Genomic DNA, 144,179 nt, shown 5'->3' on the forward strand with positions numbered 1-144,179 from the left:
CACACCAATGAACACGATGATGAACAGTTGGAAGAGTTACTTGTGATCACAGGAACAGGCAGACGAGCTGAGAAAGATTAGAATAAATCACTATCCCTACAAAGACTATCTACTTCAGAGCTATATATACACTGTAAAACAAAATTGTAAAAAAATCTAATGAAATTAAAAAAATAAAAAAGATTTGTCAAATGACTGGCCAAACAAAAACTTTAAATTTAAAGTAAAATATTCTATGTGAAGAAAATTCAGTAAAAAAAAAAAATATATATATATATATATATATATATATATAGTGAAGGAAATAGTGAGATGGAGGAAAAATATTGTGTTCCCTCACAAATACTTTTGTGTTCCACTGAGAATCTTTGCATTCGTTCACAAAGAGATCAAAACTTTCTAGTTAATGCAAAGTTTCTTGGTGGATTGTTATACATTTAGGAGAGAACACAAAAGCATTGACTTATTATTTTTCCTCCCATCTCATATTTGTTTTCTTCTACCATGTCCCTTTAGGGGCTCCATACCATCTAGTGGTGAATTCACAAATTATTATCATGATTATTTTTGTAATTTTACATAAGCTACATTTGTATGTTTAAGAGAACAGAAAAAATACTGTAGAAATAATAGTCAGTAAAAAAAGAGAATTACTGTAATTTGACATTTATGACATAATACTTAAAAATAACAGCTGAATCATTAATTTTACAGATATTGTAATTTTACAGAGTTTTGAGTACAATTTAAAATGAAAGAAAATTACTGTAAAATGTTTTTCTTTTCTGTAAAATTAGATTTATTTTAGAATGTAACAAATAAAAGAAACAAATGTTAAACTCACAAGAGACAATGAGATTGAAACTCTTGCTCAGATTTCTGATCGTCTCTAGTTTATAAACTCCAGCATGTTCAGTTGTGATGTTTGTGATGGTCAGAGATCCAGTTTGATCGTCCAGCTTCAGTCTGTCTCTGAATCTCCCATCAGGAACATCATCATATACAGTCATGCTGTCGGCTGGTACATTGATTTCAGCTATTAAAGTGTTTTCATCTCCAAACCTTCACAGAATCTGATCATCATCCATCATTTCAGTAAGATCAGAGTTTAGAGTGACTGAATCTCCCTCCATCACTGACACTGACTTCACTGCATCTGTGTCAGCAAACACTCCTGAAGAACAGAGACAGAGAGTTTGTAGATTAAAGTTAAATTTATGTCAGTAGTTTGTAACTATTTCAAAGAGAAGTGAAGAACAAACAGACGAGCAGCACAGAAAAAAACTAAATGAAAAGAAAAATCAACAGACAGAAGAAGAAATGGGAATAAGTGATTACCGTTTAGGAAACCATTTTCATTGAGCACTGTAACATTATAATGTAAATCTCTGATATTAATATAGTGTGTGTGTGTGTGTGTGTGTGTGTGTGTGTGTGTGTGTGTGTGTGTGGATCCTCCCCCATCAAGACCACCTATCAGAGACCACACACTAGATATTACTGTCTCGATACAGCATTTATTAAGACTCACTTAATCCGACATTCTGTTACACAGGCAGTTATTAAAATGATACATTTGCAGAATTTTATCTTTTATTTCTTATGCAGTCTTTCTTAGAATATAAAGAAAATAAAAGGAAATAGGAAATAAAAACACTCTTTAACCACAAAAACAACTGACACACACATCAATGTGCCTAACAATAACACACACAGGTTTTCCACACATCAGGTCGAAGTTCTCTGTAAATAAATGAGACCGCAGAGGTTTCGCTTTGACACACAAACTGAGCTTCTGGTGTCACTGAATCATGTTCATTCTCTGAGCTAGAAAAGAACATGCGCTGTGGTTTCTCTGTTTAAAAAGAATGTGGTTTAAAAAAATAAATAAAAAATGTTTGGGTGATTTGTTTGCCTGGTAAGAGTTCTAGTCCGACATATTCAAGCCTGTTTGCACATCAGTTGTGAACATGATTTGTCTTTCTCACTGAGGCTGGATTTACATGCTTTCTATAGCAAATACATACATGTATGAAAGCATGAATTGAAAATGTGCAACTTGAATGAAATTTTTTTGGGGGTGTATGCATGGGGGTAAATTCATCATCACCTACATTCACAGGCTAAAGTTACTCCATGAATTGCATCCTAATTCATTACAATAGTTTAAGTTTGTGAAGGGCTTATGTAATAAAGTTCCAAACATAGGTTCGGGGAGGAGCCTAATCATTCAGTCCTGTCAATCATCATTTCAAGCTCATATATCAGCCATCATTGAGAGATATCCAGCTGCAGAACCGCAGCACCTGCAGTTTCAGACCAGCGGGATAGAAGTGAGGGGCGGAGCTTATAGTGCTGGGCTACCTATACATGTCATTTTTGTTTTATTAAATATGATCTATTTTAATATTTTAATTGGACTGATAAGTAAATTATTTCATAACAATACTTTTAAGTAAAGTCACTTTTCAATTCATAAGATATAATGATGTACAATAAGCAATATTCTACTAAATTAATCATGTTAATAGATGACACAATCAATATTTTGTTCATACAAGCATGATGTAGAATACGGTCAGTTGTCTTGTCTGTACTAAAATGCTCATGTGCATGATTACTTTCACTAACTTTCACTGAATGGCTGAAATAAGATCTGTGGTGAACACAAGCTCAAGACACTTTCAACTTTTTATTCTACGACATAAAATACATCAGTATTACCACACACGCGATTTTTGAAGCAGTTAAATGTCTTGAAAAAGTTGGTTGCTAACAATTGGCTAAATTAGACAACATCGAGGAGATTAAACGTCATCACGCTGAACTGGTAAACTCAGTCCACTTTTACAGCATCGTTATGATTATAATTATGCTCATTAAACTATTATACCTCAAACGTTCTAAAAACTGAGAGAGTTGTCGAAAGCTTAGTGATGGTGAGGTTGAACTGGCCTACTAATTGACATCATACCTGCACCACATATGGCGGATGGGTTACATATAGGGCGCCGCCATTGATTAGCAGACCTTCATCTGTTGTTAGCAATCCATTGACTCCCATTCATTTTGGCGTCACTTTGACACTGAATAACTTTACATCTGAGGCGTTTAAAGACTCCATTTGTCCATTATTTATTTCTAAAGAAACACGACAATGTATAAAAGGCTCCATTACCTTGTATCTTACGTTATGGCCCCGTAGAAGCAGTTTTTTTGTAAAAATAGGCTAACGATTGCGTCATAACCACGCGACTCTCTGTTGCACAGTAGAGAGATTACCGTATAGACAGGAGGAGAAGCTCGCACGCAATCGGGGGGACGTGGAGGCAAAATGACAAAATAATTCATCAGAATACTTAGCAAAAGTTGCTCCTGCTCCAAGCTCATGGACAGCTCTTACTCACACTCTCCGTCTCTGCAAGATTCGGAAGGGAATGATTCAGATTTCGCTTGGCACAGCTACTAGAAGACAGACGGGTTGCTCACGTCACATCTACGTCGTCAAGCTCAGTTTTGAGTCTGCGCTGTACGCTCAGCCATCAGAAAGTGAGTGCTTCTAATTGACTTCACTTTTCTCCGTTAAATCCAATGGGGTCGCTGTGTCCATTTCTTTTACTGTCTATTACATAGCGGCCATATAAACAGGCACTAATGAGGCGTCTATGTGTTTCTATGGTCTATAGAGTGCAACGGTTCCCGCCCCCTTTTTCAGCAGCGCTGCAGCTGCAGTACAAACACAAAGGTACAAGACTGTGAACTTAACAACAGCCTTAGGGATTGAAAGAACAACAATCCCATGAAGCATTGCAAACATAATGATCGAATTAAAAACGATGGAAATATTCATTTAAACTACTCATTTAAAAATGTTGATTATATATAACAACAATATATTTTGGGTTTATTGCATTTATCCCAGTTTTCTCAACATTAAGTGATGCTTGAGCGATCAAGGATATTCTTCATTTACAAATATTGATTCCTTTGATTCCATCCTTTTTTAGGCTATTATTTGTTTATTTTTATTGAACTTTCAAAATTACAGAATTCAATAGCAAGTTTGTGAGACACATTTTCACATTTTGTAAGAATAAATTGAAACACAACAACAATAATAATAATAATAGGGTAATTCTACAGAAACGTCCACTTTTGTTATGGCAAGATGTCTTAAAATGTATTTCTTTTTCTAACATTTAAACTTACACCACATTATTAGACTACCCTTTGACTTTATGAATATGCATAAATGACAGCTTAATGATTTGTTATATTTTTTGTACATTTATTTAAAGACTGCATGTACCATTTTTTTTGTCACTGGTGTTACCTTACTTCTTTGGCAATATTAAAGGTTTTTATGAAATATTATTTCTAATTGTTATTAATATCCAGATCAAAACATGCTGATCACCGGTGATCGGTTCTGCGCAGATTTTGCTCATCTCAAACAAGCCTGATGTGTCCGAGTGTGGTCCGCCTTGCTCTGATGTCATGCTGACGTATGTCAAAAATCTCTCGCGAGCGCTAGGCGGAGGTGTCGGATTCTGCAGTCGAGCGCAGTTGCAAGAGGCAAGGCTCATCTCAAACAAGCATATTGTGGTCATAGTTAGTAAGAGAGATGACATCATCCATAGCAACAAGGTCAACCCCACCCTTTCTCTTAGTTTAAGATTTCTCTCCATTCCTGAGTAAAAGTTGGTCTCAGCAGCTTTGTGAATAGGTTTTAAGAGGAAACTCTTCAATAAGAACTTTTATTGCCATTTGAGAACTCTTAAAATAATAGATAGTTTTCAAGATATCTATCTATCTGGCCGTCTATCTTATTTTATCATTGTTGTTATGATCAGTAACTTGTGGTTTTATGACATACAGAATGGATTTCCTCGAAGTGACGCCCTTTGAGGAAATCAGTGCTACATTGAGTAAAATTTACAAACAAAGAGTGAGTGAGTACTTGAAACAGAGTATTGCAAAGTAAACTTCAAATGAGTAAACAGAAATTACTCCACAAACTCTAACTGGCCAAGTTAAATTTACTTATGCTCTTTGTTAATTTGACCTAACTTAGGGAATTCCATAAGTGTGACATTTACTTAAAAAATATGAGTGCAAAAACTTGCAAAAGATGAATGAATAGATTTTACTTAATGTTTATTTATTTTATTTATTTTTTTCACTGAAGAACTAGACCTTGAACACTGGTATACTCGCACACAAACAGGAAATCAAGACACGCACATTTGAACATTTGGCATCTCTTAATTATTTCTATAAATCTATAACTAATATGCCAGGACTATGGAAGCAGATTAGTCTCAAATATAATTCACGCAAAAAACATGATTCACACATGCGTAGACAATTTCACATGGGTGAAACCTAATTCATGGTGGACTAAACAGCAGTTAATAAACTATTGCTTCAACTGATCTCTAACTTCTAAACACAGAAATGAACGATTAACTGCACTTACCTCTGCTCAGCCATGAACTGGTCGAAAGCTGATGACGTAACATGCAGGTAGGCCCGCCCTCACATTATACTGATTGGTCGATTGATAAGCTTAAATCTGATTGGCTAAAGAGTACGACTGCCCTGTGTTATGTAAAGCGCTGCCAGGAAAGTCTCAAACACACACACACACACACACACATCCAAGGCGATTCGTAGGTGAATGACGATTTGCACATTCTAAGGATACACTCGTACATTTTAAACATTCAAAGGTTTTTGTGCACAGTTGTATATCTATGAATTGTGTTTTTCATTTGTGAAATGTTTTTTATGAATATATAATTTTATTTTGCGCATGTGAATTGCTTTTTGTGAATATATATATATTTTTTGCACGCACGTGAATTTTTTTAGGTTTCATGCATGTTAAAATTGTCTACGCATGTGTGAATCATGTTTTTTGCGTGAATTATATTTGAGACTAATCTGCTTCCATACTAGGAATGGTAAAGTTTTGATCTTTGCCCAGGACACCTGGATGTTATTGCCTGATATTATATGACCTGTCTTCCTTCAGTAGATATGAGAATGTTATGGTGTTACACAGGCTCTGGCGCTTTGCAAAATCTTCCTCTGAGATTCTGACGGCAACAATTTAAAAATCAAAGTGAGTTCTGAATAAATGATCTTCCTGAAGTATTTTTGTGCTTTGTGTTTAAATGTGTTGAGAATCGCAGTGTGCAGCATATGAGTGCATGCAGACATTTAACTTTTCCTGCTTATTAATTTCAGGTTCATCATGGCAATGCTGAAAAGTTCTGCTTCTTTTCATCATCGTCTGCATGGGGAATACAGAAGGTAACCAAGACATTTATTTGTAAAAACCCTTTCTATTTTTCATCCAAAATTTCTGGCTTTATGATAAGTCATACATTTTAATAATCCCATTGTCTTCCATGAAACTGTTATATGTGAGAACAATGAGCCTAGTAATTTTACAGTTTTATGTTAAGTAATAGTTCATCAAACATAGCAAATAGTCACCATAAAAACATTAAATTTTGGAAAGTTCCTCTAATAATAGTACTGGAAGGAGATTCTGAGTGTTGTATCATAAATGCAGTCATTTCGATGATCAGCTCCACCCAGCTAACTACTTATGAAAACATGACCTATGCAAAAAAACCTTTGCATGTTACAGAAGTTCATTTAGATATGCAGTCATCTGTTAGCCCAGCGTCTAAATTCTGTGCTCACACTCTCTCTCCTTATTTGCTTATCTGCTCTCTCCATGTCTTTTTCTTCTTCTTTTTGGTTTGTTTGTTTGTTTTCTTTGTTACTTTTCTTGTTCAGTAGTCTCTCTCTCTCTCTCTCTCTCTCTCTCTCTCTCTCTCTCTCTCTCTCTCTCTCTCTCTCTCTCTCTCTCTCTCTCTCTCTCTCTCTCTCTCTCTCTTTCTCTCACTCTCTCTCTTTCCCTCCTTTCAATCTCTGATAAGGCCTTTGAGTATTTATGTCTTGACTCTCTGTTTGTCTTTGTATATATGTCTAAAGTCCTCTTGTCCAGTGTCTGTTTGTAGTGCTGGGCGGTGTACCGGTTCATACCCAGGGGCGGACTTTACCATTAGGCAAAGGTCGGCAATTGCCTTGGGCCCCGAGCTACCCAAAATGCCCTATTAACTTATGCTTAGCCTAAGTTTTTTATTTTTTTTATATTTTTTTATTATATATTTCTAAAACTCCATTTGCGAAAAATGGCATCAATCATTAGTGTCGCAGACAGGAGGGCCCCCCCCCCCCCCCCCCCCCCCCCGCCTCACTACATTGGACTATTCCATTATCTCACTTTTACTGCGCATCTGCGAAAGTGACAGGGCTGTGCCAAAAAACTGACGGAGAAAAAGAAGTGATTGACAGACAGAGTGTACAGAGTAGTAGACAGTAAAACTGAAGCTAGCTACCCAAGCGGTGCTGAAAAAAAGGAGGAAGCGGGAGGAAAGCAAAAAGTCCGAAAAAGTGCGCGGCGCGAAAGATAAACAACACGCAGTAACAGGAGGACTGGGAAATAGAGCAATTGATCCCCAGAGCAAGACGAGTCTAAACGCGAAAATTTTAAGTTTCGAAGTTACCCAAGCGGCTCAAATAAAAGAAAAAAAGTGAAAAGACGCTGATAAGTATTTGGGAACGCTGCCAAAGATGACAAACTTTTTTATGGCTACTGTTGGGGATACAGATCAGGAACAACAACGTCCAACGCACAGAAAAATCGTGAAGTAAAGAGATCGACAGACAAAACTGAGCAGTTTATGAATCATGATATTTAGAAAAATCTCAGCTCTCAGATTCTGTCAATACTATTACGAAATTCAAACAATAAATACCGTTTTGCCGTTTTAATGTGACGTAACAGATTCCTATAGCGGCACGTGAACTGATCTAATTCTAAAAACTACTTAATAGTAAATAAACACGAATTAACCATTTTGAAAGATACCGTATAACTTACCGAAATGTATATTCCTCATTCATAATATCGATTAATAAGTGTTTTTCAACCGCGGAAAGAGGTAAAACAGCTGGAGAACAATCGTCACATAACATTTACCTCAGGAAAGCCATTTAATTGGCTAGAAAAAAAAGAGCTATAGAGAGTATTTGGCTAAATATGTGTACTATATTACTTAATTTAACCTTAAATTATACCAGCTGATAGGGCTTTTTTTTTTTTTCTTGAGAAAAAGTAACGCCTGTCTTGTGAAACGTTACCTAATATTTATCCAAATTAGTCAATATTGAATCAAATCACAAGAATTGAATCGAAATGGTGCAATTTGCCAAAAAAAAACAAAAAAAAAAACATAGCTTACCAGAAATTGTACTATGTAAACATTGTAACATGTTTCTGTTTAGGAGTAAAGAAGTGTATGCAGGGTTTAAAGGGACGTTTTTTACTTCCCCGTATAGCTTTACCTGCCTATCCACCATTCAGTCGGTACATATTTTTTTTCGTTCTCTTTTAAAGATTGGATGGGTAGGGGCCCAGCCTACCTTCGCCTTGGGCCCCCGATTTGCTAAATTTCTTTATCTTTCCTGATAAAGCAGCGTTTATGTGCGTTGCTGCTTTGTGTACAGCCCTTACCGGGGAAACCGCTATTTCTGCCGCTCCTAAAGCACCTCTTACACCCAGTCATGCTTGGGGAAAAAAAAACCTCATATACCGTGAAACCGGTGTAATTTAGAAAAATACCGTGATGTGGATTTTTGGTCATACCGCCCAGCACTATCTGTTTGTTAGTTTTGTATTCATGTTCAACACCACTACTACCTCTCAGCTCAACCCCAAGCAAAAACGCTGGAAAACATGTTATACGAGATATGACACACATCCACCCAATACTGACAAGAAAAAACACTCACGCCATATTCCCTCAACCAAACCCCTCTATCACTCTCTCCCCCTCCTCACTCTCTCTTTCTCTTTATCACTTCATATGGCTCTTAACCCATATTTGCGTGCTAGCCCACAACTCTGATATACCTGACATACACACATAGATTTTAATAGCTTGATGCTCTTTAAATATTTTGTTGCATTGTTAAAAGTTCGGTGCATAGGACAGACCTATCCGCGATCACTCTCCATGGTTCTGACCAAAGAAGAGCGCTTTGGAATCTCCATTACGCATCATACGCATCATACCTGGGCTGCATTTTCCGATAACATTGTCTCTTAGCGCGCTACGAAGACCTTTAAAGGTGGTATCAGCGATTTCAGGCCCAAACATAAATGATCACATTCATCTAATATTTCCTAACGATCCTCTAGCTGCCTATGACAGCTGCACGCGAAAACCTCACAAAACCTCAGAGCCTAGGCTGCCTAGAGAGACGCGTTTTTTTGACAGCATGCTTATGGGGCGGTCAGCTAGCGGATCATTAGGAAAGATTAGATGAATGTGATCATTTATGTTTGTTTCATTTCATATCATTTTATTTATTTATGTTTCCACATACTTGATGTAACGTTAGACCTACTACTGCTGCTTTCTTGCTGCAATGACCCTCTGGGCTCTTCATTTGTTGTCGACTGCAACGCAGCCATGTTGATAGTATCAAAATTAGCGCAATCATAGTGTCACATGATCAACGCGACTAGTCGACGTCAAGCTTAAAACGTCACGACATTGCATTAAGGTCGACTAGTTGACTAGTCGGTTCAACCCCTACTGTGCGGTGGTGCTGGAGAGTTGCGCAATCTCAGGGTAGTTCGAGTAATAGTCAAGAAGATAGTCCTTGCCATACAGATTCAATAAATCTGTGCCCACCTTTTGCCAAGGAGCAGTGGGAAGGTCGGCCACCAGCATTGGCTCCTTGACTTGTTTGTAGTGGTGTCTGAGGCAGATGTCACATTTCTCAATCATTTCCTCTTTGTCTTTGTTGATACCTGGCCAGTAGATGGGTTCACGTGCTCTTCTCTTACATTTTTCTACTCCCAGGTGTCCTTCATGAAGACGCTGAAGCATGTCCTTGCGCATGGTCTGTGGGATAATAATCCTGTTCTTTCTAAGCACGAGTCCTTTTGACATACACAGCTCTGCCCGCACTGGGAAAAACTGTGGGCAAACTCCTTTTGACCAGCCGTTGTTTAAACAGCGAGACACTTTGTGTAGCATAGTCTTTTGCTGTCTCTTTACCAATCTGCTGCAGCATGGTGTCTGATTCAGGCAGTGAGGCAGATTTGTGTTTCAGTATCTTCTGCTGCGGTGTTCTTAGCTGTGCCACTGTTGAGTTCTGGTGCTCTAGAAAGTGTATCAGCAAGCACTATATATTTACCTGGCGTGTATATTAGGTCAAAGTCATAGCGCTGCAATGTCATCATCATACGTTGGATTCTGGGCGACATGTCATTGAGATTCTTTTCACGGATTGATATGAGTGGTTTATGATCAGTTTCTGCTGTGAATGTGGGCAGTCCATAAACATAAGTGTGAAATTTCCCACACCCAAACACTAGGCCCAACGTCTCCTCCTCAATCTGAGCATAGCGTTTTTCAGTCTCTGTCATTGATCTCGATGCATATGCTACAGGTTGCCACCATTTTTCTTCATTCGGGGCATTCATTTGTAGCAATACGGCTCCTAGTCCGTATTTTGATGCATCAGTGGAGATTTTGGTTGGTTTCGTTGGATCAAAGTAGGTTAAAACTGGTTCAGCAGTCACAGTTCTCTTCAGTTCTTCCCATTCTTCTTCATGTTTTGTTGTCCACTCAAATGCGACGTTGTGATGCAGCAGTTCTCTGAGACATTTAGTTTTTGAGGAGAGGTTGGGAATTTACTTACCCAGAAAGGTAACCATCCCCATTGCTTGCAAAACTCCTTTTTTATCAGTTGGAGCCGGCATATTCAGTATGGCTTGCACTTTTGTTTTGTCTGGGAGCACGCCGTTTGCTGTGAGCTTGTCTCCTAAGAATGTCATTTCTGTCACTCCAACAAGACATTTCTCTCTTTTTAGGCCCAATCCCAATTCTATTGTATACCCCTTCGCCTAACCCTTACCCTTTCCCCTTGAAACAGAGTGGTAAGGCAAAGGGGTGAAAATATTCCACTAAGAAATGGGACACCACTACTACACCGTTACAGGTCATTATACGTCGTCGGTAGCGCCTACGTCACAGGAGATGCGCCAATGTTTATCACAAACTTCCAAGATGCCGTCGTCAGCTGTAGTCATCTCAATTGCGTGGGTTACAGTATTTTTTTTTGTTGCATTTTTCTACTGAAGTTCGCAGAAAACAACGGAGATGACGATATCTTCGACGCCTAAGTATTTTTGGACTTCAGGAAACATTGCTCGTTGTCAGCGCGAAAACGAATGAGCTTCCGGGTTTCCTTTGAAACTGCGTTCATAGCAGACGTACGGTAAAAGATAAGCCAATTCCCTGCCGCAGTTACATTCACCAGTTATCAGACATGAAAATATGTTGCGGGACTATTGTTGGCAAACTTCAGCGATTTTTCGCAAACGTTTCTTTGAAGAACATGACCGTACATATGAACATAATATTGAATGTGACAAAGAAAATGATTATTGGCAGCCATGTAGCCGGTGTATGCAGGTACATTTCTCATACTCCTTCGCTTGAAGTGTGGTCCTGAAAAATCTTCGTTTCAAAGGCTATCTGGCCCTTCCCCTTCCCCTAGCCCTTCACGGGAACGTGCAAAACGGAGCGGTAGGGCCAAGGGGTAGGGGCAAGGGGTGAATTGGGATTGAGCCTTTGTTTTAGTCTGTACTTTTTCACTCTCTGTAGCAGCTTCTCCAGTCTCTCATCATTTTGTTGTTTTGTTTTTCCCCAGACAACTAAGTCATCAATGTACACTCTTGTTCCTTCCAGACCCTCTATGATTGACTCCATAGCTCTGTGAAAGATCTCTGGTGCTGATTTGATGCCAAATGGAAGCCTCAGAAAACAGTAATGCCCAAATGGTGTGTTAAAGGTGGTGAACCTGCTGCTTTCTGGATCCAGTTTCAGCTGCCAAAATCCATGTGAGGCATCTAATTTGCTGAAGTACTTTGCACCGGCCATGTCACTCAAGGCAAGGCAAGGCAAGGCAAGGCAAGTTTATTTATATAGCACATTTCATACACAATGGCAATTCAAAGTGCTTAACATAGAAGAAATTAAAATAATAAAAAGAAATAAGAATAATTAAAACAGTTTAGAAAAATAAAAATAAAATACAGTACAGTACAAACAGTCGGACGAACAGCGGCACAATGCTCATTCATTAAATGCATAGCTAAACAGATATGTTTTGAGTCTGGATTTGAAAGTGACTACAGCCTCCTCTGGAAGCTGGTTCCAGCTGTGGCTGGCATAATAGCTAAAAGCGGACTCGCCATGCTTAGAGTGAACCCTTGGTATTTCTAGCTGATATGATCCTAGTGATCTGAGTGATCTGCTGGCTTTATATTCAGTGAGCATATTTGCAATATATTGAGGTCCTAGGCCATTGAATGATTTATATACCAGTAATAATACTTTAAAATCAATCCTAAATTTATCTGGGAGCCAGTGTAAAGACCTGAGGACTGGTGTGATATGTTCATATTTTCTGGTTCTGCTCAGAATCCTGGCGGCAGCGTTCTGTATGAGCTGCAACTGTCTTATGGTCTTTTTGGGAAGGCCAGTGAGGAGTCCATTACAGTAATCCACCCTGCTGGTGATGAAAGCATGCACAAGTTTCTCTAAGTCTTGTCTGGAAACAAAGCATCTAATTCTTGCAATATTTTTCAGATGATAGTATGCTGATTTAGTTATTGCTTTGACATGACTACTAAAACTAAAGTCTGACTCTAGTGTCACACCAAGATTCCTGACTTGATGTTTAGTTGTTTGACCCCTAGAGTGAAGGTATGCGTTCACCTTGAGAACTTAATCTTTGTTTCCAAACGCAATGACTTCAGTTTTGTCTTTGTTTAACTGAAGAAAGTTTTGACACATCCAACTGTTGACTTCATCGATGCATTGGCACAGGGAGTCAATGGGGCTGTAATCGTTAGGCGATAGGGCTAAGTAGAGCTGTGTGTCGTCTGCATAGCTGTGGTAAGCAATTTGGTTCTTTCTCATTATTTGGCTCATTGGGAGTCCAATTCCACTCAGGAATTCATCTCGCTTGGGAATTTGATAATGTTCTCTTTTAATGTTTTCATTCAAATCTTTACAATCTAGGCAGACACATAACTCAAGGGAGTTTCTTTTTTTAACACATGTGATGGAATTAACCCAGTCTGTGGGCTCTTCCACTCGCTCGATGACTCCCATCTGTGTCATTCTGTTCAGTTCCTTTTTAAGTCCTGCTTTAAGAGGTGCTGGCACTCTCCTTGAGGCACTACAGGTTAAGCATCTTCCTTGAGCTGTTTTTGTAAGTGTAAGGTAGTGTACCATGTCCTTTAAAGACACTTGCGTATTTGTTCACAATACTTTTACTACCTTCGATTTGTGACAGCCTTTTGATTTGATTGTCTATTTTTATGTTGTCACTGCTGATCTGGTAGATCCTCTTGACTAGTTCAAGATCTTCAGATGCTTTGTGTCCAAGGATCGACTCATGTCCACTTGGCACTATTGTAAACATCAAGTTGTGTTGTCTGCCTTTTGCAGTCACTTTGAGCCTACAACCACCCATAGTTTTTATTGGCTGATCAACATGACATCATGACTTTGCGTAAACATACACGCCACTTTCAAGTCAAGTGGCGTGTTATCTATACGCATTTTGAGCTATCCGCGTGTATGTCCACGGCGTCATCTTCCGCCTGTATGTCTACGCCGTTAAATGTCCGAGTGATTCCGCGTGTATGTCTACGCCGTTAAATGTCCGAGCGAAACGAAGCAAAATGTAAATCTACATCTGGGGAGCGATATTTTTTTACTAGGATGGTAGAGGAAGACTCATAAATGGTATTAACCCCAGTGACGGGTAGGTTTAGGGACGGGGTTGGGGTAAGTCATATATATTTATATAGAGAGCAATGTAACGTTAAGTCAACAGTGTTGAAAAAACACGCTGAAAAGCGATTATGCGTGTTGATAGCACGCCAAAAATGGAAATACGAATTGGCGTGTCATACATACGCCATTTCATGAGATCAGTCTGGGCTGATTGTTGTATGCTTTTAATGACATTGCCTTGTCTGCAACTCTTTTTGGTTTCTCTGCAAGTGCTTTCAGATCATTTTCATTGATCAAGTCGGCTTTGGCTCCGGTGTCAATTTTGAAGGTTACTAGTGTTCCATTTACTAACAGAGGTGCAGTCAATTTGTCATCTTTTGCTGCACAACACCATTTTGATGAAAAATGTCTCGCTCAAATCATCACTGTCATCTGGGTCTTCCTGCACTGTGTGTATCTTTTTTCTGGTATGACACATTATACATAGTGATTTTGCTTTTAACACTTTGCACATGTTTTCCCAAATGCAGGGCATTGTCTCGGTCTGTACGTTTCACCACACTTCTTACAGTCAAACTGTGTTTGGTCATCATCTCTGTTTTTGTCTTTTTGTTTGAACTTGAACTGTGATTTTCCTTTCATTTTCACTACGTTCACGGACTCGCTTTCTTGGTCATATGGTGCCGCTTGAAAAGTTAGAGCATGTTGCTTTGCCAGCTTAGCTTGACATATTTGTATTGCACTTTCCAGTGTGAGATCCGCTTCCCTCAACAGCTTTTCTCTTAGCTTTTTTTCATTTGTCCCAAACACAATCTGATCCCTTATCATTGAGTTTTTTAGATCACCAAAGTTGCAGGACTGAGCTTTTATTTTTGAGATCTGTGAGATAATTATCAAACGACTCACCAGGCTGTTGGAGACGAGAACGAAATACATATCTTTCATAAGTTTCATTTTTCTTCGAAAGACAGTGTTCATCAAATTTCTTTAGGACCTCGTCAAACTTATCTTTATCGTTGGGTTCATCATATACAAAGGTGTTGAATACTTCAATATCCGGCAATGGTTAGCAAAAGGGCTATTTTTCTTTCTTCCGTCAAACGATCAACTACAACCGCAGCAATGTAGAGCTGAAATTGTTGATTGAAGGTTCGCCAGTTTGTGTCCACATTCCCCGTCATTTTCAGCAGAGTTGGTGGTTTTACTGCGTCCATCTTGCATCAGTTCTTTTCTGTACCCCACTCCTGGTACCATGTAAAGTTCAGCCTTCTGTTATTCAAGAAGTCACGCATGAAACTTTGTGCTGCCATAGCTTCTGTGAGCTGCAAGCTATTTTTTGCTTTTTATACATCCACCACATGGTATGACCAACAACATTGTGTGTGCTTGTTCGTCTATCCACAACATATAGCATTACACAGAAGGAAAGGCTATACTGCCACCTTGTAGTTATTCAAAAGAATGCCTATCATTACACCTAGGGATTCAGATTTCCCCCAGGCTGTCAGAGCTTTTTACCCTCAACTACACTCCACTCCTAAAGAAAATTGAAGACGAATATAAATGCTGGTCTAAAACACCCACTCACACTCATCGAAAGAATAGCTGCTGTCAAAATGAAAACCCCACCCCAAATTAACTACCTTTTTTCTATGATGTAACAATATTAGCTCAAAGGGGAAATATTAATAATAATCCATAATTACCAATTATGGTTAATTATTCATTATTGGGTCAGTTAATTAGATTAACTTTGAGGTAAGCTAAATTAATATTACAATCAATGAATCAGTTCCAACAAACTCTTTGATTATTCATTTATTCTAAGAAAAGTATATCTTTCATGGCCTCCGAAAAATAATTATTTCTTAGCATGTACAGCACTTAGAGCATGTAACAAGATCAAGATCGTAAAAGGGACTTTGTTGCAAGCAGGGAATCAGAAACCAAATCCACATTGTGCACAAGTTTTATTAACTAACTCACAAACATAACTACATAACTACATAAACATACATAACTACATACATAACTACATACACACACACATACACACACACATGCGCCCATACACAAAAAGGGTGAGTGATATGGAACCGGAAGCAGGAAATAGAACTATGGAAAAGATCTATTTAAAGCTACAGTAGGTAATCCTGTTCAGAAACACTTTTTTTTATACTGGGTGAAATGGTCCTTCCATCCTGAGAGTAGTCAATACATTATGTGTTCAGAAAAAGGAATGAAAACAATCAGATCTCTGTAGCAGCTGCAGGACAGTAAAAACTCTGACCAATCACTGCCATTCGGTGCGAATGTAAAGAACCAATCAGATGCCTTCAGAGCCAGGAGGAGTGTCTTAGCAGTGTCAATCAAGTTCGCGTACGCGCTGATCGCCCCTCTCTTGCACAGCGCGTACCGTCATTCAAAATCAAGATTGCCGGTGTGCCGAGCAGCTGTGCTAATGGCGGACAAACAACCAAAACTGCCAATTTCTCGAGTGGAACCTGCTCATACAACAAAGACAGGTAAACGGAAAAAGACCGATGACGATAAACAAGCCCGTCAGAGCCCATTGACTCAGTGTTAAAACTCTAGCCGCATAACATACAGATAAAATGTCATGCACTGTGCAAAGCAACAACTGAAACCTGTTAACCTTATATCTAGCGACCTTATCCGTCGTCATCGGTGACCCTGCATGTTTACTAGCCTGCGCGTTCACGGCAGGCTCCGCTGTGGGGGGAACTTTACATAACAAAATACATGTTTAACAGCTAGTAGGCCTAACGTTATATGTTATGAATCTTACACGAAATTCATCTTCATCACAGTGCAACTAATGGAAATGGAAAAACGTGTATCAATGCAACCTGTTTTTAGCTTTGCCTTATAGTTTTAACTAGCTCGTTAGTGAATCAAAAGATATATATTTTAAACTTTACCAATATCGATATGATAGCTTGATAGTGAGTAGGCTACTAAAATACATCTTATTTGTTTATATTCATAATGATAAAGTTAGATTTTTTTATTACATGTGATTCTGACATGATGCTACATGCTGCATGCACTGCGCTCCTTCCTCTCCGCTCGTCTCAGGTAAATAATGCGTCTTCCAGCTCAGCTGTCGGAGTCGCGCGTTCATGTGTTTTGGGGGCGTGGCTTTGGAAGGACCCCAGAAAGGGAGAGGGTGGACTGAAAGGAAATAATGAGCTGTCTTTAAAACAGTCGTTAGAGGTCTACATACACTCGATTTTTATACTTTCTTTTTCAGAATACTTACATTTTAATTATGTATTGATATATACATAAAGTTTAAACAAATAAGTTTTTTAGACCATTCTTACCTACCCCAGCTTTAACTATGAAAAGAACCATCAGTATCAGAAACAGTGTTGTAGCCAGATGAGAAGCGCTGAGAAGAGAGGGGGCGGTCACTGTGGGCTGTCTTCTAATAAAGCCTGAGAACGGCTCCACCTCTCTGGGTTTGCTGGACCAATGAGAAGGGTAGACTTTCTATCGGCAGTTTGCTCTGTGGGGAAGATTTATGACGCTATCTCAAGTGTGGTTAGGCATCAGCCTTACCTCTTTTATCTTCATTAATACTCAGATAGATATTACAAATTCACACTGCATTCTAAGAGAAGGTGACGTACATCAAAGTGTGAGTCATGAAATGAGGATTAATTAGATAGGAGACATGATACAGGTAAGGTTACATTGACCGTTGGTGGTATAATAAAATACATACCATAGTATATACATAAATACTAGTACACATGCCCGTCAAGCTTGAGGCACCAAACTTCCATCACTACTTCCTGGCAAATCAATTACAGTACCTAGTTAAATGGATCAATATACACAAGCATAATTACCCGTGGCTGGAATTGGAACAAAACCAATGCACAAATATCCCAGTTGCAGACCTCCCCTTCCTCTCACAATCAATCATGAAATCCAACTTCTGCCAACGCATTACCATCCATTCAACTCTGACAGCCTGGTGGAAAACAAACCAAATCACAAAATCATCACTAGAATTAAACAAGCTTACCCCACTCTGGCACAACCCAGAATTCATGATACAGAACAAACCTCTTTATTTCCCCACATGGGCACAAAAAGGAATCACACATCTTCACCACTTATTTGAGAACCACCATTTCATGTAATTTAACACACTCACACAGAAATATGGGGTTGGGAGAGAACAATTCCTTCAATATCAACAATTTAAACTACAAATTAAAGATAAAACCACACTTACCAACAATACATTACAACCTTCTCAGCTTATAGAAGAACTTATGAGAATCAATAACTTTTTTATAAAAAAAATGAACCTCCCAGCTATATACAATGATTTCCAACCAAAACACAATAACACTCCCAACAACCAAGTGGGAAACCGACCTGGCCGTCTCTTCCAACCCTGAGTACTGGGAACAAATCTGTAGGAACACATTTTCCATGACCGATAACACAAATCTGCAGCTTATACAATATAAAGTCATTCACAGAACTCACATCACCCAAAGAAAATTTTTCAAAATGGGCCTACACAACACCGATATCTGTTCACAATGCACTTTAGGTAGCACAGACGACTATTTGCACGCCATGTGGCACTGCCAACCAATTCACTCTTTTTGTCACAGAACACACACAGGAAAAGGGTAGATCCAAAAGCAGTATTTATTTAAGTGTAATCCAATCTCATAGTCATCCAGGCAGGGGTCAAAATCCAAATAAGCAAGAACAAGAACAAGAACACAGACCTCAAAAGTGTAGTGACATTAAACAACGACTCCGTGACAAACACTAAACAGGCAGGGTATATATAACACAGAACTAACAATGATAATGTGGAACAGCTGAGTGCAATGATGATGGGGAACAGCTGAGTGCAATGATGATGGGGAACAGCTGAGTGCAATGATACAGCGATGGGTACAGACAAGGATTGTGGGGAATGCAGTTCCTAATGTGAATGACACCGTGGGGGATGAGGACCTCTAGTGGTTACCACACAGGGAACACAAACCAGACACTGTGACACTTTTTGGATTACAGTCACTGAGACACTGTCCACCATCCTGAGCCAAAGAATCCCATCATCCCCGACACTTTGTCTCATAGACGACTTTTCCGAAATCCATATCCCGCAAAAATACAGGAATCCGTTGCTCATCTCTCTAGCTGTCGCTAAGAATGCCACATCAATCACTGGACAAATTTAATCTCAGAACACATTTCAATGGAGAAACACAACGCACACAGAGGGAAGCAAATATCAGCCTTTGAAGACACCTGGTCCCTATTTTTGACATTTCTTATTATCACACAAACATAACTACAAGCCATGTACATTACCAGACACATACCTACCCCCTTTCGTTATGTAATTTTATATATTTTCTTTTTCCTTTCCCTTTTGCTTTTGCCCCTGCAGCTATCACTTCATACATACACATAGGCATACACTATCCACACTCTTGCATAACATGTTTCCGAACCCATTTCCCCTCAAACACCTTAACCGTGACCAACTAATGTAAATCTCAGATCAACAAATAGAATTTGCTCAAGATCATTCTATTCAATCAATAATAATACGTTCTTGTGTTTGTCAACTGTCTTGTCCCTCTGTTACATATGTTACGTGTTACACTCTGTACGTGGTGCTATAATCCCCCCTCCCTTTGTGTACCCAGGGTCTCACTAAACTGGGTGAATGGTTACGCACTGTATATAAATCTATTGTCTGTATTGTAACATATTCTGTATATAAAAAAATACAATTTGAAAGCATGTGGAAGAGGTATGGTTCCTGCTTTTATTTGCTGTTTATGTGCTTTTCATTCATGCTATAAAATCAACACTTTCATGAACACCATGCAGTAACTATTGTCCCATAATAGACAAAATAATTATGAGTAAATATGAGGTTATAATACTTGATACTTTATACTTCTGCTGATCTTTATATAATAGCTTTTATATAGTTCATTGTTATACCTGAAAATGTTCACAGTTATTAAAAACTATTGAACTATTGTTATTAATGTATTATTATTATTTTTTTTGTATATACTATTATAATATTTATTAACATTTTAAATGAGATTTAAAATGTAAAATTCCCTTAATTGTTAATTTATTGTGCTTCTGTAATTTTTATTAGTTTCTGTTTTTTGGGATTTTGAAAAATTCGATGAAACGCATTTTCTCCCATCTCTGAGTCCGAAGAGGGCCCGGAGAGCAGTGGGGGGAGAGAATCCTCACCACTGTCATCTGCCTCTTCTATCGCCAGCAGGCAGCAGTGTGCGGTTCAAGAAAGCATTCCATCTGCCTCCTGCACTTTCTGCTCCGTGGAACCAGGTGTTGCACAGCACACTCAGACTCCGCTACGGGCCATCTCCCAGAGAGAGCCCCCCAAGCCAAGTCCCTGTGTTCCACCTCACTGCCCCACTCCGGGTACGCCTATGGTCCCTTTGGTCTCGCTTGTACGGTCTCTGCGAGCCTGGTTAGCGCTCCCCAGTCTCTATGAATGGAGTGGTAGGAACCTTGGGCACATAGCCAGGTCAGGGTCTCAGTACAACATGGTTGTCTGGTTGCCTGGCTATGTGCCCAAGGTTCCTACCACTCCTTTCAGAGACCAGGTAGTGAACCTGCAAGCGCTGCCTCTGGAGGAGGCAGACCCAGCCCTGGCTTTGCTCTGTCCCATTCGTGCTCTGCGTATGTACGTGGACAGAACTCAAAGCGTCAGGACCTCAGACCAGCTCTTTGTCTGTTACAGAGGCCAGCAGAAGGGAAGGGCTGTCTCCAAGCAGAAGATGGCCCACTGGATAGTTCTGGATGGCCCCTGCCCGCTAAGGTTGCATGCTCACTCCACAAGAGGCGTTGCATCCTCCTGGGCGCTGGCACGTGGCTCCATGCTAACAGATATCTGTAGAGCTGCGGGCTGGGCGACACTTAACATGTTCGCTAGATACTATGGCCTATGATACCACCCTAAACGGGTAGAAGCACAGAGAGGCCGGGATCTGTCGGCTTGTGCACCCTACTGTGCTCCATATTCTTCAGAGTGAAAAACCTGTGAGTCCTCCAACACCCTCGGCCCGGACATGGCAGAGCGTCCGGTGCCAGGCCTTTATCCGTTGAATCCTTGAGAACCGGGTTTAGGCTGGGTCCCATATGCGTGACCCTACGGGGATCCCATATGTGTATTCTCCACGGCCGCTCCTAATCGAAGCCCATGTCTTTCCCTTGGGCTAAGTCACCCAATATTCATATGCAGTACAACCTTCGTTCTAGTCCATACTGAATGTATCTTTCCACATAATTCCTTTGAAGATTGTGGCTTCTGCAGCATCCCTTCCCTCTATAGAAAGGGCACGCTTTCCCAGTGTTATCCAATAATTTCACTGTATGGGTTATCACGGGACAACTGCGACAGATACAGTCAGTGTAAGCCCTCTCCTATCGTCCTTCCAGGCAACAGGGTGTAGAGGCTTACACAGGGCGCTGGATGGGGTGCAGCAGCTGTGGCCCTTGAGTAGGGATTCCTATTCGTCGGTCTCGACATGGTGTCGACTGACCGACCGAAGAGGAACGTCTTGGTTACATATGGTAACCCTCGTTCCCTGAGGGAGGGAACGGAGATGCCACGTCCTGTCGCCACATCTGCTGCTGCCCGCCGGGGCGGCCAGCTTTTCAGGCGTGGCTCCTCAGCAAAAAACTGAAGTGCAATCACACCAGCTGTTTGTTATGTACCCGCGCTGCGAGGCTGCACAGCTGATGCAAATGATTGCACGCCAATGTACATTGGCTTGTTTTAGTTTCACTCGAAGTAGATTTGCCTCTCTAGCGAGATTCCTATTCGTCGGTCTCGACGTGGCGTCTCTGTTCCCTCCCTCAGGGAACTAGGGTTACCGGTGTAACGAAACGTTCTGTAGAATACTACGATTACATATTTCAGCAAACATTGTGAAAGAGGTTTTAGTGGAAGTCAGACAGGAAAACCGTCATGGTCACTTTTGTACAGCTTATTCATGAGATAGATCAGCTTCATAACATATTTGACTGTCAAATACATACAAAAACTGCACTGACTGCACTGCACTGCATGGAAAAAATAAGTGTAGTGCTACTCAATCGTTCAGAATAATTAGGACTGATTGTGGCAAAAACTAATCCAAGGGAGATTTAATATGTTAATGCTTCTCTTTCTCCTTCTTCTTCAGATGCGGTTTGACTCCGGATAGAGCTTCAATGTGTTGCATTAAAAAAAGATTCATCCTGATGCTCACAATTACAATATCATTGTTTACTATGGCTTATATCTATTTCTCTCTCAAGCAAGCTACGCACCATCACACAATGTTTAATGTTGTAAATCAGACTCTGTCCTATACTGAGAGCTTGTCTGGCAAACATTTTTTCTGGAAAATCATGCAAACACCTACAGCACTGAACAAACCCACTGCATCCATTAGCACCAACCCCATTTCAGTGCATTATCATGTAGCTCATCCAAGCAACTATCATTTCATTCTGGATTACCCTGACAAATGTCAGCAGAATCCGTTCCTGGTCTTGATGGTCCCTGTGGCTCCCCATCAGGTAGAAGCTCGTAACGCCATCCGGAGCACGTGGGGGAATGAGAGCACAGTCCAGGGGAAAGCAGTGATGACTCTGTTTTTGGTGGGTTTGACTGGAGGATCCGACTCTGAAAAAGCTCAACAGCAACTGGAGGAAGAGACCCGACAACACAGAGACTTACTGCAGAGCAACTTTGTGGACTCGTACTTCAACCTGACCATAAAGACGATGGTGATCATGGACTGGTTGGCCACTCGTTGTCCTCAAGCCAATTTCAGTATGAAGGTCGATTCTGACATATACTTAAATTTGGAAAACTTGATGACTCTCCTATTGGCATCCAACACACCCAGACAGAACTACATCACTGGTCGTATAATGTGGAAAGAGCGTGTCATCAGAAACAAAAAATCTAAATATTACGTCTCAGAGGAGCTGTACCCCGAACCGACATACCCCACATATTTGCTGGGACTGGGATATGTTTTCTCCAATGACCTTCCCAAAAAAATAGTTGAGGCTTCCATGGACGTGAAGCCCTTTAACATAGAGGATGCATATGTGGGCGCTTGTCTGAAACGGTTGGGCATTAAACCCTCACACGCACCAGATCCTTCTCAGTTTCAGACCTTTATGAAGGATTCTAAAAGTCACAACCTTTCCAATGTAATTACAACAATTGCGACGTCACCGAAGCAGATAATAGAGTTCTGGCAAAGTGTTGCAAAAAATATCCCACTGACATTTTTGTCTTGATTCCCCTTAAAAAATGTAATTTACAAATCGTAAACATGTTCAATTTAAAGTGGTGAATTCAAGTCATTATGTGTTGCAGTTTCAACGTATGTTTGTATAAATTTACACAAAAGGGTCCGTATTCACAAAACATTTTACTAAAGGTCCACTAAAGGTCCTTGAACACTGAGTCAGAAATTTTTGTGTGCGTTTTTTCGTATTTGTCATCCTAAAAATCTGTCACGCACAGAAACCTTGCACACTGAGTCTGATGCCTATTAATTAACCCATAGCGAAATAATTTGCAAACCAATACAAAATGGAGCCTTCAGGGAGTGAGGATGATTTTGTTGTCCTCTCTTCATAAAAAGACAGGGGGGGAAGAGGAAATATTTGGTCCATCCCGAGCGATTCAAAGTTTACTTCAGGATGTCAGTGGCTCAGTTTGATGTTTTGCTAGCGATACTGGAGCCACATATTAAAAAGACCACCAATTTCCGTGAACCAATTGACCTGAACCAATTGAACCAATTGATCTGAATTGAACCACAGCACAGAGACAGCGCTGATAAAGATAATAAACGCTATTCGCTTAAATACTGATTCAGGCAAATTATCAGTGCTGGTACTACTCAACCTCAATGCTGCATTTGACACTGTCGATCACAACATACTTCTTGACAGGCTGGAAAACTGGGTGGGGCTTTCTGGGATAGTCCTAAAATGGTTCAGGTCATACTTAGATGGGCGAGGTTATTATGTGAGTATAGGAGACCATAAGTCTGAGTGGACATCCATGACATGCGGGGTCCCTCAAGGCTCAATTCTTCCGCCACTCCTGTTCAACCTGTATATGCTCCCAATGAGCCAAATAATGAGAAAGAACCAAATTGCTTACCACAGCTATGCAGACGACACACAGCTCTACTTAGCCCTATCGCCTAACGATTACAGCCCCATTGACTCCCTGTGCCAATGCATTTATGAAGTCTTCAGTTAAACAAAGACAAAAATGAAGTCATTGCGTTTGGAAACAAAGATGAAGTTCTCAAGGTGAACGCATGCCTTCACTCTAGGCGTAAAACAACTAAAAATAAAGTCAGGAATCTTGGTGTGACACTAGAGTCAGACCTTAGTTTCAGTAGTCATGTCAAAGCAATAACTAAATCAGCATACTATCATCTGAAAAATATTGCAAGAATTAGATGCTTTGTTTCCAGACAAGACTTAGAGAAACTTGTGCATGCTTGTGCATGCTTTCATCACCAGCAGGGTGGATTATTGTAATGGACTCCTTACTGGCTTTCCCAAAAAGACCATAAGACAGTTGCAGCTCATACAGAACACTGCCGCCAGAATTCTGAGCAGAACCAGAAAATATGAACACATCACACCAGTCCTCAGGTCTTTACACTGGCTCCCAGTTAGAATTAGGATTGATTTTAAAGTATTATTACTGGTATATAAATCATTCAATGGCCTAGGACCTCAATACATTGCAGATATGCTCACTGAATATAAACCCAACAGATCCACGTTTAGCTTTATGCCAGCCGCAGCTGGAACCAGCTTCCAGAAGATGTGCTCCTACAGTAGTCACATTCAAATCCAGACTCAAAACACTTCTGTTTAGCTATGCATTTACTGAATGAGCACTGTGCCGCAATTCATCCGACTGTTTGTACTGTAGTCTACTGTATTTTATTTTATTTTTCTAAACTGTTTTAATTATTCTTATTTATTTTTTATTATTTTTATTTATTCTATGTAAAGCACTTTGAATTGCCATTGTGTATGAAATGTGCTATATGAATAAACTTGCCTTGCCTTGCCTTGAACAGTTCTGGATTTGGCGCTTGCTTGTAGGCCCTACTTGGCTCTGAATTGCCAAAACACCTCTCAAAATGCTTGCTACGGATGTGAATCTGTACTATGCATTTTGAGAGGTGTTTTGACAATTCAAAGCCACTGAATGACGAGGTAACACTTTATAATACTGTTTCTTACTTCCTGCATAAATAATAAGGAAATACTGAAGAACTAATAGGTAATTAGTTATTAACACTTAAGTCACTACTATTAACTAATAAGGAAAATGTGTAAACTAATCAGTAATAGAATTTTATGATTGCGTTAAGTATCAGTTAATCAATAACTAATGAATTCTGTCATACCTCCTGAAGAACTACTAAGTATGAAGTAACTACTAATGAACAGTTACACACAGTAGTCACTACAATAATCCGGGGGGTTTTAGCAGTGGAGTGGTGGATGAAGTACACAAATCAAGCACTTGAGTAAAAGTACATATACGGCAATAAAATATTACTCCAGTAAAATTATAATGAGGCCTATTCATTTTCAAAATTACCTTAGTAAAAGTAAAAAGGTACATTTTTCAGACTGGCTTTACCGACTGTCTGCTAGCGGCCTCGCATCACCAAGGTCAGATAAATCCCATCACATAGAGCCTCTTTCACCTAGCTATCATCATATAGAGACTGTGTTTGTTCCCCGAATTTGGAAATCCAAAAAACGTCCAAACCCATCTAAGGTTAAAAATTTAATTGATGTTCAACAAATAAAAAACAGCTATAATACAGATGAGCAAATGCTAAAGCTTGGGTTGCTGAATATTCGATCGCTTACTTCAAAAGCACTCATTGTTAATGATATGATTTCAGATAATAACCTAGATGTGCTGTGTTTGACAGAAACCTGGCTAAAACCAAACGATTACATTACTTTAAATGAGTCCACGCCGCAAGATGAATGTTATAAACACGAGCCTCGTCTGAAACGTAAAGGGGGAGGTGTTGCTGTAATTTATAGTAATATTTTCAAAACCACTAAGAAATCAAGTTTTAAATATAATTCTTTTGAAGTGTTGGTGCTTAATGTAAAAATATATAGTGTAAACGATAAATCACGTTTGAGATTTGTGGTGGCTACTGTATACAGGCCACCAGGGCACCATAAAGATTGTATCAAATAATTTGTGGACTTTCTATCAGAATTAATATTGACTGCAGATAAAGTACTAATTGTTGGTGATTTTAATATACACATCGATAATGAAAAAGATGCATTGGGTTTGGCATTTAAAGACATTGTAAACTCAATTGGAGTTAGACAACACGTGTCAGGACCTACTCATTGTCGTAATCATACTCTAGATATTATCACATGGAATAGATGTTGATGCCATTGAAATTCTGCAGCAGAGCGATGACATCTCAGATCATTATCTAGTCTCGTGTAAATTACATTTAGCCAAGGCTGCAAAGCTGACTCCATGTTATAAATATGTTAGACCTATCACTTCTGCCACTAAAGATTGCTTTATCAATAATCTTCCTAATCAGTTTCATCATCTCAGCATCCCAGATAGCTTAGAAGAACTTGATATTGCAACAGAAACTTTTAACTCTCTCTTTTCCACCACTTTAGACACAGTTGCTCCGTTGCGCTTAAAGAAGATTAAAGAAAATAGTCCAACGCCGTGGTACAACGAGCACAGTTGGGCCCTTAAGAGAGCAGCCAGAAAAAAATGGAGCGCAACTGGAAGAAAACAAAACTAGAGGTATTTCGGATTTCATGGAAGGAGAGCTCGATTGCATACAGAGAGGCCTTAAAAGCTGCTAGATCTGCTTATTTTTCAACCCTATTAGAAGAAAATAAACAAAATCCTAGGTATTTATTTGAAATGGTGGCTAAACTAATGAAAAAGAAAGCTTCAAGCCCAGAAATTTCCAAGCAACACAGCAGTAATGACTTTATGAACTTCTTCACTTATAAGATTGATAATATCAGGGACAAAATTATAACTATGCAATCGTCTATTACAGTATCACATCAGGCAGTGCATTGTAGTTTTCCTGAGGTAAAATTTTATTAATTTATTGCTATAGGAGAGGAAGAATTTTGCAAACTCGTTAATTCATCTAAATCGACAACATGTATGTTAGAACCTATTCCGACTAAGCTACTGAAAGAGATGCTTCCAGATGTTACAGATCCTCTTCTTAAAGGTGCTGTATGTAGTTTTCAGCGACCTCTAGCGGTGATGTTTCAGATTGCAACCAATAAGTTTACAAGCGCGTGCTCGAATTTATGAGCGAGCACTGTGGGTACCTTCAGACTGAGACGCAACAAACCGGAGAAAGCATCACACAACATGCTGGAAACTAAGGTAACTCCCACTGCAACGTTACAATAATAGGCTACTTTTATCAGCTTGACGTTGAACTAATGCTCCATGCTCGTACCATGATAAGTATGGAACCCTATCAACCGTGCCGAATTTTGCCACTGCAAGCACCACTTCACATTTTCTTCAGGAAATGTACATTCTAGGTTTGTAGATAGGTTTCTCCATGATTCAAATGCCCTGCCGATGTTAAGCCGTGTTTTTTCACCCGAAGTTCATGCGATTCACATCTGCAGACTCAAAGCTCAAGCTATGAAGTTAGCATAACGTTAACGTTACCTCTTCTGAAAACGGTTGAGATGCTAACAGACTTTTTCCGAAGACACTAAACCATTTATATAAAGCAAATATTCAACAGAAGCGTGTCAATTACAAGTAAGAGAAGTGTCAAGAACAGTTGTGTGTATTATCTGTGTGGTTTTAGAGACTAAACTCACCTGAAAACAGTGAAAACAACAGCGAGAGAGGGAGTTCAGCTGCTTTGTCAGTTGCAATCAGTGGGGCGGTCGGTCGGTGACGCGCCGTTTCCATGGCAACTCATCTCCGCTCCAGTGTTTGAGGGCGACTCGAAGGTTCACGCGCTCCAGTGTTTGAGGGCGACTCAAAGGTTCATGCGCACGCCCAAAGCCATGCAACATTTACAAACATAAACATCTGTAATTATAACCTTAATTACTTGAATAAAATGAACGTCTTTCAAAAGTACGGAATACTAAACAAACAATTGAAACAAATAAACTATTTCATAGAAATGCAGTCTGATAAGATGGTAATGAAATTACGGTCCCGTGACGTTGCAGTTACGTTGCCAGTAAGTCATGAAATTACCAAGTTATTACGAATAGAGTACGTATCTGGAACGTTGTTGGTTATCGTAACCTTAGGAGGACGTACTGACGACGTTGTGGGTTGGTAATATGATAGTAATGAAATTACGGGCCCGTGACGTTGTAGTTACGTTGCCAGTAAGTCATGAAATTACCAAGTTATTACGAATAGAGTACGTATCTGGGACGTTGTTGGTTAGTTCAGTTCAGTTCAGTTCAGTTCAGTTCAGTAATACTTTATTAATCCCCAAGGGGAAATTCTTTGTCACAAATTGCACAGTTGCACAGTTGCCCACATGTATAATAAACAACAATAAATATTGTAAAAACATTTACATTATTTGGATATGTAATAATGAACATATTCATTCAATCTAATGTTCCAATGAACAAGGGAACACATAATAACGAAAGTATTACACATTAATTTTTAAAACCGGTCAGATTAAACAAATAATGTTGCACAGCAACCAAATATTTAAAAGTTAAAACTAACTAATGGTTCCTGTGCCAGACACTCAGAGGGAAGAATTATAAAGCTTAATGGCCACTGGCAGAAATGACTGCCTGTGGCGCTCAGTGGTACATTTTGGAAGAATAAGTCTTGCACTAAAAGTGCTCCTGTATTTAAAGGTATAGCGGAGGATTTTCTTTTTCCGGGTGGGTAGTGTAAACTATTGGTCCACCTAAGTGTCAATCATTCTGGTGATATGTTTACGTAAGGCCGTCGTACGTGCTCGTCCCTTAGTTTTCGCTTTCTGCGCATGCGCACTTTCAGGTGTTTATGTGTGGTGAGCTAGAGCTAAGCCATTCATTGAAGCTCGCCGTTTCACCGGGTCCTTTGAAAATGTCTGAGGGTCGCAAGAGAAAAAGTTTGTACGAACTGTATGAGAAGAAGAGAAAGGCCTCAGAAGAGAGAAACAAGATCAGAGTGTTTTTGGGAGATTGTTTCACACGATGGTGTGCTCTGAAAACACAGGTTGGGCTTCCCACTGATGCCTCAGTCGCGAAGTTTCTACTCGACAGGTAAAGTTTGGCATGCTATTTGGAGAAAAAGTGCAAATCTTCTTTTGGAAAGTAATCTTGTATGAGCGATGCCGACAGCAACTTTTAAACAGAGCGTGCACGAGGAGAACCTCGCACACGTTTAATAGGCGTTCCCTCTCGGGAGCAGGTAGAGTGTTGCGCATGTGCATTTTTTCAAAAAGTGGAGAGGGCGGTTCTTATCTAAAATTCGGAAAGATCCTCCGCTATACCTTTAAGTAGCAGATCATAGAGTGGATGGGAGACATTATCCAAGATGACATTCAGTTTGGACAGCATCCTCCTCTCTGACACCACTGTTAAGGAGTCAAGCTCAACCCCCACCACATTACCAGCTTTACGGATCAATTTATTCAGTTTATTTGCATCTGCCACCCTCAGTCTGCTACCCCAGCATGCGACCCCATATAGGATAGCACTAGCTACCACCGATTCGTAAAACATCCGCAGCATCATCCTGTCAATGTTAAAGGACCTTAGCCTCCTCAAAAAATAGAGACGGCTTTGGCCCTTCTTGTAAAGTGCTTGAGTGTTCTTGGCCCAGTTCAGTTTATTGTCTATGTGCACTCCCAGGTATTTATAATCCTCCACAATGTCGACAGGGACCCCCCGGATTGATACAGGGGTCACTGGTATATTTGTTCTCCTTAGATCCACAACAAGTTCTTTGGTCTTTGTCACGTTGAGCTGCAGATGGTTCTGATCACACCATGTAACAAAGTCCCTCACCATATCTCTATACTCAGTCTCATCACCCTTACTGATACAGCCAACCACAACAGAATCGTCAGAAAACTTCTGAAGATGGCAAGAGTCTGTGCGATAGTTAAAGTCGGTAGTGTAAATTGTGAAGAGGAAGGGAGAGAGTACCGTCCCTTGCGGGGCCCCGGTATTGCTGATCATGATGTCTGATACACAGTGTCTAAGGCGTACATACTGTGGTCTACCAGTCAGGTAGTCAACAATCCAGGACACGAGGGGGGCATCCACCTGCATTGCTGTCAGCTTCTCACCCAACAAGGCCGGCCGAATGGTGTTGAAGGCACTGGAGAAGTAAAAAAACATGACCCGCACAGTGCTATCCGGCTTGTCCAGGTGGGCGTAGATGCGATTGAGCATGAAGATGATGGCATCCTCTACTCCCAGTCGAGGCTGGTAGGCAAACTGGAGTGGGTCCAGTACAGATTTAACTGTGGGCCGCAGCTGGTCCATGACCAGTCTCTCCAGGGTCTTCATCATGTGGGAAGTCAGAGCCACGGGTCTGTAGTCCCTGGAGTTACTTGGACGTGGCGTCTTTGGCACAGGAATAAGGCAAGATGTTTTCCATAGCACAGGGACCCTTTGGAGACTCAGGCTCAGGTTGAAGACACGACAAAGCACTCCACATAGTTGGGAGGCACAGGCTTTGAGCACTCCAGGACACACACCATCAGGGCCAGCCGCCTTATTAGAGTGTAATCTCCTCAGTTGTCTTCTCACCTGGTCCAATGTTAGACCCCCAGAAGTCAGAGGTGGAGAAGAGGGAGAGCTAGAGTCGTTATGTTGAAGAGGGCTATTTATCTGAGGGCCGGAGGATGGGGGAGTAATTCACATAGCACATTTCCCACACAGTTTTAATTCAAAATGCTTTACATAGTCATTTAACAAAATAAAGGTAATAAACAAAAATGTAAAAAGCAGTAAAATGGATACATTCATTAAAACGCAATAAAACGTACACTGTAGAAAAAAAGGGGTCTACAGAAACAGTGCTCGATCAGGGAATTCACAGCTAAACAGATACTTTATCAACCTGGTCTGAAAACTAGCCACATAATCAGCAGTATTTAAAATATGTTAATTAGAAGACAACAGTGTCACATTGACAGATTAATTTCTCTGCAGATTTGGCGGTTCTTTCCAACTTAGTAACATTAGAAAACGTAAAAAAATGATAAATTGCCATTTTTGTATGAAATTGTATGAACTGACTTACACTTAAATTACATTTTGCACATTTGCCACTACATAAAATCGTTACAAAATTTGATGACCATGTGTGTTGGTTCCTTCACAACGAGGCACAAAATCATCATCTCTAACCTTCACTGTTCCTCTGTGGTGAAACGAGCGGTTAACACAACCTTAACTAACCCACATCAACCTTTTATACGCTTTGTTTACTCTGCTAAATCAATAAATGTGATTTTGATGCTGTATGGTTCTCATCTGAAAGAAAACAAGAAATCACAGATTGTAAAATGAGAAATGAACAGCGTTGTCAGAAAATCAGCACATGAATGAGTTTCTTCTTATTTTTCACTGGAATGATTGTGCTGTGATTTCTATTTTGACAGTGGCTGTCACACTCCTAAACATGACACGGAACAAAACGAACTGTGATTAGTTGTGTTAGATGTCAGTCAAACTGTTTAAAAACTGATTACGTCCTCTTGGTTGGTCCTTGGCCAAGAAAAGCAGTGATAGAGTCCAGACCTTCTGCCGTCAGTCTGAAGATCTGGCTACGCGAGACTAACCAGACCACAACATGGACAGTTTCTCGTAGTGAGGGCATTCATCATCCACGAACACTCTCTCAGCATGCTGTTTTCCCAGGCATGTGAGACAGCGATCATGGCCATCAGGAAACGAACGCACGAAACACACAGACAAAAAGACATCTTGAAAAAGCTGGAATGCACCTTCACACCAGCAGAGGAGAACCCACAACAAGCTGAAAAGAAAAGCAGCAAAATAGCAACAAAGCAATTAAAATTCACTCCAAGATCACTCTTAATAACAATCAAAATAGTTTTTTGTTCTGTCTTTTGCTCAAACAGAAGGTGACTGGAATGAGAGATCGTCTTCTTCCAACCGCTCAGCTCTTAAGGATCTCCGAGTGATGCCGGTACTAAATGGATGTCTGGGTAGTTGTGACTCTGCATGCAAATCTCACTGGTCAATATTTATTGGCTCATTTTGTTACCTCTTGGAGGTGATTGGGCTCCCAGGCGAGACCTCAATACATCAGTATTGACGTAATGCTGAATGTAACTGACCGAATGGGAACACACCTACTAACACCTCCTTATTCACTATTGCCTTTCTAATTTCAGATTATGATCCTCCACATACTGTCTGGATGTAAATAGCATGCATTTTCAGTTTCCCATTTATCTGTTCTACTGTTTTCTTAGCATGTACAGCGCTCAGAGCATGTCACAAGATCAGAAATGGTTAAATTGACTTTGCCACAAGCAGAAAATCAGAACAAAATATGTATTGTGCACAAGTTTTATTAACTAAAATCACAAAAACAACTAATCTAAACAAACACATACACATAATCATACATACATGGGTAAAATGGAAAAAGACAGAATGAAACCGGAAATGGAACAGGGAATGAGAGTATGGAAAAGATTAATATAACTATGAAAAGAACCATCAGCTTTCTTTTTTCAAGGCACCTCATTAAGAGGGGTCTAGCGCTTATTATTAAACCTCTGTTAAAAATATACGATACTTGCATCAACTTTGAAGTGAAATCAGTGTGAGGTTTTTTTTTTTTTGAAGAAGAAAAAGATCTCATTGGTTCAGTGAGTCGATGTGGTTGGAGTTGCAATTGATTTCTTCCACGTTGAATGAAGAAATTGTGACGAACTTGCGATGTTATCCTTGACTCTGTTGTGGTTGAGAGAGTCCTCTCTCTCCTGAATAAGCACATGGCTGGTTGTGAGTCAAGGCCTGGAGAGGCCACGCAGGACAGCAACCTGAAGACACAGAGAAGGCCAAGAGAGGGAAGAGCTTGTGTAGATGCTCTATAAACCCTGAGAAAGGCCCTACCTCTCAGGGTTGGCTCGACCTATGAGAAAGGTGGAATTTCCAAGCAGGAAAATTCCTCTGTTGGGAGGTTTTATGACCCTTATAGAGCATGGTTAGAATGGGTCTGGCAGTTAGTGTACTTTATACTCAGATTAATATAACTAACACACACTGCATTCTATGAGAATGTGATGTACACTAAAGTGTGAGTCATTAAATGAGTTGTTTCGGGTATATTTCAGCATTGACACACAAATCGGATCTGAATAGTTGCGATGCACAGTGTGGACATCAGTAAGATCAGATTCCAATCAGATACACAACAAAATGGATTGGAGTATAAACCATAAGCAAAATATTCAGACCAGATGGAAATTATTAAATTATTGAGAGAGTGTGTTTTGTAACTGTGTGTTGGTTATTGTTGTGACAGAAGAAGATTTATGCAGTAATCTCCAGGTAGAAGTAAATATAACTGGCACATCTGGAACTTCCCTGTTTGGAGATAAATAAGTTATAGCATTTCTTCCTGGACTAAATTACTAAATTCATCCAGTCTAAGAAAGAGTGTATAATGTCGTCTCATTTAAGCAATGGCACACAGACCTGTGAGAAAAAACAAAAAAAACAAGCGACTGTGGTTTACAGAAAAAAACACTCCGGAATTGGACAACAGCCCCAACACACACACACACAAGTAGAGATTTCAAAGAGTTTCTTTACACATACTTTTATTTTCTTTGCAGTAAAGCAGACCACAGATGTTCTCAGGTTCATCACACGTCTTGAGTGATACTATTTCAGACCCCTGATCTGTGAAAGAAAATGTATCACTCATTTGTTTTTTGCACTTTTTACTTTTGGCCTCTGATCGGTAAGTTAAAAACATGATTTTAACTTCACTTCTAGCAGACGTATATCAGAGAGATCTAGTAGTTCTAACCAATTGTATTACATTATAATTCTACTTATGCTTTCCTAAAATCATCAGAAGATACATTACTTCCTATTAAACTTACTTTAAACAGATCTGCAGCCATTGTGTCTATTTCAAAAACTTAATTAACTTCAGTGTTTAAACTTTTTACAAAGCCGCAAGTGTATTTCCAAAGTTTGTAATTTCAAAATATGTTTTAGTTTAAGCTTGGTTAAACCAACTTGTTTTGACACACTGAATATCTTACGGTAATGTAAAATGTTTGTTTCCCAGTGTTCTGTGGTGCCATGAAGACGGTATCCATAACTGAGGGAGATTCTGTCACTTTACACACTAATCTTACTGAAATACAGAAAGGCGATATTATAATGTGGAAGTTTTGAGATCAGAAGTCTCTGATAGCTGAAATCAACGCAGACCCTGGAATATTCAAAACACATGATGGTCCTGATGGGAGATTCAGAGGCAGACTGAAGCTGGATCATCAGACTGGATCTCTGACCATCACAAACACCACAACTGAAGACTCTGGACTTTATCTGATAACCATCAGTGGTAAAATAGAGAAAGAATACAGATACAATGTTACTGTCTATGGTGAGTAGAGAAGCGTAATTAACCCTGTGTACTATAGGGGAGAGCGGGACACAAACTAATGCGGGACTAGTTGTAACACTCATGGTTTAAAACTTCCCACACATGCCAGCATGATGAAACTTGATGTATTTACTAGTTGCCATATAACCACTATAGAGAGAAAATGTTGCACCAAAATTAAAAAAATCTTTGGAAGATATCACTGAACATTTATTTAACCATAGCAAAAGTTAATTTCTTAAGTTTATTTTTCACCAATGTTTTTTGTGTTTATTTCAAATAAGACATATCTGAGACTATTTTAATCTTGTATCTTTTATTTAACAGTTGACATAGTTCTTTAATGTTTTCACTAACTAGCAGAAGAACCCGGTTTAAATCCCAGTTGTGGAGGTGGGGCATGTTGTCACACTATGCCCTGCTAAGCTATTCCATACAGATACCGATGCAATTAGCATAATTAACTTCTAAATTCTCATCATAGAGATCAATTTAAATTATAAGTCTCATTTTGAGACAAATTGGTTGTAGCTCGTTATCTAAGGATTGGAAAACTGTCATTTTGTGTTTTAACAACATTTAGATGATGTAGCAACACTGACTTGGCATCCGGCCAGATGTTCTGAAATGGCGACTCCTGATTTGCAAAATACAGTAAACAAAGAACTTTCTGTTTACGATCCCCTTGGGGCATGTTGACCAGCGGGGGCGCCGCTCGGGCTAGGGCCTCCCTGGCACATGACACATTTATAACAAGCCGAGCGTTGAGCAAAAGGGTCGACCTAGTCCCTTGATTCAAATCTCGCCAACTCACGGGACTCACATCCCGACCCTCCCCCGAAAGGGTGGGGGAAAGGACAAGAGTTCACAAAAGCAGCCTGAATTCTGAATGACACACACACACACACACACACACACACACCATACACACACACACACACACACAAACATCCTTTGTGTTTAACTTAATGTCCTTTCAATGTATGTAACTCAGACTTGCAGGGTTCTCAAGTCTCACGCATTGGCCGTGAGACACACGCAATTCAACCAGTTCACACGCTCACACGCCACACCGTGTATTTCTCACGCTGAAAAGGCAATGCCAACCAAGTTGTCCTGCAAGCTTTATATATAACGTTGTATACGAGGCGCAGGCACACAAAGTGAAGCGTCCTGCCGCCAGGCAACATAGATGCGCGAACCATAGGCGCGAACACACGGAAGTTGACGGAAAATTCTCGGCCGCCGTACGTTCGTTACTAGTAGTAACCAACAACATCACGCGAACACACGTCGTGATGGAGAAGGTAAGTTGGAATTAAGAAAGCTCGTCTAACATTTTTAGGCCAGAACATTAAATATATCAATGTTATCAAGGCGTCAAAATGTGCAACAAACACTTACAACACAAAACACATTTCATAAGCTGCAGTGTGTACTCTTGTGTACACACACACACACACACACACACACACACACACCTTACTACTATGTCATTTGTTCACAATGTCCCACCACACAATAAATCATTATACCATTACGACTAGACACATTCAAAATGCAAAAAGATTTGTTTTTCCAAACTGTTTGGAGCAATTTGTTATATTTTTGTATATTTGTAATTTTGAAATATAACATTAAAGAGTAGCCTATATTTGATCTGATTAATTGCTCTGTCATTTATCAGATTTACCAATTGTTATAATTTCAATTTGTGCTGGTTAATTATGAACAATGGTTAAAATTGGGGGGCGGGGACGGACGGGCGGGGGCGGGGCTCCATTAGGGCTCCTCCCCTAACCGCATGTGATCTCACTCCAAGCTTTTGATAAAACTTGAGAACCCTGGACTTGTATCTGAACTTCCTGTATGTATTTGTGATTAATGTTGTTTTGATCATATAGGTATGATCTTCGAGTGTTCGGCTCTTACATGTATTTTTGAAGAATGTTCTCCCAGTAGAATCGCATCCCGTAATCCGATCTCATGGACCATTGGTCATAAAATTTTACCACCAAGCTCATCCAGCCCTATGCAAGAGAGACAACGGAAGCGCAACATTCCAACGCGACATTCTAACACACACACGCACATTGCCATATTTGGACTTCCACTAGTAAAATTTCATTTGACCAACTATTACAACTGTATAAAGAGGGTTCCGGGTGATTTGCATGTTCACCAGTGTGATATTAGAATAGTTGTGTTTTTGGATTACAGTAAGGTAATTTTAAAGTGCCTTTGTTCAACCAAAATAATGTATCTCTATGTTGCTATCTTTGTCAATATTGGTCCTTAGTATTGTTTTAATCCCCTTTGCACGACGAAGGAGATTTTTGATAAGAGACTGTGATAAACGTTATTGTTCCATGCGTGTTAATTCCCCAAGCATAATATTATATTTTGCTCCCTCGTGATTCCACACGAGGGTCGGGCAGCATTAACACACCAAGACAATCTTCCTGCTGCTGATTCGTCCTTCACGAAAAAGGAGGCGTACACGGGACACTGATAAAAAGTCCAAACCTTCTCTCATCCTTCTCTTGCTCTCATCGATCGCTCTGACCTCCTCCTCTTCTTCCTCCTCCAAACCCAAGTCCGGACCGGCTTCGGCCTGCTTTTCTTTTCTTCTCTTTTATTTCTTTTTATAGTCTAGTTTAGTTTTCCTATTCGCCTCTGTTCATTCACGAGCTGAATGAACTTAGCCTGAATCATTCCCGGCAACTTCACCTCAAAGAAAGAGACCCTTTGAACCTCCCGCGCTCGCGCTCGCGCTCGCATGGAAGACACAGCACGCGCACGCCTCCCCTCAGACGACTCACGCTGCTTTTAAAGACACACGCAGGACTCTTGCCTTCCTTCCTCATACAAAGAGAACCATATGCAAGTATCGATTATTGAATTGAACTTCTAAATGTGATTTCTTTGTTGTCTCTTAAGGGTCACTGTCTGTGATTTTTGCCATAGCCTACTGCGATCTCTGATCGCAGATTTTTGCTTTCACTTCCGATCTCATCTCTTATCTCTCTCTCTCTCTCATCCTTTTCTGTCATTCATATCTTTCTCTAATTCTGATCATTTTATTCTCTCTCTCACTGTTATTCGTTGTCTTGTATTGTTTAACTGTATTTTATGTACATAGACATATAATCCGTGTGTAACGTGTAGTTTGATATATTCCTTAGTTCGATGTATTAGTCCAATTATTAAATTCCATATGTCCTTGACTGACTCTGTTTTAATTGCCCTTGTTACGAAGTCACTGAAATGTCGATCTTAGCTATATGCTTTATCTTGGTACGATTTAAGTAACCTAATTTTACAAACACAGAGGCCTGGAAAAGATACTCTTTCTTGTGTTTGTAAGAAGGATAATTTTCCTTGAGAGTTAAGTTAATCCTACATGCAATGTTTGCTGGACAAACAGATTGTTTGATTAATTTAATTCCATTAAAGTTATCCCATAACTTCGAGCTGAAATAAGACTTGATGTATTAATGACGAACCATAACCCGTTATGGTAATCATTCATATATCAATCTAGTTCAGCTGCGATAAATTAATATAACTGTAATATGCAAAATAATAATCATATTCATGATTATTAAAATTCCCTATAGATCATTTGAGCTAATATTTTAATATTAATGTACAACCCATTGTTGCTACAATGAACTTCGAGAACTTCGTTTGTTCGAGTTAAACACTGACCGCATTTCATTATATTCAAACGCTATGAAACACTATTGTATCTATGTATCGTATCTATGAAATATTCACCTACGGAGCTTTGAAACACTGCCAGTGGGACAATAAACAGGAAGTGTTTGTCCGAACTAATAACAGGTTTTGCAAAAGAACGCAAAAGATTTGAAAAAATACTTTTTCCTCCCATCTCTTTTTTTTTTTTTTTTAGCACCATGTCCCTTTAGGGACTCCGTCAAAACTCAAACTAATGCAGTTCTCTTGTTTATATTATTTGAACCATAATGATGTTGATTTCATGATTCTGATTGGGCAATGGGCATTCTAAAGGCGGGAATACACTAAACAACTTTTGTCTAAATGTTTGCCCTCATTTGCATTCTGCAGGAGTCAACAGTAGTTGTAGAAAATATTTAGTAAAACCACCTGAGGCATGCATAAATTAACCTCCCACTGTCACGTTTTGCATTAACGGTTTAAATAATCCATAATTTTGTACGTTCCACTAGGGCATCTAGACATCTTTCAGGGTCATGAAGGATTGAGAAACAAGGAAGCATCAATTTGAGAACTTCCTGTCTACACAGTGTGTATCATCATGTCAAAAGCATTTTGGACCCATAATAACTGAATACTTAGCTTGAGCTTTGTTTGATTCATAGCTGTGCAGTCATAACTAAAACTAGCACTGATCTTTCCACCGCTGTAAACTTGACAAGCAATTTATCCAAAGTTGAGGAGTTAATTTCGACTTAGGCCTTTGGCACAAAATTAAACATAAATGAACATCAGAAGGTATGTTAAAGATACAGTACAACTTACTGCAATCTGTATGTTGTGTAATCGTTCATTAATTATTTACACCGAAAGAAGTCAATAAAACAGCTTGCGTACAATGCGTCATGTAATGTTACATATACTGTACCTCAGAAAAGCCATTCAATGACCATAATATTTAAATTAGCTAGAAAAAAATTGACTCTAGTGAACAGAATTTTGCTAAATATATGCACTTTATTACATATTCATCATATTTGAATTTAACCTGTTCTTTAATAGGCCTATTTAATGTAGGCCTGTTTTAATAAACCAAGTTTGAAACAAAGAAATGAACCTTTAATATAATAATGTGCCAACTGAAAGGATCCCTTGATAGTTTTTTGTCCTTGACATGTATAGCCTACTATACATCGATCAGACTTGACTTACATTAATGTATCTCTGCAGGCATTACGCGTGTAAATCCAGTGTTGATCTCGACTGCTGCTTCTGGGTCTCTGTTGATTGTTGCTGTGTTTGGGATCTTCTGCATCTGCAAGCGACTGAGAAAAACAGCCGAAGAGGGCAAGTTACTATTGCTGCAGTGAAAAAATAGACAAAACATCTACATTTTGTGAACAATCATTTATATTTCTAGTAAAGACTGATCGTTAATAACATGGTGCATGCATACATTTCCCAATGATGCATATTTTTTATTATTGTTTTAATAGTTCAAACCCACAAAGAAGAGGTAATATATGTTGCTGATCCAACACACTGCATGCAAAATTCACATAAAAGGGTGAGATAACTAATGACTGTGTGTTGTGTCTCTGTATGATCACATTTAGATGTGTTTTTGGAACCTAAAGTGTCTAAATGTTGCAAATATCTCAGTGTAAATGAGATAGGAAACAGGCCAGTTGAACTTGACACGTATGCAAATATCATATATTGTATATCAATCTATATATAAAAAAAATGCTGGATTGTTTCAACCCAACTTTGGGTCAAACCAAACATTTGGGTTGGTCCATATTTGACCCAAAGTTGGATTGAAACAACCCAGCATTTTTAAGAGTGTAAATAGATGAGGAAAATAATAATCAAACATCTTCTGTCTTTATTATTTCTTACAGAGGTTTAAAGAGAAGGATGAGGCGGTGTATTCAGGCGTCACCATGAGTTGTTGATCAAACTCATTGTAGTTCTCTTCTTTTTTTCAATAATGATGTTCCTATGTCACTGTAGTTCTGAGTTTCGCAATGTTTTTGCAAGATTTTCGCAAAATATGATGATCCCTTTGCAAAAGACCATATTTTACTCATTTACTCATTTATTCTCTGTGAGAAAAATATTATGTGATATTATAAATATGTGACCCTGGATCACAAAAATAGTCACAAGTCGCACGGGTATATTTGTGGCAATAGCCAACAATACATTGTATGGGTCAAAATGATAGATTTTTCTATTATGCCAAAAATTATTAGGCTATTAAGGTAAGATCATGTTCCATTAAGATATTTTGTCAATTTCCTACGATAAATATATAAAACATTTATTTTTGTGAGTGGATGCCGCACAATCGCGAACATAAATGGACAACTTTAGAGGCGATTTTCTCAATGTTTCGTTTTTTTGCACCCTCAGATTCCAGATTTTCAAATAGTTGTATATTGGCAAAATATTGTCCTATCATAACAAACCATACATCAATGGAAAGCTTATTTATTCAGCTTTCATGTGATGAATAAATCTCAGTTTCAAAAAATTGACCCATGTGACTGGATTTGTGGTCCAGGGTCACATATATCTCTTGGTGACAGGAGCATCCAGAGCAGAAAAATTGCAAACATATATACGGATAAGGCAGCAAAAAGAATTAAAGCTGCAAGCAGCATTTATCGGGGTTCAAGCAGTTAAGGCCTTTAAGGCCTTTAAGCACACAAGCATCAAAAGACATTAAGTTTTATTTAGCAAGCATTTAACAACTGCCATCATAGATGAAAAAGTCAATTTCCAGCCAATACAGGCAGTTTACCATAGGAAATATATGGCGTTTTTACAGTTATAGCACCTTTTTGTCTGAGTCTTCTTACAGTCTTGCCTGATCTCCACCACTTTTATTAGTAGTACTCAAAGTGTGCCCATATATGTGTCAAATTTGTTGTAAATATGTAATTTTGATAAGGAGTTTAGACAATTATAATCAGTGGCGTAACGAGCCAACACCGGGGCCTTAAAGGGGGGGTGAAACACTCAGTTTCAGTCAATCTCATGTTAATCTTGAGTACCTATAGAGTAGTATTGCATCCTTCATATCTCCAAAAAGTCTTTAGTTTTATTATATTTATAAAAGAAAGATAGGCTGTACCGAGTCTTTCCGGAAAAAAACGAGCGGCTGGAGGCGTGCCGTGTGGGCGGAGCTAAAGAATCACGAGCGCGAATCATACACACACACACACACACACACACCATACATCGCATGCTCCATAGATACATTAACTATACGTGATCATGTTGTTTACTTGCTGTGCTGACGCGCCGATAGCTAACAACACACAGACATTTGAAGCAGTTTTACTCACCGCCTGCGGCTCCAACGCACGACCGTGAACCTTTATCGTTGGGACTGCTCCATACTTAAGCATTAGACGATCTGCAAATCCAGCGTCGAACTGGGCCTTGTTTTTAAAACAATCATCGTCGAAATGCAGGGAACAAACAAGAACACTTGCACAACTCCATTTATGCTCTGGAAAAACAAACTCCATCCACTGGTCACTTAACGCTGGGTTCTTTGGGAATCTGTGCAGGGTTGTCTTGCCCTTGCAACCAAAAACACACTTCTTTGGTGACACTGTTTATTTCTTTAAGTCCTGTGACTGCAGCGCAGCCAAGCACAGCGCTTTGATGGGCATACTGCTTTCGCTCTCTCACTCTGGTCTACGGGTGTGCGCGCGCCCTTCCGGGAGAAGTGCCCTTAGGACCCGTATAAGGAAATTCCGCCCCAACTGACGTCACACAGGCCCATACTCGAAAAAAACTTTCCGAAACTTGTGACAAACCGTATTTTTGGCACAGAAATACTCCATCAAACGTACAATTAAATTTTTTAAACTTTGTCCATGTTTAGCATGGGAATCCAACTCTTTAACAGTGTAAAAAACTCAGTATGCATGAAATAGCATTTCACCCCCCCTTTAAGTAGGATTATCAAGGCGGGCCTCTTGATGACGCAATTGATGACATGATGACGCAATGTCCGCGAGTAGGCTACCATGAATAGGGCAGGATATGATCATACACAGCATATAAGAGATGAGATGACTAACAAAATCAGGAGTAGCCTACGCTCACCAAAAAAAAACACACAAAAAAAACAAAAAACACTGGTGACAGGGCACCATAACACATTGTTAGGCCTAGGTCCAAATACATAAAAAAAGATGCTCTCTTACATTATAGCGGGATTTTCCGGGCTTTCCTATGTGCAACTGCAAAGTTGTCGATTAGATCAGGATTGTGCGCACGGGCATTCTCAATTGACCCTTCGCAGGGAGTTTGATTGACAGGCGATCTGACTAATCATAATCCGCCATTTTGTCCAACAAAGCAGTCAGGAGAGTTAGTAGATTAACTTTGGAAGATTTCAATTTGAAAAACAAAGTGTACTGATGTCTTAACACTTTAAAACAACATTCCTTTTATGTTCATTCATGTTTATTTTAATGCTATAAATTAACTAGAAGGAAGAGATGATCGGTTCACGAGCAGCTTTAACTGAGCCTCGAGTCTACAGCGATCTGTCAGACACATTAAAGAGTCACAAATCGGTATTTATTGTTTAAATGTCTCTAAAAAAATGACTACATTTGAAAGGTGAGACTTTGTTTCATATCAAAAGTACTTGTCTGTCAGCGCGCAGTCTCCTCTCTGATCCGCAATGTATTTTTCACTGCGTGAGAACTTGGTGTGGTGTGAGAGTGGCGTCGCTTGTCAGACATAGCAACAGTAACTAAAGTGGGCGGGTCTTTGCGAACGGTCATTGACAGTATGGACAGGGATTCGCCAGTCCCATTTCAAAACAAATTTCATCACAATCCATCATTGTTCGTTTCAAACATGTGAGAGCATCAAAATGATCCATGGGTGAAATTGATTGGATTTAATTATTTTTTTTGTCAGTTCCTATCATAATTTAAAAATTTTGGCATTATTGTTTAGCTATTTACCTATGTTTTCAAATTTCCTTTGTTTTTTTGTTGTTGTCTCGATCGGACTAACGGCTTTGAAGATAACCACAATTTTTTAAAGCTCTAAATGACACTTACAAAAACCATAAGGCAAAACCTGGCATGTTTGGTATTGTTGGACTCGACAAGGATTCAGGAATATTAGGAGGTCAATCCTGTGAAAAAAACACTGGCTTGAAACTTCTAAGGCTCCTTTAAGGCATTGTGCCAATGACGTATACTGAGTTTTTTGAGACACACCAATGTTCTCATAGACTATCATGGCACCCTGGACAAAGACACTGCGTGCCAATTTTCATTAGACTAATGGTTGGGTGCGCTTATAGCTATTTTCATGATTTTTTTTCACTATTATAGCGCCACCAAGTGGCCAATTGTCACGATTTTTTTCATGTCAACTCAGAAGGAGCTTATGAACATGTGTCCCAAGTTTAGCGAAAATATCTCTTTCCACTCACAAGTTATAACAATTTTATAGTGCCACCAAGTGGCCAATTGTCATGATTTTTTTCACGTGACCTCAGAATGAGCTCATGAACATGTGTCCGAAGTTTTGCGAAAATATCTCTTTCTGTTCACAAGTTATAACCGTTTTATAGTGCCACCAAGTGGCCAATTGTTTATTTTTTTTCAAGTGATCTCAGATTGAGCTCAGGAAGATGTATCCCAAGTTCAGCAAAAAAATCTCTTCCCGTTCACAATTTATAACCGTTTTAGTAAAAGTGGCCCTGGTGCTATCAAATATTTTGGTTCCCCTTATTGACCGTTAATTGAAATTTTGAATTTTTTGGAAAATTATTGATTGTCAGACTCCAGAGAATATTCTTGCAGTGGTTTGGTTCCGATCAGGCCAAAAACCTAGGAGAAGTTCGCAAAAATAGTTTTTTTAAAAAAATGCATTTTCCTCGAAATTGGCGCTGAAGGGCGAGGAAATCCGAGACATGCATCTGGTCCGCCTCGAGCCAAGGAATCCAACGATATAAGACACTTGAGCCTAGGCCTAACGGTTGATGAGTTATGAGCCGTTTCGTACTTTTGACCGCTGTAGCGCCCCCGTCAGGCCGACCGGGGCGGGCCTTGGTGACGCTGTAGGCGGTGTGAGTACTATCAGCCCCCAAAGTTTCAAGTCTCTACGACTTACAGTTCGGTCTGCCCGATCAGTTTTATGTCTGAATGTTGCATCATGGGAAAATTAACAATAACAATAGGGTTTCAGCACTTCGTGCTTGAACCCCTAAATATAACACAGTAATAAAGAATAAACAATAACATTTAAATGTAATACTTCATGACCACAGACATGAGAATGACAGCTCTAAGTCCAGTGATTTTGTGTGGGTTTTTTTTTTTACTTGAATGATTTTTTCATGCACACACTCCATTGTGACGCAAACGAGCCTTGGACAAAACTGAACGTTATTCAACGACATAAAGTCGACAGATGAGGTTCATTAAAATTACACTGTTATAATATTTTCTTCAGATTTTCCCCGCAAAACCATTCTGAGTCCATTGTAAAAAACCTCTGTTTTAGAGAATTAAAAGATTATTTAATCAATTCCTAAATTTCCATTAGGTCCTATTTGTGTTATGTCATTTAGATGTTTGGTAACACTTTATTTTGATTGTCCACTTTAGACATTGTACTAACTTTAAGTAACTTTGCAACTTCGTCAACTAAAGCCCTGTCCCAAATGGCACACTTCATATCGACTTTCGGTCTTGTGGACTTACAATGGCTGTCGTGTGCACGTGTCCGTTAAGTCAATGAGACCGTAGGACACCCCATGACGAAATATGAAGTGGTTAGGGTGCCATTTGGGACAGGCCCTAACTCTCATTAGAGTATCAGTAGACTGTTAGGTTCGAGTTAGTTGACATGTAGTTGTAAAGTTACTTGTAGTTATTAGCATGTCTAAAGTGGACTATCAAAATAAAGTGTTACCAGCTGTTTTCTTATGGCGCTTTTCCACTACACAGTACCGGCTCGCCTCGACTCGACTCGGCTCTGTTTGGTTTTCCACTGTGTAAAAGTTGTACCTGTACCCGCTTCCAGGTACTTTTTTTCGTACCACCTCCGGCGAAGTTCTAAGCGAGCTGAGGCGATACTAAAATGTGACGTGAAAACACGGCAGACTGCTGATTGGTCAGAGAGAATCGTCACTATTCACTGCGTCATCATTGCACGCGCCAGACGGAGTATCCTGAATAAAAAACAGCAAAAACAAAAACATCCAAAAACAGCATACACTCGATTTCCTCCATTGTCCTGTGTGTGTGGGTAGCGGGTGTGTCTCGCGCGTCTCCCGTAAAAGATTAAGTCACGGCAGTATCCTGCGGCGTCGCTATGACGACCAGGTACTATTGTGGAGGTACTATCTGCAATGGAAAACGGAGCGAAAAGCGAGCCGAGCCGAGTCGAGTCAAGTTGAGTTGAGCTGGTACTGGTAATGGAAAAGCAACATTAGTAAGTAATAGTCAGTTTACTGTGATCTTATTAATGTGTGATTTGTTCATTCTAATACAATTCAAAAGGGCAAGCATCATCATACACAGAACTGATCATGCGGCATTAAATGCATTTTATTACTGTAATTCATGGTAATTTCGTCAAGCGCACAACATTAGTCACATGTCTGAATATCTAAATAGAATAATATGCTCTTGTATGATTTTATTTAAATCTCATATTACAATGTTTTTGTCTTGAATGCAACTCAGTAAATGCATGCAATTAAAACACCCCAGCAGCTCAACGTGTGAGTCAGACTGAAAACTGTGGAGGTGGTCTTCTTTCTTCAGATCGGAAAGAAATGTGGTTTGATGTGATGGTCACAAACAGCTTTTGCAAGAGTGTGTCTATTACTGGACGTTTATGTTAGAGGTGCACTAGTTAAAGTGTGTGAAAGGTGAAAGGTGTTTTTTTTTTTCAATTCCTGCTCAGTTGAAGTTCACAATCTGTCTTCTACTCTACACAAAACAACTACATAAAAATATGTAATTTGTGATTGAAGTATTGAGATTGATATTAGAGGGCATTTTGCATCTCTATATGACCTTATACACTCATGCCTCCAAAAAACAATACTCTATTTTAAAGGACTTCAATCTTAAAATCAAATCTTTAAAAAAATGGGTTGATCGAAAGGAAACAAATCTGAACAAATGGTCTAAAAATGGTTTCATCTGCAGTTGCTGTAGAGTAGTATATCAACTTAACTAGACTTTTTGTTTTATAGCTCACATACAATAGAGTATATTTCTAGATTTGATTTAAATTACTCCAGGTAAAGCTTCACTTCATCTCAGGCCCTGTTTATACCTATTAAGATGCGTTTTGGTGGATCGGACTAACGGGGTCTAAAACATTTTGAGCTTGTCCACTTTCAACCACTTCCAGAGGTAGACGAAAAACACATTCAGCCGGATTGCTTTTGTACTGTAAACGCTCATGTAGTTGAATGTGACCTAATGCGTAAACCTTATGGGAAGTGTGCCAGCCAGTCTGGATTTAAACTTTATCACCGTTCCTGATTTCTAAACAATCTCACTGCGTTCGGTAACGTCAGCAACACAATGCATTCTGGGACTTTAGGGCACAGACACTATAATATAGACTGAGTATTAGTGGAGGTAGATGTTAAAACTTGTATTTTAAAGTTAAAAACACATGGTAACACTTTCTGTGAAGTCCATGCTTATAATGAATTAGGCTATAGCTCCATTTATACTTAGGCTATTTATAAATATATTTATAAATAGTCATTAATACCTATACTGCATTATAAGAACAGTATAGTTACATTTATATTATTTTTAATAATTACTTATAAGCCATGCATTTGCTTTTCAAAGCACATGATCATAATCTACAAACACATTATTGGTGAACGCTGTGTTATGAACTGTCATAACTGCTCCAACGCAAAACATATCTCGAATGAAGCACATTTTTCAGTTTACCAGCTTGAAAACAACATAATAGCGAAAGTGAAAGTAAAACTCAAATAAAATAAACAATTTAACCAAAATGTGTCTTTATAATTTATACATTTAGTATTTATGACAGATATATTGCAGATTCATAATTTCTGAACCACATTAATGTGTAAGTGCTCACTAAATAAACAATGTATGGAAACACAAATCTTACCGTTATGATCCTGTTTGCGTCAAACTCTGGACACAGACTTGTGAGAGACAGGTTGGTGTGTAGATCTTCACCTGCCAATGTATTCTGAGCTGTTTTAGTGACTTTAGTGCGGATAAGGAGTTCGGTGTGGTGTTTAACACTCGGTGGATGTTTAGGCTACTTGTCCAAATGAGCAGGAATCAATCGTGTCTGGACCACTGACAGGACTATGACTTTCTTTGCAATGCTATGTACAACCTTATAGTTCCTCAGAACACTATTCAGGATCGTAATTTCCTACATCTACTAAGAAAAGTGTAATATAAAATCAGTTGAAGTCAAATTTACAACGTTGAAAATCATTGGACGACACCACGCGAACATGGCGCTGTTACCAGGGAGATGTACTGTACAACAAGCAGCAGATGGATGAAACGCGCCTAATTACCTTCTTTGTTTATAACTGTATATTACAGTATTATTAGCACAATACAGTGTTTATCCCCTGTGACTCGGCTGCTAGGAGACTTTTGCGTTGAACAAATGAACAACTGTAAAGCGGTAATGTTTTTCCTTACACGTCATCGAGCAACGGACCGCCTTTTTGGTCTAAACGGAAGGATGACGGTCTTATCAAGTGGAAATATTCAACATACAACTTCATGTTTCCAACTTATGCTTCTGTATCTTAAACATAGGTTCATACGCGATATATGTTGTCTACTACCTCATTACCTTCCTCTGCTTCGTGTACTGGAAGTGGAGCCCAAAGAAAGCAGATGATGTGAAACTATAAACAAATGAAACTATAATAACAGCATTTGACCACTAGAGGGATGAGTACGTTTATTGTAATTGTACCAGTCTATGAATTGTACACTACTAAAGCGCCACCTAGTGTCCTAACCAGGAAATTAAATTTTCCAGATTTGCTCCAATATATGAAAAATGTGAAGTAGAATTAGTTTTTAAAAATAAATCAAAGGTTGATTATTCATAAATGACTCTTTATTGACATTGTTGGATAGAAGGCAACTGACAACTGACAGTCGTGAAGTTGCGAAACCTTTGCAAATTATTTGTTTCAAACCTGAATGTTGATGTCAAAACACAACAAATGGTAACAATTAAATTAATTTCAATAAGACTAAATGAATTTCAATAAAACAAATTGCTGTCTTTGCTGTAGGCTACTAGGCTACTGACACAAGACATCAAATAAAATTGTCAAAAACAAAAAAGTAAAACAAAGCAATTGCTTAATGTATTCATGTCGATGTGCACTCTGGGAGTCAGCATAATACACAGTAGTACACATTTCAATTGAAATTATTTAGTTGTTGAAAATGGTAATTCTGAGTAGCTATAGCCTATCAAGAAATCCTATAGGAAACCTCTAAATGATCAAGTAGGCTATATCTGTATTTTTTAGTTACTTGCAGTGGCGGTTCTAGGATTTTTATGTAACAGGGGCCATTAAGGGGCCACATGTTACATTCAGGGGCCAAGTACAGGGTACTTTCAAGCACACAAAATAATTTATTCAGAACGGTGCAAATACATTTCGGCAGTCATTCCTTTTTCAAACGCTCTAATAAAAAATTATGAGCCAGTAAAGTTCTTAATGATTTTTTTCATTTATTTATACTGTGCATAAAGGACACAATGCACTTCTTTCTGAATTCCACCTTTTAAGTTTCATAACCATGTCGTCGCTTATAAACAGTAAATTATTGTTAATTGTTTGGGGGTGGAATTGCATCTGTGATCGTTGTGAAGAATTCTTCGGTTGCTCTTCTCGTCGACGATTGATGGGTGGGAATCTCTAGGCACCTCACGATTCGATTCGATTACGGTTCAGAGGGTAACGATTATCGGTTAATAACGATTTTTTTTTTTTACTACTTGGTACTTTTAAAGCAAAGTATTTATGATGACCCATAACAAACTTACTTCCAATACTTCCTATATTAATTGTATTATTAAAACAAATGGAAGTGATTTGGCAAGTCAACTGTAAGGTAACATTTGCCAGCATTTGTCCCAACATTGCAAAGAACCAACATGAAAATAAATGTGTGCCTGTACTAGCAGCATACTTATAGTAGGCTAAATGAATACAAACTTCAGCATATTCTGAATCTCTAGCATTTAATAATAGACTTCTAACCAACATCCTCTTGTTATTTCCAATGAGCAATATAATCCTTCAGACAAAAAAAAAAAAACATTTTGCTGTAGCAAAATCACTAAAAGTTTTCGTTCAAAAATATAGAATTATGTACCAGCAGCTCTCATACAAACATAATGCTTGTGGACTTACGCATATTCTGAATAATTAATAACATACAAAGCAACTCTTATTCACAACTAAATAATAAAGAGTTATGACTTGAAATGTTTGCTGTATACCACAATCAAAAACAGCTTATACAAAAAAGTGAATGAACATCTGCAGAGAGCACAGTCAAAATGTAACTTTTTGTGACTGGCATTGCACATTGCAGGGCAGTGTAACGTGTAGCCTATATCGCTACATCGACATGCTAACATCGCTGCTGAAGGACTGCTACACTACAAACCTTCAATAAATTCTTCTCCCCACAAGAACTCTGATCAAGCTTTCTTATTTTATGTATTGGAGAAATCTAATACATTGGCGAGCCACCAAACGACTGCTCGGCCAAATACACCAAAATCTAACAGTTGTCATTTCTACAGGTTCTGATAGATCAACAGTACAGATAATTCTAGCAACGTACAAACATGTTTGGTTCTTTACACAAATGTGGTAATTTAAAGACATATCTCTGACACTGAATTCTCATTCATAAGAAACTCTCATATGCTGTTGATTCTTCAACTGATCTTCCATTACTCTCCTCCTCTTGTGGATCTGATGTCATAAACCAGAAGAATGACAGTAGCCACGCCCACCACAGCAGAGACGACCAATCGGATCACAGCTTCAGTAGATCCACAGCAGTGGACTTCTAAATAACCAATGATAAAATAGTGATTTTAGTGAGCCGACAGTATAGTCTGTTTCAGGAACTCCAAACTGCACAATCACAGGTACTGTAAATATGGTAAAAACAGAAATGTTGAAAGAAAAAAAGAAAAATATCGTGGATTTATTTGGGGCACACAAAATGTGAATCAACAGCAACTTTCATTTTATGAAAGAGAGAGAGAGAGAAAAAAAAACACATCACATATATCATCAGTGCTGTGGTACCTGCCCATGTGTGACAGAGTGTGTTGATGTCCAGATGTGTGGTCTGGTTGCTGATGGGATTGTTCAGCACACAGCTGTAGGTGTTTTTATCCTGATATTCCACCTCCAGAGGTAGAGAGAGACTGATGCTGAGATCACACACACTGATGCTGGACAATACACTGATTCCTGCGTACCAGGAGAGAGTCGCATCACACACATTCAACACTGATGAACACACCAGTGAACATGATGATGATGATGATGAACAGTGTGAAGAGTTACTGATGATGACAGGAACAGGCAGACGAGCTGAGAAAGATTAGAATAAATCACTATCCCTACAAAGACTATCTACTTCAGAGCTATATATACACTGTAAAACAAAATTGTAAAAAAAAAAAAAGAAAAAAAAAAAATAATTTAAAATTTTTAAAAGATTTGTCAAATGACTGGCCAAATAAAAACTGTACATTTAAAGTAAAATATTCTATGTGAGGAAAATTCAGTAAAAAAAAAAAAAAATATATATATATATATATATATATATATATATATATATATATATATATATAGTGAAGGAAATAGTGAGATGGAGGAAAAATATTGCGTTCCCTCACACATATGTTTGTGTTCCACTGAGAATCTTTGCATTCGTTCACAAAGAGATCAAAACTTTCTAGTAATTGCAAAGTTTCTTGGTGGATTGTTAAACATTTAGGAGAGAACACAAAAGCATTGACTTTTCCTCCCATCTAATATTTGTTTTCTTCTACCATGTCCTTTTAAAGACACCACACTATCTGGTGGTGAATTCACAAATTATTATCACGATTATTTTTGTAATTTTACATAAGCTACATTTGTATGTTTAAGAAAACAGAAATTGTAGAAATAATACAGTTAGTAAAAAAAAGAGAATTACTGTAATTTGTCATTAATTACATAATACTTAAAAATAACAGCTGAATTGTTAATTTTACAGTTATTGTAATTTTACAGAGTTTTGAGTATAATTTAAAATGAAAGAAAATGACTGTAAAAGATTATTTTCTGTAAAATTAGATTTGTTTTACAATGTAACAAATTAAAGAAACGAATATTAAACTCACAATAGACAGTGAGACTGAAACTCTTGCTCAGATTTCTGATCATCTCTAGTTTATAAACTCCAGCATGTTCAGTTGTGGTGTTTGTGATGGTCAGAGATCCAGTTTGATCGTCCAGCTTCAGTCTGTCTCTGAATCTCCCATCAGGAACATCATCATATACAGTGATTCTGTCGTCCAGTACATTGATTTCAGCTATTAAAGTGTTTTCATCTCCAAACCTCCACAGAATCTGATCTTCATCCATCATCTCAGTAAGATCAGAGTTTAGAGTGACTGAATCTCCCTCCATCACTGACACTGACTTCACTACATCTGTGTTAGCAAACACTCCTGGAGAACAGAGAGACAGAGAGTTTGTAGATTAAAGCTAAATTTATGTCAGTATTTTGTAACTATTTCAAAGAGAAGTGAAGAACAAACAGACGAGTAGCACAGACAGACAAAAAAAAATAAACAAACCAAAAAAAAAAAAACTAAATGAAAAGAAAAGAAAAATCAACAGACAGTAGAAGAAATGGGAATAACTGGTGATTACCGTTTAGGAAAACAATATTTATATTCAGTACAAAACTCCTGGCCTTTGTATTTAGAGATTATGAATTCTTTGTTTACTGATGTTGCACTACAGAAATAACTGTTTAGAAGATTTTCTGCCTCAAGACTTTAAAACTAGTTGTATATTTGCTTCAAATATTTGACCGGGATATTCAGAAGAGTGTGTTTCTGATTGAATCTGTTCATAATGTGATGATCCAGATTCTGAATGATGATCTAAATCCATTACCCTTTATGAAAAGCAGAGCATAAACTAAATCAGTAAAAACAATGATATAAAAACACTTACCGAACCGTTGCCACAAACACAAGCTGAACAAAACGCCAACATGAACCATTTTCTTTGAGCACTGTAACATTGTAATGTAAATCTCTGATAGAAGTGTGATATTAATATAGTGTGTGTGTGTGTGTGTGTGTGTGTGTGTGTGTGTGTGTGTGTGTGTGTGTGTGTGTGTGTGTGTGTGTGTGTGTGTGTGTGTGTGTGGTCCTCCCCCATCAGGACCACCTATCAGAGACCACACACTAGATGTCTCAATATACAGCATTTATTAAGACTCACTTAATACGGCATTCTGTTACACAGGCAGTTATTAAAATGATACATTTGCAGAATTCTATCTTTTCTTTCTTAGAATATAAAGGAAATAAAAGGAAATAGGAAATAAAGACACTCTTTACCCACAAACAACTGACACACACATCAATGTGCCTAACAATAACACACACAGGTTTTCCACACATCAGGTCGAAGTTCTCTGTAAATAAATGAGACCGCAGAGGTTTCGCTTTGACACACAAACTGAGCTTCTGGTGTCACTGAATCATGTTCATTCTCTGAGCTAGAAAAGAACATGCGCTGTGGTTTCTCTGTTTAAATAGAATGTGGGGTTTTTTTTAAAAGAAAAAAAAAAGGTTTTGAAAATGTTTGGGTGATTTGTTTACCATGTAATTAGTTCTAGTCTGACACATTCAAGCCTGTTTGCACATCAGTTGTGAACATGATTTGTCACTGAAGCTGGATTTGCAGCTTTCTATAGCAAATACATACATTTATGAAAGCATGAATTGAAAACGTGCAACTTGAATGCAATTTTTGGGGGGTGTATGCATGGGGGTAAATTCATCATCACCTACATTCACTGGCTAAAGTTACTCCATGAATTGCATCCTAATTCATTACAATAGTTTAGGTTTGTGCAGGACTCATGTTATGAAGTTCCAAACATATGTTCGGGGAGGAGCCTAATCATTCAGTCCTGTCAATCATCATTTCAAGCTCATATATCAGCCATCATTGAGAGACATCCAGCTGCAGAACCGCAGCACCAGTAGTTTCTCTCTCAAAGTGAGGGGCAGAGCTTATAGTGTTGTGCTACCTATACATGTCATTTTTGTTTTATTAAATATGATCTATTTTATTATTTTAATTGGATTGATATGTAAATTATTTAATAACAATACTTTTAAGTAAAGTCACTTTTCAATTCATAAGATATAACAACGCATTCTCATCCTAGGGCGTCAAATACTGACGCTTTTGACAATTCGTCAACATCCGACGCACATGGCACCCTTTAGCGTCAGTATGAGACGCAGATTATGGGTAGGTTTAGGTCTGGTGTAGGGTTAGGGTTAGACCGCCAGGAGGCGCCTTCTGGCCCATATTTATCTGCGTCTCATATTGACGCTAAAGGGTGTCATGTGCGTCAGATTTTGACGAATTGTCAAAAGCGTCAGAATTTGACGCCTAGGGATATAATGATGTACAATAAGCAATATTCTACTAAATTAATCATGTTCATAGATGATACAATCAATATTTTGTTGTTCATACAAGAATGACGTAGAATACGGTCAGTTGTCTTGACTGTACTAAAATGCTCATGTGCATGATTACTTTCACTAACTTTCACTGAATGGCTGAAATAAGATCTGTGGTGAACACAAGCTCAAGACACTTTCACGTTTTATTCTACGACATAAAATACATCAGTATTACCACACACGCGATTTTTGAAACCTGTTACATATCTTGCAAAAGTTGGTTGCTAACAATTGGCAAAATGAGACAACATCGAGGAGATTAAACGTCATCACGCTGAACAGGTAAACTCAGTCCACTTTTACAGCATCGTTATGATTATAATTATGCTCATTAAACTATTATACCTCAAACGTTCTAAAAACTGAGAGAGTTGTCGGAAGCTTAGTGATGGTGCGGTTGAAGTCTGGGGCCGTGGGTTAGTTTGAGTATAGCCTACCTTTACTTTTGTTTTTCTGGCGACTGCGTTTAGGCTTCAAAATTCATAAAAGTTGTGTTCATTTGTGATAACTATCTTGATGGACAAAACGTGCAAGTATCACAAACTCAGCGAACTGCCGATTGGCCTACTAATTGGCATCTGCACCACTGTATATGGCGGACGGCTTACGTATAGCAGCCAGACACTAATGAGGCGTCTATGTGTATATAACTATGGTCTATAGAGTGCAAGTTCCCGCCCCCTTTTTCAGTGGTGCTGCGGTTCCAGAAATATTTTTTCCATAAATGTTGGATTTTGAGTTTCTCCATTTAGTTTGATGAATACAACATTTTCCTAATAACAAAAACAAATCCAAAATATATATTTTTGTCATCTTCATTTGAATAAAGTAACAGATATAAGACTACATTTAAGACTAGGTTGAGATTCATTTTAACACCTAGAAATTGAGACATCTCACAACAAAAGAAAGATGAACAGGGACATTAAAAAAATAAATGCACAATTGACCCTCTTTCCCAATTACAAAAAGAGATAGGCCTAATTGTTATTAATATCCAGGCAAGCGGCAACCTCCCCGTCTCTCTCTTGAAACCAACACGGAAGTGAGTTAAACTGCAATTCGTTGACTGGCCGCTTGAGGCTGTTGTCAGAAGTGAGTCAAATCTGTATCTCCCCCATGTTAAAATGCCAAATTTTACAGCAGAAAAAAACGTGTTTAAAGCCTGGTGTCTATATGTGGATTTGGTCTATACAGCTAATTTTGCCCTTCATAACAACTGTGAGGGGGGTGAATTATTTTATAACTCGTCCGTTTAGTTGATTAATATTTAAATTTAAGGGTGTGGCCAAGCCACTTGAGTGACAGATGGATTGCCGCTGTCAGTGCTAGCCGTTTGTCTGCTGTTACTAGCCGTCACTTCACCTCAGCAATGTTAGCTGCTGAACTTGCCATCTCTGCAGTGTTTGTGCTTTTTTTCGGGATTATTATTTCATACTTGGGTAACGTTACAAAGCCCACGTCTTTGGATTCCGTCGTTATCGTTCGAGAGAACAACCAGCGCTGTATTTCAGTTGTTTTCCTCTGTGAACATGCACTAATGGATGTCTGACAATTTCGTTGCTTTTTGGGGTTTTCAAATTTAAAACGTCAATAAATGCTCGTTCGTTCTGCTCCCATGGAACAGATGGATTATAATATGCTTATGTAAGTTACCGTCAGATGAAATCATGCGGGCGTCGGCGCTTTCTCCGTCCGTGAATGAGCGCGGATTTTCTAGCGCATTTACTTGCACTTCAAAGGCAATATATCTATGGTTTAACGGTTAAACCATAACCCATTTGAGAGACGGCCAACATCAGAATTTAAAATGGACTGAATAAGCTTTCTACGAACTTGAGCGATGCCGCGCTGACGGACCATGAAAGAGTGACGGACATGTATGCACATAAAGCACTGTCACACACAAACACTCTCGAAGTAATACACAGTCTCACTTGTAGCCATGTCTTTTAACTATTATAATATTTCGAAGGGCAAAAATAGGAACGTTTAATTGGCTTTACATCATCAGCTAACTCGATCACGTCGAGCTAGGTGATTTCAGATAGCCAGGCTCCTCAGCTCCACTCACGCCCCGCCTGTTTGTCTATTTTCTGTATTCCGGGAGTGACGCCAGGCCAAGATGGCGACGGCCGGCTCCGCCCACTTTAGGCTTCAAAAATGCTCTTCAGAAACCTACGGGTGACGTCACGGACACTACGTCCATATTTTTTTACAGTCTATGTATCCAGGTCAAAACTCTCTAATGTGTCTTTTCCTCGCATTCTTGACAGGAGCTAAAACAGAAAAGGAAGGAAAGGCGTGTTGCTAAAAAAAGAAGACAAAGACAAATGAGTGTGTTGCTTTCCCTTTACAACTTTAACTTAATAGAAAGTAAGCGATGATGTTCCATGAGTGACGTATCAGCAATACTTCTTCTTCTTGTGTTTGTGTGTTCTATGACAGAAGGAGTTTACCGCCTCCTACAGGACTAGTGCAGTCAGCATGGGGAAGATCAGTTGTTCTGAAAGCTCTTCTGTTTTTACAGACATGTCAGAATCAAAATGTTATAAACAATAAGTAAATCAATAATCACAGAATTCAAAAGGTGAAGTGATGTTTATTGAGAAAAGCGCTATACAAATAAACAAAAAGTGTTTGTAATTTATATATATTATGTCCTGTAAAAACAGAAAATGTGCAGTGTTTTTAGTATGTAAACATGATTTTCTTAGTTATCATGCAGAAGAAATGACAGAACAGAATGTTTTTAGATTAAACTGCATGTGGATTCAAGTTTTTAATCATTGAATTTGATCATGAGCAGAAGGATTCAAAGAAAATTAATATTTAACTTATGCAAAAACACATATATTATAAAATAGCAAAGCACACAAGCAGCACAGACCGTACATGAATGTGATTCACTGCAGACTCGAGCAGCTCAAAGTAAACCTCTACTGACTTCAGTACAGAGATGTGGTTTGATGTGTTGAAAATAAACAGCTTCCGCATCAGTGTGTCTATATTCAGACGTGTGGTTTGTGTGTGTGTGATCGACTGATGGAACTTCTCATGGTTTTAAACCCTTAGTGACCATTCGACCATTCCACACTTTTAACAGCAAAATATTGATTATAGGCCTACAGAAGAAATGTATGGCTGCTTGCAAAATAAACAAACAAACAAACAAACAAACAAAAATCTTAAAAGGTAATACTTCCGGTCCACCACCTACAACAGTGTAATACTAATACAGAGGAATATTAATAACCAGTGGAAGAGTAGCAGTACGTGTGAAGTAAGAGGGCGGTCTCAAATATTATTGGTGGAGGAATCAGACGCAGTAACACTATCTCACAGTTTAACACTGTCCTGTTAGTTCACAGTCTCTCTGTCTCTGAAGTGTTCACATATAGTGCTATTATCTGAAAATGCTTCACATGTTTGTGTTGTTCTGCGTGTGCCGTCTGGTCGGTGAGTTATAATCATATTCAGTTTAAGACTTTAGTTTTAATACATTATATTGACAGATTTAATACGTTAGGGATAATGTAGATCGAGGCGGTTGTTATAGTGAATACAACCCCGACAGGCTGATCAGGACCCCGACGTGAAGCGGAGCTTGAATCAGCCTGAAGGGGTTGTATTCTCTATAACCGCCTCGATCTACATAATCTCGCTTATTACATGGCTACCTACCAAATAAATCAATAATTTGACACAAAATATTGATTTAAAAAGGAGTTTATTGATTTAAAAATGATAGTATTGCTTCCGCTAAAGAAAATAGTCTGTTCCGTCTCTACGGTTAGAATCCTGCGTCCATAGCAACGCTCTGTTTTTCATGGCAACGGTGTGTTATACTTCGCAGCGTCTGTTATCAAGAAATAACACACCGCATTCTACATTAGAATTCAACCAAGCCATGTAATAAAGAGCCATAAGTACTTTTGATGAAACTAACCAAAAATCTAATTTAAATCATGGGGCAGGTGCAAAAACAGTAGAATCAGTTTGTAAACAATAACATCAAATGATTAGGGGAGAGTGGGGTGATTTGTGCCAGGGGGGAAGTAGTTCCACCCTTGTTTCTGGAAAACCATAGAAGAAATTGGTCATGTGACCACATAATTTTGAATAGCAATCACTTTTACTCGTCCTCCAAAGAAGAGAGACACATGGCATGAGAGTTAAGCATATTTTAGTGCAAAAAACTGTTTTTTCCCTTTCAAAGTAAAATTTCTATGATTAAGGTTTTTTGATTGTAGTGTCTGAACAATTATAGACAAGTTTGAAAACATTTCACACATGTTTTAGTGCTTTAGTAGGCTACACAATGAGTCTATACAGTTAGCATGATGTTAGCTCTTAACTGCTGGATCATGCTAGTTTTTCAAACTTGTGGGTCTGGGGTGATTTGTGCCAAAGGGCCTGGGTTAAGTTGTGCCAGATCCAGACCACGTAGACCTACATACTCACAGGGGATAATCTTGAGAAGTGAGGAGATGGGCATGCCTCATCATTGTTTGACTTAGGCCTGCCTGCTATTTGTTTAATTTAGCTAACACTGATTTCAGTTTTGAGTTTGCACTGTGTTATTAAAGAGAAGTTTTATTCCGTTTTTAAGTGGCCTATGTCACAATAGGATGTTTAGAAATTAGCCTAGTCACTTTATTCTTATATGTTACATAATTGACAGACAGTGCTATGCCAACAGGCATCTATTGCCAAAGCCTGTTTGCCTGAAATGATTCACAAATATCATATATTGTGTTGCTATGGTGCTCTAAATCAATGGTTGCTAGGGCGTAGCTTGATAGCTTCACAATGATCCTGAAAGACTGATTGGTCGTCTGAGTAAAATGAGCCCGCCCCCTTGTCTCTATGACACTGTGATCCAGAGTTATGTTCAATACAAAATCCCTATGCAATTGACCATAGTAGGAAAAACGCATGCTATGGTATTCCAGGGTGACAATATCTAAATAAACCTTAAATGAGTAATTTTGTATTGAATTTATCTTGCTTTCATATAGAATTACGGTTCATAACATTAAAATGTTCTGTTTTACTTCAGAAATCACTGGCACAATTTACCCCCAATGTATTCCCCCAAAGGCACAACTTCCCCCGCACCAGGGGCAAGTTGTGCCATGAGACCACTTTTTTCCCAAGAGTTATATTTCTGAAACAATTTATTTCAGATCCAAAGTTATTGTTCTCAGGGATGCACCACATCCTGAAATATATGTACATCCTTAAGTTGAAGGAATTACTGCCATGGCCTCACTTTAAAGTCACTTTGAGTAAAAACTGGCACAACTCACCCCACTCTCCCCTACTGGTTAATCTTGCTACTCTGAAGTTTATTTTACTGTTTGTTGTGTATTTTCTGGTTTCTTAATTAAAAAAAAAAAATGACATGAACATTAATACAAAATTTTGAAACTAAGAGAGAACTATATATTTTCATATGTGCAAGTACTAAGTAATGTCAAGGGCTTTAAGGGCTGTTCATTTGGGCCTTTTAGTTCAAGTATGTTTCTCTGTGAAACATTAGTGGAGTATTTTTCATCTGCTTTTCCTGATTTGCTCTATGTGGATTCCCATAACCCTTCATTCTCCAGAGCAGAGGTACTGAAGGAGCCAATCAGATTTAAGATGAGACACAATCACCCGTGTGGCTCCTCCCACAGATCACCTGTATTGTGATAACAGTGTATTGATAACTAAAAATAACTTCACAAAATAATTTAATCACTGGCTACTTCTGTGTCTGTGCTGCTGTTCTTCATTACCGTTAGAAAAATTGGTCTATTTAAGAAAATCAGTTATTAATCTGTGACTCTGTTCGGTGTGTTTGCTAACACAGATGCAGTGAAGTCAGTGTCAGTGATGGAGGGAGATTCAGTCACTCTAAACTCTGATCTTACTGAAATAGATGATGATCTGATTCTGTGGAGGTTTGGAAATGAAAACACTTTAATAGTTCAAATTAATGTACAGGACGACAGCATCACTGTATATGATGATGTTCTTGATGGGAGATTCAGAGACCGACTGAAGCTGGACGATCAAACTGGATCTCTGACCATCACAAACACCACAACTGAACATGCCGGAGATTATACACTACAGATGAGCAATGTGATCAAGAGTTTCAGTCTCACTGTCTTTGGTGAGTTAAATATCTGTTTTTAGCATCAAAGTGGGTGTATCTGAATTATTAAAATGACAAAATCATTTCAATTAAGCATCATTTTCCTCTCTGATATTTCTCAATATATGTAAATAATAATCTTTTATATGGAGAGGAATGAAGATCACACGAGACACTGACTGACGCTGCTGCTGCAATAAACACTTTCTAAACTATTCACTTTTTTCTCTTTTCCAGCTCGTCTGCCTGTTCCTGTCATCAGCAGAGACTGTTCACACTGTTCTTCATCACCATCATCATCATCATCATCATGTTCATTGGTGTGTTCATCAGTGTTGAATGTGTGTGATGCGACTCTCTCCTGGTACGCAGGAATCAGTGTATTGTCCAGCATCAGTGTGTGTGATCTCAGCATCAGTCTCTCTCTACCTCTGGAGGTGGAATATCAGGATAAAAACACCTACAGCTGTGTGCTGAACAATCCCATCAGCAACCAGACCACACATCTGGACATCAACACACTCTGTCACACATGTGCAGGTACCACAGCTCTGATGATATTAGTTGATATCAACCCTGATATCATAGCATTTATTCACTGAATTAATTTAAAGAATGAAGGAGCTTCTGTCATCATTTACTTGTGTCTTTCTAAACAGTTTTTACCTTCTTTTTCTTGTGTGGAGCACGAAACAAGATCTTTTTTAGGTCATGACAGAGACTAATATCAGCTTGTTGAAAATCTTAATTTAATTTATCATTTCTTTCATTAGTTTCTCCAGAAGGCCACGCCCCCTGTTGTGATTCAGTTGAAGCTGTGCTCCGATTGGTCGTCACTGCGCTGATGGGCGTGGCTTCTGTGGCTGCTGCTGTTCTTCTGGTCAATGACGTCAGAGCTTCAAGAGGATAACAGGAGAAAAAAGAACATACATTATAAATAGTGTGACATATATTGCATATATTGTTTTAAAATAAGTGTGGTCTAATTGTTTAATGTTTGAAATGCTTTACTCTGAACTGGATTGTAAAGGGTTTATTACTCAAATCTGGTGTATTGGGCCATCTGGTGGCCAAAATGATACGATAAGTATTCTTGAATATTTCATTTTATTCTTTAATGTCATCCATTTTTTCTTCTTAATTTATGTTTTGTTGCTGTTTTCATTTTGTAGTAGGCTATAATTGTATGCAGCAACGCCACAAATACAAGTGTAAAACTGTCACACCAATAAATCCATGTAGAATTGAAGAGAAAACTGAATATTGCTTATTGAACTGATAAACAGCTATGAATCATACATAGGCCTAAATGATAATTTTAGGGTATAATACAAGAGTCAGAATTGTTCATCATAAACATTACAGATATTACATCTTTAAAGACGGGATCAAAGACTGGAAGAGCATTTCAACTTCTGAGACTTTTGACCTTGTTTTGATGATACAGAGTAACCACATTCATTAATCTGTATGTTGATGGGCATTTTCGAAATACTGCTTCATGAAGCTTCGAAACAATCGAAACGAATCTTTTGTTTTGAATCTGTGGTTCGGAGCCATAGACAGTAAGAAAATATGGACGTAGTGTCCGTGACGTCAGCCGTAGGTTTATGAAGAGCATTTTTAAGCCGAAAGTGGGAGGAGCCAGCCGTCGCCATCTTGTTATCGCGTCACTTCGGGATAAACGAAAATGGGCAAAAAGGCGGGATTAGCTGAACTGCTAGTAGTGAAAGGAGCGGCAATACATACCCTATTTAAAGGTATTTCGGACACAGCTGGTCGGGATTAATGGGAACGCCCACAAAAATGTCATATCCGTTTATGCCCTGGGGGACACCTAGCTATTCGAATCAATGCACATAGACCTTGTTAGGTGCTTGATCTTTACTCTTTGTAATGATTATGAGTTTTGCTTGGCCTTCTGCACCTCTAATATATATTTTTTTTAAAACCCGACCTGAAGTTTTATACTGCCAAATAAACAGCTGTTCGTCTAATCAAAAAGCCTGTGCAATACGTCCATTATTTAAACATTTGCACTACATGATGCTGGTATTAATGTAAAGATGAAAACATAAGAGATTTCATTACTTGCAATGGCAAACGTTTTTTGAACAAAAACAGCAATAAAATGCTTGTCACAGGACTCAAACTGCGTCAGAAAATCAGCCGATTTATCATTAACACAGTTTTTCATGTTGAGCTATCACATAGCGACTGAATGCGTGAAGTTACTGATGAACAAAACATTCAAAAGTTTTTATTTCATTATGGGAATTGCTGGGCTCATGTTTGTGCCTCACGCTCACAAGCTGATATAGTTGATGGACCCCATTGACTTCCATAGTATTTTTTTTTCCTACTATGGAAGTCAGTGGGGTTCATCAACTCTCTGGTTACCAACATTCTTCAAAATATTTGCCTTTGTGTTCAACAGAAGAAAGAAATTCATACTGGTTTGAAACAACTTGTGGGTGAATAACTAACTATGACCACAGTGATTGGCTGATGGGGGAGGAGTCTCTCAGTGATAGAAATATTGTAGAACGAGGTATCATGTTGCCATATTCAAATTAATATTTTAAAATAAAATGTTTCCATATTCAAATAAAGGTTTAATAATGTAGGCTAAGTTCCTGTTAAATGTCTGCATCTTGAGAGATTGCAGAATTCAAGCAAAAAAATTAAATATATAAGCAAATTTCAGGAGGAGCATGTTCAAATGGTCTAATCAGCTCGAGAGGAGGCATATATACAGCCGAGAGCCAACTCACCAAGTTACCTCGACAGTTTAAAAACCAAAACATTTTACATTTTAAAAAAACTTTATTTGAATATGGTATTCCTGAGTAAAAGTTGGTCTCAGCAGCTCTGTGAATAGATTTTAAGAGGAAACTCTTAAAAAATAACTTTTATTGCCATTTAGGAGAACTCTTAAAGAATAGATAGAATAGTTTTCGAGAAATCTATCTATCTAGGCCATCTATTTAGGCCATAGTCTATCTTACCTTATTGTTGTTGTTATGTTATCATTGTTATGATCAGTAACTTGTGGTTTTACGACATATAGAATGGATTTCCTCGAAGTGGTTTCCTTTGAGGAAATCAGTCCTACATTGTGTAAAATTTACAAACAAAGAGTGAGTGAAATGTACTTGAAACAGTGTATTGCAAAGTAAACTTCAAATGAGTAAGTAGAAATTACTCCACAAACTCTAACTGGCCAAGGTAAATTTACTTTGTTAATTTGACCTAACTTAGTTAATTCCATACATGTGACATTTCCTTAAAAAATATGAGTGCAAAGAAATTTTCAGTGAAGAACTAGACCTTGAACACTGGTCTCGCACACAAACAGGAACTCAAGACACGCACATACATTGAACATTTGACATCTCTTAATTACTACTATAAATGTATAACTAATATGCCAGAAATTATAAAGTTTGATATTTGACCCGGATGTTATTGCCTGATATTATGTGTATAAATATGACCCATCTTCATTTAATAGATATGAGAATGTTATGATGTTCCACAGGCTCTGGCTCTTCACAAAATCTTCCTCTGAGATTCTGACAACAATTTAACAACCAAAGTGAGTTCTGAATAAATGTTCTTCCTGAAGTATTTTTGTGCTTTGTGTTTAAATGCGTTGAGAACCGCAGTGTGCAGCATATATGAGTGCATGCAGACATTTAACTTTTCCTGCTTATTCCTCTCAGGTTCATCATGGCAATGCTGAAAAGTTGTCTGCTTCTTTTCATCATCTTCTCCATGGGGAATACAGAAGGTAACCAAGATATTTATTTGTAAAAACCCTTGCTATTTAAAAACATTTTGGAAATGTACAATATTCCATTGACTAATATTTGCATGATTGATAAGGGGTTTACAGTGTATAAAGTACACATATTTTAAGCACATAATCACAAAAACATAAAATAAGCTACATAAATAAAACATTAAAACATTCTTTGCAGTGAATGTTACAAGAAATGTTAATGGGCTGGAGGCAGTTGGATTAGCCAGAAGATGCCCCGCAGGATGGATAAAATATGGACTCCGATGTTACAAGTACTTTTCTCAATCGACTAACTGGATCACAGCAGAGGTAATGTGTTACAACAAGATGATTTGGTCACACTTTATATTAGGTGTCTTTAATTACATCTAAAAGACAGATGTAAAGACATGTATGTACACAATAAGTGCATTGTATCAAATTATTAATTTAAACTGATAAAAATGATTCTCTGGTGAAGTAAATGCTGCAGAAAAAAACTAATGTCATTTCTACATGGAAAAGTTAGTTCAGGCAAGACAAAACAAAGTCAATTCTATATAAGTACTCAATTCAAGCGTGTAGAAATTAAAAATTGTAAATATCAACGATATAAAATTAAGTAAAACCTATTAAACTTTTATAATACTAGTGTTCCCATCATGCACTGGGGCATGAATAATTCATAACTTTGACTTTTCACTGTTTTCCAGCTGTATTTACACCTTTTTATCATCGCTTTTTATCTATCGAATGTTACCGTCATTGAATATTGTGTACCAAGTATTGAGGTGTTCAGGTGCCATGATACTTCTTTTTTGTAGATTCAATATGTAATCTATTCAATATCTATTGTATTATTTATTAAGATGTTTCTAAGTAAAGCATACACTTTAAACGTGTGGTTTAATTCAGTGTTATGTTGTCTGAGTAAAAAGTAAATTTTGTTAAATTTACAAAAGTTTAAGTAGATGTTACTTAATTCTATATGTGAAATTAAATATTATTAAGTAATATTTACGTAAGTACTTCAATTAAATGTTAAGTGTAATTTAAATGTCAAACTAATTTTAAGCCCGATAGTAAGTAGATGTTACTTGATAATAACAGTTGTACAGAGCAGTAGCAGTAAAATTAACTTAAAATGTGTCAGTGCAAATTGTTACGAGAGTTTTATCAAGTAAATCACACAAATAATTGTTTTCAGTGATATTAGTTAAAGACACTTACATTAAAGTGGGAAGGCTATTTTTTTATAGTAGAACTTTATTTTCTCCAAATAAATAGAAAACTGGTACTGAGCAAATAATCAATCAGAGCAGACTTTGCTTTATGCTAATAAAGAATTGGTTTTGTATTGACAATGAAAAATCTGTCTCTTTAGAGAAACTGTCAAAGTATTGGTGCGAATCTCGCATCTGTGCGTAATAAACTGGAAAATGATTTCCTGCTGAGTCTGTTGCCTTCTCCTTCCACACGTTCTTGGATTGGTGCTCATGATGCTATACAAGTAAGTTCAACTGTGTGTCCTAAAGAGACGTATTCGTTAGTCTAAACTAAAATTTCTGCTTTAAACAGTAAAGGCAAAGTTTCTAATGAAGATAGTGTGACTTCAAATCTGAATTTAATTGGCTTCTTCTCGAAGTCTGACAACAGTAGTGCACTCTTTGTATTCACTCTCTTCACTCTTTAGGATGGACACTGGTTGTGGAGTGACGGAACTGTGTTTTTGTATACCAACTGGTGCACTGGAGAACCTAACAATGCTGGTGTTCCTGAGAACTGTTTGGAGATCAACCTTTATTGTAAGAATGCAGTCTGTTTTTTTAATACTTTCAGTTATAATTTAAAATCCAATTTCACATCATACAGTAACATGAAATGACTCACAAAGTGCCTTATGTTGAACGATCTATTTTATTTTGATTCTAACACCACTATAATGATCAGAATAACTTATTTCATTATTCCACCTTACAGCTCAACGTTGCTGGAACGATGAGCACTGTTCAAACTCAATGTCCCATATTTGTGTTAAGAACCTGTGAGACCGTCATGCTGCTCCACAGTTACTTTGATTGAACTATATTTACTACATCTTTCCGATATTATCTTTTCAAAAATGTTATTCTGAAATAAAATCTCTTCTAAACTTTAATCTCTTTTCAATATCTTCTCTGAAACACTCCACAAATTAATAAAAACATTGAAAAACCAAATTGGGCATTGTGGACAATAAAATTCATGTATGTAAAAATATAAGTATATTGTGTTGCAGGGTTTGAGGATATGGTTGTTAGAATGGCATTAAATTATGTCATCATCAGGGGCGGTGTAGCGAAGTCCCACTACAATCAAAAGTTCAGCTGGTTGAGGCACACCAAATATGGATCAGATTCCGATTCGAGAATCAGGAGTGTAGAGGAGATTCTTGATAATGAGGCATTTATTTACAATATTGATCTGGGGTATGCATCTGTGATTGTGTGTGGTCTACATAAAGAAATAAAGAGAAATAATTTACAATAATATTCGTCTAATATGTATGTCTCATTGCACTAATTCCACTCAGAAAATCAGCAACCATAATACAATAAATATAGTCCACTTAAATGTCAATATTAAGGAGTTTACACTCCTGTAAACAAACACTCGCGCTGTATCGGAGCAAAACACAATAGCTTGTCTGGTGATGACTCCAAGCAATGGAGTTTGAAAATCCAAGCAATATAAACATAGGAAATTACCGATCGCATGCACGACACATACTAATAAGGTATATATATATATATATATATATATATATATATATATATATATATATATATATATATATATATAAATATGAACTTACATGAACTTTTTTGCATGAACGCATTTACACAGAACAAACCCAACAGCATAAACATGATTTACTGTCATCTTCTACCGGTGTTTGTCGCTAATAACGGAACGTGCGGTAAACAAAAAAAAAAAAAAAACATTGTTCCCAGGACAGGCTTTCTGACAGGCAGGGTTTAAGCATGCTACAGCTGCACACATGCTTCATCATTGGCAAAGAATACATTTGCATTTTTGTTCCCTGGATTATAAGCACATATGATTTCTGTCTTATAAAATATCCCAATATTTTGGTGTGAGAAACCTCTGCAAACAAATCAGAGATTGAGTGAACTGTTTGAACGAATCAAACTGAAATACACACACAGTTTCAGACCATTTTCTAAAACTGTTTAATTAGATCAATAGTGATTTATTAACTATTCTGGAATTGCTAGTTTTGATTCTAAACAGCTGATAGAAAACACATAGGACATGTGCAGAACAATATATTCTCTGGTCGAAAGTATATCAATATCAGAGAAGGATTTATCAGCAATATTTTACTGGGGCACAGTGTGTATTTCAAAAAGGGTCCAGCGACGCCCCCAGATCTATATGGTATCACAATTTTAAACGGATGAAAATCATTTTAATTCAGCGATCTGCATCAAAATTGTATTTTCAAGGCAGCAAATTGGTTTTGGTTTAGGCCTATTTTTATTTGATTCAACTAGTTTTAATAACATACTTCATTTTATTTGTACATGGTCATCAGTTAATCTTGCACTTGCACAATTATTTTGCCAATTTATTATCTTCGAAATGTGAGGGATTTCAGTGAGCAAACATATGAGTTAGTACAAGTGAATCAGTGAATCGATTCTTGGATCCAAAAACATGTTCGTTCACGAACCAAATAATTGGCTTCAGCATGCCAACATTACAACTGTCCAAAGGATGCACTACATGTCTTGCATAGCTAGAACTGAAGGCAGAAGGTCTGGACTCCATAGCATATTTCATTGGCCAAGGACCACCCAGACATGGAAAGCATCCAATCACACTTTGTTTTGTTCCACATCATGTTTAGGGACATGAAAATGTAACCTCAATGTCAACAGACCAGTGTGTAAAACTCTTGGACGTATTTTAAATAATCTATGCTGCAAACTTTACATATTTTACATACTTTTGAAAATCCAGCGTTTAGTTGATGCTGATAAGCGCTCATTGTTACATTTGTAAAACACGACCGCATTGTTCTTCCATGAGTGGGTTTGGCGTCACGGCATCTATTGGTGCTTTCAAATCATGTCAAAAAGATCATATTTAGGAGTCAAACGCACATAAACGATACCACAAAGTCGTAAATACAAGTGGGAAGCTCTGCACGTGCTTCCAGTAAATGAGGTTTCATTACACCATAATTAGGTTTGTTTGAGATGAGCAAATTCTGCGCAGAACCGATCACCGGTGATCACCGCGGTTGCATGCCGGTTAGAAATGTGTCCGAGTGCGGCATATGCCTTGCTCTGATGTCATGGTGTATGTCAAAAAACTCTTGCGAGCTCAAGGCGAAAGTGTCGGATTCTGCAGTCGCTCGCAGTCGCTCTCCTCTCCACCGACTGCACTGATCAAAAGCAGGATGGGAAACGACTTGCTGACGACACAGCTTAATGCTCATTGGTTTAAACAACCGTGACGTATTGATCTCTTTTAAAGGAATAGTTCACCCAAAAATGAAATTTCTGTCATCATTTACTCTTCCTCAAGTTGTTCCAAACCTGTATGACTTTCTCTCTTCTGCTGAACACAAAATAAGTTATTTTGAAGAAAGTCGGTAACCAAACGACTGGACCCCATTGACTTCCATAGTAGGAAAAAAAAATACTATGGATGTCAATGGGGACCAGCAACTGTTTAATTACCAACCTTCTTTCAAATATATTCTTTTGTGTTTAGCAGAAGAAAGGAAGTCATACAGGTTTGAAACAACTTGAGGGTGAGTAAATGATGACAGAATTTTCATTTTTGGGTGAACTATCCCTTTAAAATGTTTGATTTTAAAACTGTAACGCTGGAAAAACTGGAAGAGAGGGCAACTCGCTAAGTGAACAAAGGAAATTAAAAGACGCAAGTCTCACCTCAGAATCATCCTAATCTACATTTATTTTCCTCTTCCCCCATCCCTTCTCCCTCATGCTGAGATCACCAAAATTCACCCAAGAATCTTTATGGTTTAATGTGAAAAATTATCATACAGTATTACACATGTTTGGAATCATTTGAAATGTCTCAGTGTGACTGGTACAAAGTTCTCATTGCCAAAGAAGTAAAACAAAAGGTAATAAAGGTTTTAAGAGTTTAGAGATAATTTGCACATAAAGGAGGGTGGTCTTCCAGGCAAATGGCATCCTGCTCTTAAAAGGTGTAACCTCTGAATGCAAATTCCCATTGTTAGCAAATGTTTCCATGTTAATCAACATCTGCCCCCAGTAAGTCTGGGACGGTGATTAATGTAAATTCCCACTGTGAACTCGTGTTTACATTTGAAAAGAGGTTTCTGCCTTGGTCTGAGTATTTAGGGAGATGCTGAAGAAGGCTGAAGAATATATAATGAGATCTGCCCATAATGTTGAGTGTCTTCCAGACACTCAGCATTATGTGTTTCTTGAGTCAGGTACATCTTTTTCTCTTTATTCCAGAGCATTTGTTTTGTATTGATTATCTTTAAACTGATTATGTAATTGGCATGATACATTTACCTGACATAATAAATTGGAAACATCTGATTTTTTTCTAACTGAGAGTTAAAAAGAATAGTCAAACATTCACTCACATTTAATGATGCACAGATATCATTAAAACCTTTCATTTATGGAGTCAGATGAAACGAGGTAATGGACATGAAAAAATTTATTTCATTTAATCAAATTACTTTGCCACGAGCAAAGACAGTAACGCGCAAAAACCTTCACCCACTGACCGGATGCCTCCATTGGGCCGATCGAGTTGGGCTTACAAAACTCTGATATCATGTTTTATATGTAGTATAAATTATGTGTGAATATTCCCAAACTCTTTGACAGTGCGATCATTGCGATATTTTATCTATGTATCGTATCTATGAAATATTTACCTAAGGAGCTCTGAAACACTGCCAGCGGGAAATTAAACAGGTTTTGCAAGAGAACGTAAAGGCTTTGAAAAATATTTTTTCCTCCCATCTCATATCCCTTTAGGGACTCTGTAAAAACTCAAACTAATGCAGTTCTCTTGATTATATTATTTGAACCATAATGATGTTGATTTCATGATTCTGATTGGGCAATGGGCATTCTTAAGGCTGGAACAACTATTCTACACTAAACAACTTTTGTCTAAATGTTTGCCCTCATTTGCAGTCTGCAGGAGTCAACATTAGTTGTAGAAAATCACAGTGTATATGTCAGGAACCAATCAGCAGCATCCCTCACCACACAACGATCACTCTCCCCAGAATTCTGATTACTCACACCTGTTCACAATTATCAACCTCATTCCACCAACACATAAAACACGCTGTAATACCCCAGTTCTCTGTCAAGCCTCCAACAGGAACTGATCCTTATCCTCTGGCTCTGATTCCTTGTGAAACCTGTGACTTCTGTGCGTAAAGTATACTCACCTGTGATTTACTAACCTCTGGCTTCTTGATCTGTGACCTCCAGGAACATGTTCAGTATCCATTTGTTACCTGACATCCAGCGGTCACCAGAGTTTCACTGAATCCCCTTGCCACTCGTTGAACCAACGCCAGAACCTGTAAGAGAAAGACCAGTATTAACATTCCAGAACGGATTGTTATTCAAATATCTGGAGTGTTTGAACTTACCTGTTGTGGATCCTCATCCTGTGTTTTCCTCACGTCTTCTCGCTCCTGATACTCACCATGATTTGTTGCACCATTTAATAAAGCTGTGTTATATTCACTTACCTCGATCTCTGTGTGTCTTGTATCCTGACACAAACTGAGATTTTTTTTTTATCTTCAGACTTTTCAGATTTTTATATCCAGCTGGAGGATAAACATGTAGGATATTTTGATCCAATTTTAGATGTTTACATCCGTATATGTCCATTTCTGCTTGAGACTAGTAGTTTATGGTCCTCAGTTGATTAGTGTTTGATGTTCCGATATTCTCTGTAAGCATTTACAAAGTCAGCAAGTGTATGATACCTACAGTATAGTGGTTTAAAATGTTCCGATTTTGAAAGTCGCGTCGCGTTTTCCAGCCTTCATTTTCTATTTTTTCTATAACCACACTACGCTGGAGTTAAGCAAGTTAGGCAAGGCAAGTTTATTTACATAACACATTTCATACACAATGGTAATTCAAAGTGCTTTACATAGAAGAAATTAAAACAATCAGTTTCAGCTTGAGCTTTGTTTGAGCTGTTTGCATGCTGTTTCATGAGATTTGTTACGGCGTGATGCTTGCTGTCCTGTCATAACTAAAACAAGCACTGATCTTTCCACCACTGTAAACTTGACAAGCAATTTATCCAAAGTTGAGGAGTTAATTTAATCTTAGGCCTTTTGCACAAAATTATGCACAAAATTAAACATGAATGAACATCAGAAGGTATGTTAAAGATACAGTACAAATTACCGCAATCTTTATGTTGTGTAATCGTTCATTAATTATTTCAACTGCAGAAAGAAGTCAATAAAACGACTTGCGAACAATGTGTCATGTAATGTTACATCTACCTCTGAAAAGCCATTCAATGACCATAATATTTAAGTTAGCTAGAAAAAATGGAATCTGGTGATTTATTACATATTCATCATATTTGAATTTAACCTGTTCTTTAATAGGCCTATTTAATGTAGGCCTGTTTGAATAAACCATGTTTGAAACAAAGAAATGAACCTTTAATATAATAATGTGCCAACTGAAAGGATCCCTTGATAGTTTGTTTTCCTTGACACTATAGCCTACTATACATTGATCAGACTTGACTTACATTAATGTATCTCTGCAGGCATTACGCGTGTAAATCCAGTGTTGATCTCGACTGCTGCTTCTGGGTCTCTGTTGATTGTTGCTGTGCTTGGGATCTTCTGCATCTGCAAGAGACTAAGAGAAACAGCCGAAGGGGGCAAGTTACCTATTGCTGCAGTGAAAAAATAGTTAATAAAAAAATCTACATTTTGTGAACAATCATTTTTTCTAATAAAGAGTGATCATTGATACCATGGTGCATTCATGCATTTCCCAATGATGCATTTTTTATTTTTATTGTTTTAACAGTTCAAACCCACAAAGAAGAGGTAATATATGCTGATCCAATTATATGCGGTGTGCAAGCAAAATTCACATAAAAGGGTGAGATAACTAACGACTCTGTGTTGTGTCTCTGTATCATCACATTTAGATGTGTTTTTGGAACCTAAAGTGTCAAAATGTTGCAAATATCTCAGTGTAAATGAGATAGGAAACAGGCCAGTTGAACTTGAAACGTATGCAAATATCTTATATATTGTATATCAATCTATATATGATTCAATAAGACTACATTTCATTTCATTAGCCTTTTTTGTGCTGATGCAACAAATGCAACAATTGTTTGAGTAATACGAACAGTAAATATTATTTACAGATGTGCCTTTCCATTTTGTTGTCTCAAGTTCAGTGTCAAAATGCTGGATTGTTTCAACCCAATTTTGGGTCAACCCAAACGTTTGGGTTGGTCCATATTTGACCCAAAGTTGGATTGAAACAACCCAGCATTTTTAAATAGATGAGTGTACCCTGGTGAAAAAAAAATATGTTAAGTATACTTGAAGCCAGACTAATTATTAGTATACTTCAAGTGTGTTAATGATTAGTTAACTTAAAGTGTGCTATTTTGAAACAACTAATTTTGTACTAAGTATATTTTAGTAGTAATGAAGTTGTAGTAAAGCATAACTTTAAATGTATTTAGTGTACTTTTGTGTACTAAATTGGAACAACTTTAAGTATATTTAGTATATTTTAAGTATATGCCTGTGTAGGGACTAGTTACATACTTGATTAGTGTATTAAAGTGTACTTTATTTGTGTTACAAGTACATTACAAATTAATTACAAGTGTCTTCGAAACATACAAGAAATATACCGTAAATTTATTAAAAATATATACTAAGTATACTTGCAGCCACACTAATTATAAGTATACTTCAAGTATGTTAAGGATTAGTTAACTTTAAGTGTGCTATTTTGAAACAACTAATTTTGTACTAAGTATATTTTAGTTGCATTTAAATTGTAGTAAAGCATAACTTTAAGTCTATTTAGTGTACTTTTGTGTGCTAAATTGGAACAACTTCAAGTATACTTAGTATACTTTAAGTATATGCCTGTGTAGGGACTATTTACATACTTGATAAGTGATAATAAAGTGTACTTTATCTGTGTTACAAGTACATTACAAAATCATTACGAGCAATATACAAGTCTATTATTTTTGAGTAAAAATGATATTCTCCGTAATACCTTTGGCTTAATCCAAATACTACAAATAGCACACTTTGTCTTCAATAACAAATGCACATTAATAAACAAATATTACTTAGCTATACTTTGTACAATATACTTTAAAGCTATAGTAGGTAATGTTGGAGAGCTAGCAAGATTTGAAAGCGGCAACTCTTCTAAGCTCCACCCCCTCCCGTCAGTACTCCGTCCAAAGCTACGCCCCCACAAACATGAACGCGCATCCACAGTCGGAGTCAGCTGCAGGTCACAGGAAAGCAGAGTATTTTTGTCATGTTGGAATAAATATTTTGAAAAGATAAATGCCTTTCCTTTACCATTTCAGCATAAACAAGCTATTACTTTTCTTACCTCCTTACATGCTAAATGAATATAGCGTCTCTTTATTCAGACTCATGGTCCATCCACACAAAACAATACAAATACAAAAAAAAAAAACACAAATTACACAGCACAAAGTTACAAATGACTCGCCTTTAAAAGACACTTATACCAGTGTTCCCAAAACTGAGACATGCAACGTGTGGCACTGTACCTAACATTCACCAGCACCACAACAACTTGATTTACAGAATCATTCAGCCGACGAATGAACCTAAACATCGCTTTTCGCAGGGCAGACTGCAGTGTGTCAACTCTGGTGCTCACAAACAACTCACTTGCACAAGTTGATCTGGGCTTTTTTAGCAACATCCTCAAAGCGTCATTGAATGCTACTTGCAATTTCTGAAGACTAGCTTTTTTATAGTTTAGCCACAGGTGTGCAGTGTACAAAGGCGAACAGTATGCTTTAAATAGGGTCAACTTGACTCCAGTCGTGCAGCAACCAAATTTGCGTACCAGGACATTTGCCCTCACATACAGCATACGGCACTGACGATTAATGTCATCGTCATCTGTAAGCTGATCTGTAATCAGATGACCAAGATATTTCACTTTACTGCAGATATTAAGAACATTACCTGCAAGCCTAAAAACAGGAAAGGTTAAATGTCTGTCTTCTGCGGTTCTGCAAATCATGATAAAACTTTTGGAATCATTGTACTTTACATCATGTTCTTCCCCAAACGCAGAACATATGCTAAGAAGATGCTGCAGTCCAGCTGAGCTCGGGCTAAAAATCACACAATCATCTGCATACATAAGATGATTCATCACTGTACTGCCGACCATACAGCCAGTTTTACCTCGGTTTAGATTATTTGATAAATCATTCATGTAAAAATTGAATAAAATGGGGGATAAGATGCTCCCTTGTCTTACTCCATTACTGATATGAAAAGGAGCCGACATACAGCTGTCCCATTTCACCTGAATGGTCTGTTGGGCATACCAATATGACAGGATTCTGACAATGTATTTAGGGACTCCTGCTGCATCCAATTTTTTAAATAATTTCCAATGATTCACCCGGTCGAATGCCTTAGATGCATCTAAAAAACATATAAAAATAGTTGAGTTTTTTCTCTTATAGTTGCTTAGTAGTTCCTTCAGGACATATATGCACATATCCGTACCATGCTTTGGTTTAAAACCAAATTGATTATCTGCAGAGGTAATCAATTCATTGATCCTCTCAAGGAGAATTAGTTCCACAACTTTTGATAATATATTAGCTAAGGCGATGGGTCTATAGTTGTCTGAGGAACCCACTTTTCCTGCTTTATCCTTAATCACAGGAGTCAGCATCACAGACATCATTGAGTCTGGAAGAAAGCCATGGATCATGAAGGCAGTAAAGCCTAGTGCAAGAAGTGTATACAGCCTTATGCTTGCATTTTTTAGATGTTCAGCCGAGATAGAATCCAGGCCAGTTGATTTATTAGCTGCTAAGTTCCTAATAGCTTTAGAGACCTCATGAAATTTGATTGCATCTACATTGTCAACATTATCTACTTTAAAACATTTAGTCTGTACACAATTAAACAATTTTCTATAATGCATTCGCCAGAGCTCCGCAATAGCATTTGCACCAGGGACTCCATCAACTGAACATGGTAGTGAGGGTTTGCAGTTATTTGTACGTTTCACCTCTTTCCAGAAATCATTATTTGTGTTGTCTAAAAGTTTCTTGGCCATAGCTTCTGCCCTCAGATGCTGCTCATTTTTACTAATGAAACGTATTGCATATTTACATTTTGCATTTGTGCTCTTCTTATATTCAAAAATAGGTCCCTGTCTTGGTTTACCAGCCATTGCCCAGGATCTAGTAGCTTCACGAGCCTCAGCATAGAATTCAGCCACATATGCATTCCAACCAGGCCGAGTTTTTCCTCCCTTTTTATGCTTAAGGAGAGACTTACTAGCTTCAAGTAAAGCAGAGACAATTGCAGTATACATAGCAGAGATATCTGTGATATGTTTACTGTTTGTGCAATTACCATTTTTGCACAAGAGTGCCTCTCTAGGGAGATATATATTATTCAATAATTGATCAGTATGTTCATAATACAAAGACATTTTTTCACATGTAAGAGAGGACCAGTCCAAGAAAACACGATTTGAGTTATTTTCACATTTTATAGTTGACGGTATGTACTCAGACCTGATCACTATTTTTACAGGAATGTGATCAGAAGTGGATACATCGTATAAAATTTCCATATGTGCCAAGGATGCGTGAGCATCGGCTGTAGTGAGGCAATGGTCCAGCCAGGACGTGGTGTGCCAGGCCTCGCTTATATGTGTATAGCTATCAACAGGCAGGAGCTCTCTGCTGGACAGTATTAAATTATTATCGGTGCATAAGTTATTTAAATGTTTAGCAAACACTGACCTGTTGTCTGAAATGTCTGCATTCATATCCCCAACAATAAAGATATTTGAGAAACACTCATTTTGTAAATAGGAACTAATAAAAGCAAACTTATTTACATAATCTTCTTCATTTTGCTGGCATTCATATGGAGTGTAAATATTTAAAATAATAAATTCCTTATCACACTGTGTCAGACGTATAGCAATACACCAGTCCACACCAAGCCTAACTACATCAATCGCTGAGTCCAGCTTTTTATTCCACAGAATTGCCACACCTCCTGGAATTCTGCCTCTTTGTATTCCCAGACTGAGGTCAGTGGTAGACTCTCCAGCACCATGAAAGCTGTCACTGATTAAGTTCAGACCCGGTAAATCCTGCATTGCAAGAAATGTTTCCTGTAGGCACAGAATATCACTGTGCTCCAGCAACTGATCAACAATAAAACGGCGAGCTTTATCTTCAGCACTTTGACCCAAGCGCAGGCCACGGCAGTTATATGATAGGACGCGTATATCCATAGCGACATCATACTTTGGCACTCATGCAATTATCAGGCATACTCGTACTGGCAGAAGGTAAAGTAGCCGCTTTAAAGTTAGCACCCACGGTTCCAGCTCTCCGTGGTTCATAATAGCGCCGTACATACGTTCCCTCTGGCCATAGTTCTGGGTTATACATATCGCCAACATCTTTGCATTCAGCAGCTATTTTAAATGATGCGTATCTGCTGTTTACGGTAGCAATCCTTTCGCATGATACTTCATGTCCAAGTTTATGCGTAAGATGAGCGCGCAATACTTCAACATCTACATCAGGTGAAAACCTACTGGCGAAGACACTCACCCTTTTAGTTGTTATCATCTTGATGTCTCTTACCGCTCCAGTGCCCACAACAGTTTTTGCTGCCCTCCGTTCCGACGCAGATTTGCCAGTACGTAATCCCGGTTGGGACTCCTCTGTGCGCTTCTGTCGCCCCCTTTTTACAACTTGGTTCCACTTGGGTACTCCAGGCGACAGCCTCGTTAACCCAGGGCTAACTGCTGGCGTAAAACTCTCCATTGCTTGAAGCACGGGTCTTGGAGCCTCTCCTCGGCGTCTGTCACCTGTTGTTTCAGGCACCTCCGCCGAACCATCCGCGCCACCGACATCGGTATAGTGAGTATCGCGCGTGGTGCTTGCATTCTCCATCCAGCTCACCGGCGCATCAAAGCCCGCACCACCGTGGGCAGCGTTCTGCTCGAGGGCACAAACCCGGCGACTCACGTCCGCCGCGACTGCACTCAAACCTTCACTTGTTTCAGATTGTCGGTGCATCACATGTTTCAAGACGGATACATCAGCATGCAACTGTTCAACTTTCCGAAGAAGGCCACAGACGTCCATGTTGGAAAAAGTCACAGGTGGCAGCTCATCCAGATAATATGATACAAATTTTGGAATATTGTCCCCACATTCATTAAGGACTTTAAGACAGCTCTTGATGTTATTGGCGTCTTTCTGTGCTCCTTTGTGAGAGATATTCCGTTGGGTAGTGGAACAGAGTTCAAACAGCACTTTCTTTGAAGCCTCAATCCAATCTGATCCAAAGTGGTTTGCAGCTAAAAGGACTATTTCATCCTGACTTAAAGTTCTTATTTTTATCGAAAGGAAGTGTAAAAGTTCATCTTCAACTATAACTTTGCCATCAATGGTCTTATATATTTCTGGTTTAAGACGAGCTCTGGCAAACCCAGGAGCACTTGTTGCAGTAACATCCGCCATCTTGCCTATCATATTCCCACCATAGGATGCTCTTTGAAAATGTTGCCTCCCCTAATAATGACAATGAATGTGGTATAACACTTTTATTTATTTATTTTTTTTAAACGAACAAGAGAGACCTAAGAGAAATACTTTTTTACACAAGTATCTGTACTTTCGCTGCTTTTGATTGTCATAAACAATCTGTATTTACATATAATAAATAATAAATAAATATATATAAGAAAAGGAGTGTCCAGGGATGGCTGACAGGTCAGGCTTTGCATGAGGCGTCGTCTGCTGTGGTGATCTACTCCTTTGGCAGTGATTTACCTTTAGGAAGAATATCACAATTACACATCTGACAATAATTACTGCATCTCAAAGACACACAAAGAATGACAACACAACTTTGTTTCCATTTCACACAGTAACAAACATTTCTTCTCGTAGCTAACAAAACACATATGCCACATCACCACAGTTGTCCCGTTTATAAGCAATATTAACGTCATTTTATCACAATTATAATGCAGACACTTGCGACTATGGCTGTGCAATATGTTCAAAATGGCATGTCCTAAAAGTCAGATAAGCAGACCTGTAACGCAACTGGCTTACACCGACAGAGAAGCTAATGTTAGCATTGCTAGTTAGCACTAGCTACAAAAGTAGCTACGTGGCCTAACGTAACATATATCATGGAAATAACAAATCCCCCCGAAGCAAAACAAATAATTACCTGTTCAGCAGAAAGAACGCAACCTCGGCATCGCTTTTCATCACTTTTGCTCCCTCAGTTGTCTCCACATTCAAATGCTGCAATGTTGACGCAAGTTTGTTCTCTGGCTTTATCCAGTGCCTGTTTCGTTGCAGCCTTTTCTGCCTCCGATTTTCTTTTTTAGGCTTTTTATCAGGGCGAGCAGTTACCAGCAAAGCTGGCATTGGTAGATTTTGCTGCATTTTCTCTTCCATTGTGCCGCAAACTCCTGCTTACTCGGTGTAGTGAGCTGAATGTTTCCGGAACGGTGACATGTGATGAGTGCACGCAGGGCAGCGCACGCAGTGGGGCTCGGGCACGAGACATGAAGGCATCTGATTGGTTCTTTACATTCGCACCGAATGGCAGTGATTGGTCAGAGTTTTTACTGTCCTGCAGCTGCTACAGAGGTGGTCTGATTTTTTTCATTCCTTTTTCTGAACACATAATGTATTGACTACTCTCAGGATGGAAGGACCATTTCACCCAGTATAAAAAAAAGTGTTTCTGAACAGGATTACCTACCCTAGTGAGTGAACTTCCATTTTTGGCCATGCAATATAGCCAGTGTTTACTTGGCTGCATGTTAAACGGCCACTTGTGATATCACAATCCAGTAGCTGCCACTTTCTGTACAGTAGAAAACACATTTTCTTGTGTGTTCCAATGGTGTGATTGGTGATGTAAAATTTGTAATGGATTTGTGTTTATTGTACATTGTGCCTATCTTTAACATTGTATAAACTTAAATTAAAAATACTTAAATCACAATTACAAAAGTAGCCATTTGTACACTGCATACTCAAATCTATTTTAAGTAGATCAACATAAGTATGTTTTCTTTAAATACACAAAAACTTAAAAGGACTTGTAGTGTACTTTTTAGAAATATGTTAAAAGTGTGCTTGTTTTTAGCATATTTCTTAAAAGTGTAATTAATCATATATTTATTACCAATGTACTTATAGTGCACTTGTTAGAAATATATTAAAAGTATGCTTGTTTTTAGCATTTTTTTTAAAGTGTATTTAAGCATACATTTATTATCAATGTACTTATAGTGCACTTGTTAGAAATATATTGAAAGTATGCTTGTTTTTAGCATATTTCTTAAAAATGTAATTAAGCATATATTTATTACCAATATACTTATAGTGCACTAGTTAGAAATATATTAAAAGTATGCTTGTTTTAAGCATATTTCTTAAAAGTGTAATTAAGCATATATTTATTACCAATGTACTTATAGTGCACTTGTTAGAAATATATTGAAAGTATGCTTGATTTTAGCATATTTCTTAAAAATGTAATTAAGCATATATTTATTACCAATGTACTTATAGTGCACTAGTTAGAAATATATTAAAAGTATGCTTGTTTTTAGCATATTTCTTAAAAGTGTAATTAAGCATATATTTATTACCAATGAACTTATAGTGCACTTGTTAGAAATATGTTAAAAGTATGCTTGCTTTTAAATATATTTTTAGAAAATATACTAAAGTACTATTATTTTAAAGTGTGTTAAAAGTTGTATTATAAAAATAGATAAAAAGCATGATGCTAATATACTTTTAATATATTTAAAGATAGTATATTTTTTTTAAAATATATTTGCAATGTACTATTGAAAAAGGGAATATATTTCAAATATAATAAAGTATACTTTTTTTTCACCAGGGTAAATAGATGAGGAAAATAATAATCAAACATCTTCTGTCTTTATTATTTCTTACAGAGGTTTAAAGAGAAGGATGAGGTGGTGTATTCAGGCGTCACCATGAGTTGCTGATCAAACTCATTGTAGCTCTCTTCTTTTTTCAATAATGATGTTCCTATGTCTCTGTAGTGCTGAGTTTCGCAATGTTTTTGCAAGATTTTCACAAAATATGATGATCCCTTTGCAAAAGACCATCTTTTACTCATTTACTCATTTATTCTCTGTGAGAAAAATATTATGTGATAAAACAAATATATCTCTTATGCCTCGTTTCCACTGAGCAGTATACGGTACGGGACAGTACGGTACGGTTCGGGTCTGTTAACCATGATCTGGCTAGCGTTTCCACTGCCAACAGTACCCTTACAGGCGTGGTGTTTCGATCGACGTCATTTTCGCGCGAAGAAGAACATAGTAAACTACAGTGGATGACATACAGCAGATCTTGTTCTTGCTCCTCGACATGTTTGTCACACAAGAAGACAAGCGCCGACATTAGGCTTATCTCAATATCAAGTACGCAAAGTTTGTACTTGCCATGTGCGACTCCTATGGTACAGCGCGTTCTTAAAAGCGTCACTCAGCTCGCTCTGCTACTCCGGTTATCTCTGTTACTCTGTATGTACATTTTAAGCAACAATAAAACGAAATATGTTATAAAACACCTACTCTTTTCGTTTTCAGTTAAATAAATTAAACATTATAGGGACACAAATGTGGTTCATGCGCAACGTATATTGATTATTCACTGCACGTTATTCTATTTATAACAAAACGAAATTTAAAACACAACCATAACGTTACCTCTTTTCGTTTAAAAAAAAAAAATTAAACATTCCAGGCAATATATGCATTTGTACAAATGTTGCAATAAACATCAGTGATAATCTTGTAATAAAAAAATGACAAGAAACCATATTTCTTTTTGTAAAATTTCAGTTTTATCAATAATAGCCTATATAAAAGTTTAAGTAAAAGGTACAAGAAGCTTTGCAATAAGAAATAAAGCAAACAATTCAGTCAAATATCCAAATGCAGCGCTCTAGTCTAACATTACAAGTAAGTTAAAGTTAAATATAAATATCCTATAACGTTAATATGAAACTAAACTTAGCCCTCAGCCAAAACGATTGACAGGGAACTCATTATTCACGAGACCAAAGATCGCCCGTTAGGTCTACACAAGACGAATTATATCTCATGTTTAACCACTACCGTCGGAGTCAGCGACGAACGTCAGAAGAACTAACGTTAGCCGAGGAAAGGCTCATCCAGCCGGGAAACATGAGCGCTGAGCGCCCGCTGACCGCATGGATCACAACCGGAAAAAAAAAAAAAAATCATCTTTATAAATAAACCACAGATTTGAGCTTTAAACAACTACATTCTCGCCTGAAAAACTATTAAAATTACATTTCGTGATACAGTAACAGTAGTATTATATTAAACTGTATATTAAAAAATGGCGCTTCTTATGTTGTCATTCCCCTTGTAGCACGCGCAAGTGACGATTCTCTGTCAACCAATCAACGTCCTGCAGTGAGTCTCGCGCCACCTTTTAGTACTGTTCCACCAACATTTAAATGTAATATTTCATGACCACAGACATGAGAATGACAGCTCTGTAGTCAATAAGTAAAAAAAAAAAAAATTTTTGAGACTTGAATGATTTTTTTCGTGCACACACTCCATTGTGACGCAAGCGAGCCTTGGACAAAGCTGAACGTTATTCAACGACATCAAGTTGACAGATGAGGTCCATTAAAATGACACCGTTATAATAGTTAAAATGTTCTTCGGAGTCCATTGTGAAAACCTCTGTTTTAGAGAATTAATAGATTCTTTAATCAATTCCTAAATTTCCATTAGGCCCTATTTGTGTTATGTCATTTAGATGTTTGGTAACACTTTATTTCAATTGTCCACTTTAGACATTCTACTAACTTTAAGTAACTTTGCAACTACGTCGACTAAGGCCCTGTCCCAAATGGCACACTTCATATGCACTTTCGGTCTTGTGGACTGCCGTGTGCACATGTCCGTTAAGTCAATGTAAAGACACGACGAAAGATGAGGTGGTTAGGGTGCCATTTGGGACAGGGCCTAACTCTCATTAGAGTATCAGTAGACTGTTAGGTTCGGGTTAGTAGAATAAGATGACATGTAGTTACTTATAATCAGCAGAATGTCTGTTGGAGGACCATCATTGTCTCAATAAAGTGTTTGCAGATATTGAGCAGACAGTCTACTATACTCTAATGACAATTAGTTGACATGTAGTTTTAAAGTTACTTGTAGTTATTAGAATGTCTAAAGTGGACTATCAAAATAAAGTGTTACCAGCTGTCAGTTTGCTGTGATCTTATATAGTCCAGTCATTTTAAGCCAAAATGGGGGTCAACCTTGAACAAATTGCAACAGAAGCAAACTCAACTGATTTTGTATCCTCAATATGTCCTGAGTGAGGAAAAAAAAAAAGCCCCGAAGAATCCCATTAGGGGAAAGTTTCGAAAAAGACCCAAATATAGCCTATTCATACGCCTATTCATTATTTTACTCACGTGAATAGGGTAAAAAATTTAACCTTTAGATATCACCATGAAAATTACTGAGTTGATTACTTACATCAAGACAAACAAAAAATGTATTTTCATATTCAAATTAATATTTTAAAATAAAAATGTTTCCATATTCAAATAAAGGTTTAATAATATATAGGCTGAGTGCCTCTTAAAGGAGCTGTATGTAAGAAATCTATTTCAATTAATCATAAAATGGCCCTGATGTGTCACTAGACATTAAGAAATCATGTTCATTTCAAATACTTATATCACTGACAACAGTAGTATGGCTAGGATATTGTCATTTAAAAAGTGGACTTGCAGCCCTCAACTGATGTTGATGTTGTCATTTTGTGTTTTGGCCTGACGCACCTCCCTCCACCTATCTACCAATCATGAAGTCAGTAGTGTTTCGGGATCCAGGTTGCCAGCTTTACTCTAACCTACCCTAACTCTAGTCGGATAAAAATGTCTAACGTTACTAAATCAAAAATACCTCGTTATAATTCAGAAATTCGTCGTGACAAAGTCCGAAATAAAACCAGAATTTGTATTGGAGATGCTTTTGAAAGATGGAGACGGCTGAAAACGGAGAAGAATTTGAAAACAGACGCCAACATTGCTAATTTTCTCCTGGACAGGTAAGATTCATCTATGCTTGGCTAACTTGTACTTGATGTCAATGGACATTTCATATATTCATGACAGTCGAACAAAGTTATGCATGTTCGTGCAAAGTAACGTAACATTAGCTCACATGGACGTATGCTAACATTAGCAATGCATTATAGGAGCCCGTTTCTCTGTCATTTTGCTGAGACGCTGAGGAAAACAACATTAGCACGCCCATTATGGCAATTTGAAACGTAATTGAGACAGAAGCCTAACTTTACCTCAGAAAAAATGATTCATCATTCGTTCTTCACGTACAGTATATCGTGGACTAAGTTACACATGCTGCAAGTTGACCTGCAGCTTATCTGGCAACCTCGAGTCAGGGGGTAGGGGGAGGGGATACACCGCTCTACAGTATTTTTAAAGTGATTGCAGTACCAGTTTTGACCACAATCCTACATACGGTTCCTTTAAATGTCTGCATCTTGAGAGATTGCAGAATTCAAGCAAAAAATTATAATTTATAAGCAAATTTCAGGAGGAGCATGTTCAAACGGTCTAATCAGCTCGAGAGGAGGCATATATACACAGCCGAGAGCCAACTCACCAAGTTACCTTCGACAGTTTAAAAACCAAAACATTTTACATTTTAAAAACTTTATTTGAATATGGTAATATTTTTATTTTAAAACCTTTATTTGAATTCTACAATTATTCTATGATTAAATCACTCACAGAAACTCCTCCCCATCAGCCAATCACTGTGGTCATAATTAGTAAGAGTGATGACATCATCCATAGCAACAAGGTCATCCATAGCAACAAGGTCAATCTCAAGTTCCCATGACATGGATTATTTTATTATTTTATAATGTTTCCTGGGGTGCTCTTATAATGTTAGTATGTTTTTAAGAGCAACATTTTTTATAATTTAGAAATAAAAGGCATATTTCCTAGCCTGATTTTTGCCTCTGATTTGAACACTCTGTTTGAAGGGGCGTGTCTGCTGAGAGACTTCAGGGTAAACGCCCACTGCTGTGATTGGCTGACATGCTTGTGTAACCGTGGCGTGAGGTCACACTTGATCCCGACTACACCACCGGGGTTGAATACCCACGGAAATAACTTAACAGCAACACAAGTTCAAATAGACAGTACTAAATGAAAGAACAAAGATGTGACTTTCAAGCTCAAAAACTTTTATTGAACAGGAGTCATGAAACTCTGAATCAATAATCAACTTTTTAATCAATCATCAATAATCAACTGAATACTATAAAAGAGGGATCACAATTTAATAAATATAGACATTATGTACGGGACATGTGAATGTCTTTTATTTATTCCACAAGTTTTGACGCGTATCTTCTTGCCTTGTATTCACACTCGAAATCCATATAGTTCGTTTATCACTGTTTATTCTTCCAAATCAACAAAGAATCACGTTTCTTACATACAGCATAATCCTCTTGTGCAGCGATGTCTTCTAAACAACTTGTTTGTAGAGATACTATACTTATAAGGCAATTTATGCTATAATAAACGGTCAAAAGCTTTGTGTTCTCCCAACGAGCATCTGCACTTATTGCATGAGCTTCAAACTTTTCTTTACATGTGCTACAAAATGGATGTTACTGAACATGCGCGGTAAGAACAAATATAAAGTAAAGAAGTATATTCAACAGGAAATGACTAATTAACATAAATAACTGTATCAAATCTACATAATAAAAATATGAAAATATACATTTTGAAATATGAAATATGGCTCTTACACATTAGGTCTTATTAAAATCACAATTATTAAAATCACAACCCACCAGTCAGGAGTAACCAAGCCTCTGGGAAGAAGAGAAAGTCACTGGGCCACGGACCCGCAGCCCTAAGAGCACACACCACACGTGCACGGCTCTCAAGATCATTAACCAACCACTTCTAAAGAAAAGTGTAGTGAATAATACAAACCACTCTACACACCCAAATCAATACCCATGCAGTGCAGGAAATCTCACGCCACATGCAGTGAAGAGAGGAAAAGGCCCAGATGACCCCAGAGGATAGTACTCCCACACAGACTGGCTCCTAAAACACAGAGGATATGAATTAAACCTCCTTTCACATCACATAAACCTTAGCAGTTGGTCTAAACCAAACTCACATAGTAAAATCAATTACAAAAATCAGAAAGAAATCAATTCAAAACAGAAAAATCAGTATAACCATAAACTTAAGATTTGCATATCAGAAATAAATCATAAGCAAAACAGCAGGGCCTAGACGTCAGAGGTCCACATAGAACTCCACAAAGAAAGATCTGCCAAATAAAAACAAAACATAACTAAACAAACCATATTCAAATCTGAAATACAAACCCAAATAAACTACTTGTTTATGACGCTGTATAGGATTTGCATCATAAACATTCAAAATACACAATTGTTAAATAACCAAATACATAAACATTTATCAATGAAACAATCCTAACAACCTGACACGCACACACACACACACACACACACACACACCCTTTGCCATAATCCAAGAGTGGAATAACGTTAGACTGGGTGACACAGCTCGTTGCTATAGACTACACACGGCATTCATCACGCGACACTAGCCACATTAATCACCCACACGCTCACACACGTGTATCGAGGATTTCCTCCCTGCGTTCAACACAAAATCAACAATATAAATAAACTAAACGTCTCAATGTACACATTAAAGCAGATGCCAAACTCACACCTCACTATGACGCTTCGGGGTCACAACACCGGAAGGAGACAGAAGAGAAACGTCAGGAAGTTACGCTGGTCTACAAACCTTTGCGCTATTTATAGAGCAAACTAAATACACGCCCCACCCCGTGCACCATCCTTATTCACTCGGTCACAATCCATCCCCACCTTCTGTGTCGACGCCCCGTTGGCAGATTAAAGGAGGGAAGAGAAGCAAAAAGCAAAAAACTAAAAATAAAAAATTAACAAAATAACTTAAATGATCTAAATCCAGGGTCTAAAAACAATTGTCACTCCCTAACTATGGCCAAGTAAAGAAGAAGTCGCAGCCCCATTGGCACTACTCCCCACGGCCCTAGGCAAGTGATGAAGATTGGAATGTGTCCCTGCGGTTTCTCTTGCAGACTTGCATGGGAAATTTACTCCACTGCCCAATGCCTCTTGCCATCAGAACGTAATAGCCCCACCACCGACTCTGCACGGCCAGGGGGAGACACAGCTGAAACTGGCACGGAATTTACTCCACTGCCCGATGCCCCTTGCCCGTCATCAGATTGTAATGGACCAACCACCGACTCTGCATGGCCAAGGGGAGACACAGCTGGAACCTGCACGATAGCAGGTGGAGTCTCTTCTAGCAGTGGGACACAAATCCATTGTCCATCTTCCATTTCTTCTTCACTTCCAATATTCTCAGATCGCAACGACTCAGAGCCCATACATGGAGAAGGATACAAAGGCAAAACATCAGGCACAGGTTTCAACATAGTACGATGTACCCTTTTTACCAGTGTACATTTATCTGGAGGGGCTATAGAATAAACAACTCCTTCCGTAGGTGCTCGAATTACTGTGTACTTTGTCGGACTCCAGACATCTTGTATTTTATTTCTGCCTCGATTACTGAAGTCTCTTCGATAGACTAACTGTCGTTCTTTCAAGTGGCAGTTGTAACCCTTCCGATCATGCCTCTCCTTCCTCAACCGTGCTGCCACTTGAATTCTCTCCTGCGCACCATCAAAAACCACTTGCAACCGTTCCCGATGTTCCTCCATCCAGTCCATTACTGTCCCTGCTTTCGGCTGTGGAACTCTTCCAAAGAGAAAATCAACTGGCAAATTAGGTTCTTGGCCAAACATTACAAAATGTGGGCACTCGCCTGTTGTCTGATGTGTGGTGGTATTATAAGAGAACAACAATTGGGGCAAATATTTAGGCCAGTCAACTTAAGCAAACTAAATACACGCCCCACCTCTTGCACCATCCTTATTCACTCGGTCACACTTGCATATGAAGTATCTAGCATTACATGTGGAACTCTCTCGAAAACTTTTACTATTACAGCTATTGTACGTTTTTACTATTACAGCTATCGAGATTAACGAATCGTGAAAAGTTTTTTAAGTATTTAGATCTATTTTCATCACATAAAAGTTTGCAGTGATGAGCATTGAGCAGATGACAGCCTGTTGATCGCGTGAATGAAGATCTTATCATTGCAACGCAGTTTCTGCACTCACTAATGATTTCACCAATGCAAACATGAGGTAAGTACAGTAAGAGCTTCGTTGTGCAGTGTAACAGCGTCATTGATTTCATAACGAGTTTTGGCAAGTGTCCAGATAAACTCGTGCTGTGTGATTGACAGCTTGGGCGATTGGAAAGGGATTGTTCTTTGATCGCTTTCTGTATATATTTTAATTACAGTTTAAATAAGATTATTTTCATCCTACTAAGAGAAACGATGTGAAGTTGATATTTAAGTCACTGGCTTGATTTACTGATGCATAAACAGTATTGAACGACTTTGAGAGAAAGATTATCTGTCTGAATTTGAACAATTACACATCAGAAATTCACATAACCCACTGGTTCTCCAGAGGCTCGGATGAAGGAACTAAAAACATACTTTTGTGTTCATTTGTACATCCAAACACTGAGCAACTGCCATGATGTCTCTCGAGGAAAAACCAATATCGCGCTCGCGCAGCTTATTTTCTCATGGGCGGGCCAAATTCTTTTTGCGGGCAAAGAAGAGAAAGGGGAGGTGACCTTTCCCCTTATGACGACATAAAGGGAATATTCTACTGTAGATTCGCCCGTCTGAGCTTTCATTTTCTTAAAAATACCCAGGGCTTGGTTTACACCTATCAAAATGTCCAGCCACTGGGGGACCATAGGCAGGCTAGGGGAACTCATATTAATGTAAATATAAAAATGGTCTCAGCAGCTTTGTGAATAGGTTTTAAGAGGAAACTCTTAAATAAGAACTTTTACTGCCATTTAGGAGAACTCTTAGTGGTAAGATAAAATGTTAGGTGAATACGACTACGCAAGAGTTAAACCGTAACACCAGGTTAAAGTTGCGTCCGTTACTATAGCAACAGTATACAGGCTGTATATAGATATAATCAAAAATGGTAGCACTTTGCTTAAAGTGAAAATAAGATTTTCATATTATGAAGAGGTGTGTTATTAAATGTTTGGTATAAATAAATAAATATAGTTATTTAGAATAGTTAATAATTATCTATCTAGGCCATCTATCTAGGCAATCTCATATCATCATTATGTTCAGTAACTTGTGGTTTTATGACATATAGAATGGATTTCCTCAAACTGACGGATTTCCTCAGACTGGATTTCCCCTAAACATGATATGGAACAAAGGGAACTGTGATTGGTTGCGTTACATATCGGTCAAACGTCCTCTTGGGTGAACAAATGACTCATTTACTCAAAAACTACACTGATAAAAATGATTTTGTGGTGAAGTAAATACTACAGAAACAAACAATGTAATTTACATGAAAAAGTTAGTTCAGGCAAGAAAGAAAACTAAGTAAATTATATATTGGTACTCAATTCAATTGTGTAGAAATGAAAGCGTAAATATCAATTTTATAAAATTAAGTAAAATTACTTGTTGTTCTGTAATTTGATGTAATTTGAACTGGTGTTCCCATCATGCATTGGGCCTTGAATAATTAGTGAGGTTGATTTTTTCACTGTTTTCCAGCTGTATTTACACTTTTTTTAAATTGCTTTTGTTGTTAGATATAGTAACTTGCCATTTTGTGACATTTGGAGTTCATTTTCTACTCAAAATGACACATTGTCACATGCCTGTCCTGTCTCGTGTAGCACATGTGGTGTTTGTGTTCCCGTCACTGTTTGACCCCACCCTCCTTGTTATCTCATTATTGGTTTCATTTGCCCCACCTGTTGTTCCTCATTACCTGCCTGATTTGTCCCTTTTATAAGTTCCTTTGTGTTTGCAGTCTGTGTCGGATCGTTGTTTTGTACACGTCTCCTATTCTCCCGTGACCCTTCTGGTATGTTTGTTTTTGAAGTTGTTGTTTTGTATTTAGTTGTGTTTTCCCTAGTGATGGCCAGATCGAGGCCTCGTGAAGCAATGAAACAGTTGAACCAAATGTGCCATATTGTTTCGAGGCTTCGAATCAATCCGACACCCGTCTCAACGGTGACACCTAGTGGTCACTTGCAGGTGTTGATCTGAAACAACCTTGACGAGCCATTAAAAAAATGTGTTGTTTTTTATTATTATAATTTTCTAATATGTGAAGCTTGTAACCTATAGGCTCCTCACTGTGCATAATGTTATTTTGGTCATGAAAAATGAATATTAATAAAAGAAATCAAGCCACAATGTCTCACTTTTTTAGAGATTTGTATTCAAAAATATTAATTTCTCTGCTGTGGAAGGACTTAGCCTACTTCTTTTTTTTACAGATAATTTCTCCAGCCTTTGAAAAAATCCTCTCACAAGGGACACTTGTTGCTGGCATACAAAGATATTTTTTAGCAAGGACATACAAATGAGGAAAGATTCTCTTTCCAGTAAGTTAGAGGATCATGAGTTCTGGGCAAATACGCATCGTTGATGTATTTTTTCACTTCCACTGTGGCATCAGCTGCAGTATATTGGGTACTCATATGTAGACCTATAAAATGTATTCACACAATATTATATTATATTATATTATATTCACATTGAAGCTATTTTTAACATAATTGGCAGTTGTGATTGGGACATTAGGTTGTAGGGCATTGGGCTATGGACTTTGTAAACAGTGTCCCAAAAGGTTGTATATTTCAATTATAATTATATTTCAAACAATGCATACCTTTCTGAGATGGCCCAGCAGTGTCAGTAGCAGGCCTAGGAACAGGGGCAATGCCATCCTCTGCACCCTGCACAATGGCAGGATGAGTGCTCCTCAAATGGCGCATCATGGATGATGTATTGTTGCAGTAGGCTAGATACCGATCACAATACACACATCTCACTTTATTTGGGGTTTCTAAACAGAAATACTCCCACACCACAGATGTACGGCATCTCTTCTGGGGAGCCTCTATTTTATCTATCTATCTTTCCAAATCTATCTATCTATCTATATGAATTTATCTATCTAGATATGTATCTATATCTATAATATATGTATTTATATATGTATCTATAATCTATCTATATATGTATCTATCTATTAATCTAGCTGTCTATATATATTTATATATATGTATCTATTAATGTGTCACTATATGTTTACTCTGTCTGTCTCTAGCCTATCAGTCAATGTGTTGTGTAAATTTAAATGTAAGCCTAAATTGCCTTTAACTAATCAAATCGCACTATGTCACTATATCACCAAAAATCCGCTATCTCAAAGTCAAACTCCTCTCACAAAAACCCACGAGGTCAAAATGCGTTTATTTCACTTTTATACAGATGTGCGATTGTGTGGTCTGTTCCCGACCGTGTCAATCAATATGGCGGGTACTCCGTGCCAAAATCAAACATCCGAACGAACGACCGACCGACCGATCGAACGTCTATCCGAACGTCTTGAACTTTCAAACGGGTGACCCACGTGACGACCTGACGTGACGTCAGCGTCTTCGAATTTGCAGCTTTTTAACCATACAAGTATACAAGCTGATGTGTAAGGACATGATAGGCACTAAATATGCCTACAGATGTTATACCTAAAATAATACTCAACCATTTCCTGCACTTCCCTGAATAAGCCTATTGTAGGCTAAGCGATGAACTGACCAAGTTGCCACCTGTAGGCTATATCATGACTTTCTGTGTATTTCATGACTCTAATGTTTCAAACACCAGACTCACATATTGTAACTGTATAGGCTACAGTGGTATGCTTTTAATTAATGTTGTTGTATTTTTCCTTTTTTATTTTTTTATTTGTCAAACTGATTGTTTTACAAGTAAGAGTTAAAAGTTATAAGATAAAGGGTTTTTAATTTCAAAGTCTTCAATGCCATGGACCATGTTGTCATTAGTTGGCCATTGACTTTTCATGGTAATAACACATTGAGAAAGACACAATTAAGATTATCCAATATAATCTATTGCCTAGGCTACTTTGTTCATTTTTACCATGATTTCATCTTCATTCTGAAATATACTTTGCTGACTCTGCTGACTCTTGGGCTACAAGAGTTTTTGTATTGTTTTGTGAGGTGAATAAAATTTGTCATTTGTTAATAAGTGTTATGTTTTGCTGAGAATAAGGGTTTCTGTTTTGGGGGTCACCTGTGAATGAATTGTAGAGCACCTCCTAGTGGTCCAATTACAGGATATTTCAGTGGGAAAGATCTACAATATTAATTATTGTTACTGAAAATGTTATAACATAAACAATAAAAAATACTTTTCTAACAAATGTGACAAGTTGAAAAAACTGTCATATTAAGAACCTTGTTTGTTGATACTTCAGGATTTAGCATTAAGCTTTGTATTATTAGAAAACCTGTAGACCTCCCTCATGTCCCCCTGAGACGAGAGACTTCATGAAATTAAGTCTGGGTTACATTACACTCTTAAGGGTATCATAAAGTAGAGATATAGGCCGGCTTTGTATTTGAAATGCCAATATGTCTGATAAAAGGTAAGCATATTTTATGTAGCCTATATAATTCATTTCCTATTATTTTTATATTTAGGTAAAGCAGATGGGATACTGATTGCAGTTTTTGCTGCATTTGAATACGCTACAGCGTATTTCTATTCAATAAGATCTATTCCCGATTTAATGGGAGATGGAGAAAAATGATGTGGAATATCGTGCTTTTCCAAAATAACCGTTAAAGCATGTCAGGTTTGTCAATAATATTTAGCCTTAATTTAACTTTATTTAACTTTAATAATACTACACCATACATAACTTTCTAAATCACTTTCTAAATCAGTCATTGATTGCAGTAATCAAATGTAGACTAGTTAGAGGATACAATCGAAGAATAAGAAGTTAAACTAAGGTATATATAAAAAAACGTGTTACAACGTGTCTTCACGCGTAAACAACACGTTGGGAAGACGATCAGTTACTCGCGCTTCTGACCGGTCGCCATGGGAACGCGTTAACAACACGTAAGCACATGTAGGAACGTGTTACATATGATTTTATTTAAATGATCATTACATTTTTTTGTGCTCATTGTTTATAAGTTGCAGACATGAAAATCAAATAACCTTAATTACAAAATAAGATATATTCAGCTGATCTTGTCTAAATGTAATATTAGAACTATTATACATATGTTTTTAATTAACATATGTTTTTGGGGTACAATATTTATCACTTTAACATTTATGATGATTATTTGTAAAAGATTATGATAATTTAGTAAGTGTTGAGATCTCTAAGTTCTTGAAACAAAAAATCATGCTTGATTAGATTTACTTTTTATTAGGCCTACTTTATTTGTTTGATATTATGTATAAAAAATAATGCATGTTTTTAATCTATAGGACAGTTTTCCTGAATTGCTAAAATTCATTTCTTGGAACCATCACCCACTTTCTCAAACATTTAAATACAAAACCAAATCTTCAAACTACATTCAGAGACCATCTGATGCTTTTCAAAATAAAGAAATTTACTTAAAACCATTTTATCTGTGCTCAAAATCAAACATTTCAGATCATACACAGCTCAATATCATAAACACTGCAGAGCATTTATTAGATCATTCAGTCCAAATATATAAATCTAATATGAAAACCTTCTGGATCAAAAAGTAAAAAATAAAATAATCGACTTTTGAGTGTTTTTATGGACAGTGGGAACTTTGTACATTGGGCAATAAAATTAACAATAAAACTAGTTAAAATGATTATATGGTCAAGACTATTGAATGTCTGTAGCTTATAGGCAGTATTTCTGCTCTTTGAAAGTAAAACACATAGCCGCACAAGCACAGAATTCAGGAAAGTTGTTTTTGGGGTACAATATTTATATGTATTGCCTATCATGTCCATTTATAACCTTTACACATCAGCTTGTATACTTGTATGGTTAAAAAGCTGCAAATTCGAAGACGCTGACGTCACATCAGGTCGACACGTGGGTCACCCGTTTGAAAGTTCAAGACGTTCGGATAGACGTTCGGATAGACGTTCGATCGGTCGGTCGGTCGTTCGGATGTTTGATTTTGGCACGGAGTACCCGCCATAATCAAACGCTGATTCAGCGGACCACACCTGATGAAACACTTAGTGAAACACTTCGAGGCTTCGTTTGGTCATAGTCAGGGTTCGAAATGACTTAGGACTCTTGGGGGGTCCCCTAAAATTTAATTATTAAATTATTAAAAATTCTTTAAAATCTAATTAAAAAGACTTTTTTTTTTCTTTTCTTTTTTTGGTTTAACCTCAGAATAGTTTATATCTCGCAATTCTGACTTTATAACACGCTATTGCGACTTTATATCATGCAATTATGACTTTTTATCTCAGAATTACGTGATATAAAGTCGCAATTGCGAGATATAAACATGCAATTCTGAGAAAAAAAAGTCAGAATTTCAAGTAAGTTATATTCCTCGCAATTGCGAGTTTATATCTCATAATTTTGACTTTATAACACGGAATTTTGACTTAATAACACACAACTGCGACTTTATATCACGCAATTCTGACTTTATAACCTGCAATTGCGACTTTATATCACGTAATTCTGAGATAAAAAGTCAGAATTGTGAGATTAAAAAGTCGCAATTAACGTTACCTTGTTTATTTTTCACTCTGTGGCGGAAACAAGCTTCCATAGTCTGCTGTTAGCTGGCAGATAACGTTACAGCTAACAAGAAACGTTGACAAACGTACTCTTCTAATCATTACACTGGATATCTAGTTAATGCAACTTTTGATATAGGAACTCGAACTCCTAATATTTTACTATAAGCAATTATGGAGATAAACATAATCGAAGCACTTACAGGATTTTCATTCAGGATTTCACTCTTTGTGAGGTTTCGTTTTGCCGCGTTCAGCTACAGTGCGTGTCTGCGGGAGCACCACAACAACAATCTGTGACGCTAGAACTCACTCGGCTAATAGCTGCCCTGATTGCTGCCCATATACAGTGTTGCTGCCTCGCGCTAGGAAATAAAATAATTACTGCTATAAATATAAAACGTCACTAAAGACCTATAATTTTCACAATCATTTTTAATGTTAAAATATATTTGTCGGGGACCCCCCAAAATCCAAAAATAAATTCTTATGGGGGGTCCCTAATGACTTATGGAGGGTCCGGGACCCCCCCAGACCCCCCTCATTTCGAACCCTGGTCATAGTCACGTGACATGGGTGTTTCGAATCACGCTTCGGATCAGTGTTTCGACACATCTGCGCTTCGGGATCTCGCAAAGCGTCGGAACGACTGTTTCGCGTCAGCCATCCTTAGTTTTCCCCCTCGTGGGTGTTTGTTTTACTTTGTTCTTTTGTTTATTAAACCATTCCTCTGCACTTGAGTTTTTTCCTCGTTTTCTTAAGTTTTACCGTGACACACATTCAAACGATCCATCAAATGTTACCGTCATTGTGTATTATCTACCAAGTATTGAGGTCTCAGCATTCACACACATGACTTCTGTTATGTAGATATGGAGTCTCACACAATATCTATTGTATTAATTATTTAGATGTTTGTAAGTAAAGCATATATACTATAAAATTGTGATTTAATTCAATTTTATTGTTTGAGTGAATGAAATGTATTGCCAAGTTACTTTCACTTAACTTAGTTAAGTAAAGTTTACTTAATTCCACATGTGAAATTTACTTAAAAAACATGCCAAAGAAAAATTAAGTAAATTTTTCTTATTGTTTTTTTCAGTGTATGTACTGATAAATGGGTAATTTTCACTGTCATTGTCACTGTTGTGTGTTGTGTTAGTATTGGAGTCTATGTGTTCAGTTGGGTACCTACCTCATTATATATGTAGTCTTACATAGTGTAACACAAAATCTACCGTGTTTTTATATGTTTTAAAATAAACCATGTGCTTTAAAAGCATGGCTTATTTCAGTGCTGCATTGACAAACAAAGAGTGAGTGAAATGTACTTGAAACAGAGTATTGCAAAGTAAACTTCAAATAAGTAAGTAGAAATTACTCCACAAACTGGCCAAGTTAAATTTACTTATGCTCTGTTAATTTGACCTAGTTAATTCCATACATGTGACATTTCCTTAAAAAACATGAGTGCAAAAATTTGCAAAGGAAAAAAAATAAGTAGATTTTACTTCGTTTTTTTTTTCCAGTAAAGAACTTGACCTTGAACACTCGCACACAAAAAGGAAATCAAGACACGCACATTTGACCTCTGTTAATTGTCACTATAAATCTATAACTAATATGCCATAAATGATAAAGTTTGATCTTTGCCCAGGACATTATTGTTATTGCCTGATATTATGTGTATAAATATGACCCATCTTCATTCAACAGATATGAGAATGTTCTGGTGTTACACAGGCACTGGCTCTTCACAAAATCTTCCTCTGAGATTCTCAACAATTTAACAACCAAAGTGAGTTCTGAATAAATGTTCTTCCTGAAGTATTTTTGTGCTTTGTGTTTAAATGCATTGAGATTCGCAGTGTGCAGCATATGAGTGCATGCATACATTTCACTTTTCCTGCTTATTCATTTCAGGTTCATCATGGCAATGCTGAAAAGTTGTCTGCTTCTTTTCATTATCTTCTCCATGGGGGATTCAGAAGGTAACCAAGACATTTATTTGTAAAAACCCTTGCTATTTAAAAACATTTTGGAAATGTACAATATTCCATTGACCAATATCTGCATGATTAATAAGGGGTTTACAGTGTAGCCTATAAAGTACACATATTTTCAGCTCATAATCACAAAAACATAAGATACATAAATGAAGATTAAAGAATCTTTGCAGTGAATGTTACAAGAAATGTTAATGGGCTGGAGGCAGTTGGATTAGCCAGTAGATGCCCCGCAGGATGGATACAATATGGACTCCGATGCTACAAGTACTTTTCTTATCCGACTGACTGGATCACAGCAGAGGTAATGTGTTACAACAAGATGATTTGGTCACACTTTATATTAGGTGTCTTTAAATTTTGTGAAGACAGATGTAAAGATATGTATGTACACAGTAAGTGCATTGTCAAATTATTAATTCAAACTGGTAAAAATGATTCTGTGGTGAAGTAAATACTACAGGAAAAAAACAAAACAAATGTAACTTCCACATCTAGTTCAGGCAAGAATTATATATTAGTATTAAATTCAAGCTTGTGGAAATTAAACCATAAATATCAACGATATAAAATTAAGTAAAACCTTCTCAACTTTTATTATACTGGTATTCCCATCATGCACTGGGGCATTAATAATTAATAATGTTGATTTTCCACTGTTTTCCAGCTGTATTTACACTGTTTTATCATTGCTTTTGTTGGTAGGTTTAGTAACTTGCCCTTTTATGACATCTGGATTAATTTTCTACTCAAAATGACACAATTTCTCAAAAAGATTGTTACCGTCGATCCACATACTGTCGGAATGTTAAGGTCATTGTGTATTTTGTACCAAGTATTGAGGTGTTCAGGTGCCATGTTACTTATATATATATATATATATATATATATATATATATATATATATATATATATATATATATACATATATATATATACACACACATATATATATATATATATATATATACACACAAACATATACATATATATATATATATATATATATATATATATATATATACACACACACACATATATATATATATATATATATACACACATATATATAAATATATATATACACACACACACATATATATATATATCCACCAACCGACGTAGCTCAAATTCGACCCTTCACAGGGAGCTTGATTGACAGGTGATCTGACCAATCATACTTCGCCATCTGCCATTTTGTCCGACAAAGCAGTCAGGAGAGTAGATTAACATAGGAGGATTTGAACTTGTAAAACGGAGTGTACTGACGCCTTTCCGTGGTTAAAACAACATTCCTTCTTATGTTTGTTCATGTTTATTTGAGGCTATAAATTAACTAGAAGGAAGAGATGATCGGTTCACAAGAACAGCTTTAACTGATGCTCTACAGCGATCTGTCACGGCACATTAAAGAGCAACAAAACGGTATTTATTGTTTAAATTTATTTTAAAAAATTACCAAATTTGAAAGCTGAGACTTTGTTTAATATGTTTAATATCAAACGTAACCGAAAAGTAGCCTGCTCTGTCCTGTCTGCAAGCGTGTTGTCAGTCTCCTCTCTGCTCCGCAATGTATTTTTCACTGCGTGAGAACCATAGACAGTATAAACTGGACACAGCGACCCCATTGGATTCAACGGAGAGAAGTGAAGTCAATTAGAGGCACTAACTTCCTGATGGTCGAGCGTACTGCGCAGACTCAAACTGAGCTTGACGACGTAGATGTGACGTGAGCAACCTGTCTGTCTTCTAGTAGCTGTGCCAAGCGAAATCTGAATCATTCCCTTCCGAATCTTGCAGAGACGGAGAGTGTGAGTAGGAGCTGTCCATGAGCTAGAAAGAGGAGTAACTTTTGCTAAGTATTCTGATTAATTACTTTGTCATTTTGCCTCCACGTCCCCCCGATTGCCCGCAAGCTTCTCCTCCCGTCCATACGGTAATTCTCTACTGTGCGACAGAGAGTCGCGTGGTTATGACGCAATCGTTAGCCTATTTTTACAAAAACTGCTTCTACGGGGCCATAACGTAAGATACAAGGTAATTGAGCCTTTTATACATTTTCGTGTTTCTTTAGAAATAAATAATGGACAAATGGAGTCTTTAAACGCCTCAGATGTAAAGTTATTCGCTGTCAAAGTGACGCCAAAATGAATGGGAGTCAATGGGATGCTAACAGCAGGTGATGGTCTGCTAGCCAATGGCGGCGCCCGGGGAAACTTCAAAATAATATGAATCCCTGACCCCCTGGTGAGAACTCCTTCAGCGTCGCTGCGCTGTCGTCATCATGTAAATCCCTCCCCAAACGTTTCTGATTGGTGCCGCGATTTCGGCGGCACAGAAATGAGTTTGAATGGGCTCTTCTCCAGACTATCCTGGAGAGAGAATTAAAATTCGCTGGAAGTAGTCTGGGTTTTCCCAGGCTAGTAAATGTCCAAAAGGCAACAAAACCAAGGGGTATCCAAAGGCAGAAGATGAGAAGGCAGGCGAGAGGGTCAAACTCCAGAAACAATCCAAACAGGCAGTCAAAATCCAAAGGGTAATCCTAGAGACAGATATCAGTGAAGGCAGGCAAAGGTCATACACAAAGTAATCAGACAATGAATAGAGAATGCTTGGTAAGGCAGTACACTGTAAGCCCTTACAGGTTGATTGAACTTAAAAAATTTATGGAAACTCGTTGCCCTAAAAAAGTTAATTTTGTATTGTTGAAAAAACAGCATATTTTAAGTTTAATGTACTTAAGATTTCAAATGCATTTAATTGAAAACTTTTAGTTCATTGAACCAACAGTTTTTAATGCAGGGCAATTGAAATTTTAGGTACATTAAACTTAAAATATGCTGTTTTTTCAACAATACAAAATTAACTTTTTTAGGGCAACGAGTTTCCATAAATTTTTTAAGTTCAATCAACCTGTAAGTAAAGGCTTACAGTTGTGCACAGAAAACATATGTGAAACCTACAATCTGGATGAATGTTGTGAGTAGACAGAACCCAAAACTTTAATTTAAATATAGCTATTTACTGTAAATGATTTAATAAAGATACACCTGCATAACAAATAAGGACAAAGGATAACAATCATTTATTTGAACTCACAATTTATTTGAATTCACTTCATTCAGTTTTCAAAGACTGACAAAAACAATGAAATATATTAAGTACCAATTACCCAATTTTAAATCTTTAAAACAGTATTTTAAAACTTTTTCAAATATTTAACAAGCACAGTGTTGTTATACTGTATTAATAAGGAACATGAATATTTGTCCAACCCTAAGGCATAGTTCAATGAAAGGGAAAGTTTTTTTAATCTAACGATTCTGAAAGAGAACCAGAAAAAAATGCATTTACTGTACCTGTTTACATGGTAAGCTGGTTTGTAACAGCCAGAATCTTGCCCTTCAACTCCTTCTTTCCTAAACCTAGCAAAACTTGCTGAATGAAAAGAAAGGTGTTGCCCATGCACTTTGGGTAGTCTAGGTGCTAGACTAGGTAGTGCTAGGTGCTAGGTAGTCTGTTGTCTACAATTTAGACAACATACCCCAGGCCATGTGTCTTCTTTTTGGTTTAAATTACGCAAGTTTAACCAAAAAGAAGACTCATGGCCTGGGGTATGTTGTCTAAATTGTCCATTACAACATTCTCCTCTAAGATGATTCCCACCGAGGATGGGTGGAGATGGATGGACAGGGGTTGCAGAGCCACATCTTCATTCATCTTCACATGTTGGTACGAGTCTCCATCATCAAGAGATTGGAGATTACTAAAATACATTTTAGCAGTGTACAGTTTTTTTCTAGATATTAATTTTATTGGACATTTTTTTGTTTAGTTGAATGCAAGCATAATTTTTTGTGAATTATGTACACAAGTGCATCCAGGAGTTCAGTTATATTTAAACATTAAGTATGTTTTTCATTTGTATACAAGTCTTTGCATATGACATCAATTACTGATTAAAATAAAACGTTATGAGATTAACCTTGATTGTATTTTAGTGTTTCAAAGGTGTCAAGACATGAATTTAAATTTCTCCTGAATGATTTAAAATTCACTCATTTCATTCAACATTTATGTAAAATATAACATTGTTTTTAGTGTTTTTTATTTATTTATTATTGTTCTTACTAGCATAAATGCACAGTAAGGTTTACATATTTCCAGCTGAAAATATTATAATAAACCTATGACATGCCTTAATAATACTTACAAAGCATGCTTTGAAGAACTCAGTTGGGTCATCACCAAGAAGTACTGGAAGCCCTCTTATGGCAATGCAGAGGTCTGAGGTGTGGTGGTTGCAGAGAAAAATAAAACATTGTATCATTTGTCAACATGAAAGGAAGGCAATTTCTGTTAATCATACTTTTGACTATTGACTTTTGAAGAAAATCACAAAGTTGACAGCGAAACTTAGCTTCAAATTTTCCCTTCGACTGTTGTTTTTCAGTTGCTGTATGAAAACGGGATAAGTGTATTTTAAGGCTATTGAAAGACTTAAAACTACGTATTCTTGATATAGGCATGGAAAAGCCTGGCTTCTTGCATATCTCCCATGTTTAAGTCTGTAATGTTTTAACAAGTATCCCCTTTTGTCACAAGCAAATATGCAATACTTACATTTCCAGATCATCTTGATTAGCCTTGCTTTGAACTTGAATCTGCAGAGTAACAAAAAACATTAGATTGCTTTTTACATGATAACAAGAAAAAAAATATATCTTTTGATCTGTTATCTACAAAATTTATATCCAAAATAAAGTACTATCTAGCTATCCATTTATTTATTTATTTAGCATGTCATGATACTAAACCCGCATTAACTGAAATGTAGGCCTGAGCAAGAGGTTGCATTTCTTTAAGACAACTAACTTACATGGGCTAGTATTTCTTGCGGGCAGTCGAATTTCAATGTAAGCTATTTTGTTTAATACTTCACTCACAAAGAAATGTAAAAACTTCTAAAAGGTTAATGATAACGTTGCGCTTTATATAAAAGTAACGTTATTAAGCCATGTTGAACATTTCTAATATGGCAAACCGCCAAGATGCAAAAACACCATCTAAAAAATATATCGTTTTACACAACAGACGACATTTTCGTTCATTTGTTTAATGAGAATTATTGATCAAAAAAGGTTAAGCATTAGATTTTAAATGTGACGATCCCAAAGAGCATGTCGTAACATAGAACTACTTAAAATGGTCGGTTGCGACTGATCGATACAACACCATGGCGAACGTTAACATGTAAACACAGCCTAAACGTACATTTAGTTTTACTGGCTAAATGTTATACATCTCATTTATCGATGTTTTATAATGTATTCGCTGTTTCAGACCAAAATGTAAAGTCCTACTCACCAGCAAACGTGCATGATGAAAGTCCAGATGAACAGATGAAAATGCGCGCTGCATCCATGTCTGACGTCAGTTCAAAGAGCCAATCAACATCTTCCTTGTATTGCGTTGCATTGACAACAGACTAAAATAAGCTAAGTTGAGTACATTCAATTTAAACAATTCAATAGAATGAAAAGTATCATGCAAATCGTAGAACAAACTAAAAACATGGAGTAATTGTGCAAACATTTTGGAGTTTATGTTTATTGTACCTAAGTAGTTTAAATTAAAACAATTTCAGGGATAACAGTGTAGGACTGGCAATACTTCGCAAGCCTTGTTTGGTCATGCCATGCTTTTAATGGCCGCCAAACAGGAAGTAACCATAGAGTGAGCAGAGGGAGTGGCACACAGTCAGATTTCAGGAGAGGGCTCCCTCTGTTGGCGTGGCGTTACATATATACACACACATATATATATATATATATATATATAGCCTATATAATTATTAATTATTCATTAATCATTAATTTTGTTAAATTTCCTAAAATAAGTTAAGTAGATGTTACTTAATTCTATATGTGAAATTAAATAAATTAAATATTATTAGGTAATATATCCTTAATACTTCAATTAAATGTTAAGTGTCAATTAAATGTCAAACTAATTTTAAGTCCAATAGTAAGTAGATTTTACTTGATAATAACAAGTAAAATATTGTTTACTTCACCACAGTATCATTTCTAACAGTTTAAATGAATCATTTGACAATGCACTTATTGTGTACATACATGTCTTTACATCTGTCTTTTGATAATAAAAATAAAAGTTATAATTTATTTTGATTCTAACAACACTATAAAAGGAAGTTGTACAGAGCAGAAGCAGTAAAATGTACTTAAAATGTGTAAATTGTCATGAGGATTTTATCAAGTAAATCCTACAAGTCATTTTATTTCAGTGATATTAGTTAAAGACACTTACTATAAAGTGGGAATGCTATTTTTTATAGTAAAAATTTCTTTTCTGCAAATAAATAGTACTGAAAACTGGTACTGAGCAAATAATCAATCAGAGCAGACTTTGTTTGCAAATGTCTAAAATGTTGTCACTTTTGCTTTATGCTAAAAAAAAAAGATTTTGTATTGACAATAAAAAAAAAATCTGTCTCTTCAGAGAAACTGTCAAAGTCTTGGTGCGAATCTCGCATCTGTGCGTAATAAACTGGAAAATGATTTCCTGCTGAGTCTGTTGCCTTCTCCTTCCACACGTTCTTGGGTTGGTGCTCATGATGCTGTACAAGTAAGTTCAATTGTGTGTCCTAAAGAGACCTATTCGTTTGTCTAAACTAAAAATTCTGCTTTAAACAGTAAAGGCAAAGTTTCTAATGAAGATGCTTTGACTTCAAATCTGAAATTAATTCAAATTTAGTCTGACAACAGTAGTGCACTCTTTGTACTCACTCTCTTCACTCTTTAGGAAGGACACTGGTTGTGGAGTGATGGAACTGTGTTTTTGTATACCCACTGGTGCGCTGGACAACCTGACAATAACTATTCAAATCGTGCCGAGAACTGTTTGGAGATCAACCTTTTCTGTAAGAATACAGTCTGATTTCTTTTTATACTTTCAGTTATAATTTACAATCCAATTTCACATCATACATTAACATGAAATGACTTATTTAGATTTCACAAAGTGCCTTCAGTTGAACGATCTATTTTATTTTGATTCTAACAACACTGTAATGATCAGAATAACTGATTTCATTATTCCACCTTACAGCTAACCGTTGCTGGAATGATATGCCCTGTTCAAGCTCAATGTCCTATATTTGTGCTAAGGACCTGTGAGACCGTCATGCTGCTCCACAGTTACTTTGATTGAACTACATTTACTATATTTTTCCAAAAATGTTATTCTGAAATCAAATTTCTTCTAAACTTTAATCTCTTTTCCACATCTTCTCTGAAACACTCCTCAAATTACTCAAATTCATGTATGTAAAAATACTATAACGTTGTTATTACAATAAAAAACGCATTATATTTATTTGAGTTGTAATTTTTAAAGGAACCGTATGTAGGATTGTGGCCAAAACTGGTACTGCAATCACTTTAAAAATACTATAGAGCGGTGTATCCCCTCCCCCCTGACTCGAGGTTGCCAGATAAGCTGAATTCAGCAGAAACGTAGGCTGCTTCAATGAGCTTCCGACGAGACGTACACAGTAAGTTTTTTTCTGTTTATGCATCATGAGAGATATTTTGATAAGTAATTATGTATTTAAAAAATGTACTAATTGTCATTAGTTAAATATAATCGTAAAGATGTATGCTCGTATGTGACAGTATAATCGTAAAGATGTAACGTTATGCTCGTATGTGACAGACAGAACGGTAGCTGTAAGTCTAACTTGTAACGTTATGTATCTGTCATTAATGTAAGTACAAGCACAAGCCTCACTATGTGTAATACAGCTATTCATTTAGCTGATGCTATAAGTGAAAGTGACCAGCTGTATTTTTTTACTTACCCTGCAGCACGCGTCCATAACACGCTAAAATATGTGATGTGAAATACAGGTCAACTTGCAGCATGTGTAACTTATCATTTTTTCTGAGGTAAAGTTAGGCTTCTGTCTCAATTACGTTTCAAATTGCCATAATGGGCGTGCTAATGTTGTTTTCCTCAGCGTCTCAGCATAATGACAGAGAAACGGGCTCCTATAATGCATTGCTAATGTTAGCATACGTCCATGTGAGCTAACGTTACGTTACTTTGCACGAACATGCATAACTTTGTTCGACTGTCATGAATATATGATATGTGCATTGACATCAAGTACAAGTTAGCCAAGCACAAAGTTAGATGAATCTTACCTGTCCAGGAGAAAATTAGCAACGTTGGCGTCTGTGTTCAAATTCTTCTCCGTTTTCAGCCGTCTCCATCTTTCAAAAGCATCTCCTATACAAATTCTGGTTTTATTTCGGACTTTGTCACGACGAATTTCTGAATTATAACGAGGTCTTTTTGATTTAGTAACGTTAGACATTTTTATTCGACTAGAGCTAGGGTAGGTTAGAGCAAAGCTGGCAACCCGGATCCCGAAACACTACTGACTTCATGATTGGCAGATAGGTGGAGGGAGGCGCTTCAGGCCAAAACACAAAATGACAACATCAACATCAGTTGAGGGCTGCAAGTCCACTTTTTAAATGACAATATCCTATCCATACTACTGTTGTCAGTGATATAAGTATTTGAAATTAACATGATTTCTTAATGTCTAGTGACACATCAGGGCCATTTTATGATTAATTGAAATAGATTTCTTACATACAGCTCCTTTAATCTAAAAGCTAAACTCAAAAGTTGGCAGCTGTAGGATGGAGGAGCGAGGAGACGAGGAGGGATATTGAGAAGCACCCTGGGTTCGGTGAGATTGAACAAATGTCTATGGTTTTACATGATCTCTGATCAGTTTTATACATTTGTACAGGTTTAATGAGACATTAGTAATTATTAGTAATAATTAAAAGGAATAATAGTAGTTAAAAGTCTCTTATTGTCCTGTTTAGCTGAGCAATCCATGAAACAAACAAAACAAAAATTGATAAAAGAACACATTCAGACACTTAATATTTAACGGTATGATTAGTTAATTGCATTTGATAGGTTTTACTTTCAGTAAAGCATTTGCAGTGGGTTGGAAAAGCTGTTTTTATCCGTGTTTAGCCTGATTATTTTGTTGCACCACTGTTCGGACCGGGTCCGCCAGAGTGTGGTGTTTTGAACACTTCAAAACATTGAATCATTTTGCGAAACATTTGGTTCAAATGATTCGATACTTTGAAAAGATTCATTTCTCCCATCACTAATGGCAGGAGGAACACAATGCAACCAGTTAGGGCCTAGTCATTGTGTCTGTTAAGTCGCCTATCGAGGGGTTTTCATCCTTCTAATGCCGAATTACAAGAAAGGCCGAATCTTACAAGCAAGTTATTTGTGACTTAAATACAAATAACTTAGAAAGGGAAATTAATTCATGCACTTTAACAAAACAGTATTACTGTCTCTCCATTGACAGCTACGCAACTACCACTTTGACACTTCAAAAAGTTCATAAAGAGATCGTAAAGTTAATCCATATGAATAAAGTGGGTTTTTTTTTTTTTTTTTTTTGAAGAGACTCGATCGCTCGATTAAATTTAGGCTTTTATTCACATATAAACATTGATCAGTGAAGCTGAACTGAACCTGGGGCCCGTTCTTCATACATGAATTACTCAGTTATCTGGTTTTCACTGTTGACATGATCCAGGATTGTTGGGTCCTAGACACTGCTACTGTCTTACTCGAGTAGTCTCTATTGCACCGGTCCAGGGACAGTAATAATTTAATTAAAATTGAACAAAAAATTATTTCAAACACATTTTGTTGTCATTTTTATTATTTTAAAATGATTTGGCCAGGCTCTAACTATAAACAGGAGAGTTTTCTCAAAACATAAAGATAATGCGAAGTTGGTAGTTGCTCTGATGGAGAGCAACACTTTAGTTAAACTGGAAAGTAAGGCTTTAACAAAGAAATGGTCCCTTAAATCATTGGCTTCAATGACCCCTATATATGTTTTAACACGTTGAAGACCTTTCTCATACACAAACCAAGTCCATATTTCATTTCTTGAAGCCGGGCTGAATAAGCAAGCACTGTTACTGCATTCAGATATCAAATACAGACATTAATAGCCTACATGGAAAGAACATTTCAGTAATCACACTGGTAACTTCTATAACAAAGTAAAATCTCCAGAGAAGTCATTCAACTCATTTGATATTAAGAAGGAAAAATATTGATTAATACCTCGATTATAATCACTCATTATACATCGAAGCAGCAGTGTGTTCCAATCCACCCCCTTCACCTTCCCAAAAAGACCATAAGACAGTTGCAGCTCATACAGAACGCTGCCGCCAGGATTCTGAGCAGAACCAGAAAATATGAACATATCACACCAGTCCTCAGGTCTTTACACTGGCTCCCAGTTACATTTAGGATTGATTTTATGACTGGTATATAAATCACTCAATGGCCTAGGACCTCAATACATTGCAGATATGCTCACTGAATATAAACCCAACAGATCACTCAGAACATTAGGATCACATCAGCTAGAAATACCAAGGGTTCAATCTAAGTATGGTGAGTCCGCTTTTAGCTATTATGCCAGCCGCAGCTGGACCCAGCTTCCAGAGGAGATCAGATACACTCCTACAGTAGTCACATTCAAATCCTGAATCAAAACACGTTTATGTGCATTTACTGAATAAGCACTGTGCCGCTGTTCGTCCGACTGTTTGCACTGTATTTTCTTTCATTTTTTATTCTAAACTGTTTTAATTATTCTTATTTCTTTTGATTATTTTAATTTCTTATATGTAAAGCACTTTGAATTACCATTGTGTATGAAGTGTGCTATACAAATAAACTTGCCATGCCTTGCCTTGTCTTGCCTTTCCTTGCCTAAATTAAAGTGAGTTAAGTGCCTAAATTAACTGAATGTCAGCTTGCTTATTGGCTCAAGATAAGGATTTATTGAGTCCATATGTTATGCAAACTAAAGAAACTATGCTTCTAACCACAGGTCCACACACCTCGACAGTTTTAAAACCCAAACATTTTACACGTTAAAACCTTTATTTGAATAACATTTTTTTTTAAACCTTCATTTGAATTCTACAATATTTCTATGATTAAATCATTGACAGAGCCCACCCCAAACAGCCAATCACTCAATCATTGTGGTCAAAGTTAGATAAGATAAAATGTTTTGAGTAGTAGTAAATAGTCCTATAGCCTAAATTATACTATAGTATATAGTCACTGGCCAGTAGGAAAGTAAAAATACTAGCACTTTACTTAAAATGAATAATATCATGGAGAGGTGTGTTATTAAATGTTTGGTATAAATAAATATAGTTATTTAGAATAGTTATTAAGATGTCTATCTATATTTATCTAGGCCATATAATATCGTCATTAGGTTTAGTAACTTGCGGTTTTATGACATATGGAATGAATTTCCTCAAAGTGATGGCCCTAAACAGAACAAAGGCGTCCCCTCGTTGTAAAGATGACCCATTTACTCAAAAAATACGATAAATGGGTAATTTTCACTGTTGTGTACCAAGTATTGAGGTCCCAGTGTTCAGTTGGTGTAGATGTGTAGTCTCACAAAGTGTAACACAAAATCTACTGTGTTGTTTACTTGCAAGTAAACCATATTTAAAAGCATGGATTATACTGTGTGTGTGTGTGTGTGTGTGTGTGTGTGTGTATATATATATCATTTTTTGTGTGTGTGGTGTAGTAAATGCTACAGGAAAAAAACATGTAAATTCTAAATCAAAAGGTAGTTCTCTTCTAAAAAGGTACTCAAAATGACACATTTATACTCAAAAACGATCTATCGAATGTTACTGTCATTGTGTATCAATTATTGAGGCGTTCAGGAGCCATGTTACTTCTATTATATAGATACAGTAATCTATACAATATCTATTGTTTTATTTACTTTGTTTTTAAGTAAAGTATACACTTTAAAAGTGTGGTTTAATTCAGTGTTATATTGTTTGAGTAAAAAGTTAGTTTTGTTAAATTTACTTAACTTAGTTAAGTAGATGTTACTTAATTATGTATGTGAAATTAAATGCATTTAAAATAATGAAGTAATATTTGCTTAATTACTACAATTACATGTTAAGTGCTAATTAAATGTCAAATGTTTTAAGTTCAATTTCTTAATTTTAAGTTCAATAGTAAGTAGATTGTACTAGATAATAACAGGTAAGTTGTACAGAGAAGTAGTAAAATTTACTTAAAATGTATACATTGTTACGAGGATTTTATCAAGTAAATCATACAAGTTATTTTTTCAGGGTACATTGAGTAAAATTTACAAACAAAGAATGAGTGAAATGTACATTACTGGAAACAGAGTATTGCAAAGTAAACTTCAAATGAGTAAGTAGAACTTACTCCACAAACTCTAACTGGTCAAGTTAAATTTACTTATGCTTTTTAATTTTGCCTAACTTAGTAAATTCCATACATGTGACATTTGCTTAAAAAATATGAATGCAAAAACTTGCAAAAGAAAAAATTAAAAAAAATAAGCCAATTTTACTTTTTCTTTTCTTCCGTGAAGAACCTTGAACCCTGGCACACTTGCACGCAAACAGGAACTCAAGACACATGTACATTTTAACATTTGACCTCTCTTAATAACTACTATAATTATTTATATGCCAGGAATGATAGTTTGATCTTTGCCCATAGGACACCTTGGATGTTACTTCCTGATATTATTTGTATAAATATGACCCATCTTCATTCAATAGATATGGAGAAACCCTCTGAATAAATGTTCTTCCTGAAGTATTTTTGCACTTTGTGTTTAAATTCATTGAGAACCGCCGTGTGCAGCATATGAGTGCATGCAGACATTTAACTTTTCCTGCTTATTACTTTCAGGTTCATCATGGCAATGCTGAAAAGTTGTCTGCTTCTTTTCATTATCTTCTCCATGGGGGATGCAGAAGGTAACCAAGACATTTATTTTGTAAAAACCCAAACATTTTGGAAATGTACAATATTCCACTGACTAGGATTTGCATGATTAATAAGGGGTTTACAGTGTATAAAGTACACATGTTTTCAGCACATAATCACACAAACATAAAATAAGCTACATAAATAAAAAATAAAAACATTCTTTGCAGTGAATGTTACAAGAAATGTTAATGGACTGGATGCAGTTGATTTAGCCCAAAAAAGCCCTGCCAGATGGATACATTTTGAACGCCGAAGCTACAAGTACTTTTCTCAATCGACAGACTGGATCACAGCAGAGGTAATGTGTAACTAAATTAGGTGCCTTTAACTACATCTAAAAAGACAGATGTAAAGACATGTATGTCACAATAAGTGCATTATCAAATGATTCATTTAAAATGATAGAAATGATTCTGTGGTGAAGTAAGTGCAACAGAAAAAAACAAATGTAATTTCTACATGGAAAAGTTAGTTCAGGCAAGAATTTACAAAACAAAGCAAATTCTATATTAGTAGAATTCAATTCAAGCTTGTAGAAATTAAACCGTAAATATCAACGATATAAAATTAAGTAAAACCTACTCAACTTTTATAATTCTGTACTAAACTAAATTAAATGAATTAAATATAATTAAGTACTTGTCACGTTGTGGGCATAGAGAGTATATACACTGGACACAGCGACCCCATAGGTTTCAACGGAGAGAAGTGAAGCAAATTAGAAGCACTCATTTCCTGATTGCCGAGCGAACTGCGCAGACTCAAACTGAGCTTGACGACGTGGATGTGATGTGAGCAACCTGTCTGACAGTTGTAAGTCTTCTAGTAGCTGTGCCAAGAAAAATCTGAATCATTCCCTTCCGAATCTTGCAGAGACGGAGAGTGTGAGTAGGATCTGTCCATAAGCTAGGAGCAGGAGCAACTTTATGATTCTCTATGGGCTTCTCCCTTGACTTTATCGGACTTTATGCCTCCACGTCCCCCCGATTGACTGCGAGCTTCTCCTCCTGTCTCTACGGTAATTTCCAGAGAGTCGCGTGCTTATGATGCAATAGTTAGCCTGTTTTTACAAAAACTGCTTCTACTGGGCCATAACGTAAGATACAAGGTAAATGGAGCATTTTATACATTGTCGTGTTTCTTTAAAAATAAATAATGGACAAATGGAGTCTTTAAACGCCTCAGATGTATAGTTACGTAAAGTTAATGAATGGGAGTCAATGGAATGCTAACAGCAGGTGAAGGCTTGATAGCCAATGGCGGCCGCTGGGGGTGGTACGGAAATCGAGAGCTCGATTACCCCCCTGGTTGTGGGTTGTGTTCCTTGTTCCTGTTTCATGTATGTCATGTGATCTCTTGTTCTAGTCATGTGATCCTACCATGTGTTCCCTTGTCTGATGTGTCATGTTGTCATTGGTTCATTGTTTCATTGTTCACAGGTGTCCCTTGTCTAGTCATTAGTCCTGTGTATTTAAGCCCTCATTTTTGCCCTGTGTCTATTGAATGTTCTGAGTGTATGAATTGTTCTGAGTTTTGAATTGTTCTTGTTCTGAGTTTCCAGCCTTTGTTTTATGTTTGATAATTAAAGTTGCACTTGGGTTTGCTACATCTTGCCTTAGTGGATCATTCTGTTACAGAACTATCTACTTAAAGGGATAGTTCGGCCAAAAATGATATTTAACCCATGATTTACTCACCCTCAAGCCGTTCGAGATGCATATGTCAATCTTTTTTCAGACAAACACATTTTCAGTTATTTTAGAAAATGTCTTAGATCTTTCAGTGGTTATAATGTGAAGTTATGGGGTCCACTCCTTCAAGTCCCAAAATATGCATGCATCCTTCACAAAAGTAATCCATCCGGCTCCAGGGGGATAAACGAAGGCCTTCTGAGGGTAATCCGTGCGGTTTTGTCGTAAAAATATACATATTTAAAACTTTATAAATGAAAATATCTTGCTTCCGTTTAGTTCAATAGTAAGTATATTTTACTTGATAATAGCAGGTATTGTAGGCTACAGGAGTGCGTTTCCCATACAACGACGTAACTCGCTGCTTCACTACAGTACGATGCATCTTTGAAGAAATCAACTAGCTAGTCACGACTGTTTCCCGAAACCATATTGTTGCAAAGTGGTCGTTCAACCACGTTGGTTTATGACGTCACGCACGTGGATAAGTATTAACTTATTTTAATGAATATGTTTGAGATCTAATTATAGAAGTTTTGATATAAATCACAGACATGGCATCTGATGACTTTCTCATTTTTCTCAGTTATTTTGCTTTATTTCCAGATTAGATCATAGGCTCGTTCTTATAGTAGAGCTCGTTCGCACATGCGCACTCTTCAAAAAATGACGCTTTAAATCTCTTGACAAACTAAAAGACGTAAGTGACATTTGTATGTATTCTAAATAAAAGATAAAGATTGTAGACTACTGAATGTCAGCTTGCTTATTTTGCTTAGTCAAGTCAAGTCAAGTCATCTTCATTTATATAGCGCTTTTAACAATGTAGATTGCTTCAAAGCAGCTTTACAGAGATAAGCGTATAATTTAAGGTGACAGAGATTGTTTTGGCTTTATAGCAGAGTTAAGTTATTTCCATCTAAAGTTAGTTTTGATTGATTTGCTTCCGTCGCAACGATCATTTGTTATTAAATTAGGGGCCGCTAAGACGACACTATTCCCTCTACACAGACTTTAAACGCGAACCTGTGGGACACGCTGATGGCGTTCACATGCGCATTTAGAATGGGTTCTATAGTTATGTGCGTTTGAATATACGCAGGTTTGGAATTCCCTACAAGCCAAGCCTAAACGATGTACTTGTCTTTCCTTATAAATTTTGATAAAGAATTTATTTTATTTTGTTGCTTTGGGGTAGGAACGCGAAACGAATTTTCCCGACAACGCCTTATCTGTATAGTGGTAGAGGGATCCTCCATAGGGAGAAACTAGTTGGCACTTCAGCATTGCGTTGTCATCGGGTCCAGGCGAAGGTCCTTCGTCAGATCTGGATACGGCCTGGATCCGGCAGGCTGCAGGAAAACCTCGGGATAAACACAGATACTAAAATTAGCGTAGATGCCATTCTTCTCATGATGTAACGAGTACATCAGGATTTTTGGGAAGTGTTCCCGGTTCCGGCTGACCTAATATATGCAGCCTAACATTAAATTATAGAAGTCTATAATGTATTATGTGAAAGCTAGGTCAAAGAGATGTGTCTTTAATCTGGCTTTGAACTGACAGAGTGTGTCTGCTTCCCGGACAATGGTAGGAAGACTGTTCCAGAGTTTTGGTGCTAAATAGGAAAAGGATCTACCGCCAGCAGTCGATTTTGATATTCTAGGTATTAGTAACTGGCCGGAATTTTGAGATCGCAATAGACGTGACGGACTATAATGCGTTAAGAGCTCGCTCAAGTACTGCGGAGCTAAACCATTTAGTGCTTTGTAAGTGATCAGCAATATTTTAAAATTTATGCGATGTTTAATAGGGAGCCAGTGCAGTTTTGACAGAACTGGGCTAATATGGTCATACTTCCTGGTTCTGGTAAGAACTCGAGCTGCTGCGTTTTGGACCAGCTGTAGTTTGTTTATTAAGCGTGCAGGGCAACCACCCAGTAGAGCATTACAATAATCTAGCCTTGAGGTCATGAACGCATGAACTAATTGTTTCGCATTTGTCAATGAGAGCATATGGCGTAATTTAGATATACTTTTAAGATGGAAAAATGCAGTTTTACAGATACTAGACACGTGACTTTCAAATGAAAGATTGGTATCAAAGAGCACACCCAGGTTCCTAACCGACGACGAAGACTTAACAGAGCAGCCATCAAGTGTTAGACAGTATTCTAGGTTATTACGTGAGGAGGTTTTTTGTCCAATAATTAGAATCTCTGTTTTTTCAGAATTTAGAAGTAGGAAATTACGAGTCATCCAATTTTTTATATCAGCTATGCATTCCGTTAATTTTGTGAATTGATAAGTTTCGTTAGGTTTTGAAGAAATATAGAGCTGAGTATCATCAGCATAACAGTGAAAGCTAATGCCATGTTTCCTAATGATATCTCCTAAGGGTAGCATGTACAGAGTGAACAGCAGCGGTCCTAGTACTAAGCCTTGTGGTACGCCATACTGAACTTGTGATCGATGAGACATCTCATCATTTACTGCTACAAACTGATAACGGTCAGATAAGTATGATTTGAACCATGCTAGTGCATTTCCCGTAATGCCAACATAATGTTCTAATCTATTTAAAAGAACGTTGTGGTCAATGGTGTCAAATGCAGCACTAAGATCGAGTAACACTAATAGCGAGACACAACCACGATCGGATGATAAGAGCAAATCATTTGTGACTCTAACAAGAGCTGTCTCGGTACTATGGTACGGTCTAAATCCGGACTGGAAATCCTTGCAGATGTCATTTCTTTCAAGAAAGGAACACAGTTGTGAAGATACTGCCTTTTCTAATATCTTTGACAGAAAAGGTAGATTCGAGATCGGCCTGTAATTGACTAATTCTGTAGGATCAAGTTGCGTTTTTTTAACAAGCGGTTTAATCATAGCCATCTTAAAGTTTTTTGGTACGTATCCTAGAGACAAGACGAATTAATGATATTAAGAAGAGGATCTAAGACCTCTGGAAGTATTTATTTCAGTAGCTTAGTCGGTATAGGGTCTAACATACATGTTGTAGATTTAGATGATTTAATGAGTTTAGTAAATTCTTCCTCTCCTATAGCAACAAATGAATAAAATTTTTCCTCAGGGAGACTACAATGCACTGCCTGATGCGATACTGTAGTAGACGCTTGCATAGTTATAATTTTGTCCTTGATATTATCAATCTTATAAGTGAAGAAGTTCATAAAATCATTACTGCTGTGTTGCTTGGAAACTTCGGTGCTTGAAGCTTTATTTTTCGTTAGTTTAGCCACCGTTTCAAATAAATACCTAGGATTATGTTTATTTTCTTCTAAAAGGGTTGAAAAATAAGCAGATCTAGCAGCTTTTAAAGCCTCTCTGTAAGTAATTGAGCTCTCCTTCCATGAAATGCGAAATACCTCTAGTTTTGTTTTCTTCCAGTTGCGCTCCATTTTTCTGGCTGCTCTCTTAAGGGCCCGAGTGTGCTCGTTGTACCACGGCGTTTGACTATTTTTTTTAATCTTCTTTAAGCGGAACGGAGCAACTGTGTCTAAAGTGCTGGAAAAGAGAGAGTTAAACGTTTCTGTTGTAATATCTAGTTCTTAGTTCTAGATAGTTCTAAGCTATCTGGGATGCTGAGATGATGAAACTGATCAGGAAGATTATTAATAAAGCAATCTTTAGTAGCAGAAGTGATAGGTCTCACATATTTGAAACACGGAGTCGGCTTTGCAGCCTTGGCTAAATGCAAATTACACAAGACTAGGTAATGATCTGAGATGTCATCGCTCTGCTGCAGAATTTCAATGGCATCAACATCTATTCCGTGTGATAATATTAGATCTAGAGCATGATTACGACGATGAGTAGGTCCTAACACGTGTTGTCTAACTCCAATTGAGTTTACAATGTCTTTAAATGCCAAACCCAATGCATCTTTTTCATTATCGATGTGTATATTAAAATCACCAACAATTAGTACTTTATCTGCAGCCAATACTAACTCTGATAGAAAGTCCGCAAATTCTTTGATAAAGTCTGTATGGTGCCCTGGTGGCCTGTATACAGTAGCCAGCACAAATCTCAAACGTGATTTATCGTTTACACTATATATTTTTACATTAAGCACCAATGCTTCAAAAGAATTATATTTAAATTAATTACAGTAATTAATTACAGCAACACCACCCCCTTTGCGTTTCAGACGAGGCTCATGTTTATAACAGTAATCTTGCGGGGTGGACTCATTTCAGCAACCCAAGCTTTAGCATTTGCTCATCTGTAATATAGCTGTTTTTTATTTGTTGAACATCAATTAAATTTTTAACCTTAGATGGGTTTAAACGTTTTTTGGATTTCCAAATTCGGGGAACAGACACAGTCTCTATATGATGATAGCTAGGTGAAAGAGGCTCTATGTGATAGGATTTATCTGACCTTGGTGACGTGAGGCCGCTAGCAGACAGTCGGTTTAGCCAGTCTGTCTGCTTCCTGACCTGAGCCCCAGATGGTCATGTTTGAGCTCTAAGACTATGAGCCATATTACTAGAGAGAAGAGCAGCACCATCCCAGGAGGGATGAATACCATCTCTTTTCAACAGGTCAGGTTTGCCCCAAAAACTTTTCCAATTGTCTATGAATTCTATATTATTAAGCGGACACCACCTAGACAGCCAACCGTTAAGCGAACACAATCTACTAACTATCTCATCACTCCTGCGAACAGGAAGGGGGCCAGAGCAAATTACAGTCCTTGACATCGTACTTGCAAGTTCACACACCTCTTTAATATTAATTTTGGTGATCTCCGACTGGCGGAGTCGAACATCATTAGTGCCGACATGAATAATGATCTTAGAGAATTTACGATTAGCATTAGCCAGCACTTTTAAATTTGCTTTGATGTCAGGCGCTCTGGCTCCCGGCAAACATGTGACTATGGTGGTTGGTGTCTCTATTTTCACGTTCCGTGTAATAGAATCGCCAATAACTAGGGCACAATCATTCTCAGTGGGTGTTTCACTGAGCGGGGCAAATCGATTTGTTATGGTAATCGGAACGGAAGATAGCCTGGCAAGCCAGACCTACATCAAGATGTTAGGTCTGGAAACTCACCATAGACACGGCTCAATCCGAGGGGCGGGATAAACGGCTGTCTTTCAAATTCCCTCTGCACGCAATAGGACAGCGCTTAAACCAACCAGGGTTGCATTTCCCGAAAGCATCGTTGGCCAACTTTGGTCGCAAGTTCCGTCGTTACCAATAGAGTTCAATGGACATTGCGATGAACTTGCGACCATAGTTGGCCAACGATGCTTTCGGGAAACGCACCCCAGAGCGTTTTCCCAACAGCGGAGCTTAGTTGATAGATTCAACTTTTGCCATATCTGGCCGGCAAAACGACGAACACATCTTCCTTTTTTTAAGAATGACTTAAGTGCCGTTCTTTGCTCTTTTCTCAAAGAAAAACTTAACTCCAAGTCCTCCAGAGTCGCGGCCAAAGCCGATTCGAAAGACCGTTGTTCTCCATCAGCAGCCGTCATTCTTTGTTTTCAAGTGGCAGCCGTCACAACTCTGTCCTCATATGTTAAGCCCGCCCCCGCCTACTCTATACACGACGTGATTGGCCTGACCCAATTTAGGTTTTTGCAGCTAGAAGGTCTATTGAGAGTGCCTAGACCCACCTGGCTGCGAAATACATTTTGCTGCCGCTAGGGTGCGTCTAGATTTCTAGGCTAAACGGAAGAGTGTTTTTTTGATCCGCGACTAGAGCGATCCCTCACTGTCACCCATTTGCCCGGCTGCACAGGCTACTTCAGCCGGAACCGACTCATAAAGTGTTCACTATGCTATGCGCATCCAAAACATCTGAATCTCTAGCACTCTTACTATCCTCAATTAAAGTTTGGATGCGTGTTTCTAATTCTGAAATCTTCTCTGTCAACCTAACTGTCTCCTTACATTTATCACATATGAATCCTATATTGCCGACAGAGAAGGCTATACTAAACATGTGACATGAAGTGCAGGTGACAATAACAGGACAAGACATTACTCACCGTGTTTGTTGACTGATTCTTACTCACCTGAGCTTTTTATGAACTCAAAGGCGCGGACGCGCGAGAGAAAAATAAATAAATAAAAATAGCTGCGTGCACGGGTGGCGCGTTAACAGGCTAGCGAATTACTAGCGTTTTGTGCTAGTAGTACTAATAACAAAAGCTAGCGATGTCAGGTTAATCTGAGATGTTGGGTAAAATGTAGTAGTATAAACAACTAGAAATGGTAGTAAAATGATGGTTCAAAACAAAGAAATATAAGGCTAACAGCCTTACAGCACCGAAGCAAACAAACACACTCACAGCAGGCAGCGAGGCAGACAGGAGCAGGCTTAAGATAAGGATTTATTGAGTCCACACGTCATGTAAACTAGAAACTATGCTTTAACCACAGGGGAGCGTTTCCCAAAACCATAGTTGCTAACTAAGTTAGCAACTTTGTTGATTGCAATGCAATTTCCCATTGCCAACCAACTAAGTTGCTAACAGATTAGCAACTATGGTTTTGGGAAACGCACCCCAGGTCGAGAGCTGTCGTTCCAACTACACAACTTTGCGATGCTGTTTGCGAATGTTCGTTAGAATGATGGTTTCGGGAAACACCGACTCGTTGAACTATGCTGATAACGACGGAACTTGCGAACATAGTTGGCTAACGATGCTTTTGGTAAACGCATCCCAGAGCAGTAGCAGTAAACTTGACTTAAAATGTGTTTTAGTGCAAATTTAGGATTTTAAAAAGTAAATCCTATTTTTTCAGTGATATTAAAGACACCTACTTTAAAGTGGGAATATTATTTGTTTATATTAAAACTTTCTTTATTGCAAATAAATAGTACAGAAAACTGGTACTGAGAAAATAATCAATTAGAGCAGACTTTATTTGCAAATGTCAAAAATGTTGCCACTTGCTTTATGCCAAAAAAAAAAAAAAGATTTTGTATTGACAATTCATTTTTTTTTTTTTTGTCTCTTTAGATAAACTGTCAAAGTATTGGTGCGAATCTCGCATCTGTGCATAATCAACAGGAAAATTATTTCCTGCTGAATCTGTTGCCCTCTTCTTCCACACGTACTTGGATTGGTGCTCATGATGCTGTAAAAGTAAGTTCAATTGTCTGTCCACACTCTAAAAACAATGGGTTAAAAATGTAAGGCCCGCTATATTGGCCCAATTGCCGGTTCGCCAATACACGGGGAAGGGATCACGTGTTCTGTCCTTACTCGTGCAAAATATTGGTTGGTCAAATTTACAATACATTTAGTTATGTATTCTCTCGTTAATTCATCTGACTCCATAAATGAAAGGTTTTAATAATATCTGTGCCTCACTAAAAGTGAGTGAACGTTTGACTATTCTGTTTAACTCTTCAATGAAAATAATATCAAAGTCAGTTAGAATGATCAACAATGTAACAATTTATTATGTCAGGTAAATGTATCATGCCAATTCCATAATCAATTCAAAGATAATCGATACAAAACATCAAATGCTCTGGAATAGAGATAAGATGCAAACCCAACATTTAAGAAATACGTGAGGCTGAGAGATCTACATCTCCCAGCCTAACGGACCCATCTGAAATACAGAAAAAGGCCCCGATCTCCCTGCTGCACTTCCTTAAATAGACAAACCTTTTCACCTGGAACCATGTAACAATAGAAATTTGCATGCAGTGGTCGCATCTTCATGGGGGTGTGGGACCATTTGCTTAGAGACCAACCCCTCCTTGTATGCTAGTTATCCATAAACCTTCAAAAACCTTATTACCTTGTGTTTTACTTATTCTGGAAGTAGGACATTTGTACCAGTCGCACTGTGACATTTTAAATGATACCAAACATGAAAATACTCTGTGATAATCATTCACATTAAACTATACATTTTCTTGGGTGATTTCAGGTGAGCATGAGAGACAGGGGTGAGGGGAGATGGAAAGAGATGTAGATTAGATGACTCGGAGGTGAGACTTTCGTCTCAATGGTGCATGAGAGCCAGTTCAAATGCTAATCTCCAGAGAGGTCCTTTTGTCCTCTCAGGGCCTGGTCACCCCCAAAACAGACTGTCTGGAATTTCCTAATTTATCAATTCTTACAAAAACAACCCACGAGCTGGGTAAATATAGGACAGAACTCATGCTGGGTTTATTTTACAGCAAATTGGGTTGTTTATTTAACCCAGCATAATGAGTTGATTAACCCATCAGAGTTGATTCTTTTCTTTTACAGTACAGTATATTTTATATAATTTTTAATACATATTGCTAACATTTAAGCTTGTTTAAGAAATATTAGAAGTAAAAATTAAACATTCATAAGTAATTCAAGTGTAATCGACCAGTCTCTGTTGTCCAGTTTTCACCGTAACGGCGATGGATCTTGTGCCGGCACTTGGGTCGTGTTTAGCAGGGGAACCTCTAACTTCAGACCGCCGCCCTGCATTTCTCTCGTAGCCGAAATATAAATGACTCAATAACCTGTCCATAAACAATCAGTGTACAGTTATGAGAACATATTTTAATACCACACGTATTTATGTTCTGCATATTTTTGAATAAAATTTTATGCAAGGCATCCGGCGTTTCCATCAGGCGAAAAGACTAACGTGAGTCATACGACACTTGTGTAGAATTAGTGACTCTCATCGCGCCCCTGTATTTGCCCCTGTGTTGCTTTGCATAAAATGTAAACAATATACAGCACAATAACGAATTTATAGATGAAATAAAATGTACACAAACCTGTATTTTACAGAAGACATGCACCATTTTGACAGTGCTGTGCTCTCTCCTGAAGTGACCTGTGGCATAAGCCTACAATAAATAACACACCCAAGCTGTGGGTAACACAAGAAAACTACCCAAATACTGATAAAATAACCCCCCAAAAATACCTAAAAGGCTCAACCCAGGATTTGGCTAGAAAAAAAGAATCCAATTTTTGTTTAGAGTGTTAAGAGACCTATCGTTTGTCAAACTAAAAATTCTGCTTTAAACAGTAAAGGCAAAGTTTCTAATGAAGATGGTTTGACTTCAAATCTGAACTTCGCTTCTTCCTGAAGTCTGACAACAGTAGTGCACACTTTGTATTCACTCTCTTCACTCTTTAGGATGGACGTTGGTTGTGGAGTGACGGAACTGTGTTTTTGTATACCCACTGGTGCACTGGAGAACCCAACAATGGTGTTCTCGAGAACTGTTTGGAGATCAACTATTCCTGTAAGAATACAGTCTGTTTTTTTAATACTTTCAGTTATAATTTACTATCCTACAATTTTACATCATACAGTAACATGAAATGACTCAATTTGGATTTCACAAAGTGCCTTAAGTTAAATATTCTATTTTATTTTGATTCTAACACCACTTTAATGATCAGAATAACTTATTTCATTATTCCACCTTACAGCTAACCGTTGCTGGAACGATGCGCAATGTTCAGACTCATTCTCCTATATTTGTGTTAAGGACCTGTGAGACCGTCATGCTGCTCCACAGTTACTTTGATTTAACTACATTTACTACATCTTTCCAATATTCCAAAAATGTTATTCTGAAATCAAATCTCTTCTCAACTTTAATGTCTTTTCCATATCTTCTCTCAAACACTCATCAAATTAATAAAAGCATTGAAAAAACAAATTGTGCATTGTGAACAATTAAAATCATGTATGTAAAAATATAAGTATATTGTGTAGCAAGGTTTGAAGATATGAATTAGAATGGCATTAAATTATATCATCATCAGGGGCGGCCCGGGCGGGGTTTAAGCTGCACACATGCTTCATCACTGGCAAAGATTTTTTTTTTCATCATTGGCAAAGAAGACATTTGCATTTTTGTTTCCTGGATTATAAGCAAATATGCAACTCATCCAGGGCCCTTTTTGTTTTCTGTCGTAGGCTATATAATATACCAATATTTCAGTGTGAGAAACCTCTGCAAACAAATCACAGATTGAGTGAACTGTTTGAATGAATCAAACTGAATCACGAACAATTTCAGACCATTTTCTAAAACTGTTCTGATTCTAAACCGCTGATAGAAAACACAAAGGACATGATCATAAAAAAAATATTCTCGTTTCGAATGTAATCAGCAATATTTTACTGGTGCACAGTGAGTATTTCAAAAAGGGTCTGGTATCGCAAAAAAAAAAATTACTAAAATCATTTTAAATCAGCAATCTGCATCAAATTGTTTTTTTTTTGTTATGGCAGCAAATTAGTTTTTGGTTTAGGCCTATTTTTATTTGTTTCAACTAGTTTTAATAACATCCTTTTATTTGTACATGGACGTCAGTTAATTTTACACTTGCACAATTATTTCGCCAATTCATTATCTTCGAATTGCGGTGATTTCAGTGAGCAAATATATGAGTTAGTACATGCAAGTGAATCAGTGAATCGATTCTTGGATCCAAAAACATGTTTGTTCATGAACCAAATAATTAGCGTCAGCATGCCAACATTAGGCTTGTTTGAGATGAGCAAAATCTGCGCAGAACCGATCACCGGTGATCCCCGTGAGATGCATGCTGCAAAAAACTGGTCTACTATTTCCGGGCTATTTCGAAGTGTGGATCCATGCTCACTATGGGTTCACTGACATTCATGAAAATATTGAAATGAAAATACTGTAATAGCTCAAATCATTAAACGGGCCGACACAATCACTGTATATGATGATGTTCTTGATGGGAGATTCAGAGACAGACTGAATCTGGACAATCAAACTGGATCTATGACCATCACAAACACCACAACTGAACATGCTGGAGTTTATATATAGATCAACAGCTTCAACGGGGGAAAGATCTTCAGTATCGCTGTTTATGGTGAGTGTGAGTCATTTAAAATATTTAAAAGCAAGTCATCATCACAAACACCATAACGTATTTGGTTACTATCGTAACCTCGGTTCCCTTTCGAGAACGGTCATGTAAAATGCCGCACTAAGTAACTGGTTGCCTACTGCGGCTCAAGATCCCTGAGCTCACAGAAACAAGCCAGAACCCAATTATACATTGAAAAAGCCTGGACACCGTCGGGCCTGATAATATATATATATATATGTTCATACACCCATATCCAACCTAATATACCAATAAGACCGGACACCGTCGGGTCTTTTATGTATAAGGGATATCATAACCGGCCAGAGGCGGATTTTATAATAAAAAATGAATGGTGTGCTTATGAACATTGACATGACATGTGGATAAGACCAGACACCTGTCGAGTCTAAATCATACAGAAAGGACCTTCGCCTGCAGGGAAGGTACCTCCATGTTATAGAATTTCACAAATGTGGAAGGCAAGGACCAGCCAGCCACCGCATAAATGTCCTGAATAGAAAACCCAGAGGACCAAGCCCAAGACGAGGCCATGCCTCTAGTCGAATGGGCTCTAGTACCAATAGGGAAAACCTGACCCACTGAGGTATATGCCAGAGATATGGCATCCACTATCCACCTGGACAGCCTTTTCTTTGTGACTGGAGATCCCTTGGATCAGCCACCGAAGCAGACAAAGAGCTGTTCTGAATGTCTAAAAGACAAAGAAAGCTCAAGATAGATTCTCAGTGCTCTGACAGGGCAGAGCAAATTAGCCTCCCCATCCTGTGTGGAAGGGGGAAGAGCTAACAATGTGATAACCTGTGCTCTAAACGGTGTTGAGAGCACCTTGGGTACATAGCCATGCCTGGGTTTGAAGGTTACAGTTTAGAGTCACCAATTCCAAACCTCCAAACAGGAGGGGCTCACAGAGAGCGCCTGCAGATCTCCCACTCGCTTGACAGATGCCAGTGCCAGCAGGAGAGCAGGGGATCATTGAAACGGGGGGAAATGCATAAAGGGGGAGGCTGGGCCAGTGATGGGCCAACGCATCCCTGCTCTTCGAGAAGAACACTGCGCAGAGGTCGACTTCTGCCTCGCCAAACACACTCCATATCAGACGCACCTTCTGAGGGTTCAGGGACCACTCGCCTTGGGGAGTGTTGCCCCGTGACAGCATATCCGCACCCGTATTCCAAATGCCAGGGATATGTGCTGCTCTCAGAGAGCTCAGATTGGCTTGCGCCCAAATAAGGAGGTCTCTCAGCAGGGCGTACAGGCTGCCCGAACTGACACCGCCCTGGCGGTTTATATATGACACCACTGACGTGTTGTCCGTGCGGACTAAGACCTGCTGTCCCCTGAGGTTTGGCAGAAATGGTTTGAGGGCCAAACAAACTGCTTTCATTTCCAGTTGATAGACAGTTGATATGTAAGCTCATCTCCGTGCTCGACCAGAGGCTGGAGACAGGCTTGCCCTCGTGCAGCGCTCCCCAACCTCGGTTAGAGGTGTCTGTGAAAACCACTTTCCATGTGGAATTCACCCCCATGGTCACGCCCTCGTGGTACCAGTTCTGAGTCCGCCAGGGAATCAGGGTCTGTAGACAACTGTGACTCACCATGATGCGCAGGCTGCCTGACCGCCATGCACGGGCTGGCACACGGCGTTTGAGCCAGTGCTGCAGTGGGCGCATGCGCAGTAGTCCCATATGGAGTACTGACGATGTGGCTGCCATGAGACCGAGAAGTTTCTGAAACTTTTTCAGGCGTGAGCACTCGCCTGCCTTGAAGGAGGCTGCCAGCTGTTGAATAGAGAGTGTGCGCTCTGGTGTGAGTCGCGCTTTCATAGAGTCGATAACTGTGCCCAGAAAGATCACACTCTGGCTGGGACCCAGTTTGCTCTTGGATAAATTGATTTTGAGACCCAGACATTCCAGATGGCTGAGAATCAAAACTCTGTGTAATAAAAGTTCGGTTCTCGACTGAGCTGGAACCAGCCAATCGTCGAGATAGTTTAGCACGCGCACTAATAGTTTAGAACGCGGACTAGTTCTATCGCCCCTTTTTCTACAAGCTGCTTCTCACCGAAGTCTCGACGACTGCCTGAAACTTTGGGGGTCTGCGAGCGAATTGGAATTTATTGTGTTTATAACCCAACTCAACACACCGGGAATGGCTTGCCAGGTCAGGGCTCGTGTGGCTAGGGTTTGACACGTTTTGAGATGGGCCGCCTAACACAGGGGGACCTGATACCCTTATATTGTGATTTGTGCACATACTGAGTGTTGGGCTGACTGTAAAGGCTTTCGCCTGGGGGCATAATAAACTTTTTGAGATCTTCGACGTCAACAATTTTTTTTTTCTTACAATCAAATCAAATTTCTCATGTTTCTCAGTAGGAGTAGGTGAAAGAGGCTCTATGTGATGGGATTTATCTGACCTTGGTGACGCGAGGCCGCTAGTAGACAGTCGGTTAAGCCAGTCTGTCTGCTTCCTGACCTGGTGCCCAATTTGTCATTTTTGTATCTCTGAGACATTTTTTCTCTCTAACACTCATTGTGTTCATTTGTACATCCAAACACTGAGCAACTGCCATGCTTCACTCGTTTGCAAGCCATGATGTCTCTCGAGGAAAAAACAATATCGCGCTCACACAGCTCATTTTCTCATGGGCGGGCCAAATTCTCTTTGCGGGCAAAGAAGAGAAAGGGTAGGTTACGGTGACCGGGAGGGGACATGTTCGGTTCACTTATTTTTGTCGTGGCCACAACATATAAACTCGTGGGAACGTGATATTAAGTCGTGGGAACGTCATAATATCTCGTGGGAACGTCATATTAAGTCGTGGCCACGAGATCATTTTGTTGAGGTAACGACATCATTATGTCGTGGTCACGCGATGCAAAGTCGTGGCCTCGAGATCATATGTTGAGGGAACGATATATTTTTCTCGCGGCCACGAGATCATTTTGTTGAGGTAACGACATCATTATGTCGTGGCCACGCGTTGAGGGAGCCACAGCGGCCAATACTGTAACCGTACCATAGGCTACAGCAGAGATGGAGATGACAGAAGAAATAACATTTTACTTTAAATTAGGAATGTCATATAAAGATATAGTGCGGTCTTTGGCATTAAGACATGGGTACGTTATAAGTGAAAAACACATGAAGCGCATACTTAGACTTTGTCGCACGCATATTTAGGGACCGTCTCAAAATTACATGCGACATTGGCATAAACGTTTCTAACTTCAACAGCATTTGAAGACAATGACTTACAGTCATAAAACCAATTGTACATTGTTCACCCAGGTCTCATGTATGATGCACACCTTTTAGATTTTTGATATTTATGACAATAAACTGCTAAATCATATGCAAATATTGTAGGCCTATTTCACATACTGTATGGGATCATACACAAAATATGACAATATTTAAAGCTCAATATCATTTGAAGACAATGACTTAGTCATAAAACCAACTGTATATTGTTAATATAGGTCTCATGTATGATGCACACCTTTAATATTTTTGATATTTATGACAATAAACTGCTAAATCATATGCAAATATTGCTATGTATTTCACTACTGTATGGGATCATATACAGAATATGACAATATTTAAAGCTCAATAGCATTTGAAGACAGTGACTTACAGTCATAAAACCAACTGTACATTGTTCATATAGGTCTCATGTATGATGCACACCTTTAATATTTTTGATATGTATGACAGTAAACTGCTAAATCATAGGCAAATATGTATTTCACTACTGTGTGGGATCATATACAGAATATGACCACATTTAAAGCTCAATAGCATTTGAAGACAATGACTTACAGTCATAAAACCAACTGTACATTGTTCATCTAGGTGTCAGGTATGTGGCAGTCGTGAAATAGGCCTACAATATTTGCATATGATTTAGCAGTTTATTGTCATAAATATAAAAAATCTAAAAGGTGTGCATCATACATGAGACCTGGGTGAACAGTGTACAGTTGGTTTTATGACTGTAAGTCATTGTCTTCAAATGCTATTGAAGTTAGAAATGTTTATGCCAATGTCGCATGTAATTTTGAGACGGTCCCTAAATATGCGTGCGACAAAGTCTAAGTATGCGCTTCATGTGTTTTTCACTTATAACGTACCCATGTCTTAATGCCAAAGACTGCACTATTTCTTTATATGACATTCCTAATTTAAAGTAAAATGTTATTTCTTCTGTCATCTCCATCTCTGCTGTAGCCCAGTCTATGGTACGGTTACAGTATTGGCCGCTGTGGCTCCCTCAACGCGTGGCCACGACATAATGATGTCGTTACCTCAACAAAATGATCTCGTGGCCACGACTTAATATGACGTTCCCACGAGATATTATGACGTTCCCACGACTTAATATCACGTTCCCACGAGTTTATATGTTGTGGCCACAACAAAAATAAGTGAACCGAACATGTCCCCTCCCGGTCACCGTAGTACGTGACCTTTCCCCTTATGATGACATAAGGAAATATTCTAGATTCGCCCGTCTGAGCTTTCATTTTCTCAAAAATACCCAGGGCTTGGTTTACACCTATCAAAATGTCCAGCCACTGGGGGACCATAGGCAGGCTAGGGGAACTCATATTAAGGTTAAAAAAAACTCATAAAGTGAAATTTTCATATCATGGGACCTTTAAGATTTCTCTCTATTCCTTAGTAAAAGTTGGTCTCAGCAGCTTTGTGAATAGGTTTTAAGAGGAAACTCTTAAATAAGAACTTTTACTTACATTTAGGAGAACTCTTAAAGAATAGATAGTTAGAATAGTTTAGAATAGTTAGAATAGAATCTATCTATATCTAGGCCATCTAATCTATATTATCTTATCGTTGTTATGTTATCATTGTTATGATCAGTAACTTGTGGTTTTATGACATATAGAATGGATTTCCTCGAAGTGACGCCCTTTGAGGAAATCAGTGCTACATTGAGTAAAATTTACAAACAAAGAGTGAGTGAAATTACTCCACAAACTCTAACTGGCCAAGTTAAATGTACTTATGCTCTTTGTTAATTTGACCTAACTTAGTTAATTCCATACATGTGTCATTTACTTAAAAAATATGAGTGCAAAAACTTCAGAAGAACTGAAGAACTAGACCTTGAACACACAAACAGGAACTCAAGACATGCACATTTGAACATTTGCCATATCTTAATTGTTACTATAAATCTATAACTAAAATGCCAGAAATGGTCAAGTTTGATCTTTGCCCAGGACACCCGGATGTTATTGTCTGATATTATGTGTATAAATATGACCCATCTTCATGCAATAGATATGAGAATGTTATGGTGTTACACAGGCTCTGTCTCTTCACAAAATCTTCCTCTGAGATTCTGATGGCAACAATTTAAAAACCAAAGTGAGTTCTGAATAAATGTTCTTCCTGAAGTATTTTTGTGCTTTGTGTTTAAATGCGTTGAGAATCGCTGTGTGCAGCATATGAGTGCATGCAGACATTTAACTTTTCCTGCTTATTACTTTCAGGTTCATCATGGCAATGCTGAAAAGTTGTCTGCTTCTTTTCATTATCTTCTCCATGGGGAATACAGAAGGTAACCAAGACATTTATTTGTAAAAACCCTTGATATTTAAAAACTATAAAAAAAAATATTGTAAATGTACAATATTCCATTGACTAATATTTGCATGATTAATAAGGGGTTTACAATGTATAAAGTACACATATTTTCAGCACATAATCATAAAAACATAAAATAAGATACATACTGTACTGTAAAACTGTTTGCAGTGAATGTTACAAGAAATGTTAATAGACTGGATGCAGCTGGTTTAACCAGTAGATGCCCCGCAGGATGGATACAATTTGGACTCCGATGTTACAAGTACATTTCTCATCCGGCTAACTGGATCACAGCAGAGGTAATGTGTAACAACAAGATGATTTGGTCACACTTTATATTAGGTGTCTTTAACTTTTGTAAAGACAGATGTAAAGATATGTATGTACACAGTAAGTGCATTGTCAAATGATTAATTTAAACTGGTAAAAATTATTCTGTGGTGAAGTAAATACTACAGAAAAAAAAATGTAATTTCTACATGAAAAATCTAGTTCAGGCAAGAATAAAAAAAAACCCCAAGGTAAATTATATATTAGTGCTCAATTCAAGCATGTAGAAATTAAACCGTAAATATCAACGATATCAAATTAAGTAAAACCTACTCAACTTTTATTATACTAGTGTTCCCATCATGCACTGGGGCATGAATAATTAATAATGTTGATTTGTCACTGTTTTCATCAAAATTTGATTTGTATTGACAAAAAAAAAATCTGTCTCTTTAGAGAAACTGTCAAAGTCTTGGTGCGAATCTCGCATCTGTGCATAATAAACAGGAAAATGATTTCCTGCTGAGTCTGTTGCCTTCTCCTTCCACACGTTCTTGGATTGGTGCTCATGATGGTGTACAAGTAAGTTCAATTGTCCTAAAGAGACCTATTCATTTGTCTACACTATAATTACTGCTTTAAAAGCAAGGTTACTAATGAAGATGGTTTGACTTCAAATCTGAACTTAACAGTAGTGCAACAGTAGTGCACTCTTTGTATTCACTGTCTTCACTCTTTAGGAAGGACACTGGTTGTGGAGTGACGGAACTGTGTTTTTGTATACCCACTGGTGCGCTGGAGAACCTAACAATTCAAATCGTGCCGAGAACTGTTTGGAGATCAACCTTTCCTGTAAGAATACAGTCTAATTTTTTTTTATACTTTCAGTTATAATTTACAATCCAATTTCACATCATACAGTAACATGAAATGACTCATTTGGATTTCACAAAGTGCCTTCAGTTGAACAATCTATTTTATTTTGATTCTAACAACACTATAATGATCAGAATAACTGATTTCATTATTCCACCTTACAGCTAACCGTTGCTGGAACGACACGCCCTGCTCAAGCTCAATGTCCTATATTTGTGCTAAGGACCTGTGAGACCGTCATGCTGCTCCACAGTTACTTTGATTGAACTATATTTACTACATTTTTCCAATATTACAAAAATGTTATTCTGAAATCAAATCTCTTCTAAACTTTAATCTCTTTTCCATATCTTCTCTAAAACACTCCTCAAATTACTCAAATTCATGTATGTAAAAATACTATAACGTTGTTATTATAATAAAAAACGCATTATATTTAATAGAGTTGTAATTTTTAACCTTTAATAAAAATACCAGCTGACAGTGCTCTGTATAGCATTCTCACTCCAAGCTAAACTCAAAAGTTGGCAGCTGTAGGATGGAGGAGCGAGGAGACGAGGAGGGATATTGAGAAGCACCCTGGGTTCACTGAGACTGAACAAATGTCTATGGTTTTACATGATCTCTGATCAGTTTTATACATTTGTACAGGTTTAATGAGACATTAGTATAATTAAAAGGAATAATAGTTAAAAGTCTCTTATTGTCCTGTTTAGCTGAGCAATCCACGAAACAAACAAAACAAAAATTGATAAAAGAACACATTCGGACACTTAATATTTAATGGTATTAGATGATTAGTTAATTGCATTTGATAGGTTTTACTTTCAGTAAAGCATTTGCAATGGGTTGGAAAAGCTGTTTTTATTCACCACTGTTCTGACGGGTCCGCCAGAGTATGGTGTTTTGAATCATTTTGCGAAACATTTGGTTCAGTTGATTCGATGCTTTGAAAAGATTAATTTCTCCCATCACTAATGGCAGGAGGAACACAATGCAACCAGTTAGGGCCTAGTCATTGTATCTGTTAAGTCGCCTATCGAGGGGTTTTCATCCTTGTAATTAGGCATTAGAAGAACCATCTTATTTGTGACTTAAATACAAATAACTTAGAAAGGGAAATTAATTCATGCACTTTAACAAAACAGTATTACGGTCTCTCCATTGACATCTACGCAATTACCACTTTGACACTTCAAAAAGTTCATAAAGAGATCATAAAGCAATCCATATGAATAAAGTGGATTAGTTTTTTTTTTTTTTTTTTTTTTTTTGGAAGAGACTCGATCGCTCAATTGAATTTAGGCTTTTATTCACATTTAAACATTGATCAGTGAAGCTGAACTGAACCTGGGGCCCGTTCTTCATACGTGAATTAGTTATCTGGTTTTCACTGTTGACATGATCCAGGATTGTTGGGTTCTTCAAAGCTCATCCTGGAGTTGCTGTCATATAGAAACAGGTCCATAAACTCAAACCTGCTCTGGAGCAGCTTAATTATTTCATGGAAACAGGATTAGATTTATAGAAGAAATATCAAGTTTAGTAGATAACAAAATGCATTGGAATATTTACTGATCTACAGAAGGCGTTTGATACCATCAATCATGAAATTTTGTTAGGAAAATTAGAGCGATATGGGATCCGAGGAAAGGTATTTGACTGGATAAAAAGTTATTTGACTCAGCGAAAGCAGTTTGTGAAACTGGGAGATTTTTTTTCTGAATGCCTGGAAATTTCTTGTGGAGTCCCACAGGGGGCAGTGTTAGGCCAGAGTTTGTTTCTCATTTATATTAATGATTTATGCCAAGTGTCATAAGTATTGAAATTAGTGTTGTTTGCTGATGACACTAATATTTTTTGTTCAGGCAGTGATCTTCAGTTGCTAGTGCAGGAGACAAATAAGGAATTAGAGAAGATTAAATTATGGTTTGATACAAACAAAGTATCACTAAATTTAAAGAAAACAAAATTAATGATGTTTGGCAATGGTTGAAATAATTTGAAAATTGAGTTTAAGCTGGATGGAGTGAACACTGAAAAGGTTAATGAAATAAAATTTTTAGGAGTCATAATTGACAATAAAGCGAACTGGAAACCTCACATTAGTCATGTTAGGAGTTTCATGAGTTGTCATGTAAGGTTTCAAGGAGTATAGCAATAATTGGTAGAGCAAGGCAAGTTTTAAATCAAAAGTCTTTACGTATGCTTTATTGTTCATTAGTTTTGCCATATTTCACTTATTGTGTAGAAATGTAGGGAAACAAATTGCACAACAACAGTTCAGCCACTTGTCATTTTACAGAAGAGAGCTTTAAGGATCATTCATGGGGCGGGTTATAGAGAAATATATATATATTTTTATGGAGTCCAAATTACTAAAATTTAAAAATTTGGTGGATTTACAGACTGTGAAAATTCCATGTAGGGCAAAGTGTAATGACTTACCTCAAGTTATTTACTCGGAGAGAAGGAGGGTATGTGTTGAGAGGAAAATTAAATTTCATATTACCAATGGTACACAGTAGGAAGAAAAGTTTTTGTGTTTCCATACAAGGGGTGAAACTGTGGAACAACTTAAATGAGAAGCTTAAGGAATGTCCAAATATAAAACAATTCAGGAAAAGATTTAAAGAAATGATTTTTGAACGTTATAAAAATGAAAGAAAATTAGTAGGTTAAGCAAGAAATTTTGTTGCTAACATATTGTATAAATGTATGAAGATTTATGTGCTTGTGTTTTGTAAAAAAGTGGATAATACCAAAGGAAGTAAACTAATGTATTAAGAGTTTGAAAGAGGGGGTGGGAATTAACAAAGTGTTAAACTTCATCCCACTCCTTTTCAAGCAGCGGTGAATTTTATTTGTTTAATCATCAGTGTTTGTTTTGATTATTGTCTTATGTTGTACATAGCCTACTGTACACTTTTTCATTGTATGCTTGAAATAAAATAATAAAATAAAAAATTATGAGGTGATACTTAAAATCTGTCCTAGACACTGCTACTTTCTTACAAGAGTAGTCTCCTCTACACAGTAATAATTTTATTAAAATTTAACAAAAACATTTCTTTCAAAAACATTGTCATTTTTATAATTTTTAAATTATTTAATTTAATTTTAAATGATGTCTTATTATATATTTAATTTAAACTAGTTAACTCTCTGCAGCTATGCCTGATGTAAACGGCTTTGTTGATGTTTATTGTCTCGTTACATTGACAGTTACGAATTGCAACGAATCACGTAAATTATAGCCTATATTTTCAATTAAAAAATAGTGAAATTCGTCAAAAGTTTTTTTTAATTTGCATGCCTAAATAATATTTATGTTGGTCGTTTTAAATTTCTATTGTAATACATCTGTCAAACATTAAATGTTTAGTTATCTCACGCTTTATGAGCGTTTACAACATAAAGCCCGCCTACTTTAATTTGATTGGTCAACTCAAACATGTTGATGAGCGGCGTTGGATAACTGACAGGCAGAAGGTCTGTTCTCTTTCATCATCTCGTTTCGAGATCCACCTATGGGAAGGGCATCCGTACCTGACCTCTGCAGAAGCATCCAATTGCACCAAGTCTGGCTAGACAGACAGAAGCGCGCAGCCAATGCCAAGTAAGGCCACACCCCTTACCCAGGCATATATAACTTCTCTGCGCGCTGCTATTCCTCAGTTGACATTCGCTTCTCGCGATCTCTGCGTCTCACAGCTCGGTTGTTCTTTTCACTGCTCACCTCGTGTCTTCAGGAGGAAATATCAGCTAGATCAGCCTCCGCCAGACGTGACAGTTGTCTTTTCAATCCTGCTGTTTTTTGCATCGGAGCCGCCCACGCTCTCGCTATTCACCGTTCCTCCGCTCACTGAAACTGCCAGCTACGGATTTCTCCGACTTCTTCTCCGGTATGTCGCTATCTAAGCCTACCGCCTCTCTATGTGACAACCTATCACGGGCCTGCCCGGCCGCGTGTGGTGCACTTATTGCCGCAAAGGATCTTCACGAGTTCTGCGTGGTCTGCTTGGGTCTCAAGCATGCTCAGGAAGCCCTGAAGAACCCAGAGAACTGCACATTTTGTCTCATGCTGCCTAGGAAGTTGCTAAAACGCCGTCTTAAGGTGGCAGTCACTCAGTGCTCCGAGCTCAGCCCGTCTGACTCGGACGGTGGACACGGTGATGACGACATCGCGCTACCGGGGGCCTCCCGGGGCGCCACCTCTCTTGTTTGGGCTGACCAGCCCAATCCCGCTTTCCCCGAAGAGGACATCTTCGCGGGTAACCTCGCTCTCGCCCTCGAACCGCCCGGTTCGGTGGAAGAGGAGGATGCGGCCATTCTCGGGGTCTCAGATGACGAGGAGGCCATCCCGCCCTCTGGTGTTCCCCAGGCTAGCGCCCACGCGGCGCTGCCTCAAACCATCCTCCTGGAAGTGTGTGAGCGAGCGGCCGCTCGTCTCAACATCGATTGGCTGGCACCGCAGAGTGCCACCGACCAGGAGAGAGATATTTATGATGGGAAAGTGCTGGGACCCCCTCCCGGCCCGAGGAGACAACTCTTCCCCATCCTCCCGGCGTGTGCGAAGCGCATGAGGCACTACTGGAGCGACCCGCTCGACTTTAAACACGGCCTCACGGGACTCGAAGTCAAGGATATGGCAGTTCACGGTATGGGTGACCCCCCCGCTGTTGAACCTTCCATCGCCAGGCACCTTAACCCCGCTCAGGGCGGGCTGCTCGCTCCCCCTAAGCCGGTCTTGCCTAGCAAAATGGACCGTTTTGCTGCTTCCGTTCACCAGGCAGCGTACAAGTCCTCGGCTTTGGCCGTCAGAGCCCTAAATGTCTCTTCTCTCCTCTCCGCCTACCAGGCGGAGATCCTGGATGAATTAGGGCAACAGCTAGAGAAGGGAAATCCTTCCGAAGTGCTGTGGAAGGAGATCCTTACTGTGAACGATCTCGTCCTCCGTAAGGCCCGGCAGGCCGTCCAAGCTTGCGGGCGCTCTATGGCGCTCTCCGTGGTGGGAGAGCGCGCGCTTTGGCTTAACCTGTCGGGACTCCCTGACAGTGAGAAGCGGCGCATCGCGGGCGCACCGGTAGAGCCCGGCCGGGCTCTCTTTGGTCCCGCCGTCGCACTGATGCAACAAAGATGTGACGATAAGAAAAAGGAGGATGAAGCTTTCAAGCTGTGCCTTCCTCGGAAGGCGGCCCCACGCCAGGCACCCCCTGCGCGTTTGCCTAACCCACCTGCCACGGGACGACAGTTTCGTCAGGGCAAAGAAAGGCCCCGCAACAAACCCCCCCCCACGGCACAACAGCCCAGCGCCTACTAACAAGCACTGGGGGAAATCCACTCCCGCCGCGGCCGCGACCGGGAGACCAAATAATCCCACCCCCACCGACGCGAAATGAAAGCGGCCTGCCTGATGTTCACCGGATGGGGGCATTGAGTCCATGTTCACGGGCCGCGAGCCCCCGGACTCCCCTCTTTGCTCAGGACCCCCGTCCAAAAGACTCAGGGGTTCCCGAGGCTGGGTCAGCTCACCGCCTCTCGAGACTGCCCAGTTTATGTGTTCAAGAAATGTGTTTTTTCCCCCCATGTTCAGGGGACGCATTGTGAGGGAATGTTCAAGTACAGTGGCACCACACCGCTCTCATTCTGTTCCCCTCACTCTGTCTATAAAGGCTTCGGCCCCAGTGTTCGCACAAATACAAAAAACACACAAAACACAAAAAAATACGAATCAAATGAATTCGTTTCGGAGAGAAGCCCTCTCTCCGCAAAGAGATCTCATCTCATTGCAGAGAGCGGAATTCTCTCCGAACCCATGCATGCCGCCCCTAGTGTGTCCACTAGATGGCGCCATGGCATCACTAATAAACCAGCTAGGTCCACACAGCTCCGCTCCGGCCCGGGCGGGGGCGCTCACGAGTCACAAAGCGGCTTGGCAAACCGCTTCAGCTCCCGAGTGGGTGATGCGTACCGTAACCAAGGGTTACAGGCTGCAGTTTACAATGAAACCCCCGCTTTTCAATGGCGTTCTCTTTTCTCACACAGAAGAAAATGCCTCACACATTCTGAAAGAGGAGATATCCTCTCTCCTAAACAAGGGAGCGATTCAGGTGGTGCCCCCCAATCTGATGAATCAGGGTTTTTATTCCCGTTATTTCCTAGTCCCAAAGAAATGCGGCTCACTCCGCCCTATCATGGACCTGCGAGTGTTGAACAAACATTTGAGGAAATACAATTTCAGAATGCTGACACAGGGCTCACTCGCCCGTGCCATAAAACAGAACGACTGGTTCACATCAGTCGATCTGAAAGATGCTTTCTTTCACATAAGCATCTATCCTCCACACAGAAAATATCTTCGTTTCGCCTACCAAGGCATATGTTACGAATTCACAGTTCTTCCGTTTGGACTCAGTCTAAGCCCCCGGTCATTCTGTCTGTGTGTGGAGGCGGGCTTGGCACCGCTGAGAATATCAGGGCTGAGAATTCTGACGTACATAGACGATTGGCTCATCATAGCCGAATCGAAGGAGAAGGTGTTGCAGGACACCGGTCGTGTGCTCGCGCACATCACATCCCTCGGGTTCAGAGTGAATGTGAGCAAGAGCAATCTTACGCCCAGTCAAAATGTCATTTTCCTGGGCTTGGAGCTGAACTCAGTCTCCATGCGAGCGCGTCTCTCCCAAGAACGCGTTCGCTCTCTGATGGACTGTCTGTCTCAGTTCAGAGAAGGGGCGAGAGTACAATATCGCACATGCCTCAGGCTGCAGGGTCTCATGGCTTCATCCATCCAAGTTGTGCCATTGGGACTTCTGAGAATGCGAGCGTTCATGAAATGGGTTTTGTCACTACATTTCAGCCCGCTTCGCGATCTTTGCCGCTTTGTAACAGTGACACACGCTTGCATGGCAGCGGTGCGTCACTGGGAGAGCGAAGACTTTTACGCACGGGGAACCCCTCTGGGGGCGGTTACAATGCGGAAAGTTGTGACGACGGATGCGTCCTTAACAGGCTGGGGTGCCACCCAGGAGGGCAGAACGGTGAACGGTCTGTGGCCAAGCAGACTGCGTTCAGCACACATAAATTATTTAGAGCTTTTGACCATCTGGAAAGCTCTGAATCATTTTCTGCCTCGCCTGCAGGGACATCACGTTCTCGTACGGTGCGACAATACCACGGCCGTGGCTTATATCAACCGTCAGGGCGGTTTACGCTCGTCGAAACTTCACGCTCTAGCCTACAAGCTTTTGGTGTGGAGCAGGCGAGTTTTCCTGTCGTTACGCGCAACGCATGTTCCGGGCATTCTGAACAGAGGTGCGGATCTTCTATCGAGGGGAAACCCAATCTACGGAGATTGGCGTCTTCACCCGCAGATAGTGGAGATGTTATGGATGAGATTCGGACGGGCGACCGTAGATCTATTCGCCTCGCGCGAAAACTACCAGTGTCCTATGTTCTTCTCGCTAAGGGACGTGGACACGCCCCTCGGGATAGATGCACTGGCCCACCCATGGCCCAAAGTGCTCCTGTATGCCTTTCCTCCCCTGTGCCTGATAATGCCTACACTGGCCAGGGTGAGAGAGCAGTGCCTGTCTCTCATTCTGATAGCACCCAGGTGGCCCAAAGCTCCATGGCTGGCGGAGATAATTTCTCTGTTACACGCCGAGCCGTGGCGCCTCCCCCTTCGCACGGACCTACTGTCCCAAGCCAACGGGGAGATTTTCCACCCCCACCCGGACAGGGTGGCTCTCTGGGCCTGGCCCGTGAGAGGACGAACCTAAATGCACTGGGGCTCTCGCTGAGTGTCATTGCCACTATTCAGAATGCTAGGGCCGTTTCTACACGGTCCCTATATGGCTGTAAGTGGCAAGTGTTCGAAGGGTGGTGCGATGGGCGTGGTCTCACATCTTATCAGTGCTCTGTGCCTGATATTTTGTGTTTCCTTCAAGGCCTTATGGAAAAAGGGAGGTCTTTTTCCACTATTAAGGTCTACCTAGCTGCTATTTCAGCTTGTCATGTGGGTTTTGAGGGCTCTACTGTCGGGCAGCACCCTCTAATCCGCAGACTTATGAAGGGTGCGCGCCGCTCTCTGCCAGTCACCAGGAAAACTGTTCCGGAGTGGGACCTCTCCATGGTGCTGAAGCGCTGTCTCAATATCCTTTTGAGCCTCTGGGGAGTATTTCCCTTAAGTTGCTGTCCTTCAAGACAGCTTTGCTCTTGGCTTTGGCATCTGCTAAACGGGTCAGTGAGCTACATGCACTCTCGGTTCATCCCTCGTGCACTAAATTCTCCCTCAGTGGAGATAAGGTTTCCCTTAAGCCTAACCCGGCCTTCATGCCGAAGTGCTTTCCTGCGTTCACTTCGGAGGTGTTGGAGCTGTCCGCTTTTCACCCTCCACCCTTTGCCTCCTCGGAGGATCAGAGGCTGAATGCTCTGTGTCCAGTCCGCGCTTTACAGACATATGTGACTAGGACCAGTGCTTTCCGGAAGAGCGACCAGCTCTTTGTTTCATGGGCCCCCCCGCACAGAGGGAGTCCCATATCGAAGCAACGCCTCTCACATTGGCTTGTGGGCGCTATAACTATGGCTTATGAAGCAAAGGGAGTGCAGCCCCCTAGGGGCATCAGGGCGCATTCCACAAGGGGCTTAGCCGCCTCTTGGGCCTTGTTTAGGGGAGTGTCACTGCAGGACATCTGCTCCGCTGCTAGTTGGGCATCTCCTCATACCTTTGTGCGTTACTACCGGCTGGATGTCACCAGAACCTCGGTAGCACATTCGGTTTTAGGAGTGGGGTCTTCTTAACCCTTTCCTGTAACCTCGTTGGGTAGAACCAATAAGGAATGAATGGGCTGGTTGGCCATGCTCATTCCTGTCACCAAGCATTTTTTATTCATTCATAAAGGTGTAATTATATGCGTTGGTGTGCTGGGGTTATCGTGTATGTGTCACATGCACGTTTCATGCCCTGCTTATCTACAGCAGTTAGGTGTGGAGTCACCCTTTCAGGTTCATGATTATGGGACGTGTCAGGCACCGCCTCTCTGAGGTGACCATCCTTTTCTGGCTTCAGAACCTCTCTGTGAGTGTGTTGGGCAATCGGGGAGCTGTCCATGTCTCTCCCATAGGTGGATCTCGAAACGAGATGATGAAAGAGAACAATAGGTTACTGTCGTAACCCCGGTTCTCTGAAACATCGAGTGGAGAGATCCACCAGCGTTGCCCCGCTTGCCGCACGAGAAGCGAATATACTTACTGAGGAATAGCAGCGCGCAGAGAAGTTATATATGCCTGGGTAAGGGGTGTGGCCTTACTTGGCATTGGCTGCGCGCTTCTGTCTGACTAGCCAGACTTGGTGCAATTGGATGCTTCTGCAGAGGTCAGGTACGGATGCCCTTCCCATAGGTGGATCTCTCCACTCGATGTTTCAGAGAACCGGGGTTACGACAGTAACCTATTGTTATCCTGGCATTGTGCAATAATATCTGCGCAGCACAAAAGTAGAGTTAGTATTAGGCAATTATTTCACAACCTTTATTATATAATAAACTACACCTCTGGAAAATATGATCACTGCTAGTGTGGGTCAGCTGAAGGTGGTCAGTTTGGGTGGATCCACAAGAACACGAGGACAAGATCTCATGTGTTATATATTTTTGCAGCGCTCAAAGAAAATGGTTTGTGTTGTTTTGATACTCCTATGTTTGTGGCAAGTGGTTTGTAAGTTATAAATGTATGCTTTATATTTTTTTATATTAGTGCTTTTACTGTTCATGCTTTAGTTTTTAGTAGCCTACAAGTATTTTATCTGCGGAGGCTGTTATTTTTGTGGAGCTCAACTTCAAGCTTTCCTATTTCTTTGTCTGTTGGACAAATTTGCATGTAATTCTGTCTGTTCTTCGTTATAGTTACACATATTGGACTTTTTAAGTAAATCAGCTAATTTATATGGGACACTTAATATGTTCTCCAGGAGTGTTTGCTGACACAGATGCAGTGAAGTCAGTGTCAGTGATGGAGGGAGATTCAGTCACACTAAACCCTGATCTTACTGAAATAATGGATGATGATCTGATTCAGTGGAGTCAGTGGATGTTTGGTAACTCTTTAATAGCTGAAATCAATAAACGGACCGACAGAATCACTGTATATGATGATGTTCTTGATGGGAGATTCAGAGACAGACTGAAGCTGGACGATCAAACTGGATCTCTGACCATCATGAACACCACAACTGAACATGCTGGAGATTATAAACTACTGATCAACAGCTTCAGCAAGAGAATCATATTCAGTGTCGCTGTTTATGGTAAGTGTGAGTCATTATATTTAAAAGCAAGTCATCATCACAAACACGTTATGAAGTAGATGATCAGAAATCTGAGCACGAGTTTCAGTCTCACTGTCTATGGTGAGTTTAGTATTAGTTTCACCTGTTTTTACCTTTAAAGTAGATCTATCTGAACATAGTGATTATTTTGACTCTTAAAATTACAAAATCATTTTAATTAACCATAATTTCTTCTCTCTCAATATGTTTGAATAATAATCTTTTAGAAATGTAGATAGAGGAGTGAAGAGACACTCACTGAGTGACTGACACTGCAATAAACACTTTGATCATGTAAAAAATTGTTGTTTGGCTCTGTCACGGGCGTGCAACAAGATGAACCCAAGCGCAGACAGTACACAATACAAACGGGATTTATTGATATAAAACAGAAAACAAAACCCACGAGGGGGCAAAACAACACAGGTAACGGGTGACTAGACTGACAAGGCTTAACTATATAAAGACAATAAACTTCACTAACAAAATCTCTAGACAAGGTATTCACAGCAACAACAAACATAGATACACATTTCACAATGAACCGACAAAGGACAGCAAACACAAGGGGATTAAATAGGGACAAACTAATGAGGGAAACAGGTGATAATTAGGAGGAGATAATTACTAAATGAGGGTAACAAGGAGGGCGGGGCTGGGAAACGAGACAACACAAGCACATGGCCAAACTAATGACCAAGCACTTGTACACAAAACATGGGTCTGTCATGATCCTGCCACAAGACTAGAGAACTACTAAAACACAAGGCAGAATCATGACAGGCTCGACCCAGATTCCACTCCAAAGTATGTTTTAGAATGAGCTCATCCCCAAAATGTCTTAATTATCAAGAAGGAAGTCAACAGTTATATTGTTTCTTCACCATTGATCACATCCTGAGCAAATGATCATCAATTGTAGAATAGTAATGAGTGTGAAACACAGAGAACCTTCTCAGACAGTGATGTGTCTCAACTTTATTAACATACAGACCACAGCTGTTACAACAAGAAGCAACTTAATTTACATTAAGAGTGATAAACTAACTATTTAAAAGGTTCGAGATTTGGATGTTCAGGGTTCATTCTGACGCCGGTGAACCCAAGGTGCTTCATGCTCTTTGCCACTGCTATGCTCTAATAAACTTTTTGAGATCTTCGACGTCCACCATTTTTTTTCTTACAATCAAATCAAATTTCTCATGTTTCTCAGCTCGTCTGCCTGTTCCTGTCATCATCAGTAACTCTTCACACTGTTCTTATTCATCATCATCATAATCATCACACCAGAACTGTTCATTGGTGTGTTCATCAGTGTTGAATGTGTGTGATGCGACTCTCTCCTGGTACAGAGGAATCAGTGTATTGTCCAGCATCAGTGTGTGTGATCTCAGCATCAGTCTCTCTCTACCTCTGGAGGTGGAATATCAGGATAAAAACACCTACAGCTGTGTGCTGAACAATCCCATCAGCAACCAGACCACACATCTGGACATCAACACACTCTGTCACACATGTGCAGGTACCACAGCACTGATGATATATGTGTGTATGTACTGACCTGATCTCTGTCTTCTGTTGAAGATCACACTCATTCACTCACACTAATGACTGTCTCTCTTTTCCTCTCCTCCTTCTCCAGTCTCAGTGTCTCTGATAGTGTTGATCTCTGCTGGATCTCTGATGATTGTCGCTGCGGTCGTGATCTTCTGCATCTGCAGGAAATGTAGAAAAACTGATCAAGGCAAGAGTTTTAATCAAGTATTATAACAAGTAATGCTAAAAATGTATAGCCCTAATAGACCTGGTCAGGTTAGATGCCATGCAGATTGAAACGAGGCTGTGAAGGATAGAAGTAAAGTATTTACAATGGCACGCACTGTCAAGGTCCTAGATCATGTCATTTTCACAACTTACATCCTTTAAAACTGTTTCATGGAGTTTTGAATATTGAACGTTTTTTTTGTCTGACAAAAAAGGAAATTAATGTGACAAAAATGCATGTATTTCTGCTGTTCTCTGTATGTATCAGAACATAATCGGAATCAGTTTTATTTTCATTTATTTTTTTAAATACAAATTCAAATTAGCTTTTAAACTAGCTTTAATAGTCGAACTAGCTTCAATAAGGCTACATTTACACAACACAAATCAGAACAGATTTTTCATGACATTTGAAATTAGTATTATTTAAAAAATTGGTATTACTGTCATATGGCATTATAATAAGTATTTGATTTCTGACAGCCTTTAACACTTCAGTCTGTCATTAATATCCACTGTAAAATAATTTTTAATATTTGCATGTCTAAATGTAGTATATCGATGAGATATACATCTCAAGCTGCTTCATGTTAAGAGTAGCAAGGAGTTGTACCTGATCAGATATTAGAAAAAACTGAACTCAAACTTAACATCATTTAAAGGGCAGATTTCAAATGTTGTATTATTATTATTATCTTGTGTTTTGTACAGAATGTTAAAGAGGAGGATGAAGTGGTGTATGCAGATGTCAGAAGATGTCTTAAGTCAGTTCAAGATCCAGCTGTGTGATCACTTTCACCAGGAGTCTGTGCTTGAGATTTGGGATTGTTGAGAATAACTAGAATATTAACATTAACATGTACATAAAAGTGCACTTTTATTTTGAGTTTTGCTCTAGTTTTACACTCTATGGCAATCCCAGCGAACTGAAGTAAAATTCAGAGAAAGATTAATAAAATGCTGTCCTAAAAATTGCTTTGTAATATAGAGGTTTTTTAAGAAAAATCTACCTAATATTAACACCATCCAAGTAGCATGTGAGTAAAAACGGCTTTGCTCAGTGTATGAAACAGTGCTACTCAGTTGACCAAGACTTCTCATGAATTCTTGTGTAAGCCCGTCTAGATCGGCCCAATGGCGGTATCCAATCTCTGCAACTGTCTTTCCTTTTACCCAACACTTTAAAGTGTGTAATTTAATTAATTTAATTTAAGATTAAACGAAATACATTTTCTTGTATGTATTACCTCGTTATTTCATCTGACTCCATAAATGAAAACGGTTTAAATGATATTTGAGCATCATTAAATGTGAGCGAACGTTTGATTATTATTTTTAACTCTTTAAGTATATTTCATCCGTTCAGATTAGGAAACTACGTCGCTCCGAGGTCCTCGCGTCATCTGTTTAACACGGGTTTCAATTTCACAAGCTCATCAGTTTTGGTCACTAAACAGAGGTAAATACCTATATGCTATATACCTGAGATTTGTCGCATTCACGCTTACACAATCAAAGATACTTTGATATAGCCCCAGTGTTTTTTTGCATACACTTGAATTTAATGTAACGTTTACTTCAGTGGAGGTATGGCCACTACTACAGATATATGTCAACCAACTTCACTTGTCTTATAATAGCTTTAGATTGGCCATGCCGTGGTTTCCGACATACACTTATCTAAAGTAACATTAAATTAAAACAGAGGTAAGACACACCCAGATATAGATTGGTCAAGCAGCATTTGCTGTTCTAAACCGAAATTCACTTCTTGTCTTTGCAAATCAAGTACACTTGAATTTAGTGCCAAATATTAGTCGTCACTAATCTGACTCAGACTTGCGGTAACATACGAACCCGTTTAATCTACTTGGGGAAACAATCTTAGTGTCAGTCAGAATAAAATCAATTTTTTACAATTTATAGACCAGATAATAAAACACTAATTCATATAATAACCTCAAACCTTTTGCCAATTTTCCTTATAAACCCAGATAATTAAAAATGCTTACCAAATGGTGGTGTCTGTCATTATAATTCAATTTTGGTCCCCTGTTCAGGGGTTCAGAAATGGGGGATCAGAATTTATAATTGAATGTGTGCCACCTTTAAGAGGCACACAATATCTCATATTCTAGAACTTTTTGGAGCTTTTCATTATGGCTGGGAGGATGATACCATTTTACCACACCCACTGAGACATTTTAAATGATACCAAACATGTATAGTTACTTTTTGTACACACTTAACATTGCATAGGTTTTCAGTGAGTTTTAGGTGAGGAGGAGAAGGGGGGAGCAGGGGAGATAATGAGACTGTATAAGTGAGGTGCGAGCTGCACTGTGTGGTGCGTATCGGATGTTGCTGTTATGCAAGAGAGAGTTCAAATTTTAATTCCCAGGAGTGCCTTTTGCTTTCTCGAGAGGTCGACCAGACTTACTGGCATCAGCCTTACACTAGCAATGCTGTCACATGTTATGTTTCATTGCATTTTTGTTCATGTTCCTGTGTTTCCTTTCAGTTAATTTCTCATTGCCATAATCACTAAATTCTCTCTGTTAGTTACCTACTGTATGTTACTGATGAATCACACCTGTATTTAGTTTTGTTCTCTGTGTATAAGTACTATTTTGTTCAATCCTCTGTTGGTGCTTGTCAAGATATAGTGTGATTATTCTCTTGGTGTTTATTAACCCTTGCTCCTGCATCCCCCATTTTGGTAAGTGGGCCATAAATGGCATACACAAAATAAATATGTCATTCTGACAGACACATAACCAACATACTGTATGAATTTAGAAAGCCAACACTTGAGACTCCTACTGTTATTAATATAAAGATTTAGAATCTCAAAAATCAAAATATTAACAATATATATTTCAATTAAAAAAAAATGATGTGGTTGTAGTGTAGAAACTTAGAAACACGATGATGAAGCCACAAGTTTGGTCATGCTTTGTTTCAAATCAGACAATGTTATCTGTAAGAAATATGAATTTTATGAGATGTTTTCTATGACAATGTCGTGTGTCGGTGTCACCCTGTCCTGCCCGGACCTGCTGTGGATTTTTAATAGATAAAATAGTAAACTGTATATTAAATGAACCATGTTACTAACATCTAACCTTACTTCCTTTTTCAGGCCTGCCATAACACTTTGAAACACAATGTACTAAAACGTTCTGTCCTGTGTTTTTAAATGTTGTATGTTGTGTTGCCATACCCCTTTGACTTTGGTTGTGTGAGTGTATAAATAACAAATTTAGGAAATGAAACTAGACAGGTGACTAAGTTTG

At 38.2% G+C, this 144,179-nt stretch overlaps 3 protein-coding genes and 3 long non-coding RNA genes across 10 annotated transcripts; 5 read left to right on the forward strand and 1 right to left on the reverse strand.

Moving 5' to 3' along the window:
• Window positions 1-5,876: 5,876 nt before the first annotated feature.
• LOC311294951 (beta-1,3-galactosyltransferase 2-like) lies at window positions 5,877-25,075 on the forward strand. The gene is made up of 3 exons (XM_084416073.1): window positions 5,877-6,127; window positions 6,253-6,318; window positions 22,160-25,075. The coding sequence occupies exons 2-3, from the start codon at window positions 6,260-6,262 to the stop codon at window positions 23,271-23,273; spliced, it is 1,173 nt and encodes a 390-aa protein (XP_084272199.1). The 5' UTR covers window positions 5,877-6,127; window positions 6,253-6,259; the 3' UTR covers window positions 23,274-25,075.
• An 8,787-nt stretch (window positions 25,076-33,862) lies between these two features.
• On the reverse strand, window positions 33,863-48,068 carry LOC311294967. The gene is made up of 3 exons (XR_014628154.1): window positions 47,551-48,068; window positions 39,586-39,698; window positions 33,863-33,950 (listed from the first exon to the last, which is right to left on the reverse strand). It is a non-coding gene; the product is annotated as an uncharacterized lncRNA (long non-coding RNA).
• LOC311294954 (ladderlectin-like) lies at window positions 33,944-103,382 on the forward strand. Of its 5 annotated transcripts, XM_084416078.1 has the most exons (9): window positions 35,370-37,554; window positions 39,604-39,720; window positions 60,623-60,705; window positions 63,927-63,983; window positions 64,111-64,178; window positions 64,369-64,499; window positions 65,554-65,679; window positions 65,863-65,974; window positions 66,150-66,378. In XM_084416078.1, exons 5-9 carry the CDS (start codon window positions 64,118-64,120, stop codon window positions 66,215-66,217), a joined length of 498 nt encoding a protein of 165 aa, XP_084272204.1. In that variant the 5' UTR covers window positions 35,370-37,554; window positions 39,604-39,720; window positions 60,623-60,705; window positions 63,927-63,983; window positions 64,111-64,117; the 3' UTR covers window positions 66,218-66,378. The 5 variants fall into 5 exon arrangements, 2 of the variants coding, with proteins under 2 accessions (XP_084272204.1, XP_084272203.1); XR_014628152.1 differs by lacking the exons at window positions 35,370-37,554; window positions 39,604-39,720; window positions 60,623-60,705; ... (1 more) ...; window positions 65,863-65,974; window positions 66,150-66,378 and adding exons at window positions 103,008-103,133; window positions 103,311-103,382 and having other exon boundaries at window positions 63,913-63,983; XR_014628151.1 differs by lacking the exons at window positions 35,370-37,554; window positions 60,623-60,705; window positions 63,927-63,983; ... (3 more) ...; window positions 65,863-65,974; window positions 66,150-66,378 and adding exons at window positions 33,944-34,671; window positions 39,870-39,899.
• LOC311296244 lies at window positions 96,205-96,746 on the forward strand. Its single transcript, XR_014628540.1, has 3 exons — window positions 96,205-96,277; window positions 96,403-96,470; window positions 96,659-96,746. It is a non-coding gene; the product is annotated as an uncharacterized lncRNA (long non-coding RNA).
• Window positions 103,383-109,371: 5,989 nt separating the features above from the next.
• Window positions 109,372-120,646, forward strand: LOC311295591 (galactose-specific lectin nattectin-like; the record flags this gene model as incomplete). The annotated part of the gene is made up of 5 exons (XM_084417056.1): window positions 109,372-109,435; window positions 109,616-109,746; window positions 118,149-118,274; window positions 120,280-120,388; window positions 120,579-120,646. The coding sequence occupies exons 1-5, from the start codon at window positions 109,375-109,377 to the stop codon at window positions 120,644-120,646; spliced, it is 495 nt and encodes a 164-aa protein (XP_084273182.1). The 5' UTR covers window positions 109,372-109,374.
• A 6,704-nt stretch (window positions 120,647-127,350) lies between these two features.
• Window positions 127,351-127,871, forward strand: LOC311296226. The gene is made up of 3 exons (XR_014628533.1): window positions 127,351-127,421; window positions 127,547-127,614; window positions 127,812-127,871. It is a non-coding gene; the product is annotated as an uncharacterized lncRNA (long non-coding RNA).
• The last annotated feature ends 16,308 nt before the right edge of the window (window positions 127,872-144,179 follow it).

This window comes from Rutilus rutilus (assembly GCF_951802725.1).
Source record: "Rutilus rutilus genome assembly, chromosome: 8".
Lineage (NCBI taxonomy): Eukaryota > Metazoa > Chordata > Actinopteri > Cypriniformes > Leuciscidae > Rutilus > Rutilus rutilus.

Coding starts and splice junctions, on each gene's coding strand:
- LOC311294954 (XM_084416077.1), top strand. CDS start 60,121: ATGGAGGGAGATTCAGTCACTCTAAACTCTGATCTTACTGAAATAGAT. Junction 60,404..60,622: donor TTTCAGTCTCACTGTCTTTG/GTGAGTTAAATA, acceptor TCTCTTTTCCAG/CTCGTCTGCCTGTTCCTGTC. Junction 60,926..61,158: donor ACTCTGTCACACATGTGCAG/GTACCACAGCTC, acceptor TTCTTTCATTAG/TTTCTCCAGAAGGCCACGCC.
- LOC311294951 (XM_084416073.1), top strand. CDS start 6,260: ATGGCAATGCTGAAAAGTTCTGCTTCTTTTCATCATCGTCTGCATGGG. Junction 6,319..22,159: donor CTGCATGGGGAATACAGAAG/GTAACCAAGACA, acceptor CTTCTTCTTCAG/ATGCGGTTTGACTCCGGATA.